General features: G+C 35.3%; 5 protein-coding genes across 9 annotated transcripts; 2 read left to right on the plus strand and 3 right to left on the minus strand.

Moving 5' to 3' along the window:
• Positions 1-3,529: 3,529 nt before the first annotated feature.
• On the minus strand, positions 3,530-114,524 carry LOC127844115 (uncharacterized). Of its 3 annotated transcripts, none has more exons than XM_052374122.1 (15): positions 113,900-114,524; positions 24,987-25,115; positions 24,557-24,674; positions 23,831-24,032; positions 20,712-20,823; positions 19,923-20,005; positions 19,293-19,374; positions 17,687-17,769; positions 16,052-17,047; positions 13,870-14,652; positions 13,205-13,362; positions 12,548-12,603; positions 11,768-11,902; positions 11,420-11,524; positions 3,530-8,280 (listed from the first exon to the last, which is right to left on the minus strand). In XM_052374122.1, the coding sequence occupies exons 2-15, from the start codon at positions 25,106-25,108 to the stop codon at positions 8,157-8,159; spliced, it is 3,159 nt and encodes a 1,052-aa protein (XP_052230082.1). In that variant the 5' UTR covers positions 25,109-25,115; positions 113,900-114,524; the 3' UTR covers positions 3,530-8,156. The 3 variants fall into 3 exon arrangements, with proteins under 3 accessions (XP_052230082.1, XP_052230084.1, XP_052230085.1); XM_052374124.1 differs by lacking the exon at positions 113,900-114,524 and adding an exon at positions 46,043-46,125; XM_052374125.1 differs by lacking the exon at positions 113,900-114,524 and adding an exon at positions 42,853-43,149.
• LOC127844125 (alpha-protein kinase vwkA-like) lies at positions 47,598-70,817 on the plus strand. 2 transcript variants are annotated; one of them, XM_052374139.1, is made up of 5 exons: positions 47,598-47,723; positions 50,895-50,978; positions 68,545-68,700; positions 69,111-69,287; positions 69,621-70,817. In XM_052374139.1, exons 2-5 carry the CDS (start codon positions 50,895-50,897, stop codon positions 70,197-70,199), a joined length of 996 nt encoding a protein of 331 aa, XP_052230099.1. In that variant the 5' UTR covers positions 47,598-47,723; the 3' UTR covers positions 70,200-70,817. The 2 variants fall into 2 exon arrangements, with proteins under 2 accessions (XP_052230099.1, XP_052230100.1); XM_052374140.1 differs by lacking the exons at positions 47,598-47,723; positions 50,895-50,978 and adding an exon at positions 60,592-60,919.
• Positions 109,550-110,349, minus strand: LOC127844133 (uncharacterized). The gene is made up of 2 exons (XM_052374150.1): positions 110,274-110,349; positions 109,550-110,046 (listed from the first exon to the last, which is right to left on the minus strand). Exons 1-2 carry the CDS (start codon positions 110,315-110,317, stop codon positions 109,647-109,649), a joined length of 444 nt encoding a protein of 147 aa, XP_052230110.1. The 5' UTR covers positions 110,318-110,349; the 3' UTR covers positions 109,550-109,646.
• A 162-nt stretch (positions 114,525-114,686) lies between the features above and the next one.
• LOC127845888 (jerky protein homolog-like) lies at positions 114,687-115,592 on the minus strand. The gene is made up of 3 exons (XM_052377064.1): positions 115,477-115,592; positions 115,151-115,327; positions 114,687-114,926 (listed from the first exon to the last, which is right to left on the minus strand). The coding sequence occupies exons 1-3, from the start codon at positions 115,582-115,584 to the stop codon at positions 114,687-114,689; spliced, it is 525 nt and encodes a 174-aa protein (XP_052233024.1). The 5' UTR covers positions 115,585-115,592.
• Positions 115,593-120,558: 4,966 nt separating this feature from the next.
• Positions 120,559-124,261, plus strand: LOC127844131 (alpha-protein kinase vwkA-like). 2 transcript variants are annotated; one of them, XM_052374146.1, is made up of 4 exons: positions 120,559-120,696; positions 120,958-121,077; positions 122,761-122,940; positions 123,119-124,261. In XM_052374146.1, the coding sequence occupies exons 2-4, from the start codon at positions 120,958-120,960 to the stop codon at positions 123,611-123,613; spliced, it is 795 nt and encodes a 264-aa protein (XP_052230106.1). In that variant the 5' UTR covers positions 120,559-120,696; the 3' UTR covers positions 123,614-124,261. The 2 variants fall into 2 exon arrangements, with proteins under 2 accessions (XP_052230106.1, XP_052230105.1); XM_052374145.1 differs by lacking the exon at positions 120,559-120,696 and having other exon boundaries at positions 120,729-121,077.
• The last annotated feature ends 19,918 nt before the right edge of the window (positions 124,262-144,179 follow it).

Here is a 144,179-nt window from a genome sequence, read left to right on the forward strand (position 1 = left end):
TCCCCTTGCGGGTATTATTGACAGGAATATCTTTCGGGTATATTTAGAGCAATCGTTGGATACATTTTATTATATGATGTGGTTTAAGAATTTACTGCAGTTGGGGTTTAATACGAATTAATATGTCGTTCTTTAAGGAATACTGTTGTTTGTTGGAATAACGACATCCCTTGCTAGGCTTTCAACGCTGGTCTTACCGTAGTGAGTACTGAGTAGTCACCCTCAAGACACTGAGCGTATTTATAAACATAGCAGCTTAAACTAACAATTAAAATCAAAACGCTGAAGGCATTGAAGTTGTTCGCTATTGCACAATCTTAGACGCAACTATTTTTTTTCAAAATTAGGTTATAGCTTGTTATCTCAATTTTGAAATAAACACAACCCATTCAAACTTTTAAAGAGTGTGTCTTAGCGCACTGGTCGAGATGTGTGTGCACTGTTTATCATCCTAATTATGTAATAGAGATAACATAGACGAAAAAACAACAAATGTCTTTTTAGACGTTCTAAAAGCATAGAAAATATGATGAAAATGGTATAATGAGAACCAGTTAATATAAACTAAAATTTGCATTCACCATCATATTAAATGAACATTGTTGGAAAATGGTATACCTATCACACTAAGAATATAATTTCATGATATAATTTCCCTTTTAAAAACTTTTTTGACACCGTATACAAATTAAATATGTACAATACGACCTTAAATTACCTTTACATAACGCCTGCAGACACGAACGAATACATTCGAATATTTCATAGACTGATTCGAGAAAAATGCTCTGAACTTTTGCTACATCGCTGTGTCTGTGCAAAGCGTAAAGGATGTAACTCTGTTCAGTGTAAGCGATTCCGGGCTACTCTCTGCATGTTCAAAAGACACATAGACACAAATTTGGGCCCAGTTATAATTACGCGTTAAAATTCATCTCGCAGAATTTCATGGTTTGTAATCGGTAACTCAATCGTGAGGGGAAGAAATAATTGACAATCGATAAACACAGCCTTGCTAACAAGATGAGAAAACAAACACTACCGAAATAGTAAAGGGTCACGATAAGAGGGAAATCGTGTCATTTTCTAACCACAAATGTTTGTTTTACTCGAAATCGTTCCTGAACGCATGAAAAGGCAACACTAATTTGTCAGTTTGCTATATTTGCTATTTTGAATTCAATTTTATATCGAAAAGCATTATGCTAAAATGTGCCATTTACAATACGCAATCAGAGTTTTAAAGATCTGTGTCATGCTAAAATGGGTCTTATGCCATATTCGCCCATCATAGCCCAGCAAGCCTGCGCATCTTGCAGTCTGGTCAGGAGATACATATTGAGACCATACAGTTTTTAGTGATTTTATGGCGGACAGCATCGCCTCTGAGCAGACTGCGCAAATGCGCATGCTGAGCTTGAGCCACGCTGGCAGGAACGCCATAGGACCCATTTTCGCATGACGCGGCTATAAAAGTGTGATTTGAATGTGTCGAAAGAATACTGCGTGTTAATACAATTTTAATATACGGTATGTTTCGACGGTAAACAGAGAAAACTGCGTGTTAATCAAATATTAACAAACGATATATTTCGACGGTAAAGAAATAAACTCATTAGGTGAATATGCAAAATTGTGAAATAAAAACACAATATTTAAACTTTTGTTTTCAATTAAATTATTGAGAAACGTAAATTTCCCCATAAAATTTTATTTCAAGGTCAGCATTTAAGCCGAAAATCTGTTTAAAAGATATTTCTTGTTGTATTAAGCAGCCTTTTATGTTCGGTTTAAGCGATTATAACGCATTTTTGTCGTTGTCTATAGTATATCTGTAGTTATTGGTGAACTCATGTTCAACGCTTTATACATTGAGAACTGGAGGTATAAACAAACTTTACCTTATCATATTGTGTTGTTATCACCGATGCAATTGAGAATACAGAAGAAATCGCCGCTACTCGTTGAGAACAAGACGTATCAGATTTAACCTCTCTGTACTGGCAAACACTATCAACGAAGTTGCGCAACAGACCCGTGATAGTGTATTGGAGTCCCCATATCCCTTGTTGATCAGCAATAGTTTGATCTATTAAAGGGGCCTTTACACATTTTTTGGTATGTATTGAAGTTTGTCATCAAATGCTTTATATTGATAAATGTAAACATTGGATCTTAAAAGCTCCAGTAAAAAATCAATAATACAATTAAAAAAGAAAAACAAGAGATGTACGTGTTTGTCAGAAACACAATGCCCCCTACTGCGCCGCTTTGATTTATTTATTTTTTTATCATTTGGCAGGTACAGATAATCATCTCCCTTTGAAGCTTATTACTTCCCTTGAATTTGTTTTTTTTACCTTTGACCTTGAAGGATGACCTTGACCTTAACCTTTCACCACTCAAAATGTGCAGCTCCATGAGATACACATCCAAATATCAAGTTGCTATCTGAAGCGACATAGAAGTTATGAGCATTTTTCGAAACCGAAACGCGAGACCTAAACGCAAAGAGTGGCGGAAAGACGGACGGTCTTATGCTCGGAGAGCATATCACTATATGCTCTCCTACGGGGGCATAAAAAGTAACCCTCAACAGAGCTCGAACCACTGACCCCTGAAGCAAAAGTCTACCACTATGACCACTCGGCCATCCGTGTTCATACAAGGATTTATGTATTTTTTACTTTATATAAGCAATCCTCGTAGTTTCACAAAATATAACGACAACAACAGAACTCACCAAATTATTCAATCGTTTCGTGTTGCAACGATTTATAATTTTTAGGTTTTTAAATTGTCAAAAAGATGCATGTAATGGCTATTTTAGAGCATTGTAAATGTTCAGTATTCCTCACAAATATCATATTTGTATCATAACTAAAACGACAATTTGCGAATCTGAAACAACTTTTTTTTAATTTTGTCAATTTACCAAAACGTGAAAAGGCCCCTTTAATAGCCTCAGATTTCGAATGACCTGTGCTGCGAAAAATATCACGTGATTAAGACGCAGCAAATAGTGACTATTTTAATCATTCAAAAACATTCTCTTTCTCGACACGTATAATTCAAAAATTAAATGGTGTTTTCTATATACATATATGCCCAGTTAAAAAATATTCCATTTAACACAATATTTATAGTATGTGTCAATTTGTGAATGAATATAGTGGAAGAACTGACATACATGGCGAACTCTTTTTCGACGCGGAGGCAGCAGTTATTAGGTTTTGGGTCATTAGCAAAATGTGGTATTAACCTTAGTTGTTCGCAATCGAACAACTACAAACAGCATATAGGTAACAAATTGTCTATTACATTGGATTAATGCTGTTATTACTTATCGAAGTATATTTTCATAAGTTCGGGTAGTAAATGTAAGGATTTCCGGAACAATAGACAACTTAAACAAGGTGTGAGTGTGCGCGCATGTGTGTATGCGTGTCTGTGTGTTTGCTTGCATGCGAGTGAGAACAGTGTGACGACATTGAGATGGGCAGGGATGTTTTAAATGAGAACGATATAACAATTTTAATAACTTTTTATTCAGGAGACATTTGCTAAACAGTATTCAAGATGCAATTATAACCAAATATACTGACATTGGCATTTACATCGGTATACAGTAGTTGTACATCAGAAAATGTACTTATCAGTAGTCTACATTGTTGTTAATTACTTTAGAAAGTGATTATATCTGTGGCAAAACAATCTAATTCCATCAGTCTTTTGACTATTTAATAGGTAATCAAACATAATGTTTCTTCTAGAAGGCCATCTAAGCCAACTTTTGACCCTTGTGTTTTTACATATATTTTATGAGACTTTGTTTGCTTTACATATTTTATGTGGCAGGAGAATTAACAAGAGGGCCAAGATGACCCTAGTTCGCTCACCTGAGAGGAGTCGGTTTATTCAATCTTTACCAAATGTCAAACTGAACTAGATATTGTCCAGACAAACATCCTGGTCAAGTTTCATCATTATTGAACCAAAACTCTGGCGTATGGAGTGTTTACGAGGTTTTTGTGAGATTTGACCTGGTGACCTATAGTTTGAGTTGACCCCTTCATGACCAAACATCAAACTTTGCTAACAAAAATAAATATTATGATCAAAGATTCATAAAATCTGAAACAAAATTGTGACCTATAGAGTATTTACAAGGATTTTGTATAATATAATGAAAATTTTGACAATCTAAGGGCAAAAATGATGGCATTTATTATGCGATTTTGCGATCAAACTTGACTGAGATCTTGTGGCCATATAGCTTCTCAGCAACTTTGATAAAGAATGCTTGAGAAATGTGAATGCTAGTGTTTACAAACCAAATGTGGACGGACAAAGACCAATCCTAAAACCTCACCTGAGCAATCAGGTGAGCTAAAAATTGTTTTTTTCACCGATCTGAGCCATGTTCCAACTTGTCTGAGAAATCAATAAAACCAATGTATTGACTAAGTTTCACGATGATTAGGCAAAAAACATGACTTCTAGTGTTCACAAGGTTTCTTTCTAGTCATATAAGGAAAACTGCCCCTCCCCCTTGGTGGCCATGTTTTTTTACCGATCGGGACCATTTTCAAACTCATCTGAGATATAAATAAAACCAATCTTTTCAAGTTTCATGATGATTATGCAAAAAATGTGACTTCTAGTGTTCACAAGCGTTTTTACTATATAAATATAAGAAAAAATGCCCCCTTCCCCGGTGGCCATGTTTTTCAACGGACCAGATTCATTTTCAAACTAAACTCTCGTATCTAGGAAACAAATGTTTTGAGCAAATTTCATTAAAATTGGGCCGAAAATGTGACTTCTAGAGTGTTAACATGTTTTCACTATATACATATAGAGAAAACTGCCCCGCCAACTAGCGGCCATGTTTTTTCACCGATCTGGACTTTTCAAAAACGTCTGAGATATCAATAAAACCAATGTTTTGACCAAGTTTCATGATGATAGGGCAAAAATGTGACTTCTTGACTGGTCACAAGCCTTTTTTACTATATAAATATAAGGAAAACTGCCCCGTCCCCCTGGCAGCCATGTTTTTCAACGGACCGGAACCATTTCCAAACTTAACTCACGTATCTAGGAAACAAATGTTTTCATGAAGATTGGACGAAAAATGTGACTTCTAGAGTGTTCACATGTTTTCACTACATGTTTTCACTAAATACATAGAGCGAAAACTGCCCCGCCAACTGGCGGCCATGTTTTTTCCCCGATCTTGACCATTATCCAACTTGTCCGAGATATCAATAAAACCAATGTTTTGACCAAGTTTCATGATGATTAGGCAAAACTTGTGACTTCTAGAGTGTTTACAAGGTTTCTATGAAGCCAAATACGGAAAACTGCCCAGCCCACTGGCGGCCATGTTTTTCAATGGACTGGAACCACTTTTAAACTCAACCAACATATCATAAAGACAAACATTTTGACAAAGTTACATGAAGATTGGGCATGAAATGTGACTTCTGCAGTGTTTACAAGGTTTTTCTTTTTTTTGACCTTGTGACTTAGTTTTTGACCCGGCATGACCCAGTTTCAAACTCGAGCGAGATATCATTGGGACAAAGCTTCTGACAAAGTTTCATGGAGATCCGACAAGAAATGTGGCCTCTAGAGTGTTTACAAACAAATGTGGACGGACGGAGGACGGACAAAGACCGATCACAAAAGCTCACCTGAGTAATCAGGTGAACAAAAAAACGCTTAAACGGTGAACAAGTTTCTAAATTGAGGGAATGCAAACTGCAATAGAGTAACAGAGACAATTAAATATTCTGTAATTTTGAATGAATAAATCTAGATCAAGAATTATAACAACCTTAAGATTAAACAGTTATAAACACCTTTACAATAAACAGCTGTAAATGAACACACGTTAAGCAAAAGAAGAGTAATGAGTAATATTTACAACTATGAGATTATAAACAACGAAATACAAAACAGAAAAATAACAAGAAAGCCATGATGGCCATAAAATGCTCACCTGATTTTACTATGCACAAATTGTCATAGATTTCCCTGTGACCTGGTTGTTGACCCCACTTGACCAACATTCAAATATGGCCTTGATATTGTAAAGATGAAAATTGTTACCAAGTTTTATTCAGATTAAGTCATAAATGTAGCGTAAGGAGCGAAAATATGGGTTATCTAATAAGTGACCTAATCTTTGGACACACATGACCAATTAACAAACTCAGCAAAGATATTTTAAGATAAATATTCTGACCAAGTTTTATCAACAAGAGTGCCTGAAAGGTCCAAAGTCGCTCACCTGAGATACAAAGAAATTGACCTGTTCTGTGCAGCCCAAGATATCATAAAAATAAATGTTCTGACCAATTTTCATGATGATCGGACAATAAATGTGGCCTCTAGAGTATAAACATGGCAAATATTGAAGCAGCACAACGGAGAAAAGGCGATCACAAGGCTCACCATAAGCATTGTGCTCAGAATTAGTCATAAATGTTACGCATAGAGCGGCGAGTCATCAAAGTGGCTTTTAAAGGGGAAACAATATTTTCACATTAATTGACTGGTGACCTTGTTTTTGAAAAGCATGTTACCCAGATACAAACTCGACATATATTGTCAAGATCAACATTCAGGCCAAGTTCCATCAAGATTATAAATAAATATGGCTTGTAGAGTGGTATTAAGGATTTCTTATATTTGACCTGTTAAAATTAGAAAGTTCCTAAAAGTATAAGGAAAATGAAAATTTGGTGTATGAAACCAGGTTTTCAACACTTTTCTAATTTAGTTACTTTAATTTAAAACAACTGTGCAATTTCAAGATAGGTCTGTATATGTTACCTACACATACAATTTCTGGAAAAAAAAACAAGAGATGTGTTTGTCAGAAACACAATGCCTCCTTCTGAGCCGCTTTGAAGCCATATATTTGACCTTTGACCTTGAAGGATGACCTCGACCTTTCACCACTCAAAATGTGCAGCTCCATGAGATACACATGCATGCCAAATATCAAGTTGCTATCTAAAGCGACATAGAAGTTATGAGCATTTTTTGAAACCTAAATGCGAAACATAAACGCAAAGTGTGACAGAAAGACGGACAGATGGACGGACGGTCCGATCACTATATGCCCTCCTTCTGGGGCATAAAAAAATCATGCAGTCTTTACGTGTAGATAATCAGCAGTAACTGTTTCCTATTTTCAGTAACAGCAACTTTGACCCTGGCCTCAAATGGAATCAAAGCTAGGTTTGTATGTAAGCTGCATGCATGCGACCAATCCAAACAAAATCAGCAAAATTCCTCCATCAAAACACAAGTAATTGACTAGAACCTGTTTTTCCAATTTTCAGAAACAGTAATCTTGACCAAACTGGCCTAAAATGCAATTCAACTGTACGTGTGCATGGCTTGGGTTTAATCGATGGTATTTACAATAATTTTTTTTAAAAAGGAAACACAGTCTTTTGAGTCTGTTGTACAAATTGTATCTTTGTTCAGGAAAAAAGTACCTTTAAACCTATAAATTGTACACCAAGGTATACAAACTTTTCAACAACATCATCTATCGTCAAACCATCATCATGGAAACCATGTTATTCAAATACTTAGTAGATATTTTTGTATTTACAGAAAACAATAATATATCAGAAAAATCACGAAGATCCCATACATTGCAATATTATAACAAATCATCTTACAACATTTAATGGTTTCCAGACCATCAAATTTGCAAGTCAAACATCGAGTTAATTTATTTAATAAAAGAGAATACCGGTACAGGTTCGTTGAACATTGACACATTGACAAGCCCCAGTTTGTCAACTTAAGTAATCCAATAGAAAATTATCAGATATAAAACTTGTTAAGCCAATAAATACATATAATATTACATTCTTATACACATCTACTATCAATAATATTGTTCGGACATTGTTGACATGAGGCTGACTTATGTACATAATCAACATCTTATTTTTAATCTATAAATGCAAAAAATAAGTTCCGCCCTTGTAGCATATATAAACCTAAGAACAATTTTTATGAAAAAACATAATCAGTTTGTTCACTAGCACTTCAAAAGTGGTGCTGCCTATAACCAACTGGAGTCACATTTTCAGTGGCCGTTGGCCTTCAAACAACTTGAACATTTACAGGGGTGGTTCGATGTGGTTGTTGGCACGTTGGACTGGTATCAACTTCTCCACTTCCTCCCAAGGCAGATAGCGCCGGATCAGGGAGTTCAGGCTGATCTTATCTGTCACATAGCCTTGTCTGTCAATGGAAAACAAAGGTTTATTGAAACAGAAACCAAGATATTTTGAATATGTGACTGTCTTAGGCATAACTAGAACAGTTACTATCATGCCTGAAACACCACTGCATTTCAATTTTTAGAACTGGTTTCTCAACAATGCAAGCTTCCTACTGATGAGATTTCCTCTTGATACTTCATGTTATAGTCAAGATATCTCCAGGACAACATTTCCTCGTGAACATTCACTGGGGAAGTAACTGCGAAATTATGAAAGCAGGAGTTAAAGTTCATATGAACAGCTTTTTCCCTCACTGAGATCTACCGACATATTAAATGTTCAAGATGAACTACAGAAACAAATTAAGCATAAAAACTAATAAAGGCCAATCACTCATAAAATATGGAAGTGAGAGTTATGCCTTTTGTGCATTTCAAATCCCTTTAATGAGATATACCTACCTATAAAGTTTCAAGTTAAAACCTCTTTGAGTTTGCTTTAGAGAAAATTTCAATACAGAAATGTACAAAGGGCAATTATTCTAAAACAAGGGCTGTTTGTAAAACATGCATGCCCCCCATATGGGCTGTCAGTTGTAGTGGCAGCAATTGTGTGAATACGTTTTTTTGTCACTGTGACCTTGACCTTTGACCTAGTGACCTGAAAATCACTAGGGGTCATCTGCCAGTCATGATCAATGTACCTTTGAAGTTTCATGATCCTAGGCCTAATTATTCTTGAGTTATCATCAGGACACCATTTTACTGTTTCAAGTCACTGTGACCTTGACTTTTGACCTAGTGACCTGAAAATCAATAGGGGTCATCTGCCAGTCATGATCAATGTACCTATGAAGTTTCATGATCCTAGGTGAAAGCATTCTTGAGTTATCATCCAGAAACCATTTTACTATTTCGAGTCACTGTAACCTTGACCTTTTACCTAGTGACCTGAAAATTAATAGGGGTCATCTGAAAGTCATGATCAATGTACCTATGAAGTTTCATGATCCTAGGCCTAAGCATTCTTGAGTTATCATCGGAAACCATTTTACTATTTCGAGTCACTGTGACCTTGACCTTTGACCTAGTGACCTGAAAATCAATAGGGGTCATCTGCCAGTCATGATCAATGAACCTATGGAGTTTCATGATCCTAGGCCTAAGCGTTCTTGAGTTATCATCCGGAAACCATCTGGTGGACGGACCGACTGACCGACAGACCGACCGACATGTGCAAAACAATATACTCCCTCTTCTTCGAAGGGGGGCATAAAAATATGAAAGCAATAGTTTTGAATTTGTGTTCACTGCACAACCGATCAAAAATATTAACTTACTATACAGTTTCAATTAGATACCTCTTGCTGTTTTCAAAAGATATACACAGAACAAAATTTTAGTACAATAATTTACAGAAAGGCATGATGTCATAGAATTTTTAAGATAAAAAAGGGGCATAACTTTTTTTTTTTTAAAGCAGGATGATAAAAATTGTAAAAACACAACTTCAAGCTATTGAGAAGATACAGTTCCTCTTTTTTTAACCAGTGACCTTGATCTTGATGCAACTGGATGAAAATGCAATCCGAAGCAAGGCATACATTATGCTACATGTACCTATAAACTAAATTTCAGCAAAATATATCCATTCAAAATATTGAGCACAACCATTATATTCTATTTTTAGTGACACTACCCAGTGACCTTAGCCGTAACCTGGCTGGTCACCAATGAACTCATATTGTAGGTGTGTAACCTGCGCACACATTTTCAGTGTGCAATACCTGCATCCAAACTTATTTAATGGAAACCACCTGTTATTAAAAGTAACAGCAACCTTGGCCTGATAAGCGTCAAATGCAATCCCAATTTTTGTCTGCATTTACACTACCTACTCTCAAAATCTTAGTGAAAAACCATAATCAGAATTTGAGTAATAAACATAAATTATTGTATTTTATTTAAGCTTTTGACGTTGACTTTTACCCCAGATGCCTAAATACGATCTTAAGCTAGGTTTTCATACAAGCTTGCTTTATTCAGAGTTTCATTAAGATTTGTCAATGCCAACTAAAGTATTTGACTAGAAACCACATTTTTGCAGTTGTTCTATTTTTAGTAACAGTGACATTGCCCTGACTGGCTCAATAATGCAATCCTAAGCTAAGTCATTATCTATACAAACGACATACGGACACAATTTCTGTGAAATATCAGAATCCAAACTCGAGTTATTGAGTGGAAACTGTTTTTCTATTTTTAGTTACAGTGACCTCCATCAGACACACCCTAAATACAATATTGAGCTAGGTCTCTATGCAAGCTTGCTTGATCAAGATTCGTCTTTGTAAACGTAAGTAATTTACTGGAAACCACCTGTTTGACGCTGCCCGCCTGCCATGACCCAATCTAATAAACAGGAATTTCAACTTGGTTGAAAGCCTGGTTAAAAAAAAAATTCTTAAATTTTGCCTTATGATATACATTCTTTAAATTAAGGTAAATTCTGTAGCAAAAACATATCCACAACACGCGTACAGATTTGTGGATTGATTCAGTTTTAGTAAAATATATGTAAATTTTAAGACTCAAAACTTGTTCATAATATTGGCTTTACTTATTTGTATATGGATTAATAAATATACTACTGAAGTTTTCTTCAAGGATGCTACTTTTCATTCAACAGCTATCAAGTTTTTAGCCAAATGCAATGAGCCTCATGGCTGGCTGTCTGGTCGGGCAGTCTTTGGATGCGCTTGTCCACCAATGACAGAGGTTCAATTCCCCTTCCCAAAAGCATGTGAGTTAGTTTGGTGGTCAGCATACCGACTGGGGTTTCCTCCTGGTACTCCCGCCCCCCCCCCACATTTATAAAAGACAACACCAAAAAAATATATCAGAAACAATTAAATAGCAGGAAATTGCAGCTATAATTCAAAAATTAATTAAGTAGGAGTGCAGGGGCACATTCTGGGTAAAATGTAAAATGCAGCCTTAGGCAAGGAGGGATCTCATGAACTTCGAAATACAAAGAGATTCATGGCCAGCCACATATTCAACATTTATGGGGTGCTGAGATTGAAAATGAGCTACCAACTACCAAGTACATTTTATAATATATTTTGTAGAAGTTAAACAAAAATTTTAGAGACTTGCCTTCTGAAGAGCAGCTCAAAATCAGCCATCGTTATCTTCTTACGACCTGCATGCTTTGCGTAGGCTTCCAAATCAGCACACAGATTGTCCCAGTACGTCTCTGAGCTAGAAACGATCCAAACACTAATCATTGTACAACATGCATGTAAACAAAAGACTGAGTGTAAATTTTGATTAACACTTAAATAATGTACTATGCACTGGGTTGTAACATTATTAACACAAAGAATCAATTAAATATAATTTGTTTAAAATTTGACTTACTTGAAATTTAAGTTCATTAAAACTATTTAATACTTGTAAATGAACATCAGATTTTAAAGGAATCATAGAATTGAAAAAAATTACATCTTCATAACTTCCTCAATGGCCTCCTTAGAAACACGCATGCCAGCATAGTGGGTGAACTGTTTCTTCACCGTTGATACAGGTATCAGATAGCGCGACTTCTCCCGTGGCTTGCGTACTGCCTTTTTCTTCGCACTGCAGAAATGAAAGGAAGCAAAGTCATTAATTATAACATAATTTGCAGATTTGAAGAGACACAAACTACAAAACTTAGGATAAAAGAAGGACTGTTCTTGGCCTTGTTTAACCCATTACCACTTAGATACGTATTTTTACGCAGTCCCTTAAAAAGTTAAATTTAATTGAGGACTTTTCTTACTGGATTCAAGATTTACAGAAAAACCTTAGATACTGATGAGCAGCAAACAGCATATAATCTGAACAGACTGCGAGTTACTCACAGGCTGTTCTGGTTTTATGCTGTTTGCACTTAACCATTTTCACTTTGCTTCTGAATGGGAAAGGTTTAATACAAACTTAAAATGTCATCAGAAGGTAAACAAACAAAATGTGGATTTTGATGTTAAAATTTGTCTCCTCATATCTGTCACAGCTGATAAGTTGCATGAAAATCTATCCTTCCTCAACAAAGTTAGGTTTTGGACAAAGTCTTATCAACCCTTATAACCACCAGCCCTGGCATGCCCTACAAATGGCCGTTTTTAAATGGACATACAGTACAAGGACTGCTGCAAGATTAAGGTTAATATTATTTAACAGTTTAATCATAATGAAATGAGCAATTAAAATAGAATGCTACAGTTTCTAGTAGTTACTTACCTAGGATGGCTCTTGTCAACAGAAGCAGCAGCATTGACTGGACGACTAGGGGAACTCTTGAAAAATTAATCAAGCAATTTAAAATCTAATTAAATATCTACTTTGTTACAAATATTTGTATTTACTTTTTTTAATCATTTAAAATCTCATTTAACAGCAGGAATTCCAAAGCTGACATGTAGACAAGTCCCCATATGTATTGCAAGTGCCAGGAAAACCTTTATTTCATTTTCAGCAGAGGTTAACACTTGTCCCATTTTCTTATTCTTGAGAGTGGATTTAATAGGCCTTTTAACTGCAGAAGCATAGTTAAATGGCACACGGCAATTAATTAAGGCATAGTCTATGAACAATTTCAAGAAGTCTAATTGCTCCTGACTGCCAATATCAATGTTTAACTTTGGTAGCAGCATGACCTGTAAATCATAAAATGGGGCAACTTATGGCAGAGACTTCTATATCGACCAGCAATTCTCCACATATAAATGAATTTAATCGCCACTTGTCTTCTCAAATTGAAAGATTTTAGCGCCACTTTTCTACAATTTTCGGTTTTGGCAACTATTGGGAATGGCAGCAGGAGCACTTGTAATGTACATTTCCTCTACATTGTCAGAAAACTTAAGAGAATCTGAAAACTCTGAAAACTTAAGATACCTGTTCTGGTGTGGCAACTTCCTCATCAGATAAGTTGTCTTGTTCCACATGAGGCTGGGACTTGGAGGGTGAAGAACTGGTCCTGGCTAAGGTAGCAATGTTCTGGGTGGACACAATTTGTGGAGAAAACATCATGGTATGTTGTGGCAGCTGGTCAACTGAAGTCATTAGGACATCAACAGCTATGTAAACAGTTCTTGATTTTTTGTCAGCTAGGTCATGGCTTTTGTTTATTCTGTAGCTGTAGCCAAATAATATAGGCTTCATCCCCTCAGAACATAACAAGAACAAGAACATAAATGGAGTTTTTCCCTAGTAATAAATGCACACCTAGAAATTGTATTCCCCTATAATACCAGTATATATCACGAAAAAAATATCACATATTACAGTTTTACCCACATTTTACTACATATTTTAAGCTGGGGTACCTTCTGATGCTAAAAAAAACAACTGAATAAACCATTTCAATGAATCCACTGCATATTGATTGTGGTCCAACCATTGAAATTTCAAAAACACTTATTTTCATAGATGAGAAAATTTGAAAATACCAAGTCAATAGACAAACACAGTCATCAACATGTTTCAATGCAATATTATGCTACTAAGTAACCATTATTATAAATGTCACTACAATTATAACAAGGAAGTAAAGCACTAACCTGTTCCATGTTTTCTTTTTGCAACAACAGGGGATGCTTGTGATGTCCTAGGTGAATCATTTCTGGAGATCAATCTGCTTGCAGCTGTCGATGTCGCAGATTTAGTAGTGTCTCTCTGAGCAGTTGTTTGTTGCACTGATCCAGGGGAGCCAAGGGTAGCATTTCTGGAACGCAGATTGCTTGCAGCTGCTGACATCGTAGATTTTGGAGTGCCTCTCTGAGCAGGTGTTTGTTGCACTGATCCAGGGGAGCCAGGGGTAGCATTTCTGTAACGCAGATTGCTTGCAGCTGCTGACATCGTTGATTTTGGAGTGCCTCTCTCACCTGGTGTCTGTGGCCCTGACCCCGCTGTACTTGGAGTTGACCTCTGACCTCTTAAAGATGAGCTTGAGCTCTTTAGTGATGAATTGTTTGCAAGTACTGAGCTTTGCTGTGAAATGTTGTTCACATCCCCAGTGTTTGCAGGATGCATTGACTGCAGTGGTGTTCTCTTCCCAGGAGTCCTGAACGATGTCTCTGATCTGGCTGACAAGGAGGCCACAGATCCTCCTGACCTTGTGTTTGACGACCTCTCGTAAGACCTTGCTGGTGACCTCTGTGAGGGCGATGAGGTCACATAAGCGGGACTGTTCCCTCTGGTGGATACTACTGGAGATGGGGTCACTGCAGAGAAGGGGCTGTTTTCATCCACCTCGTTTTCCTCTTCAGCTTCCTGGGCAGGTGTGTGGAGGGATCTCAGGCCAGACTGTGACACATGGGTGGATTCAGGCATTTTTTCATGGCCTGTAAATTAAGCAAATGTTTGGTACCAAACCAGCACATACAATTAGGCTGAACAGAACAGAATAACCAAATAATCAATTAAATCAAATTTTAATAATACATGAAATAATATCAATAAAACAAATTGTAGTTGTATTATTTATTTTTCATATTTCCTAGGAGATGTATGTATAACATGAATGCATCTCCTTCCCTCCAACACCCGCAAGCCCCTGCTGAAAAGAGACGCCTTTTACTCTGGACTTCCTCTTAAAGCCCTTTATTAATAGAGAAATCCATTCAATACTGTTCCAATATTCCAATATATGTAGCTATGCTATGTGCACCAAAAATAACCAATGAGCAACATCTCCAAATATTATATAGAAAGAGTTACAATGCTTGTGTTATTCACTTTGTCTAAATATAACATATTAAGTTTCATTTTTATACCTTCAATATTTATGAATTAGTGCTTGGCACATGAACAATGAAGGAAGCTCAATAACCTGGAAAATACTGACAGAGTTACAGTCCCTGTACTTGGGATTGTCTATTAAAGCCATCGATCATCATTTGAAGGTACAATTAACTTTTGCAGTAAATGCAACTAGCCATTCTTAAGATTAAAGCCATGTAGACGTTGCCAAATATTTTGAGAGCCAATTTACAATCCTGTCAATAACATGTATCTCTTTACCAAACTTAAACGCCCCTCATGGCGAGGGTCGTCATATTGGAAAATCAATAGTGGCCATTAGAGTAGACACTTTGAATTAACAACAGCACTAGTAGACAGGAGATACCTGCAGTAAAATCATGCCGACGACGTGTGACGTTACTGCGTGGTTTTGCTGCAGTTTGTTTGCTTTGTTAACCTATCACACACGTCAGTCCCTACAGTGTACACCTCCAAATCTTGGCAAGTCACTTTGAAAACTGATGATGATGCAACTGGGTGTGCATTAAGCACAATACTGTCAGACATTTATTTGACTCGTAAAGCGTTTAAACATATTATCATTGAATTTATTACACACACTGTTTTGTTTAATTCTCAAATAAGCCTAAGTTAATTTGTTATCTGAAGCACACTTACGAGAGATTCAAAGCGCATAAAATGATGTCATTTGATACTACACATGTAAGAAAATAGGTGTATGGATTAGGCGGCTCTACCTAAACCACTCCTTACAGCCCCGGGGTGTCTGAAAAAATTGCTGTGAAAAGCAAGGGACACATTGTGTTATAATGGTTTACATTTGTGCTTTTTTTTCAAATCCCTCAAAAAAATAGCCAAAAAGTTACTACTGACACAAGAATTGTTAGATGGATACAGACAGGACACTTGCACACATAGTGCGACTGCTATATCCCTCATTCTATGAAAGGGGCATAAAAGCAAAAAATCTTTTCTTACCAAGCAAGGTCCTCTCTGACTGGCCACGTAGAGGGGTACATGTGACCTCAACTCCCAGGTACAGTCTTTCCCTGTCTGCCGCATTGCTTGAACGACCAATCATGGACGGGTCCTTCCTTTCAGACAGCATCAAACTCTCCGAGCTCCGGTTTGCCGTCTGTAAACTTGGTTCACTTCTGCCATCGCTTGAAGACATAGACACATTTCCCGCTCCCATGTGTCTATCCATAATTTCAGAACTAGACATATTTCTTTCTCCTGTGTGTCTATCCATATTTACAGACCTAGACATATTTCTCTCTCCTGTTTGTCTGTCCATACTTACATTTCCTTTTTGAAAGGAGAACATTGACAGATCTTCTCTGACATTTCCTTCACTTCGTCTAGTGCCAGCGTCTCCTCTGCCCATAGCCACAAGTCGATTTTGATGGCCATCGCTGAACCTGCCATATCTGAATGGATCCTCAGCCTGCAAATATTGTCCACTTTCAGGACTGTAACCCAAATTACCGCTGGCAATACCAATCTGTGAACTTCCGTCTTCATGCGGATGCAGTACTGTACCAGACTGCTGCTCAACATATTGTCTATCGCCAGTGTAAACAACAGACAGACTCCTTGCTGAACTGCCAGAGACATGGCTGATATTTTCTAATACCTCTGTCCCTTCTTGCCCCCCTTTAAGAGGCAGTGTGTACTCCCTGTAGAGCCCCTCCCTGGGGAGAATGCTGAACCGTCTACCATCCTCCTCACTACTAACGCTGTGTATATCACCCAACTCAGCTTCAACCTCCATATTGTTGTCTTCCATCTCATGGGATTGCAGAGGCTCTGCCTGATAACTATTACGACTGAATTGTTCATCGCTTATGTCACTATCGTCATAGTGCATATCACCTGGGGAGGACTCCACCTCAAACGCTTGCTGATATGTCCTCTCTTTGCCTTGCTTTAACTGGTCCAAGACATGCTCAGGCACAGCCAGGTTAAAGCTACCTGTGTAACACAAAACAGACCAGTGTTTTTTTTCACCATTTTGGGAATGGGGCCGGGTCCCTTTGGATTGGGAAAATTCTCGGCATTTTGACTAAAATTGGGAAATAAGTGTTGTTGTTGTTGTTTTACAAATGCATCAAAATTTGGGATACAATTGTGTCCAGTATTATATTTACTAAGGTTGATCTTATATGGATGGGAGATGAACAAAATATTGAGATCTAAAAAAAAACAAAAAGCAAACAAGAGCTGTCACCATAGAATGACATATGCCCCCTATAAACGCTTTAAGGGACAAAATGGTAATATTAATACGACCTGGAGGTCATTGGTTTGATCCGCACTGTGGATGCGTTATTAAGATCTCCCCCAAAGACACCAAGTACTGGTTCTAAGCCCAGGAAATGGACTCAAGAGTGTTTCAAATAAGCTGTAAGGCTTTCTCTGCAATCAAGCTATAATAAATAGGTTTCAACTTAACATTTAAATTTCTGTCTTACAGATGTTTTCACAAAACAAATCTTTCAAACACTTAAATCCAATCTTCCTTAATTCCTTAAAACATTGGTTCATCATCACAACTTATGTAGCCCCACTATCAGGTGACATTCAAGCCATGTCACTCTTCTACATGCTTACGTCTATAGTGAGCACGACGACTTGGCTGGGTGCCAGCGATCACTTCCTCCTCACTGTCCTCAGAGGAGGAGGAACGGAAAGGGCTGAAATATAGGCAAACTATAAACTGCTATGACAATGCAGTCATGTTCTGGGAAAACTGGCCTTAACCCTTTGCATGCTGGGAAATTTGTCGTCTGCTAAAATGTCGTCTGCTGAATTTCTAAAATTAGCATTTTCTTCGATTTTTTTTTCAAAGAATACTATCAGAATAGCAAACAGTTTGGATCCAGATGAGACGCCACAGAACATCTCATCTGGATCCAAACTGTTTACAAAGGCCTTCAAAATTCGGTTCCCGCACTGAAAGAGTTAATGTAAGTGCATAAAGAGTGGTCCACTTATCTGGAATGACACTTTCCTCTTATAAGTTATTAAGAATTTTTTGTTTAAAGAAAGTCTTTATTTTAACTGAAAATTAAGCTTACCTGGTAAGCGTAAAGTGTCGTCACTGATGAGCCTGTTTAGACTGCACAGGCTTATCTGGCATGACATTTAACGCACATGCATTAAGCCCAGTTATTTTAGAAAGAGGCTCAATTTTAATTAAAGGCATACTTAGAAAACCTTGTTTGTTCACAATTCAAACTCTTAACAGCTGTCACACTCTTGGCCACTTAAAAAAATAGCAAGTATTAAAATTAAGTGAATTTAATGTGAACATCTGCAAATCAGCTTTATAAATTTATTCTTGTTGTTGTTTCAAGGTTTGCTTTTAGTAACAATTTAAATCTAATTCCCTAAAAATCTTAATAATACTGGAATTTGCATTTGATATTTAAATTCAAAGCTATCACTATAAAACTAAGAGCTCAGTACATTCATACATGACTATTTAAACGCTAGCTAACATAATCATTATGTTAGCTAGTGTTTATATAGTCACATATGAATGAACATTATGATAAACAGGTAATGTAACAGTTATGATGATTTTACCTGGCAACAACATGGTTATACTAGACATGATAATTTTACCTGGGAATAAAACAGTCACAATCAACAAAAATTATTTTACCTGAGAACAAGAGCTGTCACCATAGGATGACTAATGCCCCCTATAAACGCTTGATAGAAATTATGAGCTTTTTTCAAAATCTAAACACAGATTTCGAAACCTAAACGCAGACCCTAAGTTAAAGGTCACAGGGGTAAACATTTGTGTGGGTATGAAAAGGCCTTGTCCATATACGCATGCACACCAAATATAAAGGTTATATCTCAAGGGACATAGAAGTTATGAGCATTTTTTGAAACCTAAACACAGATTTCGAAACCTAAACGTGGACCCTAAGTTCAAGGTAAAGGTCACAGGGGTAAAAATTTGTGTGTGTATTGAAAGGCCTTGTCCATATACACATGCATACCAAATATGAAGGTTATATCTCAAGGGACATAGAAGTTATGAGCATTTTTCGAAACCTAAACCCAAAGTGTGACAGAAAGATGGACAGACAGACAGATGGAAAGACAGACAGACGGACAGACAGACAGTCCGATCACTATATGCCCCCTTTTCTTCGAAAGGGGGCATAAAAACATAGTCAAATAGACATGATTATTATACCTGGGAACAACATAGTCATTTGGATTAGTGGCAGGAATAACAAGAGAAGAGCCCAGATCGTGTGTAGACAGATTAAAACGACCTGCAATAGAAGAATATAAATTCCAATATATTTGTAACATCAACACAATCTATCCTGTCATCTTCAATTTTACAGCATTTTCAATGATTGTATGTACAAGTTTTTATATATGTTATATGTAAATAAAACAAAATATTGAAAACATTAAGAAATAAGTGAATGAATATCTTTCAACTCTTCAGCCATGGCCTGAAAATGATTTACCACCCCGTAAGATTATACCTCAACTGTAAATGTACTTGATTTGTATATCAGCAGACACCAAAACTTTTAAAGAATCTATGTTTGTATTAATTAAATAATGAATATGATCATCAGTCTGGTCAAACACAGCTTAATGCATGTGGGTAAAGTGTTTTTCCAGATTAGCCTGCATTGTAGGCAGTGATATTTTTCTTTTATGAACCCTTTTATTGACATTTATAGCTTTTGACAATTTTTGAAAATGGCTGCTAGAGGTCATAAATATTTTATACGAGTTAAGAAACTATAACGTTGTTGCTAAATGTACATTAAAGAAAGGACAAGCTGGTTCAAAATTCCGATACCTTTACGACTCCTTGGTGTTTTGCTTCTGCGACTTGTTCCCTGCATGACATCAGCAGACCCTCCTGAACTATCGCGAAAAGGACTGAAAATGTCGTAGCTGTGAAGACTTTGCTAATAAGTAATCCTGATTCAAACCTGGTTTAGATATTATCAAGATAAACATCCTGACCAAGTGCCATACAAATTGGGCCTTTAATGTGGCCTCTAGAGTGGTAACAAGGTTTATTTAATATTTCACCTTGTGATCTTGTTTTTGGCGCACCAAGCAAAGATATTGTGAAAATAATTATTCTGACCAAAGAACAATCATAACAATCGAGTCATGAATGATGCCCCAAAAATGGTACAGGGTTTTTCTAAGACTTGATCTGGTGACTTAATTTTGGGTTGCACAAAAGTCAGAAATTTTATCATGACAGTCATAAATAAGGTATCTAGATTGGTAACAAGGTTTTTCTAACATTTGACCAGGTGACCTAGTTTTTGTGAGCACATGACCCAGATTGGAACTCAGCCTAGATATTGGCTACATAAACATTACGGCCATGTTTTGTCAGAATTGATTCATAAATATGGCTTCTAGATAGGTAACAAGGTTGTTCTATCATTTGACCTGATAACCAAGATTGGATGAAAAATGTGGCCTCCATAGAGTGGTAACGAGCTTAAACTTGACACCAGACATCCAGACAAAGCACAAGGCACAATGCTGAACATAGGGTGACCACAACAGCAATCCTTGAGCTTGTTGTGCTCAGGTGAGCTTAGAAACCTGTTGTTGCTCTCACCTTGGCGTGTTGTATGTGTCATTGACCAGTGGCACTACTGGTGTGCTCCTGAGGCTGTCTGCAGTGTCTTTCCTTACTACAACCACTACTGGGGTCTCCACAGAGGGCGAGGCTGAAATTGGGTATAGAGGGCATTGTTTTCAGTGTGTAAATGTGTTTATTCAATTAAACAAAAAGGGAAACATTTTATATTAAATGAACTTTGCTGAATTAAAATTTGTAAACGGTTGATCCTTTCCATTAGTGTTATTAGAATGATTACACCGAAAACATCTAATTTCCTGCTACTGAGCTTGTCTAATTTTGCTGATAGGTTTCTACATATCTACATAACATAAAATGAAACATGAAATCTGAATTTTAGAAGTTTCTATTGGGTATTTACCTGTAAGCATAAGCTTTGTTTGGATACCAAAACAAACACGTGGACCATAATGGCCCTGAAGTGCTCACCTGAGTTTGAGGTACACCTATTGTCAAAGGCTTGTGTTCCTGACCTTATTTTTTATCTGAATTCTCCCAGATTCAAATGCAGCCTTGATATTGTCAAAAAAACATTCTGATCAAGTTTCATTAAGATATAGTCATAAACAAATCTAGCTATTAGAATGGTTACACAGGTTTTAGAAGATTTGACCTAGTGACCTAATTTTCTGACACACATGACCCAGATTCAAACCTTGCCAAGGCATTGTCAAGATAAACATTCTTAAGGTCGACTTCTTCAAGTTGTTACAAGGTTTTCATAAGCTTTGACATTGCTTTTTGTGACCCCGTTTTTGGACTTAAACAAGAGCTGTCACCATAGGATGACTTTTGCCCCCTAAACACTTGATAGAAGTTATGAGCTTTTTTCGAAACCAAAACGCAGATTTCGAAACCTTAACACAGACCCTAAGTTCAAGGTCAAGGTCACAGGGGTCAAATTTTGTGTGCGTATGGAAAGGCCTTGTCCATTTACACATGCATACCAAATATGAAGGTTATATCTCAAGGGACATAGAAGTAATAAGCATTTTTCGAAACCTAAACGCAGATTTCGAAACCTTAATGCGGACCCTAAGTTCAAGGTCAAGGTCACAGGGGTCAAAATTGTTGTGCATATGGAAAGGCCTTGTCCATAAACACATGCATACCAAATATGAAGGTTATATCTCAAAGGACATAAAAGTTATGAGCATTTTTCGAAACCTAAACACAGATTTCGAAACCTAAACGCGGACCCTAAGTTCAAGGCTAAGGTCACAGGGGTCAAAAATTTTGTGCATATGGAAAGGCCTTGTCCATATACACATCGATACCAAATATGAAGGTTATATCTCAAGGGACATAGAAGTTATGAGCATTTTTCGAAACCTAAACGCAAAGTGTGACGGAGAGACGGACAGTCCGATCACTTTATGCTCTCCTATCGGGGGCATAAAAACACCATCTTTACTCAGCCTATCTATTGTCAAGATAAGCATTCTGATTAAAGTGATATTATGGGCATTTTTCACTGTTGAATTGAGCTGAAAAGAATTAACAGGTCAAAAGAGTTAGTTAAAATGTGGTTACTGACCAATTATCTGCAGCTCATCTTGCTACCAGTTGTTTATAAAAATATATTTTATATTATATATTTTACGTGACCCACCCAGTCCTGTAAGCCGAAATGATCCGTAAAACAAAATGGTGTCTTTGTGTCGTAAAAACGAATCTGCACTAAAACTAAATTTAGGTTCACATTGTACATGCGTGATCAGTTGTCAAACGAAAGTACGGTTGATATTCAAATGCATTATTTTTCTCTTTCCGGGATATTGTTTTAGTATGTTGATGCTGCATTAACAAATATAAGTGTATATGAAGTGAAAACACCAAAAATAAACAACGATTGCGATAGACACCTATAAACTGTTAGATGCCCATAATATCCCTTTAAGTTTTTTATCGTGATTGAATGATACATGTTGCCTCTACAATGGTACCAGTTTATCTTACATTTGAACTAGTGACCAAATTTAAACATAAGTAACCCTCATTCAGTCTCTACCTTATATTGTCAAGATTAAGCTTCTGACTAGATTTCATCAAGATCAAGTCATAAATGAGGTATTGAAAATGGCAATATAAAATTTTACTGTGTGACATAGTTTTCAGACTTACTTCACCAGATTCTAACGCAGCTACATATTGCCAAGATAAACATTGGGACAGAGTTTCCTCAAGACTGAGTCATAAATGTGGCTTTTAGACTGGTTACCGGTACAAGTTGTTCTCAATGACACAGTTTTAAGACCCACATGACCCAGATTCTAATGTAGCCTTGATATTGCAAAATATCTGACATAGTTTCACAAAATTATATCACAAATTAGGTCTCTAGAGGGTCAACAATGTCTTCCTAAACCAAAAGATGTGTTTGTCAGAAACACAATGCCCCCTAATGCGCCGCTTTTTTTGTTGACCTTTGACCTTGAAGGATGACCTTGACCTTTCACCACTCAAAATGTGCAGCTCCATGAGCCAAATTTATAGCCAAATATGAAGTTGCTATGTCCAATATTTCAAAAGTTATTGCAAAACTTTACTGTAAGATTAAAGTTTTGGGACAGAATGACAGACAAAAAGACAGGTCAAAAACAACATACCCCCGATCTATCGATCCGGGGGCATAAAAATGACCTAAAGAGCTACTCTTTGGACATGTGTGACCCAGATTCCCATTCCGCCTATATATTGTAACGATTTACATTCTGACCAAAATGCGGCCTCTAGAGTGGTAAAAAGCTAAATGTTGATGACTCATGACACCCAATGCTGGACTCAATTATGATCACAATAGTTCAGCGTGAGCAATTTACGCTAAGGTGAGCTTAAAAGTAAAATGGTAGGGATTTCAACAAAAAACTTATTTAGAAATAATTATAGGTCATACAGTTAGTTTTTTATCCTCTGTGAAAATATGCTTATAATACTTAGTTGTGATAAATGTCCCTTTAGAGATATGTTGGATCATGTAAATACCTTGGAGTTATACTATTTCCATAAAAATCAATGCCCATGTATGCATTAATCTACATATCAAACCCAAAAGAAAAGCCTTTGATACAGAGAGTCTATTTCTCTGCACTCACTATTCATCAGGTATTTCTGCATCAGCGTTCTGGGTGTGTCCCTCTCCAGCTCTGCAGTTAGATTGGCCGGCGAGGCCACATGGCTCCACCCCTTAGTCACAGGGAGGACTGGCTGACTGGAGGACATGCCCGACTGGGAGGTTCTCTTCTGAACACGAACAAGAGGAGCTGTGCTGTGCTCATCAGCAAGAAATCCCTCCAGCTTAAAAACAACACAAGCAGTACTGTGCTTCATAATATATTGCGCACATGTTTTTTCATTTAGCATACTATATCATATTCAATTCAACCCTTGACATTTTAAATACAGATAAAGACTCATAGAAGGCAATTATTGATTCATATTAGAACCAATACAGATACCATGAAACCTGCATAAAATGCAATTACAAGAACAGCAGAGCTATTCAAAATTTAGCTCATATAATATTATGTTCATTTTTTTGTGCTAAGCAAACAATAAAAAATGTCCTCGAAGCATGTCATTCATCCATAAAGTATTTGATAATACTTGGCATTTGAATAATTTTGTTGACATGAAATTTCTTATAGCTTAGAGAAAGTATAATTGGTTTGAACTCTAATTTGTGGATTTTTCTGAAGTATAAGACTTTTGGCATAAAATGGTTGTTGGCCATTTGATTTCCTGGTCGAGGGGACCTACAGAAATAAACCAAAATGTGTGTCAAACGTACAATATTAGTTGCACCGAAATATTATATTTACAATTTGTCTAGGTGTTTCTTCTGAGCCAAAAGAGAATGAAGACGACATTTTCTTTCCCCGTAGACTGGCAACTCTGTCATGCTGGAGTGCTTTACGAGCAGATGGAATTTCAGGAGTCCTAAAATAGTAGTTTAGAAGATTAACAATGGTATTAAACATCATCTTAACCCACAAATGTCTGAGGTGTCAATGACAATATAATGTGGGAACCAATATCCAGAATCATGTCAAAATAATAAAAGAACCAATGTCGAACTTGTCAAAAGAATACAGGATAAATTGTCCAGGTTGTCAAAACAAGGATGTTATGATTGTCTGCAAGGCCAAAAGTAGCATAGGAACGATTGTCCATGGGAAAGAATGTCTGGACACCATTTCTTATTGTAAACCTAACCAAACTAAGAAAGTGTGAAACAAGCAACGCAGATACCTGACAAGACCCTGAACACGATCCCTCACAACTTTCTGGGTATGAGTTCTACTGCTGTCCATGAACTCTCCTATAAGTGTTCTTGGAGTCTTTGATGGAGTGCGCACTTTCCTTTCTGCCATTTTCTGGCTACAGGAAGAGATATTGATAATATATTATAAACAAGAGCCCCACATACGGGTGCCAACACTCGGCTGCGAAAGCTTGTCAGAATTTTTATTTTTTTAGAGGTCACAGTGACCTTGACCTTTCACCTAGTGACCCAAAATTGGTTGTGGCGTGTAGAACTCATCAAGGTACATCTTCATATGAAGTTTCAAAGTTGTAGGTGGAGCCACTTTGAATTTAGAGCCAATGTAAAGGTTTTAGCATGACGCCTACGGCGGACGGCAAGCTGGCTATGACAATACCTTGGGTTTTCTCCGAAAAAAGCCGAGCTAATAAAAATTACCTGAATAATTGCAATTCATGTAAAGTATAGGACAAATTATGATCAATAAAATACCAGACTTACAAAGAGCAACTCATATAAATGTATTTGCTGGGCAGTTACCTGGATTGGACAAGTCACTTAGTCAGACATAGGATTACTTAAGGTACCTGAACCACATGACTTTTTCGGCTATGCGTGGGACAATCGGATGTAAACAAAACGTCGCTTCAGGTAAAGTTTTTGATAATTTCTTCATTATTTCAAATCATTTTCAAAAAAACAAAGACGAGTGCCCGGTCATTGTCAAAAGACAGAACTTTGGTAAGTTTGCGCTAAATTAATTAATTTTTCCAAAAAGTGCAACCGCGTGCTTGAAAACACACGAAGTGAAAAGATATGTGTGGTATATTTTTTATTTAATCAACAAAAACGTTGATTACAATATTGTCGAGGGTTTAAAAAATAGGGCGGACATTGTAATTCTTCATAGAGAAGCTACATACATTGTATGTTTGCGCAAATACATCTGATTCGGAGTGTGTGTATGAAAATGTAATGATGCTATGTGTTGGACAAATTTTTTAAATGCTATGTGTGGTATACAAATTAAAATAGAGAATCGAAAGATTGACATTAACGTCAATAATATTTAAAGTCTGTCTGAATAACAAAAGTTGGTCAATAAACATTGTTGGTAGTGTTTTGCGCGCCTTAAATATGATAATCCTACGTTCATGTTACTCAAAATTATCATGATTGTCGATAACTTATATTCATATTTTGTTTACTTTTAGAATGCCATAATTATGTTTGCGAACAGTGTGGCAGAGAGGTCAAAACACGGTCGGGATCGACAAAGCCACCAACGCACGGACAGGAAAATAGTTCCGTTGGGCAAACTTTTTCTTGTTTGTTTCTATAAAATTGATTGTTACAAAATGTTGAATTTTCAGTGAATTGTTACTGCCAACTAATGCACTTATTTAATACACAAAATCGTAAGGATTGTTTGTGCAAGATGTCATGTGAATATTATTGCAACAAAACAACAAAAATTGTTAGTTGTGTGTTTTTTAGCAGGAATGTGTAGGCATTTTTGACTGTAACGATAGTTATTAAATAAGCATAAAGAGATCATACAGCATTTTGAAACAAATAGACCAGGGTTTTTTTTGGCCCGATTTTATAGCCGAAATTAGGCTATGTTCCCAATCCCAAAAAGTATACTTTTTTCCCAAAATGTGGCAAAAAAATCCCAATTTCCAAAAAAAATAATAATTTTTTTCAAAAGAAGTCTTATTTGTATTTTATCTCAATTTTAATTCAATTGCATCTTACAAAGTATTATATGATTTTTTTTCTTTTAATTTGAATGATTATAAAGAGTTATATCAAATTTAGTATTTCCCTAATCCGTGGACTTTTCGTGTGGAAAAAAAGGCTAATGAATTTATTTTCCCAATTTCATGAAAATGCCGATAAAATTCCCAATTCCAAAGCCATGGGCTATCTTCCCAAAAAGTGGGAAAAAAAACCTGTAGACACTAGGATCAATAACATTTTTTTTCTGGAAAATCATGTATTTGTATCTAAATCCTATTGAGCTATCTGATATTTACGAATGTTTTTTTTTTTAAGTTTAACAGTTTATTTCATTTGTATTTTGTTTTTTTCAGGGAGATTAAAGTATTTTTGGAAGCACCTTCAAGAGACGTACTGATATCTTGATCAATGAAAAGTTGTCATATACAAATGAAACATGTATACTAAATGTTCCAAAGTTTAAATGACTGTTTGTTCTATTACCAGATGGTGCAAGTATTGCAGGGAAATTAAACATTACATAAAAATTTGACATTTTAACAAATTGAACAACATTTTATGATTTAATGTTAATTACTTGGTGCAGTGGTAACACGATCTTGCAGCGCCCTTTCATGACCGGGGCGAATGAGTTTTTTCATTAAACATCTCCAACTATTTTCAGTTATTCAGATTTCATTTCAATTTGAGAAAATGAAGTTATGATGCAATTCAATATGTTTGTTGGTATAATAACTCCCACAAGTCAAGACGTTTTGGCGATGATCATTTGCTATGACTTAAATGGAGCATTTATATGTTTAAATAGCAAGATTTGCAAATTCATAAATTGACTGATTACAATTTCTTTGTGAATACTAATTTACTTCTTTATGTATTTGGTGCTTTAATTTCTTTTTTTACATGTTCATGCTAGTTATAAAGTAATGTTATTATTAATGACGTGTTTATTTTGGTATACTGAAGATATTCATATGGAGATAATATTGGAATAGTCCACAAACAAGCATCATTGGAATTAAATTGTTATTTGTTATTTCACACCTGTTTTATTAACACACATAATCAGATTTTATATTCATCTAATCAATTTTAGTAAAAACATAGATACAAAACCCATAAATATACACACATATCAATACACACACTTTGTTTTGCTTATGCAAAAATACATGTTAAATGGTATGTTTGCATAGTTAGTTAAAATAGGTTTCCAAAAACATCACAGAATGAAGCAGGGTCCCTGTCTCTGTCACTGTGGTTTTGATAATTAATTTGCCACATATCACCTTCCGTGTGGTTTGATGGTGTTCATGTAGTTCTTACACAGCTTCGAACCTTAAAAGCGTTACAGATCTTTCGACTAATCCTTTTCAATATAAAGAAGTGAAACCCCAGCTGCTGGAGCAGTATTGAATTCTCATTAAAAACAATTAGTTGGTCCTTTATTTAAGGCAAGTGAACGATTGCCCAAACAATACACAACAGCACAATACAGCACAATACAAACCAACATAAACACAAAATATGAATAAAGCTGGGGTCACCGCCTTGGAACGGTCAATGCAAAGCATTGGGGGTTTAAACCGGTTATAGAGCGCTCAACCTCACACTTAGCCCAACAATATTCATAATACATTTAAGTGTAAATAACATTTAACGACATAGCATTGAAACTGAAAAGTTACAAGTTTGAAAAACAATAGAAGTAAAACCCATTTTAAAGCATGTGCTCTTATTTTCTTTGTCATTCATTAGAAAATGGACCACATTTAATAATCAGGCAGAAATATCAATCATTATATTTATTTAAAGACAATAAGTAAAACAAAGAAATATTATATTTCAACATTACATGTATGCTTTTATAAGAATTATGTTCAGTTAAACATAAATTGTTTAATCATTACACGATTACTTTAGTATTCAATAATGTAACATTTGGTTAATTTGATATATTTTCAAGACAGACTAAAGTTTATGTTCTAGATTCTTACAAAACTGTGTTCAGATTAAATGCAGAACTGACGGGCAAATTCTTGTATACCACACATAGCATTTAAAAAATGTGTCCCACACATAGCAGTATAACATTTATATACACACACTCTGAATTAGATGTATTTGCGCAAACATACAATGTAAGTAGCTTATCTATGAAGAATAACAATGTCCGCCCTATTTTTTAAACCCTCGACAATATTATAATCAATGTTTTTGTTGATTGAACAAAAAATATACCACACATAGCATTTTACTTCATGTGTTTTCAAACACGCGGTTGCACTTTTTGGAAAAAATACTTTATTAATTTTGCACAAACTTTACAAAGTTGTGTCATTTTACAATGACCGGGCACTCGTCTTTGTTTTTTGAAAATGGTTTTGAAATAATGAAGAAATTATCAAAAATGTTACCTGAAGCGACGTTTTGTTTACATCCAATTGTCCCACACATAGCCGAAAAAGTCACGTGGTTCAGGCACCTAGTTACTGATCCCTGATAATCAAAGTACTGACAGTACTGGTGTGACGATGCTTTTGAGAGGATGGATATAAAAGCATAAAGTTAAGTTCATCTACATCACCACAATCAACACAATTGTGTACATGTATGTTGGTACGAAAAAAAATTTGGGAACAAAAAAATTGGGACAGAAAAAAATTTGGGTACGAACAAAAATTGGGGATGAAAAAAAAAATTGGGTACAAAAAAAAATTGAGTACGAAAAAAAATTGGGTATGAAAAATTTTAGGTACGGAAAAAAAATTGGGGGAACGGGAAAGTAGTACCTGTGGGGAACTTGACCCACACTCGCACATTTTCGGCCCTTTCCGTCAATCATCAGATAAGTTCCTCGAAGGCAATAGTATGAATACACATTTCGGAAGCGGTAATGCGGTCCTACCTACGCGCGTCAAAATGTAAGCGAAATATGTACACAAGTCTGTCAGGAATGATTGAATTAACGAAGAAAATCGTGTATTGATGTAAGTTTTTTGAAGAAATGTGCAGAAAATATATTAAACAAGAGCTGTGTTTGTGAAACACAATGCCCCCTGCTGCGCAGCTTTGAAGCCATATATTGTACCTTTGACCTTGAAGGATGACCTTGACTTTTCACCACTCAAAATGTGCAGCTCCATGACATACACATGCATGCCGAATATGGAGATGCTATCTTCAATATTGCAAAATTTGACCTTTGACCTTGACCTTGAAGGATGACCTTGACCTTTCACCAATCAATATGTGCAGCTCTATGAGAAACGCATGCACGCCAATATTGAAAAAGTTATGGCCAATGTTAAAGTTTTCGGACAGACAGACAGACGCTTTATATTTAACATTTGACCTTGAAGGATGACCTTCACCTTCACCTTTCACAACTGAAAATGTGCAGCTCCAAGAGATGCACATGTATGCCAAATATCAAGTTGCTATGTTCAATATTAAAAAAGTTATGGCCATTAAAGTTTTCGGACGGACGGACAGACTGACACACTGACTGACTGACTGACTTACAGTTCAACTGATATAGGCCACCCTACCGGGGGCATAAAAAGCAATGGCGATATTTTTCTCAGCCACATAATTGTTAATAGTTTGATATCACAAAATGAAAGTGAAAGTAGAACTGTCAAAAATGACAACCTGTCAACGTGTTGTTTTTGCTGGCACGAGAGGGCGATTACACTCAATTTGTTCACATTTTGACCATAGGCTTTGTCAATGACCTTTATAGTATGGGTAGCTTTGATATTATTTATTGCTATCATGTAACTGCATGATTGTGTATATGTTTACAATACACAAAGCATAAATAATGATATAAATATACTGATTGAGCTTATAATAATCTGATAACTATAGCCAGGTCAATTAAGAACTTAAAATACAATTTTGTGTCATGAAGAAATGACCATGCATGTCCTAGATTTCAAATTCAAGGCCCTGGTGTGACACATTGGTAGCATAACTTGTAAACTGTTACCAGGCTTATGAAATTAGTTTTTATTGAACTATCTAAGGAAATCTAAATCAGGCACTGATTTTTCTTGTTTTAATACAGTCATAGATCAGTTGTGGCCTCTGGGTAATGACCAATTTTTGCTTACTTGTCACACCCTTAAAACTTTCAACAGGTCTATAATAGCAAATCTGGATTTAGGTGATCTTCAGTGGTACATTTAAACTTTAGCTCTGTTACAAGAGTGCTGGTAAAGTCCAGTCACATATTTAAATCTAGGCCATGTCAAAATCAAAGTGTCAAAGTCAAATGAAAGATGCGTTCATTAATTATTGTCCAGTTGTTTACTTATATTAACTGCTGTAAGTTTTTATATAATATGACTGATGAACATCATGTGAGAGAAAATTCACATTATTATTGTATATCAGGTTTAGCAGCCTTTAAGATAACAAAGTATGCTAGTTTTCAATGTCGCTTCTGGGGATCAAACCCGTAGGGCTTTTAGGAAGATTCTGAAATTTTCGATCCCTCGAGAGCAACCAAACCAAAAATTAAGTCAAATATTGCCGACTCGTTTTTTTGAGTCGGTTCATGAGGGAAAATGGAGCTTGATTGGTCATTGTCGACTCTGGTACTACTTACATGTACCCCGGGTACTCTTAAGTATACTTACATGTACCCTGGGTACTCTAAGTATACTTACATGTACCCCAGGTACGGTAAATAAACATAATTGTACTCGGTCCATATTAGACTGTACCCAATTTGTATTCGCGCCCCAAATCCGATGTCGTAAAACGCGCAACCGAATATCTTAAACAAACTTCTCTTCAAAAAACACTGCATCAACATGCTTTTTGAGTATGTGTTCCGATAATATAGAGGCCATTCTACAGAAAATTGACATAAATGTGTATATATAATTATTACAAAAAAATAGTTGACAACGACTGATTTAGGGTTCAATTTCCCGGGTACATTTAGTATATTTACCGTACCCGGGATACATGTAAGTATACTTAAGTATACCCGGGGTACATGTACGTAGTACGAATGAACAAATGAGTGATACTGGAAGGTGCAACATCTCTCACGCCCCCTAGCATCGCCTTTAGCAGTATTCAATTCTCAACAGGAAAGTGCTGGAGTCATTGATCCCGAGGGACAAAAAAAACAATTGATAAATGTTAGAAATAAATAATTTGATTAATGACAATTCTATTATTTGAGCCAGGTCACAGGAAAAGCGCAGTCAAATCAGTATCCAATTAAATTATTTGTTATTGTCAGAAAAACGCTTTTAAGCAAACAGCTTTCAAGCGAATGCAGGCTGATCTAGATCCAAACTGGCCACAATCGCCTTAATGTCTCTTTTACTGTGACACAGTTCATTTAACTTTAAAATGATAAAAAGTACTAACACTAAGAAATAGTACAAACCAGTAAAGAATTTGAAATCAATGTTGAATTTCAGGACAGCTTGGTGATCTGCAAATCCCCGATGAAATGTTGATATTGGGTATCATAGTCATTCAATAAGTCGCAAAATGCTCGAAAACAATTTATAAAGCTCAATGTGACTTATATTGATAACTAAAAATACCAGTATGCAAGTTTTGCCGTGTCAAGCTGTTACGTTCCAGAAAGTCCTTCATTCACATCGAGTATATATCCTTCGAATTCCAACTATTGTTGTCATAAGCAGAGATTTAGTGAATAAATAATTCATATATCCTAAATGACAGCTTCTAAATAGCGAAACAAGCCAATTTATGCAGTAAGAAAGTTTTGAATCGAGACTCTCACGGGGGCGGCCATTGTTGAATGTTGAAACACTAACGACAACTCTGCTAGGAGAATGTTATCAATGACGAGCAATCTCCTACGCAATGGCGAATGCAAAAGGGAAGTAACCTAAAAAATCGAGTTATCTCAATCTGACTGGCTCGGTCTTTTACATAGGTCGCCATTGTGAAATTTTTTTAGGTGATTATCAAACCTTGGACGATGCTGTTCCAGCATCGTCAAAAAGTTAACCTGAGGAGGTGAACTGGGCCACATGCATACAGCATAGAGGGTTTGACATCATAAATAAATTAACATTCAGTTAATGGGTAATGTTTGTGAAACCACAAGTTTGAGAGGTAGTTCACTTACAAAACCAAAATGGCTGGCAGGTATATTATTAAAGAATGAAAGTGTTGTTATACAAAAAAGTCATGTTTTTAATTTTTATCTGCAAAAAAAATCAATATTGTAATACTCACTTCAATATTTGCTTCATAATCCAAAAATAAGGTAATTTCACATTTTATCAATTATAATCAATTGTATTCCTAAATCAGTGATTGTTTTCCTTCTTTATAAAGTACCTGTAAAAGGTATTTGCTTTATGAAAAATTCCTGAAAGGAAGGAAGTGTTCATCAATTTTGTTCCATAAGTGAATTATCTGCAAGTTAATACCTATAATAAGCACTGAAATATTTCAAGCCAAAATACTAGAATATTTGAATTTATTTGTGCAAATTTTACCATAGAGCAATTAAAAAGACCCATCATTTCCAATCTTAAAATTTCACAATGTGCTTTTCCCAATTTAAGGGTTTTTCACAATAATTTTCCCCAAAAATTGGTAAGGTACAGGTACTTTTTCCAATTTGGAAAAAAAAATTTGCTGCTGCATGGACCATGATCTTTGAACGTTACCAGCCATCTTATCAAACGATAGAGCTTCATACCATAGTCTGATGATAGAACATGTTATTGACCTAAGTTTGCTGTAACTGTACACACCAACAGGGTGCAGGATCACATGACTTTATGGGGTTCACAAATGGATGTTAATGGATATCACACATTAGTAAGTGGTGCTTTTTATGCCCCCGGTAGGGTGGCATATAGCAGTTGAACTGTCCGTCAGTCAGTGTGTCCGTCCATCAGTCCGTCCGAAAAAAAACTTTAACATTGGCCATAACTTTTTAAATATTGAAGATAGCACCTTGATATTTGGCATGCAAGTGTATCTCATGGAGCTGCACACTTTGAGTGGTAAAGTTTCAAGGTGAACATCATCCTTCAAGGTCTAGGGTCAAAAAAACAAAGTCAAAGGAAGTAATAAGTTATAAATGGACATAGTTATCTGACCTGCCCACGTATATATTTTTGTTAAATAAATCAAAGTGGTGCAGAAGGCGGCATTGTGTTTCTGACAAACACATTGTTGTAAAAGATCAAGGTCGTCCTTTACGGTCTACGGTAAAATACAGATTTATTATTTTGATTATTTATAACCCAAATGATTGATTTGTCAAAGTTTTTTTTTTAATGATATAATTATAATTTCTTTGATGTTTATTACATACCTGTGGACTTATGTCCATAGAAACATGATCAACTCTGGTTATATATATGAAAAAGAATAAAACAACTCTGGCTATGATCTCTTTTAAACCACAGGCCTTGGTTGTCAGTGATGTCTGACATGTTCATAATTGACTGTGAGACCCTCCCCCCCCCCCCCCCCCCCCCCCCGGTTGGATTGGACAAAATTCAAGGGAAGTAATAACCTTCAATGGGAGATGATTTCTATACCTGACAAATGATAAATAGAAATTTTTTTTCAATGCGGCGCAATAGGGGGCATTGTGTTTCTGACAAACACATCTCTTGTTTATATAACTTTTAAAAACAATTTTTCTTAAGAATTTCAACAAGTGCATAAAGGACAGTTTTTATGCAGCTAATGGCAATGTTAAAAACATCAGAATTACTTTATTAAACAAGAGATGTGTTCGTCAGAAACACAATGCCCCCTCTTGCATCTCTTTGAAATAAATTTATTTTTGACCTTTGACCTTGAAGGATGACCTTGACCTTTAACTTCCACCACTCAAAATGTGCAGCTTCATGAGAACGCTGCTTTGAAAAAAAAAAAACCTTTGACCTTGAAGGATGACCTTAACCTTCCACCACTAAAAATGTGCAGCTTAATGAGATACACATGCATGCCAAATATCAAGTTGGTGTCTTCAATATTGCAAAAGTTATGGCCAACATCAAAGTTTTTTTCGGATGGACGGACAGTCAGACTCACTGACATACTGACAGACAGTTCAACTGCTATATGCCACCCTACCGGGGGCATAAAAAGCCTGTGTTCTTGGCAAAAAATTCTATGTTCAATATTCAATAAACGGTTATGCTAAACTGTCTTTTATGCACTGAAGATTTTTTAATACATTATAATTTATATTTCAATAACTTGAGATCTTTGCAAAAATCACGTTCTTAACGGTGTGTTTTTATTCTGTACAGCAGGTGTGTAAACCCTGTTGATCCTGCAACCTGCTAATGGTTTAACAATTTAATATAAAAACAAGAGCTGTCACCATAGGATGACATATGCCCCCTATAAACGCTTTGATAGAAGTTATGAGCATTTTTCGAAACCTAAACGCAGATTTTGAAACCTAAACGCTGACCCTAAGTTCAAGGCCAAAGTCACAGGGGTCAATTTTTTTGTGCGTATAGGAAGGCCTTGTCCATTTACACATGCAAACCAAATATGAAGGTTATATTTCAAGGGACATAGAAGTTATGAGCATTTTCCCAAACCTAAACGCAGAGTTTGAAACCTTAATGCAGACTCTAAGTTCAAGGTAAAGGTCACAGGGGTCAAAATTTTTGTGCAAATGGAAAGGCCTTGTCCATATACACAATGCATACCAAATATGAAGGTTATATCTCAAGGGACATAGAAGTTATGAGCATTTTTCAAAACCTAAACGCAGATTTAGAAACCTAAACGCCGACTCTAAGTTCAAGGTCAAGGTCACAGGGGTCAAAAGTTTTGTGCGCATGGAAAGGCCTTGTCCATATACACATGCATACCAAATATGAAGGTTTTATCTCAAGGGAGACAGAATTTATGAGCATTTTTCGAAACCTAAATGCAGATTTCGAAACCTAAACACAGACCCTTAGTTCATCGTCAAGGTCACAGGGGTCAAATTTTGTGTGTGTATGGAAAGGCCTTGTCCATTTACACATGCATACCAAATATGAAGGTTATATCTCAAGGGACATAATAGTTATAAGCATTTTTCGAAACCTAAACGCAGAGTTTGAAACATAAACGCGGATCCTTAGTTCAAGGTCAAGGTCACAGGGGTCAAAATTGTTGTGCATATGGAAAGGCCTTGTCCATATACAAATGCATACAAAATATGAAGGTTATAGCTCAAGGGACATGGAAGTTATGAGCTTTTTTCGAAACCTAAACGCAGATTTCGATACCTAAACGCAGACCCTAAGTTCAAGGTCAAAGTCACAGGGTTCAAAATGTGTGTGCGTATGGAAAGGCCTTGTCCATATACACATGCATGCCAAATATGAAATTGCTATCTGAAGCGACATAGAAGTTATAAGCATTTTTCGAAAACAAAATGCAAAGTGTGACGGACAGACGGACGGTCCGATCACTATATTCCCTCCTTCAGGGGCATAAAAAACATCCTCCTTGTTCTTTATTATAATGTACAAGATCTGTCTCTGGGGCATTGCCGTACAGGAAACTAATTAACTATGTACAAAAATATATATAAAGGAAATAATGGAAATAAATAAATATCAAAATTAACAAAAATAAGTAGTTTAGACTGTACTAGACTGTCTTGTGTCTACATGCAGTATGATGCCAGCCCTTCATTAAAAGCTTCAAGGCTGGGAGCAGTTACAAGTTGGTAGACCTAGCTCAATTATAAATCCTTCTACAAACACAACATTCATAAATAAACAAGAGCTTTTTCCATAGGAAGACATACAGTGTTTTTCCCAGGAGGGCAAAGGGGCATGGCGCATTACTTTCAAAAAGGGCATTTTAGCGCGCAGTTTAGGCAAAAAAGGGCAAAAACGTTCCCTGAATACCTAAATTACGGGGCAACATGTAATCGCATCTGAAGCAGTTGTGGAAAAAATAACATATAAACAAGCACATTTAATGGTAATTGATGTATTTAACTTACTATCAGGGTTTTATTTTGGCCCGATTTTATAGCCGAAATTCGGCTATGTTCCCAATCCCAAAAAGTATAATTTTTTCCCAAAATGTGGCAAAAAAATCCCAATTAAAAAAAAAAACAAATTTTTTTTTTTTTTTAGAAAAAAGTGTCTAATGCGTATTTTATCTCAATTTTAATTCAATTACAACTAACAAAGTATTATTTGATTTTGTTCTTTTAATTTGAATGATTGTAAAGAGTTATGTAAAATTTAGTATTTCCCTAATCAGTGGACTTTTCATGTGGAAAAAAAAGGCTAATGAATTTATTTTCCCAATTTCATGAAAATGCCGATAAAATTCCCAATTCCAAAGCCATGGGCTATCTTCCCAAAAAGTGGAAAAAAAAACCTGACTATGATTTATATTAATATATTTACCTTGCAATGTACATTTAAGTTCCATGCTGTTTCAATAAACTGTACAGCACGACAAACATAATAAAGCAATATATGCATATGAATCTGATTATACACAGATCCACTAACATATAAATGAAACCATGTTTGTTGTATCCCATTTTCTAACAATAATCTTGCCAGATGTTTAAAAGAACATTGGGAGTAAATTAATTGCTAACAATATGCAAACACTCGTTTCCGTGACATACATCCACCAAGTAGATTACAAATAAATAAATAATGTTGTTGCTATCTAAAACATTTTTATGCATCGTTGATTATCACAGACATTTCATTAATTCCTTCTTAATGTATAATCTCCATCGTTAATTCGATCGTTTACGACGTTATTTGCCATTTTTGCAGAGTCGCAATTTAATTCTGTTTAGTCCGCATTGTTGTTCAAATGTCAAATGATGTAAGCAACAGGTGCGCATAGCAACATTAAATCGTATACGCGATTCGCATTTTGTTAAATTAGTATTCGTCTCAGTAATTACTTCAATAATTAGATCTAATTATCTTAAAGACGAAAGCGATAAAGAATAAATTTGTTTTTCATCAAAAGTCTCCGAAGTAACGATTTTATCGTGGAGGAGTACACGTTGCCGACCAAAAAGTGCGCTTGGTATAACATAGCCTCTGACATTATCGTTTGATACTGACATGAGGTTATTCACACATGACTAATTCACAGCTTTGGAGCAGTCTACCTATAAATCGAGCACTGTAATAGATTAAATCTGCTCAAATAATATAGTCAATTAGACGTTGACGTCTCTCGAGGAAATCAAGCACAGTCGGAGCATCACAGATAATCAAGGACGCTGATTTTGCGGACCAAGTTAGATCGTAAGGCAATAAAGATGTTATCGATAAGGGCGCGTGGCAAAATTTGCCTTTGAAAAGAAGGGCGCGTGGCTAAATTTGCCTTTGAAAAGGGCAGCGTGGCGATCCGGGAGGGCGGCGTGGCTTTTCGCCACGCTAAATTGGCCTGGGAAAAAAACTAACATATGCCCCCAAAAAACGCTTTTTCGAAACCTAAACGCAGATTTCGAAACCTAAACGAGGAGTGACCCTAACTAAGTTCAAGGTCAAAGGGGTCAAAGTTTGTGTGCGTATGGAAAGGCATTGTCCATATACACATGCATACCATATATGAAAAATACATCTCAGGAAACATTAACCTTTTCGACATTATTTTAAGGGAGACAACTCTGAGTGGATTGAGTGAGGTCAGGGGGGTACTCAATCATCTACTTCAGTGCGTCTGCATACATTTCTGTGTTGATGCAATTGTAATTTCCCAATATTTTGCATAATAACTTATATGGTATGATTTTTTTTTGTAATTTGTTATTAGCTTAGTATCTTTGATTTAATTGTCGTTCATGTTTATGCTTTATTTCGATTTTATTGTGTTAAAAGTAGGTAAAAACTAAACATGCCAAAAGCGGGTTGGGTATGGAAAAAAATCTTATTTGTTAAGTTTGGTCTAGTAAGAAGTTTGATGACATTTGGTAATATACTTTTCTTTAAAAAGAACAATTATTTTAAAACAGATTATTTTGCTGTCTTTAAATGTTATTGAATGGTTACTTGTTATAAGTTATAGAAACCTTTTTTTCAGGAACATCACAGTGTCAACAGAAACTGGGATACTGTATATCATTCTGCATGAAGCTCAAGACAGGGCTCGAAATGAACACTCGCACACTCGCAAAATGCGAGTGAAAAATATCTATTGCGAGTTAAGTTTTAAGCCACTAGTATTTTTTGCGAGTAAAGAAACAGTTAAACAAGAAATATCTTTAAAAAAGATATACAGCGTTGATAGTGCAATGAATGAGATCAAGGATAGCAAATGTCTTTCTGTGCAGTTCTTAGCTGCATCACACGCAGTACGGGATGTTACGCAGAGTTTTCGCGGCTTATTTCACATTATTACATGTTGCTGGTCATAAACCTATAGAAAACAGAAAACCAAAAGAAGAATGGAAGTGAAATTAAAACATATGAGTCAACCGGCCACACGCGAAGTATCCGTATTTATAGGCGTGTTCTTCGAACAAACCTGTTTTAGTGGTTTGTCGGGCATTGCCATTTGATTCGATTATTAACAATATTGAGAGTCATCGCGCTCATGCTTAATACGTTAGTCAATATGGTGGAATAATTATTGTTAAATTAATCAAAAATAATATTTATCATTGTATTGTTGAAAACACATTAAGAATCTGTTATTGACATACCATAATATTTCTGGTCTAAATGTAAAACTGTTCTATCTATTAAGCCTTTTCATTAGAGATAAAATTGTTTCATGCAGTAGAACAGTGTTACAAAGACGCGGATATGTTTCCAATGTTCTGGTGGTATACTCAAATAAGCCAATGAAATAAAGGAAATGTATTCATTCTTACCTAGCCGCAGGAAATTTTATTTGAATTTTATTGGACACTTACAAAGGTCAGGTAAGGTGAAAAGCTGGCTTAATACAGCTACGCCAAAAAAAGAGTAATATTGCTTAATCAAGTTAATGCGCTCGACGTCGTGAATGCTAAACCGTAGGTCAATTTATAGAATGTCCAAATACCCGTATGCTTAAGCGCGCACCTTTTATGTAGACTGGTATACTGTATACAGATACGCGGATTATATTGGTACAGAGAACGTGAAACAGTTGATTATTCACACGTGTTCATTGAACTTGAACATGGCGTCAAAGCGAAAATTAACTAGTTTCGTTTTGCCCACAAATGGAAATAACAATACGGAAGATAAAGCAAAGTTAACCGTTGAGTTAAAAAAACAACGGAAATTAAAAGTAGAAAAAAGAAATTAATATAAAACTGAAATTTGCGAGAATGTTTTTGATTTTGTGAGTTAGTATTAAAGCTGCTCGCAATGTTTTGCAAGTAGAAAAAAAAGTTACATTCGAGCCCTGCAAGACTTCTACACCTGGAATTTTATTAACTCTTGCAATTAATATTATACATCACCACAGTTATATAACTATAGTCTTTGAAAAAAAATTAATAAAGATACTTCAGATGTGTGTCTACTTCATACCCTTACATTAAAAACTATCCTACACATTCAGAAATATAATAAAATGGATGGTGGTTTAAGTTGCTACACATCCAATGTTGTCATGTAATCATTTAACATAACATGTGATGTGTTGACATGACCATTTACATTGCTAAGAAAACATTTACTTCAAATTAAAATAAGTGTCCCTGGTCAAATGTCCATTGGTTAATATCCACATGGGTGAATTTTTCACCTGCATCCCAGTCATCCTTAACTGGTTGTGTGTTGGGCTATCCCCATTAACTACCCGTCATGGCAGTTTTGTTCAAAACAAGACAAGTATCAATACTTGAAGAATTGTTATTGCTTTTACAGACTTTACACTAACCCCTAGCCCTACAGCTCGGGGCAAGTGATTTGTATTAAATTTGGGCTATTAAAATTTTCAGATTCATATAGTCGGGCAAGTGGGTATTTTAATCTGTTCTATTAATGCATAAAGATTCGGACTAGTTGTTAAAAAAAGGCTAAAGTGAAGACTGCTTGTATATGCTGGTTAGTCTGAGACATTCCAACAAGAAATAACTGTGACAGTCCAAATACTTGCTCATTAAAGTGTGTGTATGTGCAGGAGCTTGTGTGTGTGTGTTTGGTACAAGCTCATCTCAAAAACTGATTCACTATTTAGTTTTTAACCTAATAGATGTAAAACCTGACTGTAAAATGAATTCTATCATTGTAAAGATTTTGTTGTTGGGATAAAGTATTATAAATTGTAATCCATATGATTAACACAGAAAACATTAACCGAGCGCTAATTCCTGATGTAGCAGAGCCAAAAGACCTGGAAGTATAGATGGTTAATGGATGATGTTCCTTATGATAGTACTAGTAGGTACTAGTTGGTTTGTCTTTTTGATACATCTAATAGTATATTTAATTTTTCATTAATAAAATGGGGTTAACTTGGTTATCCTCCTCAGTGGTTGAATCTTCAGGAAATGTTAACATAAGCACATACATTGTATTTGATACATGTACATGTATGCCGGTGACCCTCAACTGCAATTTGGGTTACAGACAGGATAGCCTAAGGTGTAATTATTTCTTAGAGATGAACCCGAGTTGAGGCTCAAACTTACCAACCCATGAATATGTCAGAGATCAACACTCTACCGGTTTAGCTGGCCGGGGTAAGCTTGGAATTAAGAACTATTTTGCTTAAAAATGATCTTAAAAAATATTATAGTTGTCAGCAATATGCTAAAACAGTGATTTTCCTCCTTCTTTATAAAGTACCGGTAAACGGCACTTTCCCAATTACGAAAAAAATACAAATTTCCCAATTGCTGTCCTTAAATTCCCAATTAAAGGTAAAAAAAAAAAAAAAAAATTTTATTTTTTTTTTTAGCAACATTTAGTTAGTTTCCCTTTGCAGCTCTATAGCTTGAACCAAGGTTTATATAATATTGACAGCTTGAAAACACTTGGTTATCAATTTTGAAGTATTTGGGAGCAAAAAATCAAATACACCAATTTCCCAATTTGAGGTTTTCACGACTCGATTTTTCCCAATTTTGAGGTTTTCACGACTCGATTTTTCCCAATTGGACCGGTATGGGTACTTTTCCCAATTGGACAAGGATAATCGCTGGATAAAAGTTTAGGTTTTTTAAAAGCACAACAAGTTAGGCTTGCAAAAGAACTGATAAAAATATATAGATTATTATACAATTTACAAATCAAACATATTTAACAATAAAGTAGTCTTATGTTTACTGAAATGTGCAAATACCAATTGGTTTGAATGAGTGCTAATATAATAAACAATGTTAATTTTTAATAAGTGGGTGGGTTTAAATTAACTTGCACTCAAAAATCATAATAGTTTGGGATTGTTTCAATTTCTGACAGGTTTCAGCACACAGTACAGTAAGGCATGATCTTGTTATTGTTGTCAGTCTACATCTACATCGGTACGTTGACCAGTCAAACTTGACAATTACTCAACTCAGTAGTTAATTACGGCGCCGTTGAGATCAATAGTGCTGAACTATTATCCAGCAGATGGTCATTGTACATTATTATAAAAATTAAAATTGTTTTTATTAGTTATATATCGGCAATTTATTGCTTTATTTGCTTTATAAAGTCAATATAGCGGATAGGTAAGGTTTGTACTGTAGGGCGAATACTTGCCGACCTTAATATCGCGTTATCTCGGCAGTCTCGTTATGCGTGATTAAACAATGTTGAAATCATGAATAGAAGTTATGAGCATGTTTCAAAACCTAAATGCAAAAGTGTGACGGACAGACGGACGGACAGTGCGATTACTATTAGTCAATATAAATTGCCGCCTAAGAGTCTTTTGATGATTTTTGCTTTTGCAGACTCTTGGCGTCAATAGTTCACTCTATCTTTTTAATAGCGAGAGTTTTCCTTCTTTGTCTATATTGATGCGCAAGGAATTTGGTGCGCAACATTCAAGCCCCGATATCAGACAGTTAATATCAACGGATTGCAATAATATTTACATACCTGTGTAGATAATTCATTTCTCAATAATGTTCCGTAAGAATTATGTAATGACTCTTTCAATTTTGCATGCCTGACCAATTTAAATCAACACACTACTCACATTTTCCATTCCAATCGCTGTGCCCGATGTATACCGCAGGTAGATTTTAATCGATAACGCAGCCTATTACACTGTAATGCCTTCTTCTGATTGGTTGATATTTAAATATTTCATAACATGGCGAGAGGTCAGTGATTGTATTGCGATTTAAGCAAAAGTTTAACTTAGCTGAAATAATTCGCGTTCAGAATAAATCTGAACGCTGAAACTCCGGTCTGCAAAAACCATAACGAAAAATAAATACAATACTATTATATCAATATGCTTAAAATTGCAAAATAACATTACCAACTCATAAAGTTTTAGTTAATTAGTCCATTTTTACCTCAAATAGCGTCGAAATTGAAGTAAAAAGGCATAATTTTTCAGTTAAACTTCTGCTTAAATCGCAATACAATCACTGACCTCTCGCCATGTTATGAAATATTTAAATATCAACCAATCAGAAGAAGGCATTACGGTGTAATAGGCTGCGTTATCGATTAAAATCTACCTGCCGTATTCAGCGGGCACAGCGATTGGAATTGAAAATGTGAGTAGTGTGTTGATTTAAATTGGTCAGGCGTGCAAAATTGAAAGAGTCATTACATAATTCTTACGGAACATTATTGAGAAATGAATTATCTACACAGGTATGTAAATATTATTACAATCCGTTGATATTAACTGTCTGATATCGGGGCTTGAATGTTGCGCACCAAATTCCTTGCGCATCAATATAGACAAATAAGGAAAACTCTCGCTATTAAAAAGATAGAGTGGACTATTGACGCCAAGAGTCTGCCAAAGCAAAAATCATCAAAAGACTCTTAGGCGGCAATTTATATTGACTAAAGTTTAACTGAAACAAATTATGCCTTTTAACTTCAATTCGACACTATTTGAGGTAAAAATGGACTTCTTAACTAAAACTTTATGAGTTGCTTATGTTATTTTGCAATTTTAAGCATATTGATATAATAGTATTGTATTTATTTTTGGTTATGGTTTTTACAGACCGGAGTTTCAGCGTTCAGATTTATTCTGAACGCGAATTATTTCAGCTAGATTACTATTGACCTTATCGCGCTGACGTCACAAAAGGGGCAGTCCCTTAGCGACGGTGAAAACAATGCCCTAGATACGGTCGATTTACTACGCTGATTGAGCACCTCTGCTGATATTTCGTCAATTGCATTCCTATTGGGAAGTCGATAGGTAATTAAATGTCCTGTAATTGGTGTTTAAAATGTCTTTTGACTATTATGAAGGGTTAGATTGCACTTCGAAAGCCCGATATGATCAGAAAATAAAACTAATTGGACTTAATGAATGTCCAGTACAAATTGCAAGCTGGATGTTGGAAAAATGACCCGACCAAGTGGGCGACGATCGAGTACGGCGACATTCATGATTAACTTTCTCACTGAGACACCGGGTAAATTCGTTTATTCTGTAATAATGGGAGTATCCTTGTAGATGTTGATGTAATGAGTATTGTCGTTCTTTTCAGGGTTCATTCATCTTCGAACATTATAATTATATTTCTACTATGTCAATTTATCATGCTAATGTGAAGCTGTAAAATACGTAGGGACATCTGGTACATGACTTACTGAAAGCCGTAGTTGTGTTCATTGTAATGAGTACGAGTGACAAATATTAAAATTAACACACATATATCTGTATAAATATTTGTTTTTCAAACATTATTTACCCCCGTTGCTGTCAAACGTAATTTCTTTTTTATGATGTTGATCGTTTATTGTCGTAACATTAAATCTTAATACGGAATGACGTCTTTTTAATTAACTGATACACGCTAAATACATTACTTTTTTTTACGTAAATTTTATAATTATTAAATACTTTAATAAATTAATCGGGCTTGTATCTTTAGGGTGTAAATTTCAAATTGGACATGATTTTATATTTTACCATATGTCACATATCTAATTTAAGCAACTGTTAAGTACATCGGCATTAATTATTCATCCAAATGACTGCTTAATACTACCAGAAAGAGGAGACATGGTGGCATCTATCGTGTTAAATGGCTGGACCACCCAGTGTGGTTTATGACACCTTCTTGTCAGTTAAGTTTGGACAATATTTGATCAAAACGAGATAATCGGATTATGCAAAACAAAGGGGCAATTAAACACCAGAATACAAAAGCTTACACGATTTTAAGACTGATGCAAAGAATCAAATGAAAAATATTGCATTTAATTTAATAAAATGTTTATTTAAGGTGTCAACGTGTTTTATAAAGCAACTGTATATTCAATTATTTCGGCATTAAAAATTTGGCTTAAATGACTGCTCAGTATAATAAGAGATGACTTAGAGGTAGGTAACATAAATTATGTTTAATGATCACATGTGGTTTATGCAGAGCCCCAAATATAGGTCCCCAGCTGGCTTTATGACACACCGTGTTTTCTTTGTCTGGACAGTATCCGATCATAACGAGATAATCGGTTTGTGATGAAGAAAGGGGCATTCAAATGCCTAACATGCGGAAACAAAGTGTTGAAATTGGTGTGAAATTAAATAAAAACAATAACATTTATCATGAGAATTTATTTAATACGTAACAAGGTAATAAGGTAACAAATATAGAGGTTCAAATCAGCTATACTATATGTTGCATATATTTAAAATTTATTGGTTGTTTGTTTTCATCCTTATTTGTGTTCGTTCATTAAATTAAATTTATTATGAAAGAATTTCTATTTCTGGGTATTTTATTCTAAAAAATGGTCGCGAAGATGTGCTTTAACATAAGAAAATTGCGAGCAGTGTTAACTATTTCAATGCAAATAAAATGGCGACAGCGCTTTTGTTCTCACCGTCGTCAAGGGGCATGTAACTCTAACTGACGCAAGTGCCCGGATGTTGCGATAAGGTCAATATGCAATCCTTCGGGGCAAAAAAATACACAATCAACCTGAACAAAGGTGACAAAACTTCCTGAAATAAATGGACATCCAGATAACTTTACATGCTAAACATTAGCAGAGACGTAGATCTCTGAAATTAAAAAAAAATAAAAACGTCAATAATCTGAAAACTGTCCGAAATTTTCGGCGAAAACACTTTTCCGGAATAAAAAAATAAAACCAAACATTGTAAGATGTCAAGATTAGTCTAAACTGACGTTAGACGCATAGTTACTGACATAAATCAGCTTTTCAACTTTATTTACCTTATATGAACAATTGGAAAACCGTTAAAACGATAGCTAGGTTTCGAATGTTTATTTATTTGTAAACGCCCGCCATTTGTCACAAGGGAAATCACTGTTGAGGAATACAGGTTACACACTACTTTGTCACACAACGATATAAATATTCTGATTCCTGATAAGCTGTCACCACGGACTCTAGATTACAATATTCAATATACACTCCGTGCTGTCACATAGCTTCAATATAAATTTCCAATTTAATATCTTCTGGTCGGACTTACCATAGTAAAGGTCAACGAAGCACTACTGCTTTAAAATTTGAAATTGCTGCATGGGTCCGTTTTCCTTCCGTAGCCTTGTGGTGCTGCCACTTCCGCGGCCATAAACCCGCTTTCCGCTGATGATGATTCCGCAGAATATTATGGTCTTTCTAAGTAGTGGATTTTATTGTTAACCGTAATAGGAACTAGTCTGATTCACACCCACAAATGATTTTGGTTATAGAAAAAAAAAATTGATTAGAAAATACATGCAACTTAGAAGAAAAAAAAATAGGCGTAACGCGTTACTAATTAACCACTTTGGCCAGGATTTCTTTTCTAACTTTATTTGTACGAAAGCTTAATCATCCACCATACCGTCTGATTGGTTCAATGCTTCTAAATCGGCCTTTTGTATCTTGAATCATCCCCTTCCGCATGGCCGATTACTTGCATACCGAAATAAAACATATTTCAAATAAAAGCAAATGATATTGATTCCCGATACTAGGTCACAGACACAGCACCTTGTTGTGTGAATTAACTGTCATAAAATTATATTGAAAAGATAAAAATAATGGGAAAACACAAGTATTTAAAGTTCATTATACTCGTCTAAATTAACAATGTATTTTCAGTACAAACAGTAGGAGCGGGTTTGCCGATCTTAGTTACAGCAGAGAATAATCCGCACGATATTTAACATCGTGTTAAATGTTCCAAATATCACATATTTAAGAAACACGAAACTGAACTTGGGGTTTTGTTTTACATTTATTTCGAGAATAAACGAAACGAGAGTGCGACTTTGTCACAAAATACGCTTGTTTTGTTAAGGGTTATCTTGATCCGGTTCGTTTATTACAAGATTAACACATTTTTAATTGACAACATTAATGTGGGATTATTTCAGTATATGTTCAGGGGATATGGATGGTTATTGACATGGTCGAGTTTGTATGCCCATACAACAGTGTCGCTAAAATCTGACAATGATACGATTGCAACTCGTTCATCATGTTAGACTAGTTGGACGCGGCAGACAACGGTTAATTTGGCCATCTTTTATAATGAAAGGGCCAAAGTAAACACAGTCCCTAACATGATCTGCCTGATTATCAAGCTTGGTCGAGATATTAAGCCCATAAAAATTACATGCAACATTCATGATGATCCATTAAAAACGATTTGAAATAACGAGTATCCGGTAGTCATAGTTTTCCTGGACGCCGTCCGCAAAACACATTTGCCCGCCACTCCCCAGCCGCCTTATGTATATAAATCGACGAAAAAATGTCATTTAATTGGCGTCATGACGTTTTAACGTGGCAGCTAACGGCGACGCCTTAGCAACATGACGTAACACGCATTTTAAGTGAAGTCCAGGAAGGGAGCGGTTAACAGCTTCGAAAACAAACATAGCTTCAGAAAATATTCTGGTAAATAACAATATTTGATCATAAATATTTTTCTTAATATTGAAACTCATCTTTTTAAATCTATATATATCTTAGTGAATACTGGCACAACAAATCCTGTATATTTCCGTAATTATGTACCGTCAAGTTCATGGGCTACATCCACTAAAACTTATTGGGAAGTCGTGTTAAGGTTGTTAACACGACTTTTGTAAACGAACACAACAGCATGCAGTTATTTCTAAAACTTGCTTTTTTATAAGCATAAAATACACTATATCAGGTTGTATATTCTGTATGAAGTAGTTTTGGTGCATATAATGTAGTGAATGGCTATATTATCGTGGAAACGAAAACTTCTGCATAACATGTCCGCATACGCATGGTACATGTACGTGATGCTGGTATTCATTTGCATAACCATCGCGCATTTATATCCTAAGTGTAATTTCTGGTATGGATTCAGTGACTTATTGGGGAATTAAGTGCAATCCCATATACATAATTGGACGGTAAACAAGCCAATAATTCGATTCCAGGAGGATTGCTTCATAACTAATATCGATTAAGCCCCCAGTAAATACACCGTGTATTGATCAGAAAGATATACCCATTAACCCCACGTGGCAAGCGCGTGGGAATACTTTCCAATTACAAGATTTCTTGTTACTGCAGGAACCTATACACACTTGTTTTGTTTGTATCGGTCCCTGGTTACTGCAAGCTGACCGCAATGCGGTTATTGTATGTATTGGTTACTTGCCGTCGTTTTAAAGTAGCATGCATTCAATAGCAATACGTTATAGAGCACATGATCTAGTCCTAATTCACCCGATCGTTAACTAAAATTAAGATTCTAAACTGAATTACATATCCCAACAAAATATACGTTCATGAGCAACACTATGCCGAGAAAACAATTTTTCTTTATGACACCTAGACGAATTACGGAATAAAATGAAGATTACTTTTGGTTGCCATTCGGTGAGAATTCTCACACGCTTTTTCGCACTTTCGTCACACATTGGTCGATGAATTTATTTGTCAACATCCACATACCATTAACAATCTCTGACACCGTTTATTGACCAAACGATTCAATTGTTGCTCGTGCATTTAACGATTCGGCGAAGACTGATATTCTATATCTCACTAAATAATGTGAGTTCTTTATCTCACTAAATAAATGTGAGTACATACCGACAACTTTCAGCTGACGATCTTACACACATGTTATAATATGTGTGCAGTCATTCAAATTGGGTTCATATGAAGCACGTGATTCATAATGGTTCGTTGATTTGTGCACTATTATTTTCATTGGACAATTATTATTATTACGACTAACTTAAACGTGTTTAATATATTTTTAATCAATTTATGATTTATTGATATTAAAAAAATGATACTTTAAAAGTCTATCATGTTGTTTTTTAAATTTGACGTATTTAATATACCAAAAGATTTGTCTCAGTTGTTTTTTCTTAAATCTGAGCTTATTATTATTGATATCAGTCTGATAACTGGCCAATTGTATACTAAACGACAACAACAATTTATGCGCCGTTCACACAGTGTTTGGTTTCGTACTGGTGTCAACACCCATATATCTCAACTCTCGCATTTCAAGAGTGCCAATCGGGATTGGTGCCCAGAGGCGCTAGACTCATTTGTATTTGATTCATATCGGTCGATTTACAATATACCTATATGAATCCCATTAAAAGCAAGTAACAGCCTAAGCATTTTATTGAAATAATGCGAACAAAATCACAACATAATTTGTCAAAATTAAATATGTCAGCTTGGTTTAACAATATATATCCTCAAATTGTTCGATTATTCAATAATAAACAAGAGCTTTGATAAAAGTTATGAGCAGTTTTCGAAACCTAAACGCAGATTTCGAAACCTAAACGCAGACCCTAAGTTCAAGGCCTTGTCCATATACACGTGCATACCAAATATGAAGGTTACATCTGAAGCGACATAGAAGTTATGAGCGTTTTTCGAAAAATAAACGCAAAAATGTGACGGACAGACAGACGGAAGGACAGACGGACGGACAGACTGACGGACAGACAGACGGGCAGTGCGATTGCTATATGCCATCCTACCTGGGGCATAACAAAAAGTACAAAGTCGGAAAAAGGCTAGTAAAAACTAAACATGAATCTGTATAAAAAAAATAATAATGCTCCCATAGCCCGCTGGTTGTCATAAAACTCCGCTGCAACACACATGTCACGTTTTGGCTAAATGGCTACATACATAGTACTGACAAAGTACATATTTATCAACAAGCCCCGGGTACACACATTTATACTGAAGAGGAATAACAAAGCGTTTCTTTCTATAAAGAATACATTTCTAACCTAAAGGAATACAATTCTAACCTTAAACGGCCCTCAACGGCTGTCATAACTTTCTCATAATATTTTACCTTTTTAAACCCAAGGACAGCCACACTGTCAATAACTTAGACCATACTTATTTTGCACTTGAAATCCCTGTCTCTGTATTGTGTTATCTCTAATTATTAATACTAGCATAATCTAATTATAAAAACTAACAGAATCCAATTATCAGGTATATATTACTTCTGTTGAAATCATGGATGGTCATCGGACTGGCTGATACATAATTTATAACAATTTGGAGACGGAAACCAGTACTCGCCACCGGTGCTATCTCACTCCTGGAGATCGTAAATACACAATGACCATAATCGATTTGTTCCGGAGAATTTATTGGCATCGATAATTACAAGCAACTCGCAATTACTTACTCTCAATTAATAATCAGCAACCATGGGACGACGGTATAGTGGGATTTAATACTCACATTTGCGCATAGTACTTCTCATACGTTAGTGGTGAAAAAAGTGAATGACAAAGTACAAATACTGAAGACTTGGATTATACGATTTTGTACAACTTTGAGTATGTCAGTGGTGACTTTGTTTCGTTTTATAAGAACATTTTCAATTTCAAATAGATATTTTAATTAAAAAGTGAATTAAGGAGTCCATAAACACGTGCACCAACATGCCGGATATAAGTGATAGATACTGTTAAACGGCCAATGCGTCATGATACTAACCAAACACGTATGGCTTTCCTTAACTATCATAAACGATAATTATGATTACTATAACGTATTGCTATAGATTCCCTGCATTTTGTCTTGCAGATGGATGTTTGCTGTGAAGCTGGTAACAGACCGTTGCTAAGAAACAAAGCGTTCACCCTACCAACGAGCCAGGACAAACACAAGGTAAGTTATAATGTACAGCTTAAATATTCAAAGGCGGTGACCTGGACACATGAATGATTAGGCTAACTTTAAATGAACCTAAACATAGTTTCACTATAAAAAGTATTTCCCAGCACAGACAAAAAACTGCTGAAACATATAGTTTTATTTACATAGTTTATATCGTTGAATCTTTGAAATTTGGCGTTGTCATTGATGTACCCATTTTATACTTAAACTTAACAAGGCTATAGTTTTGTTCTATAAATTTGGTATAAAAACAAGGATATTTCATTGACATATGTGCTGATATTTAAAAAACAAACAAATCAGCGGCAGTAAACAATACCTGTTAACTCATTATAAGTGATTCTACTTGCAAGTTTTGTGTTTGTGTGTGTGCATTTCGAACTTTATGAGGTCCTTCCGCACATGAGACTGCATTATGTAACGACTCAGGGTATGAACCAGCACTCCTACCTTTAATACTAGTCTACTGCTACGACTTTTGAATTATAGTTCCAAATTTTAGCCATTTGTTTATTTACTGAAAGATATTAGGTTTTGTGGTGGTCATGTGCTGTGGGGAGAATCCGGAGTACCCGGGGAAAACCCCACCCGTCCGGTATGGTGACCACTTATCAAGCCCACGTGCACCGTAAGCGGGAAGATACCGAGACAAGAAACCTCGTCATAAGCATTACCCTTAACGGAATACCTGTAACCACGTGCTTGCACGCTGCTGGGTATTTGAACTGGGCAGTTGATAACCTGCTCATATACATGTTTAAGCTATATTTAATCGTGTTCGTGTTTTATGTCATTTTAGAAATATTTGTCGATTAAGATTTACACTGGAGTTCGAATACGCACGAATTTGCCACAAAAAGGGCACTGGCAAACAGCGCAGACCCAGATGAAACGCCGCATGATGCGGCGTCTCACCAGGGTCTGCGCTGTTTGCTTAAAGGAATTTCTGTAAGAAATATTCTAAATATAGAAATAAATATACTAGACAACCCTAAATCTAGAAATAAATTGATCCAATTAAGAAGGATGTGAGATTCCACTAGGCATAAATGGGTTAATACCACATCACCACCGCAAATCTCCCTGTTTTAAAGTCGTTAAATAACGCTAACGCGAACATGATTTCGATTTAAACATAAACTGGCTCAATTTTCTGGAATCGAAATGCGACCATGATTAGATTATTAACTTGTACTTGTGCTTTTTTGTCATTTGAAAACTGTGCGCTTTATTTAACCTAACTGATATCAATTACCGCTGTCGGTTAAATGTCTCAAAATATCACGAAACTTAATTCCCTATGCATGTAAAACAATTATCACTGCTGCTACGCGCACGTGCTGCTCAAGTACTTGATGCAAGTATTCAAGCACGAGTACAACTTCACTTTAACTAATAGTACTTTGTGAAGCGTTTGCAATATATAATGTTTATTTTATAAGTTTACAGTGATCTTCATGTATTTTGAATGCACACTTGTCAGTTTGTTTAAGGTAGAACTATATAAAGTAAAATTCACAACTTATTTCTAAAAATAAGCGAGTTGGACTGAACATTGAATGCATTAATATCCGATAGATCATTTAACTCTTACATTTTCAGTAACATATATATTCTTTGAGTTCAAAGTAATAGGTTTGTTTTGAAGTCATATTTTGGATGAACGGATATACTCGTCAGTTAACATACATAATTTGACAGGCCTAGATCGTAATGCTATTTACGTTATAATTACAATGTGATACTGGTTACTTTTGTAAAATTAACAGTGCTTACTTACTAAAATACGAAATGTGTTTTCCCCACAACTATAACCTCAGCTGAGATATGTAGCAACGTTGACAGCAAATCGTCAACGTAAACATAAACATTTAGACTCAATAATACGTTCAGCCTTTGAATAAATTCATGATATACATTTTGCTTATGTCATAAATCAATTGTTTTAGATTAAGAATTGTGTATTTAGAGGTATTCAATTTCGTTTCATATTAAACAGTATTATACTTTCACCATCCCCTGTACATCGATAATCCAAAATGAGTTGGATAAACCGATAATTCAAACTGAAGTAAAAACTGTTGGCCGAAACTGAAACTGATACTTAAAAGTAGGTGATTAATTTATCATTTCTGCTACTTTAGTAACTATATGGACGTAATTGTTCTACACATGTGATAATGAATGTCTGACACACACATGCGTTTTGAGTTTTGCAATGATTTAATAGTTTTCTAGTAAAAAACGATAAATTTGTCTTCGGAAATCGCTAATTTTCATGAAAAGCGACCTATGTGTTGAATTATTTTCACGTTAATTGACAAAAGAGCGAACGAACAGCTAGAGATATGCCAAATTATATCAAAAATGTCCTTTAAAATTGTACTTTTAACACCTGGTGTGTTTCGGTGTAAAAATCATGTGTATGCAGGACGGGTCTAACAGTTTATGGATTAATCCAAACTGATATGAAAATTTCTGGGGGATAATTACAAAACTCAAAATTGATAATGCACAAACTGCGATGTAGTGAACACGTTTTCCAAAGACAGGTTGAATACTATTCTTTGAAACCAACTATTTTTTTATCAAAAACTCACACGTTGTGTATAATGGAATATACAAAATACTTTCAACAAACATTAACATTCATTAATTTGTTAATAGCGAAATCAATTTCAACGGAACTTGCATATATATACAATTGAGATTAGAAAAAAATAAGCATGCGAAAGTTGCATTCCACGTACACAGAGATGTCAAAACACGTGGTCCTTGTCGTTTTGGATAGCATGAAAAGCATAGAAATGTGAAAATTTCCCTACTTATTATTTAATCACTTGATTTAAAGGGATTCGAGTCGAAGCTGCAGGTTTTAGTGGCACTTGCCCCGCTGATTCATGTATTTATCACCATATTAGAGGTTTCGAATATTATTTGAGGCATTACTGATCTGATTCATTATACATTATATCAGAAAGATGGCATCAAATGGTACAAAAATATTTAAGAGGCATATCGACGGCTAGTATAGCATTTTACTTTCCGAAATACTAGTATATTAACACATTGATCATATTAAATGATTTCTCAATACTTAGACATAGATATTAAAAAATCTTCTGTAAAGATGTATTTTAATAGTAATAAAAAGTTTTACCCGTGACCCTTTTCGCCGGCGCGAACATGTATATCTTTCTCTGGTAGCTTTATTTCTGATGGGATAATACAGTGTTTTTTTGGGGCCATTTTGGGGCCGAAATTTGGCCCCATTCCCCTCCTTAAAACATACTAGTATATAAATTTCCCCTTTTTCGGAAGAAAATTCCCCTCCGAATAAAATACGTAGAAAAAAAGATTAGTTTTATTTCATAAATTCAGTCCAAATTATGAGAAACATCTAAAGAAACATGTTTCAAAACAATTTAAAATCAGTTCAAACAATTATTTGACCTCTAGTATGAGAAAACTGAAGCCGAAATTCGGCGATTGTCTACTTGTCATCGGTTTTCACGACCCTGATTTTGTTGATATTTCGAAGAAATAATGATAAAGAAGGGTGGAAACAGGCATCTTTTCTATTAATGTAGCTAGCTTTATCTAAAACACAACATCTTAGACAAAATAATTGGCTTTCTCATGTTTTTTTAACAAGTGGTGGCTAGTCAGGTACAATGTACAATGTGAAAGGGAGGTAATTCAAAACAGTCATTGCCTTATTGCTAAGTAATAGGTTGTTAAATTTGCCAGAGTCAGTGATTTTATAAGTGATAATCAATAGATTTACCTGAAAATCTGACCTGGTTTAAGAACTGAAATTAAGCAGATTTACCGGAACTTAAGTTTTTCAAGTCGGTATGCCTTCACCTGTGGTTTGCCTACTCAAATTTATCATCTTTGCCCAAGGCATTGCATGACTTCTTCCATCTACATTGAAGTCTTTGGCTATGAAGAATATCTTGTTTTACATGACGGTTTTGTCTTATCTTAAAATGTATCCCCTAAGAGAATAGCTAATGAGCTGGAAAGATGCTTCTATGACTTAATAAATCACTGCATAAGCTATTGAATGTGATTTAACCTTTTAAAACACACAGTTATACAACAAGCTAACAATTCCCCTTTTCAAGCAAAACGACGCGAAATTCCCCTACTGAAGGGCCCGCCACCATGGTCCTCTATGCAGTGTTTTATTACCGCACTCAAAGTTTGTTTATCGTTACTACAATACACGCAACTGTATTTTGGCCTGTTCTTATGCGATTCCTATTCTTCATACGGGCACTCCTCTGGCGATGTTCAGACACTTTGATCAATTTTTTCTATCACTTTGATATAGCCATTTTCAATAGTGAATTGCTGATATTGTTCATCTTTGTTTTGTGGAGTAATATTGGCATATATGTTTGTCCGATAACCTAATTTGCCGGTTGTTTCATCTATAGTAAGTTCTCTAATCTTTATTTTTTCTACGTAATGGTTAGTTGTGTTATAGATTAGTATTTATTTCAGGCATTTAAAGGATTCTGTACAATAGTAACATCTCTATTTTTCCATTATCTTCTGTTTTACCTTATAAGAAAACAAAATCATTTTTTATGATGATTGTTTAACAATGTGCTAACATGCTTTTGTTGTCAGCAATTAAATAAATCTCGAAATATTTTACAAGAATGTTCATTTTACATAAACCTTTACATAAAAACATCTTGCAGTTTGGTCATTATCCATCGACTTCCAAATGTTAGTTTGGAATTATCCATACACTAGTTAGATCATTATCCAATTTGTATATTTTTGTCCCTAACAAATACGAATATATTGCGTTTTCGAGCATTTTACGCCGATCACATTTTTTACATACATATATGAAAGGTTAATACATAAGTCCAAGAATTAAAACATTAAAACATTCGATTATAATTGTTTTTGGCCTAAAACTTTCGACAATTTCATTTACTTTTTCCAGATTCTCAAACATATTCATTTTATTTTGACGTAATTGTTTTTAATTGTTAGAGTATATTAGCGCATTGTTTCCGGCAAATATCATTTTATGTAAAAGAAACGTTTATTATGTCACAACTTACCTTTAAAAACGTGTTCTTAGAAATAAATGACTGGAGTCTTTATTTCTGTCGCCGTTTTTTCTACAGTTTAAATAATCCTACTCAGTTTGGATTATCGACGTACAGGGGGTGAGTATTATATTATTAAAACAAAACAGTTTCACGACCATTTTGTATTCTCATACTTGAGTCTAAGAATTGTTTGGTTAATACGAGCCCTTCCGTCGACGTTGGATTTGTCTATCGATACAGTTTATTATATTATACAATAGTAACAATATACATTATACAATACGAGTGCCCTGTGTGACAGAAGTAAATCTCGAGTGACTACTCGCCTAAACAATGCGAAAAACGAGTTTGCTAAGTTTAATTTCTAGTGCTTTCATGTGCTAATAAATGAACGGCAATTACAATATGAGTGTTTGTTTTCGACAACCTTGCGTACAAAAGCGCTTGATTTATAGTCATAAACTTACGATGGTGGTGGATGATTTACATCCTTGATTGTTTTTTAGGATTGATATTTTATTGATAAACACTTTATAACCGTGCAAGTATAGCTCGCTTGGTCATTGTTGGCTCGGATACTACTCACATGTACCCCGGGTTCTCTTTAGTATACGTACATGTAACCCGGGTACGGTAAATATACTAAAACGTACCAGGGAATTTTAACGCTAAATCGGTCGTTGTCGGATATTTCTTTAAATTAATTATGTTCACATTTATGTCAATTTTCTGTTAAATGGCCTCTATATTATCGAAACTCATACTCAAACAGCATGTTGATTTTGGCGGGAATACAACTCGGGTACAGTCTAATATCGACCGGGTGCGTTTAAGTATATTTACCGTACCCGGGGTACGTGTACGTATACTTAAGAGTACCCGGGGTACATGTTAGTAGTACCCGAGCCGACAATGACCAATCGAGCGCAAATTAATGCTAAGTGACCGTTATATTTAATTCGTCAAATATAAAATTATTCTCAGGCAAATGCATCCAGTTAAATACAGTGATGTTTGATCTTACTTTTCAGACCGTTGGTGCTTGAACATGATATGAGCCTTGTTCTAAAAAAACTGGGCTTAATGCTTGTGCGTAAAGTGTCGGTCCAGATTAGCCTGTGCAGTCCGCACATGCTAATCAGGGACGAAACTTCCCGCTTTTATGGTATTTTCGTTTAAAGGAAATCCCTTCTTACCGAAAATCTTGTTTTGGCAGAGAGTGTCGTCCCTGATTAGCCTGTGCGGACTGCACAGTCTAATTTAATCTGGGACTACACTTTACGCACAAGCATTAAGCCCAGTTTTCTCAGAACGCGACCCATATCATGATTGGTATAGTAAAACAAAACTATATTTACAATCTAAATATACAAGGATATTGTTCAAACCATCTCTATGTAAATAACTCGATCTTTTACAATGCATATCACAAAACGATTTGAGTGATAAAATGATATGCGTTAAAGAACATCAGTGTTGGATGTATGGATATTAAGTTGTAAGTCTGTTGTTGTTTTTAATTTCAGTGATGATGCCCATATATGTTTGACTATATATTACTACACAGGCATGCAGTTTTTAATAATTTTTATGTTGTTTTATTGGATTAAAAGTTTGCATATAAAATAAAAAACAATTCTAAGAACAGGCGATTTTAACCGTATAACGTCTAATGGCCTAAAAGCCACACGTCCTATTTCGCATAGTTTTAAGTAAATATAAAAACATATTTTATATATGCCCATTAGAATATATTTGGTTGTTAGAATATATCTGGTGGTTACAAGGTATAAATCCGTCTTTTTGCGCATCAAAACTTAAAAATAATCGCGTTTGTCGAAATGAATGGACGTATACGTCTAGAAATCCTTCTTTCGGTTTTAAAAGCAGTACCGTTTGAAAAAAAATTAATAACTTGCTAACTAGGCTACAGATTTCATGACAATTTTGCACACTTTCAAATTGCATCTATATGTATTGATCAACATGTATTTCATTTTAAAGTAAGAGGCAAGTCGTGTGTCTTTAATTATCTGATAGTGTTTATCTTGATTTGATATCTCAGAGACGATTGAAAACGCCTTAAACAATTTAATACAACGACGAATCAAATAATCGTAATGTCCACTTTTCACAAAGATAATAATGTTTGGGGATTTTCTTTCTTGAAAATAAAATGATCGAATGTGGCGGATCATGTATTATTTAATCCGTGTGACTTCTTTATTGTACAAATCTTTGAAATATTAGGAGTATATGCATTATCTTAAAATTCAACAATAAATTTCAGTATTGAACCGCCAGTTGTTTTAATTAATGCAGAAAGCGCAGCAACCGAAAGGAATTTAAAATGGGACGACACGCGCAAAAAGACCAAAACTGACGGAATTGTAGAACTAGAGTAAGTTCTAATAACCATGATAACATGTATAACTGAAATGTGAAAACTATGCTTAAGAAATTCAATCCATCTTATTCCACCACGGTGCAGAATATTTATGGGTGAACCAATTAAATATGCTTATTGACTAAAATTCGCAACTTTATAGCGACGAGAAAACAGAATATACTGATATACTCATTTTTCAGATCAATACATAATTTATACAATACTATATATCGATCTTTATTATTTTGTCCCCTTATGTGTTGCATCTTTAAATTAAAAAAGAAAATATCGAGCAATATATCTATAATCCCTTTTTTGAATCCACGTTTTTATTATAGTATTAGTTTTGCAAAGGGAATACAACATCGTGCAGTAAAAACTGTTAAGAACTCGAAGTGTTTCTTTGCACAATCTATAGGTACAGTGTACGCTCTATGACTACATTTCAGAATGGAATTAGAATAGAAATTTTGGTTTTTAAAACTATGTCCATGGGAGCAAGCAAATTAAGAGGTATTTAGAATTACAGACTGACAAGCTGTTGTTGGATACGCACTGACTATAAAGTGAGTTTGCAGTCATATTTTACGAAAATCTGTTTCGTTTACAGAGTGTTTCGGATACAAATACACTCTTATTAAGAATAATGTAATCATATGTATCATTTTAAAGTTACATTATGGCGATTTCAATGTTAAATGTTAAGTTAGTTCGCCTTCGGATTGACTTGATGTGGCACTTTTATGTTTTATCGGCGATACAGCATATATATGGCGGGAAGCTGCACCTCGAAGATAATAAACTTTTCAATTACTATACAATCAATGAAATAACATGCACATAAATATTGAATATATTAAAACGATGCAATGGAAAATGGCATGTAACGCATGTTCACTATAGGCATGAGCGTTGTTGTTATATAAAGCGGTTTGCTTCACCTGTTGCCAAGTTGATCAATTATTAGAGAGAAGAGGCTCTTATCAAATGTTTTTATCAAACACAAATCAAGCAGCACAATCCGACGCGTGTACAGCTTCTCCCAGGGAATGTTAACACTCTTTCGTGGTCTGGAATTGTTCTGCAGGAAGGATGCCAAAGATCATTACCGTTGAATTACCGGTACGGAATACATCTGTTCATTCGTTGGTTACCTGTGTATTCACCTTGTGAGATTCAGCACGCGTATATACCCGTGTGGACTCAAATCGAATGCTTAAAGTGTACGCTTGTAAATTCATAGAAACGTGCGAGGAAATCTACATAATTATACAATTAATCTCAATCTCCGTAAGAACGAAAAATTAATCAGCCAACCAGAAAGCAACAAATGTTCCTACAAAAAAATATTAAAACTTGTGCGAATTTCTAATTTCCATCTTATTTACCTTAGGTCAAATCTACGTAGTATATCGGTAACCGCGAAAAACCTTTCGTAGTAGGTTACTGGGCATTTATTATACATGCTAATTGTATCTGTTCACACTTGTAACAGTGTGTGTATTTTCAGTGTCACTTTTCTACGAACACACATTTAAAATACTTAAATAAACACAATTTAAATAAATAAGTAAACAACGACCTTAAATATAGAGATCAATATACGCAAAATGCAAAAGAGATGCCTCTTGTATGGCTATCGGTAAACTCTTGTTATCCCATGGGGCATATACAAGTATTCATCATGCTTACAAATCGCAAAAAAAGACATAGAGAAATCTAGTTTCATTAAAAAATGCTCTTAATCTAAATTGATCTCAATTCTGTATATGTAATTTGTACTAACGGCGATTTATATAATTAAAATAGACAATATGTTTTTGAGGTGCAAAGTCATTTCATGTAATTGGAGGCCTTCTTGGTTAACATAACAATTGTGTATTCTATACAGTAGCATTTTTACCTAGATAAGAACTCATTTACGTCACAAGTTAAACTTTTGCAGAATCAAATTGTACACAATACTCACACCAGCTTAAAACTATTAAGAGCATATCACTATTTATAACACTAGCTTGCGAAAGAATTGAACAAATAACATTATATTAATTTGCTGCGCCTATTTAGTTTAATTTCCGTATCGATTATTATTTTCCCTCTGCCACGTTCCTTATAATAGAGATCTACGTACCTAAGCGTGTATTGTGTATCGGCTTTCTCTCGGTTTGTATACGGGAGGCTGGAAAATAACGGGATCGGAAAAACTAATAATCATATTCAAGATGGTGGGAAAAGTATTGTGGGAAACTGCTATTGATCAATGAAAATAACTTGTGTCTCGTTGATATTTGAAGATAGAAAACTATATACACGTCTGTTTATTTGACCGGATTGGAGTTAATATTTTATATTCCGTGATATATAGTGGAATATTGTTTAATTTATATTGATACTATCCATGTAATACATTCGTGCTAAATTTGAAGAAAGAGAGGTGGAGGTAACTTATTTGACATTGACAGGTAATTTTCATTAGTATTTGTTTATTTTCTTTTTTCACGGGTTGTCTTTTTGACGGAATTATTTCGAGACATTGTTTTACCATATATATAGGTGATTGGCTTCACACTACTAAAATTGCTTATCGGCGAAAATATCATATCGTTCATTTGGTGAAATTCGATTGCTATGGTGTCTGTATGGTTCATGACTTGTTTGGCAAATATCCAAAATACATATATAGATACTTATTTTCCGTTTGGTAATATAACAAATTAAAAAATAACACGATATCACACCGGACTAAGACAAATATTAATAGTACATGTTCATGTGTATCTATCAGTTTATCTATGGTTTTGTTTAATTGTCATTTTGCCAAACTGTGAAAAGTCGCTTCAACTCTTCGTTGGTGACCAAATCAGTATGCTTGTTCAGCATCATTAAGACTTAATAGTTAATACATATATGTCTCAGGAATAATATGGTTTTATTCTGGCCGTGTCCTCACTCATTTAGTAAACAAACCCAGTCATCAAATAATCACTGTTTAAGAAATCTAAACGTTTTTCGTTTATTTCCTGACGACCTCAATTTTAATATGGACTTGTTAGATAACCAAAACTGCACCCGAGCGTCAGGATTTCGGGCTTTCGCGGCGGTAAAGTGACATAAATTATCGTAGTTACTTGTGTTATATATTATGCGCGATACAATAGGGATTGGTGGTGTACCACGGAAACGGACTAATAAACTGTAAGCGGAGTTATTGTCACTCAATGTGCGTTTATAACAGGAAGTAATTCACTGGTTTTCCTACGGTGGCATAGCGGGACATTCACTCCTCTTTTTTTAATTGCACTCCTCTTTTTTTCTATCGCGTGGCCACGACTTACTAACTCGTGGCGACGAGTTAGCTATGTCGTGGCCACGAGATAGAAAAAAGAGGAGTGCACAACTAAATAAAAGAGGAGTGCAATAAAAAAAGAGCGGTGCAGTAAATAAAGGAAGGGAGAGAATTTTAGCTGAGCCATACACTTGGCAGTCTTATTATAATCTAGAAACTCATCAAGTAACAGACCCAGGTAGGTGTAGTGTTCAACCATTTTCATACTATGCTCACCCCATGTAAAATTAAATGAAGTTTTACATACCGATTGACGCCTAAAATGAAAAATGTTGCTTTTGTTAGGGTTGACTATCATAGAGTTTGATGTACACTAGTTTGCTAACCCATTTAAAAGAAGTTGAAGATCATTTTCAGATTCAGCAATGAGTACAATACCATCTGCATATAGTAATATGGGGATCGTATCATTATCTATGTCAATTCGTTTTCCAACATCTTTAATTCCATCTACTAGATCATTTATGCACAGATTAAACAGTAAAGGTGACAACGAACAGCCCTGTCTGAGTTCACTGTTTACATCGAACAATTCCGTTGAAAGATCATTTATTCTTACACAGGACGAGACTGAATTATACAATGACTGTATTGCGTGTAACATATTACCCTGAACACTTTTACTATTTAATTTGTTCCACAAAAGTGATCTGTCAATAAAATCATACGCCTTACGAAAATCTAAAATGTACAAAATGTTGCTAACTTATGTTTGTTTTTGGTTTCTATGATATTAGTTAATGACGACACATGATGAATGGTACTGCGATTTTTACTAAAGCCATTTTGCTCGTCGCAGAGTATATCATTTGATTATGTCCATTTTGACAAACGGTCATTTAATATTGTACAATATATCTTATACATGGTGCAAGACAACGATAAATCCCTATATGCCATCGGATCTCTCGGATCAACAGTACTTGATTTTGGAATGGGGCTTATCATTATCTTACTCCACTCTGACGGAATAATTCCCTTCAAAAAACATGTATTATACAAAATATGAAGAAAAGATACACAACAGTCATTTTTCAATATTTCCATAGGTATATTATCACAACCCCAGGCTTTTCCATTTTTAGACTGATTTACAGCTTTAAAAACTTCTTCAACATAAATATTATTGTTTAAAATCTCTGTATCCTCATTCAAATGATTACCATTATATAAAACATTGTAAATGTTTATGCTTAACACATTATTAGGTCTATTAAGAAGATGGCTGAAATCATTCTTCCATTTTTCAAGAACAATATTGACATCATTTGATACACCATTTTCTGTTATAACTTCCATCGGTATGCGCTTACTCCTTGAGCGTGAAACCCCAACCCTGCCAATGGTTTTCCAGAATTCAGTCTGGTTATTTTTGCAGTCTGACAGTAACTCATTAAAGCCTACCCAGTATTGGCGCTTGCTTTATCGTACGGCTTTATCAAAACTCTTACGTGCAGAAATGAACCGAGACTTCAGTACTTATTTTCAGCACGACTATTACATTTTAGCCAATTACGTTCAGCTTCACAAACGGTATTCCAAAGGCAAGATAAGTTATTATTCCACCAATGCTTCCCTATTTTTCTTTTCTTATTAGATGTTCTACCATCAGCAGTAATAGACTTAAATGGAACTTTACAATACATTTCTTGCCAAATATTATGACAAACATCTTCATATGCAGAATCTACATCGTTTATTTCTTGTAAACTCTGTTCTAGCTAAAAAATACACTGGTGAATAATATTTATTATACTAGCTGAACACATAACATTTTTAGGAATACACTTTAAATAAAATTTATCATAAGTAACATTGTTCTCCTCATTTCTGGACGGATGATATGGTAATGGTAAATCGCGAATTCTCGATTGACAGATATACCATAGGTTAATGTTGTGTTGAGTCATTCGAGGAGCTTGGTGGTTTGTAAAAAACATTCGTTCACTTTAGATGTTGACCTGAGAAGGCGTGGTTATAGATCAAAGAAGGATTTGGGCAATTATGTATCATGTGACTCTAACTCTCTCTCATATCTTCAATTTGCTACCAACCTTCATAATTATTAATAAAACCAATAAATCACCTGACCGACTATAAACACTTACCATTTTATAATCGTACATTTTTTTAATTATTATTTTGGCATAACAAATGCAATTATTGGCGCGAGCTTTGACATCATATTGTGTTATAATATTTAATCTGTCGAATTCTAAAATGAAAACATTATAGACCAGTGTACCGGTATTTAAGCGGAAAGGCTAGTCTAGTTGGGGTGATAGAAAGGTCTTTGGATATTCGATTGTCTTAGCAGTTTTGCAGTCGTGAGTATTGTTTTGCATTAGTTTTAAACACTTTTTTGTAAAAGTGAGTATTGTTGTGCATTCTGTTTTAAACAGTTTTGCAGTCGTGAGTATTGTTGCGCCTTTTCTTTTATGAACAGTTTCGTAGTCGTGAGTATTGGTGCGTGTAGCGCCGTTAAATGTCGCATCGCCATTATATGTCGCAGGCTACGAGATTTGTCGCAACGTTGACGATACATGTCGCAAGGAACGATAAATGTCGCAAATCCTACTGGCGATATATGTCGCAACTTTAACGATAAATGTCGCAAAAATTTCAACTGCCGATATATGTCGCAATATTAACGATAAATGTCGCACACCTTTTTAAGTCATGTTAAAAACGAAAACTTGAAGTAAAATGACTAAAACTTTCAATTTATATTTTGATTACCCGACGAGGTTCTTTGAGCCGACTTCCACCAGAGTGGTCAGCTTTTAGTTAGTATTGTCCGATATGGTCAATTGTGGTCAGAATTTTCCATAATTGTCAATTGCGTTCAGTATTGTCCGAAATGGTCAGTTGTGGTGAATAGATTTATATTTATTTATACACGCGTATACCGATGTGACATTTGACTCATGTATTTATATACAGATGTGACATAGACCCATGTATTTATATACAGATGTGACATAGACCCATGTATTTATATACAGATGTGACAAAAACCCATGTATTTATATACAGATGTGACATAGACCCATGCATTTATTTACAGATGTGACATAGACCCATGTATTTATTTACAGATGTGACATAAACCCATGTATTTATATACAGATGTGGCATAGACCCATGTATTTATATACAGATGTGACATTGACCCATGTATTTATATACAGATGTGACATAAACCCATGCATTTATATACAGATGTGACATAGACCCATGTATTTATATACAGATGTGACATAGACCCATGTATATATATATATATATATATATATATATATATATATATATATATATATATATATATATATTTATATATATATATATATATATATATATATATACAGATGTAGCATAGACCCATGTATTTATATACAGATGTGACATAGACCCATGTATTTATATACAGATGTGACATAGACCCATGTATTTATATACAGATGTGACATAGACCCATGTATTTATATACAGATGTGACTTAGACCCATGTATTTATATACCGATCAGAGATGTGACATTTACTAGATTATTTTTAAAGACCCAATGTTCGTATGATCTTAGCGGACCTCCGTTTCTAAAAACAATGATTTCCGTCTTTTTTTGGTTAATTGTCATACCAGTGTTTTCAGTAAGAGCGCATCTCGCAACGTCATCGGCAAAAAAGAATGCAAATTATATCGGAAATGTCTTCGGTGATAAAAATACCCCTATGACCTTTAGATTTCAGAAAGGTAGACAACTCGTTCATGTATAAATTAAAAATTATTGTACTGGCTACGTCCCCTTGCCTAGTACCGATGTTACAATTGAAGTTTTGCGTGACATTTTTATCATTTTCCGTACACATCCGCGTAGATTTGAATACACGGATTTTAATACTTGAAAAAGCTTCCCTCTAACACAATTTTTTACACGTAGTTGTAAATAGTTTATGAATAATCAAACTATCAAATGCTTTTTTGAAAATCGACGTAATTTTATTTTTATATTTATTATCTTTATCTTTATTATTACGGTAGCGATCAAAAGGATCCGTGTTATAATCAACCTCTGTGTTCAATGTTATCCACATTATCATCAGGTATATAATCTAATAACTTTTTTGTGCGTGCGTCTAAATCTCCTGCTAGGTATATACATGCATCAGCATAAAGTACTCTTACCTAATGTTTCTAGTCCCTGTTTCCGTAATCGATTGTTTTTTACAAGAAGAGGAGATTAACCTCTCGCTCAACCTCCAACCTGTTGGACCGGGGATTTTTGATCAAGGTTGCCTTCCTCTAAGATGAAATAAAGCCATCTTTTATCAGCTCGTTTTTTGTACAAACACGGCTTTTTCACCACTATTACGATATGCATTAGTTACGTTAATTCTCACAGAGTCAAAAAATGTAACTTACGGTACCCTCGCTTGTCCGATTTCCGACCAATTTAAAACAAGGATTTTGTCATTTTTGACTACAGCTTAACGTTTTTGGTCGAAAATGAATAATTATGACCGCTTCGGTCGATCTTCACCGCAGCTGACAATTATGGACAATACTGACTACAACTGATCATTTCGGACAATACTAACTAAAACTGACCATTCTGGTGGAAGTCGGCCCGAATAAACCTCGTCGGTTAATCTAGATGTAACCTGAAATTTTTAGTCATTTTTACTTCAACTTTTCATTTAAACATTACTTACAAAGGTGTGCGACATTTATCGGTAATGTTGCGACATATATCGGCAGTTGAAATTTTCGCGACATTTATCGTTAAAGTTGCGACATATATCGTTAGTAGGATTTGCGACATTAATCGTTCCTTGCGACATTTATCGTCAACGTTGCGACAAATCTCGTAGCCTGCGACATATAACGGCGATGCGACATTTAACGGCGCTACAGTGCGCCATTGCAGTTTTGAACAGTTTTGTACACATGTAGTCTTGAGTATTGTTGCTCACTCTTTTTTAAGTGTTTTGTAGTCGTGTGTATTTTGCGCATACCTTTTCGACGATCAATACATCTACTATATATATAAGTAATCGAAAGAACACTCAATCCCGACCTGCGTCAAATCAACGAATATGTGAATCAATTGCTTATAAACTATAAATTTTTAATTTATGAGGTATTTGATACCTTTTCCAAAAGTTTACATGCTCCGAAATATTTGATTATAATATTTTAACATTTGTGTTATCGCTCAAACGTCTTGTGCTTATTTTTGTCATAGCATCAACATATAAAAATATCACATCAACCTGAGCTAAAATGTTAGTCACTATAAAGATGTTAACATACAAATAGAAACTCTCAACCAAATTATTTCTCATATACCCTAGACCCATTATTAAGTTTTCCATCCATTTTTGGGCGGGTGAAACATGAACTTAGTGTGCAGGATCTCGTGACTTTGAGGGGTTCCCAATTAAACTTCAATTGATGTAAACACATCGGTAAGCGGTTCTTTATTTCAAGTAACGTGTTAAACAAATTTTCTTAAGAATTTCAACTAGTGCATACAAGACAGTTTTATTATGCTGCTCATGGGCATGTGAAATCAGAATTTCTTTATTAAATAAGCCTGTGTTCTTGAACAAAATTCGATCTATACTGCATTCATGTATTCAGTTATGTAGCATGCATCGTGAAATTTTGGCACCGATTTCAGACGTATTCAAGGATTCATTCTTTAATCTTAAGATATTGCCACAAACTGCAAAAAACTGTATTTATGCACTAAAGTTTTTTGCAATGATATTTCAATAACTTGTCATGTTTGCAACAAAAAGATTTTTTAACGGTGTGTTTACATTCTTTCCGACCCTGAAATCCCCTAAAACCCCCGTTTATCCTCCACCCTTGTACTATTATGAAACAGAAATCCTTAAGATACAATGAGACGCAGCTAGAAACGTAACAGGTCTGCCGCGTTCGGCTAGCGCATTCATTGTTATTTGGTTTATCCAAATCTTCTAACATACTTCCAGTACCATACAATTCAATGAAGTGCACCGTTATAAAAACACTGAGTAAAGCGTTCATCTTGAACAGAACTTGTTTCATTCAGCTTGTTGTTTAGCTTGTTGTAGCGGGGAGAACTGTAACATTTTGTGCTTGTTATAAATTCTTCATGAGCGGTATCCCTTTCATCTTATTATTTTGTATTATTTTTACACGTTTAAACTTGTTTTGTATTATCCTAGTTGTTGGATGAACAATGTATGATTCTTTTTTTTCTAAGTCAACTGATAACGTGATTGTTTTTATTACTAAAACTAAATTACAGCAACGCGGTATCAGGGCAGGTTTTATCTTTAATGTTAAACCTTGTGATACAAACCAATTGTTTTGCAAACATTGAAATACATTATAATTGCTTTTGAAATATGATTGTTTGTATTGGCGTGTTAATATTCAAATATTTAAAGCAATAAAACATGATAAAATATGTTTGTTTTAAATTGGCATTTTTTAAAAATCTGTTCGAACAAGGAAAGTCCCGTTAAAGCAGTACTAAATTTACAACAAGAGCACTTGAATGCATGGTTTCGAATTGCGTTTTATAGATGAATGAGTTTTTCGGAGAAACAAACTAGTTGGATCTATATATAGATACATATCACATTTAGATACATTAAGGCAGAATAATCGAAACTAACCCAGCCGACACTGTCTCCACAAGATGGTCTTTGAGATGTTAAACGGTATCCACAACATTTTATTACAGGATAAGGACCTTTCCACCACGAGCATCATGCCCCGTTTTCACGTGCGGATTGACAACTCAACCCTGTCCACGGCCCCTTGGAAGAGGGGCCAGGATTACTGGGCCTCGTTCGAGCTCTACCCAGAGTGGACAGGGGCCACACACTACGGCTTTAGGGTAGGTAGACATATTTTATTTAAGGTCCAATATTTCGAATCACGTTTTGTTAATATTAATGATAGTAAATAATAAAAATAATAAGCGGTAAACGCTTAAATTAATACATTCTTCACAAATTGTATGTGATTTATGTTTAACTATTTCAGCACCGTGATTGATACAACTAATTATCTCACTGATATCTTTATAGTAATTAATACATACATAAATAAATAAAAATAAATAAGCAAATAAATAAATACATAAATGAATAAAAAATAAAATAAAAATAAAATCAATAAATAAATAAAAATAAATAAACATATAAGTTAATAAACAAATAAATATATCAATAAATAAAAAATAAATTAATTAATAAAAAAAAATACATCAATAAATATAACCAATATTCCTACTGTCGCCGTCAGGGGGTTGCGTTCCACCGGATGGACTACTGGTCAGAGACACCTGTGGTGGTAAAGACCTTCCGGAACAAGGACGGACGGGCGGACGACTGGGCGCCCTATATGAAGAGGTGTGACATGGGGCAGAAGCTGGCCACCGAGTACAACAAGCATCTACAGGCGCAGCATTGTTCTTCCAAGGTAAAGTAATGTATTTTGATGTATTCGTTAGTGTTGCATGCTTTTGTTTTCTTCGTTTCTTTCTAGATAAATTTTTGGACAACTGAACGTAAAACTTAACCCTAGGCTTTGCTCTATGTTGGTCGCCTACGTGTATTCATACTTATTCGTAATACATAATGATTGCAAAATGGTCGATACAATGTACCAGTAACTCTTTGTAATGCTTGCAATTTTGTTTTACACCGCAATTTGAAGACACAGAAGTTATGTATAGCATTAAAATATATCTATATTATGACGTTTAATACCGGTGTATCCGATGAGTCTTAACTATATCTGCTCGCATTTCAGGTGTGTTTTGTGCAACCGATCGACGCCGTGATGGACAGCCGGTCGGACATCATGGTGATCACGCGGCTGTTGATGCGCTTCAACAAGAAGTTCTCCGAGGACGAGGTTGTGCTGTTCGAGGACCTTCTGGAGGGAGACTTCAAAACATTCATCACCAGTCGAGGCGTGGCCACCTGCGAGCAATCTCAGATTCTCGACGCATTCGCGCATTTCACGTTTTCCATCTCCGACGAACAATTTGTGGTGTGTAACCTGCAAGGAGTGGAGGAAAACGGGAAGTACACTCTCAGCAATCCCGTCATTCACTCGCGCGACGGCGAATATGGAGAGAGCGATAAACGCGATGTCGGAATAATTGACTTCTTTAAAAATCACATATGCACCTCACTGTGCAAACATTTTCCGCGACCCGACATTGAATGTCACGTTATGCCCACTGCCCCAGTATATCGGTTCGACACTGCGGTAAACAAGGAAATCGACGCAGACGAAACTACGCCTATGTTGGCAGACGACATTAACCAAGCACCTCAATACATACCATATGATCCGTGTGCCCCACCGCCATATTCTGGATGACTAAATGTTAAATCTTGATCAAATGGTACGGTCACTGATCGCAACTTTTTGGATCTCAAACACGGATTCAGATTAATGTTAACAATGTTAGGAGCGCTTGCCTGCAATTCTCGAATAGGGCCATGGCATAACCACGCAGGCGTGTCCTTGCATAACTTCCAATCCAAAACAGGTACAGACAAGCACGTGGAATACATAATTTACAGCTTTTTGTGTTTCGATGTCTCTTGAAGATCTGGATATTGTATCTGAAGCTTAAAGTAACACGAATTCGCCTTTTAGCATTGGGTACATATTAACCATGCTGTATATAGCGCCACGACAGTCGTTTGATGCAAATCAAGTTTAAAGTTTAAAGTTTAAATTTAAAAGTTTCTACTGTTTGTTGACCTCATTTATCATTGAAAAGCTTGGAATAATCGTTATTTTAATAGAAAATCGTGTTTCATTTGCAATTTATGTCTTTATTATTACAATTGTTAACAATACTGTTACAAAATGTTGTTTATATCACATATATTTATTCTTTGATTAACCATATTAGATGTTAAAATATAGCTATTGTTTATTAATTTAAAGTGTTCTATATAAGTCACTCATAAACTTATGCAGATTGTTCTTAATTTATTATTGTTTGTTTGAGTGTCGTTTTGTTGATTTAAAAAAAGTTTAAAGTGATATACATTTTCTTTGCAAGATATCGATATGGTCTGTATCCTGTTTAGAAGGTATCGTGGTGGATCAAATGGATTTTGTTAATTCATTTTTATTGTTTGTTTACTTGTTCTTTGTATTGTGATATAGTCGTTTAAGTTAACGCATTTATGTAGATCACATTGTCATTTTTGGTTGGCATGGTATGTTAAGCATTCAAAAGCGACATTTGTTACTGCCCTCTGTCTCCAAACATTATCACCAAGTGAATAATTTATCAAATTATGACCAGAACTTATGTGGAGTCTTATTTGAATGCGAAATAAAAAAAGATATATAATGTTTTGTAACAATTAATGTTTCATAAATGTGGTACCAGTTAAGTCACTGGCATTATTTTGATGAAATATTGATGTGTTGTTTTTTTAAATTCATATTTAGATTAAAGATCTGTATTTTTTTATTTGCATGCTTATTGCAACATTTTATCCTTAAAGCCTCTATAACGTTCAAAATCAACGAAAATTTCGTAAAGTATTTCGAAATATAAAGTTAACACCTAAACAATCAGTGTTCATTATAGCAATCGCCACAATTTCAACGCTATATGGGGTATGATTACATAGATTTTTGTAGGTACAAAATGCTCGTTTTTATTTATTTGTGACACAATAAATTTCATTTTAATTTCCCGCGTTCGTTTTAATTGGTTAAGTTTATTTAACGAAAACTTGTACGAAATTTTCGTTGGTTTTTCGTAGTAATGTTACTTTAAGAATTTTAATAAATGACAAGCAATCTTTATTGGGTGTCATGTTTCAATTTATTATCATTATGGCTGCATACATTAAAATGCGTTTCAGTATAACAAATGTCGTAAAGCGGTCCGTATCCAAGTCAGTCGTATTCCCAGGCATATCTAAAACTAAAGCTCTGCGACACAAACAAAGTTTGTTTTTGATGTTTTGAAAGAACCTAAAACAACGAACAATTAAGAGATTACCCATTTTCACCAGATTATTTATTTATAGTACAGCCTGCTTGGACATTGACGTCATCATTCATCATGCAATTTGAAAGTAACGCGCGCAAGTGTTCACCATACGGAAACACATGACGCGTGTGAGACCCCGTCTTTCTCAATAGAAGTCAAGGTAACATGAAGAGGTCAAACGTGCAATTTGGACGTACACGGCGTTCTCAAACTGAAACTTCTTCTTTAATCGTGAAGTTTTAAAATACCTAAACAAAATGTCAACCATATGGAGACGGTAAGTTATGGGATACCAAAGGGGTCGAAACTTTAACTTCTGCTCGAGCAGAAAAAAATGCTGCTTGAGCAGCATTTAAATGCTGCTCGGCCAGCAAAATGCTGCTCGAGCAGCAAATTTACTGCTCGACCAGCATTTTTTCTGCTCGTGCAGAAACATCCTGCTCGACCAGCATTTATTTTTAGATTATGGCATTAGCCAATCAGAACTCTTGTTATATTTGCCTTTTGGTGCGAAACTGGTTTGTTTGGAAAAAATGGCTGCTGCCATGATGGTGCCTTTTTCACATCTTCTGCAAGTTTATGTGACGACCTGTTTAAAGTTTAACATTGACACGCGGTAATAGCTTTATATTTTGGCTGCAAACTAGTCGATCAAAAAATTGTTGCCATTCGCTTAATAAGAAAATCGATCATAAATGTCTAACGGCTGTTAAAACTTTTGCGAAAATCACGACGATGACTGATAAGAATTGCTCAATGGGTGCGCAAGTGTAGGTTCTCTGTTTCTATCGATTTATTTTCTTAATGATTCTTAATAATTGCTTCCGTCACAGGTGCCGATTGCCTGTGATTGTGCCTTTCTGGTTAAGGTTCATGTAAAGTGTAAAAAGGCGTATTCTTCACATAGAAATACTTCAATAAATATTATGGCAATAAATTCAATTTATAAGTCAATAGCCGTGTTAACACTTGTAGAACATATAAGAAAATGCTAATAAAAAAAATATGATGCAAAATGTTGCTTTTGAAGAAATATACAGCGCATGCATGAAATTATCAAAATAACAAATGGAGTTAAATTGAACAAATTCCTTTGGTCAAAATATTGTATACACTTAATGTTAGGTACTACAAATGAAAAGTCCACACAACACACACCAACAATCCTAAAATAAGGAAAAGAAAAACATAAAAAAAAATGTCAAAAGTTAACACAATAATTGGGAACTACTTTAAGTATGGTGGACTTACCAGTGAACCTTCATTTTCAAAATTACTTATCTACTCGCAATACAGTACTCATTATAGTCACAAAATGACACAATTACAAAAAATAAACTATATTACCAAAAGGGAAAACACTTTGATTGTTCATTTGAAATATATAGGACTCGGAAAGACGACTAATTGGCTACCTTAAAACAAATTACAACATGTTTATGTCACATCTCGAACTCCATACACGTTAGTTAACATGTGGGGCATAAAACATCCGGTTTCAAGGAAGTCGACATAACAATATTTCAATTAACGATCTAGGCATAATATTTGTGGGATCGGAAAAATGAATTATACAAATGTTGGGCACACGCACATATTAAACCAACTGAACACTTACATTTCTATAAAAACCTTGTCATCGATGAAAAAGTGCTTTTGTTATTGTCTTGTCATGTTTACTTGTTCAGGAAGCCATTATTTGCCGGAAGTATATTCGAAAAATATTTCGTTTCAAAATCGATCATTGATAAATTACTCACGATCCGTTTGTTCTAAAATTTGTATAATTTGTTTATGAGGTAATTTCAAGTTATGTTATAAAGTAAATATTTAATATAAGCAATATTTAACAAATTCGCAAATACGAATCAATACACATTTCTGACCAAGATGGACGACCGATGAAATTGACCAGTCGCCAACTCCGCCCACATTTTGTCGATCAGCCAATCAGATATCAATTTTTCACACACCCCTCAGCAACGCTTATCTGGCCGCCATTTTGTCCGACAAACAAAGCGTGTTGTACATATGGAATGGACGTAATTTTTAAGAGTTTACACAGATTTTATATCAAATGCATGATCATTACTGTTCGATCATTATTCAAAATTGTAGGTGCTATACATACTTTATAAAAAGTCATTATTTTATCTTCATTTCTTGAACATATGAACGAGTAAGGAGAAAACAAACACAATAAATAGTTTAACCACACCAGGTGTGTGTTCTATAAAACGTGTTATACCGTTTGATGCACAATATTATTAAGCAGTTTGGGCAACACAATAATTGCCACACGTGCTTATTAATCTCAGCGTAATTGTCGATGATTACTAAATACCAGTATGTTGCGTGGATCTCAGAATGAATGAACATTAAGGCATTGTTAGGTACTGTACACAAGAAAAGAAAACTATTTTATTACTTAAATGATTTCCAATTATATATTTATTTTCTGTGTATCATAAACAAGGGAAATCATTATAAATTGTTAACTTAAATATTGTTTTAACTAAAGTAAAAACAATACAAAGGTGATTTCAACGCGGCTTAGCCAGCTTAAAGCGACTTCAAGTGTAAAATGTACGGCTTATAATACAACAACAACATTTCTAATACAACATATATTAATACGGGGAGAAATGTGAAAATTGCAATTAACATATAAGGCCCATCTTGTTATAAATAAGCAAATGGATAATATGCTAAATGTATTCAATTCGAATGTTCGTGAACAGCACCGTAATACCAACATTTCATTTTTTGATAGTTAAATGTAACAGGTTCGCATTAAACATAAATGAAATAAAATGCATATTAGACTATCTGTTAATGAAACCACGAAATTAGGCCTGTATTAAATTATGGTTACAATCAAAATTTAATTTATATCCTAATAAAACAATTCGGTGTCTTTTTTTAAAAAAACACAATGAAACAAAGATCTAAACATTTTTAATAAACAAAAACCCATCATGATATGGATATGTCATTTGCATTTAATAAAAATATTTTCAAAATTATATATGAATAGCCACCGGGTTCACTGTCAGACGGTTGAATACAAGTTCAAAAATCAATATGAAATAAATGCTCATTTTTACAACGGATTTTTCATCCCCTCCCTATATAATATGTATAAGAAACGTTTCTGATAGTCAATCTGCCGTTAACTCATTTTTTTTTATTACGCCATTTCTCTCTAAAGTTTTTATGATTGTATTAACGTTTTACAAAGCAGTTTAGGTTAGTGTGCGGCTTTAATAATTTATTTTATAGAAAAGAGCATAATACATCATAACAAATATAGAATTTCCCTCACGTAATCCGCTATAATTGCGATCTGCTTGTCGGAGTTTTTTTAATCACTAGACCACGTGACTATGTGGGCGGAGCGATCGATAATTTGGCGACTGGTCAATTAAATCGGGAGGACAGTCAATTATATCAAGATTCTTTTCAAATAGTGCGTTTCAAGTAAGTGTCATTGTTATGGAGATATTATGAAAATGATATATTTTCTTTAATTTTATTTTATAAGATCATAACTCTTATTGATCGCATGCTATGCGCGCAGAAAGTTAGTATTTTTCCAAAATCTATAAATAGCGACTCATGGCATTGACATGTTCATTTTGAAATACGCATAGTGTCTTTGTGGGGCTGTATTGACGCAATTCAATGCTCGGAGTACCTTACATATAACTTGCATATACTGTTGGTGTTTTTATTTGGTGCATTTGTGTTTTTTTAATGAAATTGAGAATTTGCCATACCTTGCAATATTTTTGATAATAATTACATTATTACTACCATTTGTGAGTGTTTTTTTTAATTGTGTACATATATGGAATAAATATGTGATTATTGCAACCATATGTAAATTTCATTAACTTATTTTGGGTATAACTGATCATTTTTATATTTTAAAATTTCATCTATATGGGGTCATTTTGGGACTTTACATGAACCTTAACATTGTTTACGTTTCTCGTTCTCCCCATACATGTCCTAACTTTTACAATTATCCAAAATATCATGTCTGTTAACCAGTTCTCAGTGCCCCAGATAAGCTGCGTATCTGCGTCTTTCACCCTATTAAAATGTTTAAAAATGCAAAGAAATACAATATCATGAGTATTGAAAACGCAACCAATTTGACTTTTACGCAAATGCGTCAAATTAACGATACAAAACTTCGATTAAAAATGATTTGCTCATTTTAGGTATTTTCTCTTTGGAATTATTATCGTAACGCGGTGACGCTTACATTCAGCAAGCTCAGCAAACGGTCATAGTTATTCAAACGCTATGCGTTTTCAATCTGACCTAATTCGTCGCTTATTGTGCATGTATTTGTAAAGCGTCTGTACTTTCAGTTTCTATTACAATGCGAAATAAAAATAGCTAAGAGAGGTCGAAAGACGTCCGAGAATGTTGCGCCAAAATATCAGCCAATCGCAAACTTTTTTGAATCAAGAAAGCAAGAGCCAATAAGTGCCGAATCATTCGTGTTATCGATTTTGTTAGAAACTGTGTATACAGCAGTTGAGTTGACATCCAAAAAACATGATGGAAAGTCTGTGACTTAACAAACCTGTCAAAAGTATAAAAAGGCATGTCATTGGTTAGAAATTGTCGACATTTTTTAAAGTTTATATCATGGACAGTTTAAAGGATTAAAGATATTAGGAAACATCAGTTTATTAAAATTTATGATGATAGTTTACAGTTCTATTGAATCAATACAAGTGTGTGTAGCGTCAACGGAAGTAAATCAGCAATTATTTTAAGGTATGCATTTTTATTACTCATTTCACTCTATATGAAGAATGAAATCACCCTATTTTTCAAAATCAATGGTTGAAAACCCTATTTCCCAAATAATTATCTGGGGCACTGAGTTCTCGAGGACTTTTCTCAATTTCAATGTAAATTATTTTTCACCGAGGCCAATTAGCTTGTTCAAAGCTAACAACAGGTAAAATGTGAGTTGTGTCTGAATTACAAGTTGTTTAATTTTTCATAATTGAAATGTTTACAATTTACTATTTATTGAATAACTTGGCAGTGGATAATTAAGTTCTGGGATGTTATTTTCAGCTCTGAACTGTGAAAAAATTGCATAATAATAACATTGGTGGCACTATAATGAGTTACCTTTCATCTGTCCTTCCATTTAAATGTCCCTAAAGCAGACTTCCCAAACTTTGCAGAAAGAGTTTAGGCATTGTTTTACACACTCATTTTAACCATGGCATGCTATTGTACAACATGTCTTGACGGAAATAATTTCGATAAAAAATATTTGCAGGAAATAATTTTTCCATTGCGAATAGTTTGTATCTTTTTATCTTTATTCTGAAATGCCCCTCTTAAGAATAATGTCATGTATAGCTGGTTTAGAATTAAGGATGATGATATGTCCTAACAACATTTTGTCATGTCATTTACTGTACTTCTTAACCTACATGTATTTGAATATTCAGTCCCCATATAACTACGCCCATATGTTGTGGACATTTTCATACAAGAATACAAACAGGAATATGTATTGGAGTTTGCTGTATAAATTGACAGTCAATCGGAGGGTAACAGGTTTATTTTTAACCAGATGTGAGGAACTAAAGGCAATTTGCAGGGAAAAAAGTATATCCCTTAATACCACTTAAGTATATTTGCATCAAAGGAGCTCTGGTGTCGTGAGGTTGAAGAAACTAGTGTTGAATCTAAAACATTAAGCATCATGAACTCAAAAGTGAGAAGCCAAGTCAGACACCGCTAAATGTAAAAAAATCTGTCAGATGTTTGGTCTGACAGGCTAGGAAATTCTGTCAGACTGAAGGATAATTTTTGGATTCTACTTATTAGCATACCTGATAATAGCATATTTATGTTATTAGCATATAGAATGTCAAAGCACAGATTAATTCTTATATTTTAATGTATTTTTCTTCTATTAATAGCATAATTTTTAACCCCAATATTCAGAATTCACTTAAAGTCTTTATAGCATATAGAACATTCTCAGAATGCCAAGAAAATATGCTTTAAATCTGCTAAAAAATGCTCATATGCAAATGCAAATACCTTAGAATACAATTCCATTTGATAAATAGTTATCTTAAACATCAATCATATACAATGTTGCATTTACATTTCACTTTGACGATCAATTATTAACAGATTTGACTTATTGTATGCCCCCAGTTGCTATATTTATGCTAAAATGTGTGTTCCTGTGAATAGCATATTCCTGTTATTAGCATAATTTTTGCTGACATGGTATGCTAAGAACAGGAATCCACTGTAGCAACATATTAATCAGGTATTATGGTTTGAATCCGTGAACTATTATTTTTAATGGTGAAAGAAAATCTTCATTGCGCGTTTTCAAAAATTCCTAATCAAGCTTGGTAAAAGAACACACAGAATAGCAAATTTATTACAGCGCCAAGTTCCGGGTAAAAATGATTGATATTTTTTATATTCCGTAAAGACAAATGCCGCATCATATCCTATGGGTGATTTAAAAAATAATGAAGCCTAAATAAAACATGCATTTATTTTCATACCATTAAGCATGTTTGAGTTCTTTTTCTATCTTACAGAAGTGTTTCCATGTGATTAACTTAAATGTGAAAATTCTTCACAATAACTTGCTTCATTAACAAAATATATTGAACAATATCCTTAAAATTGCCCCAAGTGTACTGGTTTTGCATGACATTTTTTGTAAAAGGCAATTTTCAATTTTATACTTCAATAAAACTTTCAGAAATATAAGGTATTGCCAGATTTGTTTGTTTTGGATTAAGCTTCAACACCTTGTTTCGGAGGCATTTTTTCTGTATTATATATGACTAAGTTACACAAAGTTAAAGCAGGTTTTCATCTGGGGATTCGAGAAAATATCATAACACATTCTATTTAAAAGGTAGATTCTAATTAGTTTGTATTATACAACAGCGGCTCGACTAGAGCCAATCAAAAGACTTGCTGGAGTCTTCAAGCCTCATTCGGTTAATTTAACTCAGCGTTCATTGCTACACTTTTGACTCATACACAAGATGGTTTGTGCTTATCGTGATTCGCGTATGCGGTAATGGATACAGTTCAGCAATGCGTCCGAGTGGACGCACATATTTCAAAACGATGCGTCTATTTCGATATTAATTTGTGCGTCATAGACGCGAGACGCACATGTAGATTATACCCTGGAATAACTAAATCAACAAAAGGTTACCAGACAACAACTTTTGAATAACCCACGTACATTTGTTCAAAACACATTAAATTAAAAATTAATATTTATTATAATGTGATACATTGTAATGGTTTAATTATACTCTTAGCATTGAAGTGCAATTTTATGCCTGGGACATCCAAAATTTAATGCTTACAAATGGCTAACATGAGAAGGCTGAACTCCAAGGTCAAAGTCGCACTTACAGGTCAATAGTCAAATATGGCTATTAACAGGTTGTGTTTGACATAAGCGTAGTTTTGCGACAAAAGTGGAATGTGGGGGCAACTGTGCCTTATGAACACGTCTTTTTTTTTTAGGTCTATCATATTTTTCTTTTACTAAGTTCATGCCTTCTATCAGGTAAATTTGTGTCAGTGAACTCATATGAGCTCTTAAGGGCCATCATGGCCCGCTTGTTATGTTAAATAGCTACTTTATTTCAAAAATCTGTAAAATTGATAATTTTTAAATGTGTGAAAACAACACAGACTTCAATTGGTATTAGTCTAATTAAGTCTACAACAAACATTTGACATTTTGCAATACATGTATAGCAAAACCATAATTTATATTTAATGAAATTTTATATAATACAGTTTAGAAAATGTCAATATGTGTGTCACACAAATAATAGAACATACATTATGCCACAGTGGATGATTGGTGTTTGAGACGCAGTTCGTAGTTCGGAAGACGCGCAAAAGCAACTCACAAAGTGTTGATTATTTTAGTGTTTATTTTCATAAAGTACTCAATTAACAGAAATAATAACTAGAAATGGCGCGGCAGAGGCCGACGCGTATCCCCACGCCGAATGTTTGACCTAGGTGTGCCCCAGGGTTGGTAATGGGGCCATGCATAGCTGAGATTGACCGTATTGTCATAAGAGAAGTTCATCATCAATTAGAAGTGAATTGGTGTAGAAATGAAGAAGTTATAGTAAAAGGCAATTTTGGGTGGGTGTGACATATGTGGGCAGGGCGCCCCAGGGTTGGTAATTGTGCCATGCATAGTTGAGATTGACCGTATTGTCATAAGAGAAGTTCAGTATCAATTTGAAGTGAATCGGTGTAGAAATGAAGAAATTATAGTAAAAGGCAATTTTGGGCGGGTGTGGTCTATGTGGGCGGGGCCCCAGGGTTGGTAATGGGGCCATGCATAGTTGAGATATACCGTATTGTCATAAGAGAGGTTCAGTATCAATTTGAAGTGAATCGGTGTAGAAATGAAGAAATTATAGTAAAAGGCAATTTTGGGTGGGTGTGGTCTATGTGGGCGGGGCGCCCCAGGGTTGGTAATGGGGCCATGCATAGTTGAGATTGACTGTATTGTCATAAGAGAAGTTCAATATCAGTTTGAAGTGAATCGGTGTAGAAATGAAGAAATTATAGTAAAGGCAATTTTGGGTGGGTGTGGTCTATGTGGGCGGGGCCCCAGGGTTGGTTATGGGGCCATGCATAGTTGAGATTGACCCTAATGTCATAAGAGAAGTTCAGTATCAATTTGAAGTGAATCCGTGTAGAAATGAAAAAATTATAGTAAATGGAATTTTTTGGTGGGTGTGGCCTATGTGGGCGGGCGCCCCAGGGTTGGGATTGGGGCCATGCATAGTTGAGATTGACCCTAATGTCATAACAAAACTTCAGTATCAATTTGAAGTGAATCCGTGTATAAATGAAAAAATGATAGTAAATGGAAATTTTTGGTGGGTGTGGCCTATGTGGGCGGGGCGCCCCAGGGTTGGGAATGGGGCCATGCATGGTTGAGATTGACCGTATTGTCATAAGAGAGGTCCAGTATCAATTTGAAGTGAATCGGTGTAGAAATAAAGAAGTAAATGTAAAATAACCTAAAAAAATGAGTGATAATTTCTGACGCGGCCCCACCCCAACCGCTATAACTTTTGACCCAGGGGTCAGATCAAAATTCCAAATAGTGCAGGGTCGCACATATGCTCATAGCTACCATGTGTGTAAGTTTCAAGGTTCTAGTGCTTTTAGTGTAGGAGGAGATAGTGGCCAGGACGGACAGACAGACAGACAGACAGACGGACGGACGGACGGCGGAGATAACCACAATATCCCCACCTTTTTTTCAAAAAGCGTGGGGATAACAATTATCTTTAGATAACACAGTTCTGACACACAGTATTAATTGTTTAGTTAAATTAATGTTTGTTTAGAAGCAATGTTTTCTTGTTACGTTTAATGCAATTTATATATGTATCACAGAATAACACAAAGTCAAGTAAACAAGGACTTGACACATTTTTATCCCCCGCCAAAGGCGGAGGGATATAGTTTTGGTGTTGTCCGTCAGTCTGTCATCTGTTAGTCCGTCCATCACAAACTTTTCAGGTCTATATCTCAGAAACTATAATTATAAGAATTTGCATCATGAAACTTAATGAATTTATAGATATCAATGAGGAGAAGTGCCGTGTAGAAGAACCATAACCCTACACTTTCTTAAATAAGGGTTATTGCTCTTTGTTGTTTTTGTATGATGTAACTTTTCAGGGCTATATCTCAGACACGATACAAGATTTCAACATGAAACTTCATGGGCGTATAGATATCAATAAGGAGAAGCTCCATGCACAAGAACCATAACCCTTTACTTTCTTAAATGAGAGTTATTGCCATTTGTTGTTTTTGTATGATGTAACTTTTCAGGGCTATATCTCAGATATGATACAAGTTTTCAACATGAAACTTCATGGGCGTATAGATATTAATAAGGAGAAGCTCCATGCTAAAGAACCATACCCCTACACTTTTTTAAATAAGAGATATTGCCCTTTGTTTTTTTGTATGATGTAACTACAAAAAAGTAAGAAAAGGCACAACCCTACAAATAAGCTTTAATTAAGTTATTCACCCATCAATAAACAAAATTTATTTGGTGGGGGATATCAATTAAACGAATTTTCTTGTTGTTTATATTATAAAAGTGAGGACTTCATATAACATTTATTTATCAAAATGAAGACTTGCCCTAAATTAGTTGTTTGCAAATAAGAATTTTCCCCAAAAATCTTTATATAATTTAAAGTGAGGACTTAAGACACAAAATTCATTTGATGAAAATAAAGACTTGTCCTACAATTTTTTTTTTGGAAAATAATAATTTTCTCAAATAAATGTGAGAACTTGATACACAATTCATTTGATCAAAATAATACTTTTCCTTCAATTACAATGTAGTTTTTTTTTTTGTTAAATAAGATTTTTCTCAAAACATTCTAATCAATCAAAATGAGGACTTTACACAGAACTTATTTTATTATAAAAGTGATTATGCACTTCTTAAATAACTTGCCAAATGTGTTTAACAGTTACATGTAGAAACCTCTTTCATGTTCCCTTAAAGGTTAAGGTAACACTTAGATGTCAGTTGTCATATTTGAGCATTATACAGCTTGGCGAAACTTAAAAATGGTCACGCATAAGGCATGTCTCCCTAATAATAATTACAGCGTATTATTTTCAGGTTTGCAAAAATGATATATTTTGATGTCAGATAGATCATGTGTTATTGCTAATTTAAACAAATTCATTTCAACATGCAATTTCAGCTAAGTAACCAGTTTATGTGATTTGCATAATAATAGCGTGTTCATGTCAACTTGTCAGTATTATAGTTTATTGTACGTGTATTTCATATTCCTTTTTATTCACTTGTTTGAGAAATGGCTGAAATAAGGAAACATCAGACTTAATCCAAAGCATAAAGTTGTCCACCAAAAATGGACTGAATACAATTTCACATTTATGCTAACTTAATTAATGGCAGTAATAAAAAGCTTGATGGGACAGTCAAGGTCACAAAGATGGCTTGGGACAGCTCTGGTTTGTTTACACCCCTTTTCAGTGTTTACATCCTGTATGCCAAGTAATAATTACTTTACCTTATTAGTGCACATAGCTTTTTAAAGGGGTTTATGGAAAGGGGTTTTATCCTCTGTATAACACTTGCTTTTTTCTTAATATTTTGTTATGTATTTCATTTTCATTTTATGTGATTCAATTGAAAGATGGAATTAACAAATTCCAAAGCAGGGTATTTATCATACAAAGAAACATGATATTCCCGTGGTAACTAAATTTACATTTATAATGATATAAAAATTTAACATTTCGTAACCATATCAGCTATAATCTCTTTTCAGTCGAATAAAACTTTACTGCCATGTCATGTGGTGAATTAAAAAATAACATTTTTTTGGTGTTAATATGATACCATTAACAACTCTGTCATATAATTTTGATATCACATACCACATCAATTATGTTAATTCGTTTAGGATAGGTGGATTTATTTCAGTTGGATAGCATATATTCAGGTGTTCAGTAGCCTGGTAGGCGCCTTGTATATCATTAAAAGCGGGATAGCATCTTAAAATGTCACATTCAAATGAAATATCACTTTTCACATAGTTTATAGTCACAATGAAACATGTTTGTCTATATTTGTGTATTTGGTATTGCAGGGTATGTTTGTATCACCTGTAGTGATAGCTCTATTCTGTTTACCCTCTGTATACAAAAAACGATCTTGATGAGAAAAGACAGAAACAAACATGTACCGGTACTATTTCTGTAATGCCTTTCTATAATGGACAAAGAAATCTTGATATAATACTCTTAATTTTCTTTTTTGTTTGTATTCAGTGTACTTATTGCAAATGCTAAACCAGGAAATATGAATACAAGTATGTTTTCATATAACCTTGAAACCTGTGTTGAAAAAGAGAATGTTTTTTTTTAATTTAGGACAATTTTTTGGTCTGTGTAGCCCTTATTTCACTAAAATGGACATGTTTTATTTTCAATAATCAGATTTTTCTTGTGATCAGATGGCATCGAAGAGTCGAAAAATTGTTAATAGGTCAAACTAAGGATATCTGAGCTGAGATTCAATTTGTTAACTTATAATATGATTTGAAAAAATCTCAACAAGATGCTATGCAAACTATGTGTAATTTACTGATATTTTAGTCATAAAGCACAGTGTATTAGAATTTATCATACCACCACATTGATATCTGCCTGATAAAACGTTGCATGATATATTTTTAGCTCACTTGAGACTAGAAGCACATGAGGACGCTCCAACCCAACCCTCAAACCATAATCTGGGACAAGACTATACGCACATGAGGACGCTCCAACCCAACCCTCAAACCATAATCTGGGACAAGACTAGACGCACATGAGGACGCTCCAACCCAACCCTCAAACCATAATCTGGGACAAGACTATACTCACATGAGGACGCTCCAACCTGACCCTCAAACCATAATCTGGGACAAGACTAGACACACATGAGGACGCTCCAACCCGACCCTCAAACCATAATCTGGGACAAGACTATACTCACATGAGGACGCTCCAACCCAACCCTCAAACCATAATCTGGGACAAGACTATACGCACATGAGGACGCTCCAACCCAACCCTCAAACCATAATCTGGGACAAGACTATACGCACATGAGGACGCTCCAACCCAACACTCAAACCATAATCTGGGACAAGACTATACGCACATGAGGACGCTCCAACCCAACCCTCAAACCATAATCTGGGACAAGACTATACGCACATGAGGACGCTCCAACCCAACCCTCAAACCATAATCTGGGACAAGACTATACGCACATGCTCTGGGACAAGACTATATGCACATGCTCAAAGCCCAGTTTTCCCAAAACGCGACTCAAATTTTAATGCTTCTCTTACTACATAGAAACCATACAGTGTGAACTTCATTTCAATTTGTAACCCTGATATAGTGATCAGTTATCTCAGCAGTCTCAAACATCTCACTTTTCATTATTCCCCTCAAAATCAGCATTCATATTGGCCGTAAAGAATTTCATAGTGGTATAAAATTGCATAAGCTAAAATTCACCAATCCATACAACTCCATCATCAGACATTCAGTTGCAACCATCCGTTATATATATGAACTTTATGCAACTTTTAATTTATTCAACGTTTTCAAATAAATGAAATTCTTAACATATCATATCTTATTATCCATTCATTTGTAGCCGACCGTCAAATATATATCATACATCAAAACATGATACAAAATATATCAAATTTAAAACGCATTACTACCGAACAAATGTTAAAACATATTCTAGGTCAATCACATTAAATTAAATATATACCCTACAAACACATAACTTTTGTTTATTATAATTTCTCAAATATCAAACATATTTTTTATAGGTCAATGACACAAAATTTTAACCCATTTATGCCTAGCGTCCTGAAAAAAAGGACTTTGCAAACAGCGTAGACCCAGATGAGACGCCGCATGATGCGGCATCTCATCTGGGTCTGCGCTGTTTGCTTTAAGGAATTTCTGTAAGAAATATTCTAAATATAGAAATAAATATACTAGACATCCCTAATTTTGGAAATAAATTGATCCAATCTAGAAGGATGGGAGAGTCCACTTGGCATAAATGGGTTAATGACTATTTGATTGAGAACATTACATCAACAAATAGCCTGGATCATCAGCTAACCAAACTGATGCGCTACCCTGTCTAATTGGGGATTAGCATGTGAGAGCATCATATGTCAGCGCTAATTAGATAATTAATCTATTTCCAACCGTAATTAATTTATGTATGAAAGGTCTTGTATTAGCAAGGTGTCCCATCAAGCAAATGACACACTTAAGATCAACCCTTTGCATGCTGGGAAATTTGTCGTCTGCTAAAATGTTGTCTGCTTAATTTCCTAAATTAGCATTTTCTTCGATAATACTTTTTGATAGTATTTCAAAAAATACTATCAAAATAGCAAACAGTTTGGATCCTGGTGAGACGCCATGTTCTGTGGCGTCTCATCTGGATCTAAACTGTTTGCAAAGGCCTTCAAAATTTGGTTCCAGCACTGAAAGAGTCAAACAAACCATCAACCACTTTTTCAAAGGTGTATCATGACCCAGCAGAGGTTTGTATAACCCAGCTATGCAGGTTTATGACAATAATACAATGACCCTGTCACAATTTCCAGTATTGCATTATTGACTCTATCATTACTTTGTATAATGATTGGGTTATGATAGTATAGGTATTGATGTTTGTGTTAATTTGTATGGTATGCCAGTAGTGTAAATGTTGTAGTTTACATTAATCCTTTGCCAGTTTGTTTTCTGTTTTCTTTGGTTGGATTCTTATTGAATGACACTTAATTGTGTGTATTCTTTTACTTGATTTCTCATTATTTGGCAAGATTGTATTTCTTATTCTGTGACTGGATTCTTTATTCTTTGACTTGATTTCTCATACAATTTTGCAATTTTGACTGTATTCTGTATTTCATATTCTGTGACTCCTAGCTGGTTTTATTAATCTTTGACTTGATTTCTTATTAAGTGGATTCATGGATTGGATTCCCTATTCTTTCAATGGAATCTAAAATCCGTCCTTTTTGTCTGAATTCCCATATTATTTGACTGGATTATGTATTATTATATGTTTTTTTACTGTCTTACTGAATTTCTTGTTTATGCTATATACTTTATTAATGTACATAGCCGGATTCCTCATTTGTTTTCTTAAATCTGTAAGCTAAGTAGTCTTTGGCTTCATTTCTTATCCTTTGGGTTAATTCTTAGATCATTTTGCTAATTTTATTCTTTGGATTTATTACAATTTGTTTGTCTGGATTCTGTGTTGGCTTCATTTATCTATCACCTTCCATTCTTTGACTTGATAGGTTTCTATGTCTATACTGCACTCTTGGGATGTATTGATATGGCTTGGTTATGTCATCAGCAAACTTAAGATTTGTTTGAACTGGGGTAACATAAACATTTAGTGCCTGTTGATGTTAAAGAAGGATGTCTAATGCTTTATCCTGGCAACTATCAACCAACCACATGCTGTTGTTTCAATCGCTTACTTTCATTTTATGAAAGTCCAATGTTTACTTCATGCATTTACTTCATGTGTGTTGTAAAGTACATTTTTAAAGTACATTTCTTTTAGGATGGAGATAAATTATTTTACCCTTTCCCACTCAGAAGCAAAGTGAAAATGGCTGTGTGCAAACAGCATAAACCAGAACAGCTTGCGAGTAACTCGAGTCACTTGCAGACTGTTCAGGTTTTATGCTGTTTGCTGCTCATCAGTATCTAAGGGATGGAAATGAAGCCTTTAAAACATGAATTCAAAGGTAAAAAATGGCCATAAATGAGCTTGTCCGGGCCATAACTATGTTGTTCATTGTGAGATTTTAAAATCATTTGGCACATTTGTTCACCATTATTGGACGGTGTGTCGCGCGAAAGAATTACGTCAATATCTGCAACGTCAAGTTCACACTGTGAGTTCAAAGGTCAAAAATGGCCATAAATGATCTTGTCCGGGCCATTACTATGTCATTTATTGTGAGATTTAAAAAAAACCTGGTACATTTGTTCACAGTCATTGGACGATGTGTCATGCGAAAGAATTATGTCGATAACTCCAAGGTCTAGGTCACACTTGGAGTTCACAAGTAAAAAAATGGCCATAAATTTGGACGGCATGTCATGCGAAAGAATTCAAGATTTCAAAAGTCGAAATTGCCATAAATGATAATGGCATTATAATTCTAAAAAATCGCCATAAATTTAATTCTCTTGTTTTGTAAAGACAGCATGCAAAATAGTCTGTGTCAATGCGGCACGTGGGGGTATACATCACGTCTGTGACAAAGCTCTAGTTTGCTTAGTAAAGATCTTCATTAACTTTTATTCAACAAAATAATGGGAGAATGTAGAATATAATCATCGTACCTTTCTGTTGGTGCATTGGTTTTTAGAGCCTTGCATTTTCCTTTAATTTATAAAGGTCATGATATTTCAAACTGTGTTATAGAGTCCCACTTTTGTCAAATAACCCTGAAAATTAGGTTAAACAAGAAGATTACTCATATTTTAATTTATTAATGTGTCATATAATGAAATACAGCATTCTCTTTGCTCCATTATATTATTTTGTATAAAAAGTAGTTTTTTTGTGTCTTAATGTGATTGTATATTTATGATGCATAAAACATGAATACTTTTCACTGTCAAACTATCGTTCTTGCAATTTTATTTTCAGAAATAGTATTTTTTGTGAACACTTAATCTAGTGAATATAATGCTTTTCTTATTGCAAACAAATGTTGTTGTTTTTTACGTTATGTATGAATGACTTTTACTTTATTTCCAGACTGCCGAATGTTTGGTCAGGAAAAAGCATCCCACAATGTTGCGACAGGCCCATGTTACAGTTTATCGAGACTAGTCGTGAAACACAGACTTCTGATTCATGGAGTGCGGCAAACATATCTGTGCGACTCGTTCACTCCACTGTAAAGACCCGCACGGCATTAAAATGGATATCATCCGATGTTTGCAAACGATGGCTGCATGAGGTCTGCGTCTCACAACCTACATCCCAAGATAGCTTTGTGTGTGATGTTTGTATTGCACAATATAGTTGATGTATTGAAACCAGGCTTTAAAAATAAATCAAGGTCAACTACAATTTAAAATTAAAACTAGAAATGGCGCGGCAGAGGCCGACGAGTATCCCCACGCCGCATGTTTGACCCAGGGGCGCCCTAGGTTTGGTAATGGGGCCATGCATAGTCGAGGCTTTGTTGATTCTGGTGGCGGTGAAAATGTTAAAATCGAAGTCCTTAATACAAGAGTAAAATTCACTTGGATTTAGGTCCTCATCCTGCTCTCCTAAAAAATCTAATACTGAATCAACTTCACTGACGTCCATTATGTACATATCATCCTCATTGGAATGAGATGGCTGAACTTGCTCTGTTATAGCCAATCTTCATGCTTCTGCTTTGGAAAAGTTATGTTTTGAGGTTAAATGGTTGACTAAATAGTAGCGTCTCAGAAATTTTATATCGCAATCTTGTACACAACAATGAAAATGTTAAATTTCATGTCTGTCATTGATGTGCCTGTTCAAGAGTCCTTTTTGCTTTAAATTGTTTGTCACATTTTTCACACTTGAACATTTTGAAAGATTTTCATAATGAGTCTAAAAGTGTGATTGAACAAATTGAAAGTTTCAGCCCTTTTATAGATTCTTGAGGCGCTATTCCATGAGTTTCTCATGCGTTTTATGCTTGACTGCATTCTATCTCTTCTCTAAAATACAGGTGTCCCTTTGCACCAATATTTTATAATCCCTTGTATAAACATTAGATGGATGAGCTAAACCATTTCACAGATGAATAAACACAAATAATTGACTACTAAATACATCTCTGCGCCACTACTGTGTAACTCTATATATGTTTTCAATACACAAGCTTCATTGTTGAATAATTCCTTTGTCCGATGAAAATGCTTGCACTAATTGGGTAGATAACCACTTAATAGATTTCGAAATTTAAACGCGGACCTTAAGTTCAAGGTCAAGGTCACAGGGGTCAAAACTTTTTAATGCGCATGGAAAGGTCTTGTCCAGATACACATGAATACCAAATATGAAAGCAATATCTGAAGGTACACAGTAGGTATGAGCCTTTTTCGAATCGTGTTTGCAGATTTCGAAACCTAAACGCTGGCCTAAAGTTCAAGGTCAAGGTCACAGGGGTCAAAAATTGTATGCGCATGGTAAGGTGTTGTTCAGATACACATGCATAGAAAATATTATACCAATATCTGAAGGGACACAGTAGTTATGAGCCTTTTTCGAATCGCGGTCGCAGATTCAGAAACCTGAACGCTGACCTCAAGTTCAAGGTCAAGGTAGCATGTACAAAATTGTATGCGCATGAAAAGATGTTGTCTAGATACACATACATACCAAATATGACAGCAATATCTGAAGGGACACAGTAGTTATGAGCCTTTTTCGAATCGCGGTCACAGATTTCAAAACCTTAAAACTGGCCCAAAGTTCAAAGTCAAGGTCACAGGGATAAAAATTTTCATGCGCATGGAAAGGTGTTGTCCAGATACACATGCATACCAAATATAAAAGCAATATCTGAAGGGACACAGTAGTTATGAGCCTTTTTCTAAATCGCGGTCGCAGATTTCGAAACCTGAAAACTGACCCCAAGTTCAAGGTCATAGGGGTAAAAAAATTGTGTGCGCATGGATAGGTGTTGTCTAGATATACATACATACCAAATATGAAAGCAATATCTGAAGGGACACAGTAGTTATGAGCCTTTTTCGAATCGCGGTCACAGATTTCGAAACCTTAAAACTGACCCAAAGTTGAAGGTCAAGGGTAAAAAATTGTATGCGAATGGATAGGTGGTGTCTAGATACACATGCATACCAAATATGAAAGCAATATCTGAAGGGACACAGTAGTTATGAGCCTTTTTCGAATCGGGGTCGCAGGAAAATCACTGACCCGGCCCCACCCTGACCCCAATAACTTTTGGCCAAGGGGTCAGATCAAAATTCCGTCGCTGTCACCGTCATATATATGCTCATAGCTACCATGTGTGTTAGTTTCAAGGTTCTAGTGCTAATAGTGTAGGAGATAATAGTGTCCAGGACGGACAGATAGACAGACGGCGGAGCTAAACACAATATCCCCACGCTTTTAAAAAAACATGGGGATAAAAAAAAAGGGTAAAGATGAGTACTAAAATTTTGTGTGTACATGGTTTACCTGCATAAATAGTTTGAAATTGCATATATATTTAAATTTTAGAACAACAAAGTAAATGTTGAAAATGGTTCATGATAGTTCTTTGTATATTGTTAAATCACTCATTTTAGGGCAATTATAAATTTTTGTTTAAAAAGGCAATCTTACTCAACATCTGCGGATTTAAGGTGATACATGTATTGATACTGATTTTAAGTTGATGCCATGTTTTATACAGATAACTTGAATGTACCGATAGTTTTCAATTCATTGCTTTGTAACTGAAATAATGAATTTTTTACCACCTTCCTGTTACTTTTAATTTAGTGTTTTGTGGAAAATGAGATTTTCATGTTAAAAAGTATGCATTATTCAAGATAGATTAAATCAAAGACAACTGTTGATACCTGCACATGGATATTTCATTCCTTATGTGTGTAATTTCCTATCCTTGACATGCATAAGTAATCATGTAAGAAACAATTTGTTTGCAGCTGGTTGTTACTGCATGTGTAATTTCTATTCAAAATGATGGTTTTCTTAACATGTGATTCAATGAGAAATGCATTTCTCAACTGAAACATTTCTTAATTTATATATAAATCATATTTACTATATCATGTGCTCATGCATACATGTTGCTTATTGTTGATGTCTTAATAAATCAAGAGTATATTATCAATATGTGTTGTTGCTCGAAAATATGTTTTTGTAGCAGGAAGTGCTTTGGGCTCGATTAATCTGAGAACTCAACAAAATATTAATAAAATCCTTCTGTGCCTTTTAGTTCTGAAAACAGAAGTAGCCAGTTGGTATTACACATCTCCTAAACAAGTACAGCACAATGAAACTTAAGGTCCTAAAATCATAAATTTTATAAAATCTTTATATCCACACAAAAAAATTGACGATTGTGGTGCTCAGATTGCAAAACCACCTGTTTGGCAAAAATAATGCAGATGGTTAGATTATGATAAGTGCAAGAAAAAAAGAATAACTCTGGAGATAATAATTGATATGATAATCATTGCTTGACAGAATCACAATTGACCTAGATATTTATTTATGTAGTGATGTATTTTTCAATGAGTGCCTTAAGATTCCAAAAACATATTGACTTAAAATAAATAATCGCGATGGCGGAAATGACTTATCATTTCATGTTCATGAACCGGTTTTATAATACTTTGTAGACTTATCTGCTAGGCGGTGAGGACTTTTAGACCACCTGATAAACTTCAACTATATTTGCCCTAGTTCAGTAATCGACTAAAGATATGCTAACATAATACTGATGACTGATGAGTCTGTTGTGTCTTATATTCTCAATGCTACTTAAAATATTAAGTCCATTTCAAAGTTTAGACTAATAATAAGCAAATTCGTTAAATTAATATCCCCCGCCAAATAAATTTTGATTATTGATGGGTGCAGAACTAACAGAAGAGTTAATTTGAAGGGTTGTACCCTTATCCCACTTATTTAAAAGTTACAGCATAAAAAAAACAAAACAATTGGCAATAACTCTTATTTAAGACAGTGTAGGGTTATAGATTTTGTGCATGACACCTCTCCTTATGATATCTTAACATCAAGTTAATTTCATCTTAAAATTGTGTATAGTATCTGTGATATAGTCCTGAAAAGTAACGTCAGACTGTTCATGTCACTTATTCTCATTAACAATTATACACCCATGAAATTTCATGTTGAAATCTTGTATTAATAGTTTCTGGGATATAGCCCTGAAAAGTTACATCATACAAAAACAACAAAGGGCAATAACTCTTATTTAAGAAAGTGAAGGGTTATGGTTCTTATGCATGGTTCTATAAATGAGATATAGCCCTGAAAAGTTACATCATAAAAAAAACAATAACAAGAAAGGGTAATAACCGTTATGTAAGAAAGTATACGGTTATGGTTCTTGTGCATTGATAATTATACACCCATGAAGTTTCATGTTAAAATCTTGTATAGTATCTGAGATATAGCACTAGTTACATCATACAAAAACAACAAAGTGCAATAACAATTATTTCAGAAAGCGACGGGTTATGGTTCTTGTGCATGGCACCTCTCTTCAGCTATATTTATACACCCAAAAAGTTTCATGTTGAAAACTTATATTGAGTTTCTGAGATAAAGCCCTGAAAAGTTTGTGAGTGACTGCACTGACAGACACACCGACGGTACGTTTAAGTATATTTAGCGTACCGGGGGTATACATTCAAGTATACTTAAGAGTACATGGGGTACTTTAAAGCATTACCCGAGCCAAACCGACAATTACCAATCAAGCTTATTGACAAATAAATAAATGATAATAGTGGTAATTATGATTGTGTGAAATATAATACAATAGTTTTCCTGAATTGAGTGTACATGTGAATTAGCTAAAATAATGATAAAAACACTGATTGGGATTATACATTTCTGGAATATATATATATAATCTGAAAATATTTTCTTAAATCAATGTTATATCTTTGTATTAAAACACTGAAACACTCATGACTGTAAATTAGGCATTACCATATTTCTTTACAACGTAATGCATGTACATCATCGATATATATAACATTTAAAACGAAAATCGTTTTAAAATTCAAATGTTTGCATGGTGTTAGAACTACTGTTTTGATATCTTTGTTGTGAACAACGTGATTAGGTTCAACGTCCGAAAAAAAGATGTCCGAAAATAACTGCAAGCTGTTAAAACGCGAAATTAAGTTGAATTGAAACAACATTGCGTTAAATATTATTTTTCATCAATCTGACATTTTTCACGGCGACTGATCGGAGAAATCTCACGGGGTACTATGAAAATCGTCAGATTTCCGATTTATGTGACAGATCTCACGATCAAACAATATTCACGCTACACCGGTCTATTTCGTATCCGTATAGATAGCTTATGTCGTCCGTTTGAAAGCTTAAATTTGATTGGCTGACGGGTTCAATGGCTTATTCTAAAAATAAATGCTTCTCGAGCAGCATATTGCTGCTCGAGCAGGGATTTTGCTGCTCGAGCAGCATTTAAATGCTGCTCGAGCAGCATTTAAATGCTGCTCGACCAGTAAATTGCTGCTCGAGCAGCAATATGCTGCTCGAGCAGCATTTTTTTCTGCTCGAGCAGAAGTTAAAGTTTCGACCCCTTTGGTGCGCCATAGTAAGTTGTATGCGAGAGCCTTTCCCATTACCCAAAGATTAACATCACGGTATGGAGACAAACGGCTAATTTGGCATTAAAACAGCTTCTCTGAACTCTATAAACTTCATAATTATTCAGGAAAGCTAAAAATTATTTGCCACAAATGTTCACCATAAGGAGATGGCTATAGCTCGAAGGTCCAGGACACAATTAGGGACCAAAGTTAAAGAAGGGAAAAACTACAGCTTTTCAAGCCATTAACTTCATAACCCAATATGTTACTAGTATTTCAATGTATCTAGGTAAAAGCGTTAACCATGCCAAGAAGGCGTGTCAAATATAGGATGTTTCTCTCTCTATGATAGGTTATAGGTATAATTTATTTTAGGCATGATACAACTTCTCTTGTGCGTAACTACATCCCGCATGAGGTCATTTTATAACAACTTACCGCAAACGCTCAATCAGTCGTGACGGTGAGTCGCGGGTAAGACCATTGGCCCTAGCTGAGAGGTCAAGGTCACACCTAGATTTCAAGGTCAAAATTGGAAACAACGCAGGTTTTCCTGACTAGATTTTAATATCATATCAGGCAATTGGTCAATAAATTGCATAAAGGTCCATTTTTTATTACGTGTTGCGTGCATAGTCTGCGTTCATAGCTTGAAGGGTCTGTTATATTTAAAGGTTTATGTTCAAAATATGTACATGTACCTTATGTGACTATGTGGCTGTTTTATTTAAATGTCAATTTAAACATCACATTATTCTCCCTGTTTCAAGATATTTGAACAGGTAAACGGTCAATCGCACTTAATTATAAAAGGCAAATAAATTTTCTTTCTGTTACGTCGCTGACACGCTGAAGACAGGAATCTAGTTTTATTTTGGTCATTTAGATGAATCAATGAATTTATAATTCAATCATCTACATTTAAGAACAGCATATAATTATTCACAGAAAAAGAGCTATTTTTCTTACGCCTAAAAAACTTATACTACAGCAGCTATTTGTTTACATGTAAACTTGCGTCTGCCGAATTAGAGTGTTATATTTATAGTAGTTGTACAATTTACTTGGACTTTATGTTTACAAATTTTAATTGTTTAATAATAATATAAATAAGTAGAAGATATAACATCTCCTGGATTATCTGCAGCACGGCGCGACCATTTACGTGATAACTCGGGGTCAGTATCGTCTGCTCTGAGTCGCGAAGACTTTCCGTGGTAGACAGCCTGTGACATTTTTATGGTTGTACCTTGCTGTAAACGGTTTCATTTAACAAGTAATTGCTAATGTACGATGAGTCATGTACGTTTGTTTGTTGAGCAAAACGATAGAATGCATGTGCTTTTATTTAAATATAAAACTTTGTTTTACGGTATTCAATTTTTCTGAAGAAAATCATATATTATTATCACCACACCATTTGACTTAACCAAACAATAACACTTTTTCAAGAACATTATCATTAAAAATCAATGATTACGGATATAACATACATGAAATATATCCGAAGTGAATTCGAAAAAAAAAGCTACATGACGTTGCTTTCAAATTACGTCTTTTATTGTTGATACGAACACAGAAATTAAATTAGGCTATAGTTCGAAAAGTATGCAGTGTTATACACACATCAAACTAGAAAGAAAACTAACATGCCCAAAATGAAAAAAAAAAGTAAAAATCGAAAATATTGTCATGAATGCATGTTTTCTCTTGGCGGGATTCATATATATGGGCCGTGCTCCGTGAAAATGGGTTTTAATACCTGTGCGTAAAGTGTCGTCCTAGATTAGCCTGTGCAGTTCGCACAAGCTTATCGGGAGCGACACTTTCCGCTTTTATGGTATTTTTCGTTACAAAAAAGAATCTTCTTAGCAAAAATCCAGTTTAGACATAAAGTGTTGTCCCTGATTAGCGCAGTCCGCACAGGCTTATCAGGGACGACACTTTACACGCATGCATTTAACCCATTTTCACAGAGCACGGCCTATATTATTTCCGTTATTAGTTATTTAGCATGTTCAATATATTTATATAGGGGTATTTTCCATTTCCATAGAAAACGGACAAAGTAAATGGCGTGTTTAATCTAGAAATATTATTATTTGTTATTTATATTATTCAATGCAAACATAATGCATTTAAAATGACTATATGAACAGACTCTCTTTAAAAATATTCCCGCAGTAGCCGCTGGTCGCTTAAAACGTCCCTTTTTTGATCAACAAACATGATGAAACGCCATTTGTATTACAAGCTTATTTTTATTCAAATGTTAATTGACACTAAAAACTCAACTGGATAATTGGTTAAACCGGTTACGCACTTTAATTGATTTAAAATACTAACCGAGATTTGTATTGCGTTTTGTTACGTAATGGGCCGATTTTTAATGCGTTTTTTTTCCATGCGTAAATACGCAGATACGCTTCTTATCTGGAGCTCCGGCTAGGCTTAAACTGATTACATAATTTATCACGAAACGATAAAACCTAAATACAATTAGTCTTCTTTACATTGAGGTGCTTTCTATGTTCTATAATTATCATTTTATCCTGTCACATGCCTTTAAATCAGCCCGAAAACCAGGTAACCTAATATCCCAAAAGATATTAGGCTAGATGACCACGTGATCTCGAATATCCGTTAGTTGCTCTCCGCGCATGCGCATGCCTGTTCTATTTCCTTTTAATAAGATATACTTTATTTCAATAAAAAAAAATAAAAAAAATGCAAAGTACTGTTTATTTAAACATTATTGTTTTAACAGCATAATTTAGTCTTTGTGTATTGAATTAATAACGATTGACTCGATTTGAATGTTGTTTAGCAAGATGGAAGCTAGCCTTAGCGTTTTGCATGACGTGACGTCACAATTTTTTTGTTCGAGTGTTTTTTTCCCATATTAAATATTTAAACACAAAATATCGAAAACAAGATATTTTAGAAACATTTCAACGAATGTTGTAAATGTGACAGGATAAGTAGAATAATAGGTTGGTGATGTGGATGGAGAATGGTTATCTGGCTCGTCGGAGGATCTTATCGGGTGAGCCGAACTTCCTCCGACTTGCCAGATAACCATTCTCCATCCACGTCACCAACCTATTATTCTCTATGTAGCCACATGTTTCTTTAAACTGAGTCAGCGGTTGCTGTGTATCATGTACATGTAAGATGCGTATAAAAGATTGCACCTTAATGCAGTGTGTTATTATTATTAGTATTACCGACCCAAACAAGGTTGGATTATAATTAACTATCAACGAAAGCTATACTTGTATATAGTTCATTGCGCTTTTCAAAGTCACTAAAACTGAAATATGCTTAATTCTGCGAATTTGGTTAACTTACAAGTAATTTTCCTTCCGGCATGTATCATCTTGTTTACATAATGCTGCGAAGTCATAAAAATATACATGAGCAATCCATTTGACAGACTTGATAAATACTAGCACGCTATCTTTGTGAATTAATGCACACATGCCGGAGTTGTCAACATATAGATTTCCATTTTAGCCTCGCTTCAGTTATAACGGAGAACCCAATTTTCCAAAATTTAAATTTTACCGGTATTTTGGTAAATTTCGCGTATAATTAAGTGTCTTTCCGTGTAATGTGATTTGTGCTATAAACCCAGATTGTGAATGTATGAGTATGAGTCTTCTGCGCAATTTGTCTGATCTCACATGGATGATCATGTACAAGGATCCAGGAATGTGAAACTTACAGGGTTCGCTATAATGCATACGTTGCCCTATATAGCTGGTAATATGTGTTTTTTTGACACATTCATTATGTGAAACTCAGATATTGTGTTTCAACATGCTTCTACGTTTTTATTTAAGATTGGATTGAAATCAGGATCAATATCTTCTAAACATACAGTGTTTCGTGGAAATCTTGTTTGGTGAAATTTTCGATTAATTATGAGTTATGAATCACATCTTGGATTAAATCCCTATATGAAACTGCCTCGTAGGCGGTCACTAAGTTTACACCCGAGACCCTCCTGTCTGCTGGTGTTGTGTAGATTCTTATGTGTCTCGACTTTCTACCCTTATCGTTGATGACATGTATTGTATTTTTATCTTTGCTCCAAATTGATTGATTGATTCACACTCTGAGCTGTCTTTATCCGGCGTTTGGGGGAAATGTTAATATTTATCTTTGAATGACACATTCTAGAATTTAAAAAAAAGTAGTATTTTTTTTATACAGTCGGCCTTGAAATTTATGTTGATACCATCCACTCAATCACTATTAAAGGGACTTGTTCACAGATTATCGTACTGAATATTTTACAGACAGATCAACAATATTTTAATCGGCTTAACTGATCATATTAGCAAGACAAAAAATACATGTATTATGAAAAAAATACGTCATGGGGTTTCGAACACGGGACCTTTGGCCACAGATGCCAAAGATATGTTGCTACCACTGTGCCACGGAGGCTTATATAATGTAATTATATAAAATTAATTAAATTATAAAAGTAAGTTCTACACGTTTTATCGAGGAAAACGTTAACACCGCTTTATTATTTTACTAATTTCGAATTAGCTCATTTTATCGAGGAAAGCGTTACAAACGCTTAATTATTTTACTAATTTCGAACGAGGATTATTTAATTAATGAACCATTATATTACACATGTTTCTTAGCCAGGCGTGTTATTTTGCTGGTTTCATATAATGTTTACATTATCTTTAAATCCAGCACAATCATTTGAAAAAAATGTACCAAACTGTGAATAAGTCCCTTTTCTTAACACAGTTGTGTATTTTGACAATGACCGGGCTCTCGTCTATGTTTTTTTAATGGTTATGAATTAATGAAGAAATTATCAGAAACGTACCTGAAGCGATGGGTTGTTGACAGCCGATTGTCCCACACATAGCCGAAAAAGTCACGTGGTACAGGCACCGTGGGTCCATGCAAGGTATCTACATGCCAAATATATAAGAGATCGGTAAAATATTGAAGGTACTATGAGAAACTGTAACAAAAGTGTGACGAAAAATCTATTTTTAGCCTCGGTGACCTTGACCTTGACCCAAGTGAAATCAACCTCATAAAAATGAAGAGGTCCATACAAGGTACCTACTTGCCAAATATGAAAGAGATCGGTAAAGTATTGAAGGTGCTATGAGAAACTGTCACAAAAGTGTGACGGAAGTAAGGACAAACTGGCAACTATATGCTCCCCGAAAATTTTCGGGGAGCATAAGAAGAGTTCAAAATAGAAATGGCCCAACAATGCTTAGTCACGACTACAAAACTGTTCAAAAAAGGCGCAACAATACTCCCGACTACAAAACTTTCCAAAACAGAATGCACAACAATACTCTCTTCTGCAGAACTGTTCAAAAAGAATGCGCAATAATACTCACGACTACAAAACTGTTCAAAGCAGAATCCCCAAGAACAATTACTACTACACAACTGTTAAAAAAGAATTCGCCATAATACTCACGACTAAAAAACTGTTAAGACAATCGTTGTGTAAACGTTGTTAGTGATTTATCCAAAGACCTTTCTATCACCCCAACTATAGACTAGCCTTTCCGCGTAAATACCGGTACACTGGTCTATAATATTTATGATTCGACAGATTAACTATTTTAAAACACAAAATGGTGTCAAAGTTCATGCAAATATTTCCATTCGTTATTCCTAAATAACATTTTATAAAAATGTTCGATTAAAAAATGGCAAGTGTTTATAGTAGGGCCTGGACGTCTGACGACATGCAATATGATTGGTTGATAAATAATTATTAAGTTTGGCGGAAAATTGAAGATATGAGAGAGAGAGTTTAAGTCACATGATACATGATGACCCTAACCCTTATTTGATCTATAACCACGCCTTCTCAGGTCAACATCTTCAGTGAACGAATGCTTTTAAAAAGACACAAAGCTCTCCGAATGGCTCAATACAACATAAACTTATACCTGTCGATCGCGAATACGCGATTTACAATTATCATACTATACAGCAATTATTATAATTCCCATTTTGCTATTATCAACTAAACAAATAAATAATAACATAGGAAAAGGTGTTTTCATTCAAAATAATGCTCTTTATACATTGATTGTGTAAGATGTTATTTTAAGAGCGGTGTAAACACTTTTAACTAGAAATAGATCATCTTTGTTGCGTCATTAACCTTCGCCTCTTATGACTGCGATTCACATTTATATCAAGGACACTTTATACGATATCTGTGGAAGACCAGTGATTTAGTTCCTGTTATAAACGCACAATAACGCCGATAACAGTTTATGAGCCTATAAGCCCGTTTTCGTGGTACATTACCAATCCCCAATGTATCGCGCATGTTAATATATAACACCAATAACTACGGCAATTTATATCACTTTACCGCCGCAAAAGGCGGATATTCTGACGCCCGGGTGCAATTTTATCTAACAAGTCCACACTAAAATTTAGGTCATCAGGAAATTAAGCAATAACGTTTAGATTTCTTAATTCAATCAATATTTGTTGACTGGGTTTGTTTACTAAATAAGCGAGGAAACGGCCAGAATAAAACCATATAATTCCTCTGACATATATGTATTAACTATTAAGTCTTAATGATGCTGAAAGAACATACTGATTAATTTAGTCACCAACGAAGAGTTGAAACGACAGTTTGGCAAAATGACAATTAAAACAAGAGCACCGCATAACGGGTGCCAACGCTCGGCTGCGGATGCAGTTTTGAATAAATGAAAGATTGTCAGAATCACAGTGACCTTGACCTTTGACCTAGTGACCCAAAAATGGGTGTGGCGTGTAGAACTCATCAAGGTGCATCTACATATGAAGTTTCAAAGTTGTATGTGGAAGCACTTTGATTTTAGAGATAAATGTCAAGGTTTTAGCACGACGTGGACGGCAGACGGCAGACGGCGGACGGCAGATGCCGGACGGTGGACGACGATCTGGCTATTACAATACCTCGGGTTTTCTCCGAAAACAGCCGAGCTAAAAATCATAGATTCTTACATAACTGTGTTCAGATTAAATGCAGAACTGACGGGAACATTCTTGCATACCACACATAGTATTTCAAAAATGTGCCCCACACATAGCATTATTGCATTTTATACACAGACTCCGAATCAGATGTATATGCGCAAACATACAATATATGTAGCTTCTCTATGAAGAATTAAAATGTCCGCCCTATTTTTAAACCTTCAACAATATTATAATGAACGTTTTTGTTGATTGAATAACAAATATACCACACATATCATTTCACTTTGTGTGTTTTCATACACGCGGTTGCACTTTTTGGAAAAAATACTTAATTAATTTTGCGTGAATGGTATCAGCATACATTTCAAGGCCGACTGTATTAAAAAAACACTTATTGTTTGTTGTATTGGAGAATGTGTCATATTTATTACGTAAGCCTTTTAAAGATAAATATCAAAATTTCCCCTAAACGCCAGATAAAGACAGCTCAGATTGTGAATCCCACCGTTGGAGCATAAATAAAAATACAAAACCTGTCATCACCGATAAGATTAGAAAGTCGAGACACATAAGAATCTACACAATACCAGAAGACAGGAGGGTCCCGGGTGCAAACTTAGTGACCGCCTACCAAACGAGGCAGTTTCATAAAGAGATTTAGTTTAAACCTATTTATTTTAGCTCGATTGCATCGAAAGCTTATATAAACGCTCTCGAATCAATTTCCTGGGTCTGGAACCAGTACTTGGTGTCTTTAGGGGGGATCTAAAGAACGCTACAACGGTGGGGATCGAACCCGTGACCTCCCGGTCGCTAGGTAGAAACCATATCCATTTCACGACGGCGACCTTAAAGAGATTTAATCTGAGATGAGATTGATAACTCATAATTAATCGAAAATTTAACAGAACAAGATTTCCACGAAACACTGTATGATAAGCAGATATTTATCCTGATTTCAAACCAATCTAAAATAAAACGTAAAAACATGTTTAAACACATTATCTGAGTTGCACATATGATGGTGTCATTTTTGACGATGCTGCGAAGAAGCTCGTCTAAGTTATCATACCATGAAAAAATTCTTCACAATGGAGACCTATGTAAAAGACCGAGCCAGTCCAATTGAGATAGCTCGATTTTTCTAATCGGCATACCTCGCTGATTATCATTGATAAAGGTAAAATTAGCTCAGCTATAAATGGCACAGCACATTCTGGGAAAAAGATTTAATAATAGTTTGAAAACGTTAATTTTAAATCAGTTATATTCAATCCATTATATGTTTATAGATCAATGAAACAACTATGAATTTTCTGTATTGTATTTGACATTTGTAGTGATTCTGTAAATAAATTGCGAATGAAAACGTGTATAATTAACGTTTAACGCGATCATGAGTGAAAAGAAAACGAATTATTTCAAACCTGCCATTTGTAAACGTTGTAGCGAGTATGGTATATAAACAGCATAATAGCCTTATAATATGTATGAAACTCGCTCTAATGCTTGCGTTCTCATTTTGCATATTAAATAAACTTTTCAAACAGAAATTACAAAAAACAAAAGCCACATCAGTGCACATACTATGTTTGATAATTCATTCGTTTGTTGGATATTATTTGCTGTTTTAAACACATATAGGTTCATAGGAGATTTAGTCAGCCTTACCATGTGTTCATGGGCGAACTCACGTATTCATATGTGCTCATACCTACTTTCGGGAATCATCGTGAAATTAAGGCCGTACATAACGAACAAACATGCCCAAGCTTACTGGTCGTGTACGTAATTCCTGCCACTTTTGGTGTTTTTATTTAAAATTCTCACGCTGAAGAATTGGGATCGGAATAAAATTTCACATCAATAATCCTGGGTTCACAACTCATCTTATGTGTATGTTTTATTCGGATGGGGCGACTGGAATAGACCCAAGTTCTCCAAATTAAACACCATATAAATCGTCCATTTTTCTGTGTCAATTGTCCAATTCATTCTTCATACTTAAACTATTCATGTTTATTACATTCCATGGGTTAAGGCAAACGTATATGGTCAACAATGATGCATGTTTCAACAACTTAATCATAAAGTTATTGTTTTTATCTCCATTTGAAACTGACCCTTTAAATATGAAAAATGGCGGAAATCAATCTTTTCAACGTTCCTCTGCAGTTGGTTTGATTTCTTTGTGTGGTTTTAGTTGTTCGCGCAGCCGACAGCTAATGTTACTGCAATAAAATTCAAGTCGGTCTACTCTTAACTACGCTAGGAGCGTCTGCTCTACAACGCTAGGAACGATAACCACCGTATCTTCCTGTTTATACTTCACCACTGGTACACTGCAGATAGCGAGTGTGTGTATGTAATCAATAGTGTTTAACAGCTTATGCGACGACATTGGCCAGACTAGTGTTTAACAGCTTGTGCGGCGACATTGGTCACTTTATCATTAAAATATGTACATATTGGCTGCTTTCAGAGAAAACGGGGCTTAATGCATGTCAAATAAGATTAGCTTGTGCACACTGATTAGCATGTGCAATACGCACAAGCTAATCAAGGACGACACTTTCTGATTTTATGGTGATTTTCGTGTAAAGAAAGTCTCTGTTACTGGGATGACAATTAATGCATATGCATTAAGCCCTGTTTTCCCACAATGAAGCTTTAATTATTTTTTATTAATGGTTTGAGAAAAACAACACATCTCGACCTGTGCTTTAAGACACACTCTTTATAAATTTGAATGGGCAGTATTTATTTCAAACTTGCGATATAAAAAGCTATAACATAATTTTGAAAACTGAGTTAAGTCTAAGATTATGCAATAGCTAACAACGTCGGTTTCAGCGCTTTGATCCTTTTCCTGCATTTTCATTATTCTGAGCATCATAAATATTATTAGTATTATTGCCTTTTGACTAATCCGGTTAAAGCCTTCAAGTACTTCGAGCATAGTATGTGTTGTATTTTAAGCTAGTATTAATTGGCATATTTGGTAATAAATATTTTATTTTAATGATGTTATAGGTAATGAATGAAAAACTATGTATTAAAACCTTAGATACGTAGATGAAAAACATTGTGTGGTGGTGTTAATACATTTTACTTACGTATACGACAGTAACCATTTGGTAAACCATAAAACATGTATGATAATTGAAGGAGAAGCGAGTTGAATTTATTTATATTTTCAAGACGTATTATTCAATCGCATGAATTAGCGGGGCAACAATTTTGATCGCCGATGACTTTGCGCGGAATTTAATTCAGTAGTTTTATGTGAAAATAAACTACTGAACATTAATCAAAAGATAAGTAGAATGCGTACTGTTATGTGTGTTAATTGTTTTGTGGTTGTATTTTCTGGTTTAGGTGCCAACTTGGAAACGATCTTTTTTCTAATTTCAGTCGTTAAATTGCACGAAGAACATTGCTAACTTATTTTTGTGAAGTATTGATGAGGCCGTGTTCTACATTATGTAGCGACTTTAATCCCCATGCACTCTAATCGAAGAACAAAGTATAAACGTGAAATACGTGAAATCGACGGTCGTGTTTACGTCTTATGAACAGACACAAATGTACATATATCTATTTTGTTTTAGCGATGATGTATACTGACATTTGATTCACAATATGACCTTGATCTTAATTGAACAATGTGGAAAAATCCAGCGTGCATTTAATAACTTCTAGAACGAACATATCAGATCAAAAAATGAGCATAGTGCGTTATTTTTGCATTTAACATGACAACTACACATTTACCATGAAACACATTCACTCATGTGTAAGTTTATTTGTGTTATGTGATCACGAGGAACACACCATGACCGTTAAGATTAGTAAAGTCCTAGAAGTGTATCACAAGCACAACAAATACATGTGATGCAATGTCCTGCAAATGTCATAATAATAGACAACCATCTCAAATTGAACATCTTGAAGGTAAACTATTTGTTATAATAAATTATAACATCGCAAGATTATGTTTTATGCGACATTTGGTACGACTGACATTGAACTTATTGAACTTGTACTGAAATACTCTGAAATAAACATTAATATATTATTTTCTTGCTCATCTTGATCATTTTCTATTAAAGGGTCCGTCCAACAGATTTTGGCATGTATTGAAGCTTGTCATTAAATGCTTTATATTGATAAATTTAAACATTTGAACTAAAAATCTCCAGTAAAAGAAAACAAGACTACAATTTAAACAAGAAATATCTTTATAAAAGAAATACGGCGTTGATTGTGGTTGGAGTTGGTGTAAGGTAAAGAGTTCAATGAATAAGATCAAAGATAGCGAATGTCTTTTTCTGTGCAGTTCTTAGCTGCATCACACGCAGTACGGGATGTTACGCGGAGTTTTCGCGGCTTATTTTACATTATTACATATTGCAGGTCATAAACCTATAGATACAAACCAGAAAACCAAAAGATTATTGGAAGTGAAATTAGAACATATGAGTCAACCGGCCACACGCGAAGTATCCGTATTTTAAATATTTATACGCGCGTTCTTCGAACAAACTAGTTTTAGTGGTTTGTCGGGCATTGCTATTTGATTCGATTATTAACAGTAGCGAGAATCATCGCGCTCATGCTTAATACATTAGTCAATATGGCGGAATAATTCTTGTTAAATAAATCAAAAATAATATTTATCATGATATTGTTGAAAACACATTAAGAATCTATTATTGACATACCATAATTATATCTCTGAATATCTTCATTTAACATATTTCTGGTCTAAAGAAAATTCCAGTTCACCTAGTTCACGCGATAGCGTCTATATTATATAACGATTATTTTACTGGCCGCGAACTAACCCTGATACCTTGCGCGTTGGAATGCAATGCATTAAAGTGAGGCCACGCTTTCACTGCTGCAACGACGGCATGTTTAAAACTTTATACTTTTACATGTTAAATGTTCAATTTCAAAAACAATTTTAAATGGTTTGGCAAAAACGAATATCAGGATAGGGAAAAACGATACTTTTATGAACTTAAATATACTAGTACACAGACAGGAATATGAAAGTAATTACTAAATATGAGAACACAGCCTTTAAGTACAAACGCTCTGGTGCTGGCAATCCTCTGAAAATAAAAGGTATACGCACAAATGGTATTGATGTCAAGAGTTGAGTGTAAAACTGCTCTATCTATCAAGCCTTAAGATTAGAGATAAAATTGTTTCATGCTGAACACGCAGTAAAACAGTGTTACAAAGACGCGGTCATGTTTCCCATGTTCTGGTTGTAAGCTAAAATCAGCCAATGGAATAAATGAAGTGTATTAATTCGTGTCTAGCCGCGGGAAATTTTATTTGAATTTTATTGGACACTTACAAAGGCCAGGTAAGGTCAAAAGTGACGTTAAACAGCTACGCCGAAAAAAAGGAAATAAAAAAGTAACCCTCAACAGGGCTCGAACCACTGACTCCAGGAAGTAAAAAGCCTCCCGCCTACACCACTCGACCATCCACGCTCACATTCAGTGCGGACGTACTGTTTGGCTATATAAGCATTTTTTATATTTTTTTAAATCAGAGTTTATTTACAGGTCCTACCGGCCTCTTCACGAGGTCTTTGAGGTCCGACCTGCCCCTGTGATCTTTCAGGAGATAAAAGTTATTTTAAGTCAGAGTAGGTCAGATTTACCCCGGGTGTCCGGGTGTTTTGCCAAAGGTTTTTACTTTTAGGAGAGTTCAGTGCACGCTGGCCAATGAGACCTTAATGTGCCCTCTACTGTATTGTTGGTGATGATTTTATGATTAGGTGTAATGCTGTGTGCATGAGTAATATGAATTTGTTTGTTATATAGGTGTGTTCGGTGTATTGGTTTGCTTAGGGTGTTTTGTAGGTTAGTGTTGTGTGTATGTGGGTGTTATATAGGTGTGTTCGGTGTACTGGTTTGTTTGGGGGTGATGTGTAAATGAGTGTTATGTGGTTGTGTTCTAGGTCTTATGGTGATTATGTATAAACGGTTGTGTGTAGATTAGTCAAGGAGGCCGACCAAGGAGCAGCACTTATTCCACTCGGAGCCACCATCGTCCTTTCTCGCCCGCCTGCCAACCATCCAGACCATGCATCAGATTTGGCTGAATTATATTTACTTTTACGTAGTGTTTGTTTTTATAATTAGCAATAATAGCTATATAAGCAATCTTCGTAGTTGCCCAAAATATCGAATCGCGTCGATACGACGCTTTATCTGTTGGACGGCCCCTTTAACATTGACACATTAATCAATGATATAATGCTCATTCGGTACCATTGAAATGCCTTTCCTTTTTTGTAAACACCCAAATAGATCTTATCAGTTAAACATGTTTAAATAATTTTGATATTTGCGTTAGTTTAATAAATCCTTCCCACCGTTATCTTTGTTCAGAATTCTTTTCATGGAACGGCATGGATGCGAATATTCAGTTACTAATTGAATTCAATTCACGGACAAGTGTATTTTTCTTTTGTTAAAGATTTCTATAGAAAAGCGTATACTTTGACTGCCATCTCGGTTAACAAACGTGCTATTCAGAAGTAATGACGCATGTAGATATTATGGACAGTTTCATCTGCACTAGTGTAATATTGCGTACGTTCCGGATACATAACGTAATATTGTTATATGGAACAGCCGATCTCTTATAATTAATGATAATGTCGTAAACGCTTTTACTCAAACCATTGTAAAGTATTTAGTATCAGTCGTTTCAACATGTGTGCTACACAACAGAAGCTCACCGGAAATATCATTTTCATCAACACAGAATCATCTTCCCCATCACCGGCATCAACATTACAATCACGGATATCACGAGCCTCACAACTAACGACAGCATAAACACCAGCGGCTTCCGCACCAGCATCACCGTCATCAGTATTACACCGTCATTATAACCAACACGACTGTCATCAGCATCCGCCCACCAAATTTAATGCCACCAATTCCAGCACCACTCAAACGCCGACATTTACAGCAGCACAGCGGATATCAGCAATACTACCGCTAAAATCCTCAACACAACCATAGAGATCAGCAAGATTACCATAACTTCAGAATAACCTCGAACAAAAACTCTCCTCAGCATCATTAAAAACGAGCATTACCATTCCCTTTTCACGCAGCAACTATTCAACGAATTAAAAAGGACCGCGCACGAAACATACCAATTATAGCAATAGATTTCAGAAACGAATATAATTTGAAAAAATTGCAGACGACGTTTAATGGGCAGCCAATGCCGAATATGATGAATTTTTTTTTTTTTTTTTAATTAGCTTTTATTTTTCCAACTGAACATGTGTTCGTTTGCACGTATGAATAAACGAATATACTTAAGAAACTACATGCGCCTATGCGAGTTTTCAAAAATAACAATCTGAAAAAATATTGGTTTACATCCTTATACCTGTAATTTTACATCAATCTTTTAGATATAATGTTTCTGCAACCTGTTTAATGGAAATCCTTTTAACGGAAAAAAATGATAGCCTTTAATAAAACTCGACTCCCCAGTTAAATTATGTAGAGTTTATGCAGCCTCTTAGCTGAAATATATTCATTCGGTTGTAAATCTTCCAATATAAAAATAGACCATCTTTTGAGAAATGAATCATTATAACAAGAAACTTGGGATGAACTTTACTTGTATTTGGCATAAATACTGTTTACAATTTTGCGTATAACGAGCATCCTTTATCAGACCCACGGTCGACCGAGAATAGATTAAATAATGAATGCAAGTCTCTTAAATGACTTATTCAATTTGTAATTTAATAACACCCACGGTGACTATGTATTGTATTGACGAACAATACATAATCCTCCTCCTCCTCATCATCATCACCATCATCATCATCGCCATCATCATCATCATCATCATCATCATCATCATCATCATCATCATCGTCGTCATCATCGTTGTTATCGTCTTCTTCGACATTGTCGTCTTAGTCGTCATTTTCGTCGTCGTCATCATTTCGTTTTCATGTTGTCATGATCTTCACTACCTTTATTAACGATAGCAATAGCAACAAAAAAGTGCTATCATCACAAACAGCTTCAGTAGCAGCAGTAACAAAATCATCATCGTGCAACTGTAGATTATTTACCCTTAACAAAATCGACAAATTAACTAATCGTATCCATTCACGCTATATATCGGTGAGGTTGTAAAATGACATTAACCTTCACACTTTTATTTGCGAAGCATCATTCCAATCAATTTACTTATTACTTAAAAGTCATTAGAAAATATTAGAATTTATTGGTTTAAATTTGACTGGCAATGTAGTCATCTGTTAGTGCGAGTATATTGGTTGTATCGATGTTTTCAAATTCAAATACTAACTTCACATCCACAAAACCTAAAACATATAACATAGTTTTATATGTATGTGATATAAAAGTGCAATCTTGTACATTTCAACATGTTTGTTTTTATTTATAATCAAATTCCTTTTTCGCGGCTGAATAGGGAACTGGCATTTTCTTAATTACTTTCCAACAATAAAATATATTGATTATTTATTCATGACAATTATCCAAAGATTGTTTTAATATGATGTTTTCTTTTAATTCAATTTTATACAATAAAACATACATTATCGCACTGCACAGACACACAACTTCACGCACACGTTCGCACACACGCACTCTCGCCTTCACGCGCGCACGCAATCTCAAGTACATACTTACAGTACCGCATTCTTCATACTACCAAGGATTACACCTCTTACACGTCCATTCATCCCCATAACACAAACTTGTCACCGCCATTATCAGCCCATACTGCGTCAGACACCCACCATGATACCAGCATTCACACCCGTCACACTCATACCACTCAACACTCCTCTCTTCATCGTCCACAAGTCCTCTCTCCCCACAGTTGGCGCAAAAATGTGCCGCCGCAGCTTCTTCTGCCATGGCCTTCACTCGTGCCCGTTTGCGTTCTGCAGCCTCCTCTTCTCTCTGTCGTTTCTTCTCCAGTCTTTCCGTTTTTTTTTGCCTCTTTTGAACACGCTCTTGTTCTAACTTTTGCTTTCTCTCCTCAGCTTCTTTTCTTCTCATCTCAATACTGTCTCTCTTCTCTTGTTTCTGTAATTTCTTTTTCCTGAAATAATGCCAATACAAGCATTGTACATAAAAATGCAATCGTATACTGTGAAACCATTATTAATCGTCAGATCGTATACTGTGAAACCATTATTAATCGTCAGGCATTAATTTCCATAAATTTCGTCAGTCGACCGATCGGCGAATTTAAGATCCTAACGAACAATCATGCTCTATGTTTGAACAAAAACAAACACTAAGTTGAAAAATATTTTAAAACTTTACCGTAGACACGAGGCATTAAATTCCAACATAATCCATGCACACATTCACTGCTGTTTCGTAATCAAGATTAATCCGGTTTTGACACAAAGGGATGTAGATTACACAAGGTACTTAACTGACACGTTACACTTCTTTAAAACGCGAGTGCAGTACAGCTGTATCGAATGCGTTGACTTCGTTTATGTAGAATGGTAATGAATTAGCGCTAGTCGTTTATAACTTTATTACCCATTAGGTGCATTGTGTTTTTCAGGGATGTTGCATATTAGCCATCACGCAGCGAATGCCGATGAAAGACAATAAACCAAATGAAAAGATGCGATGTGTGATCAACATGCGTATTTATCACAAATTAATAAAGAATATTATAATTGCTGTTTGTTGTTTGATTGTTTGCGTTTAACGGGGTACGGACATTAGCCCTCTAGGACATTAGCCCCTAGGACAAAAGCCCCTAGGACAAAAGCCCCTAGGACAAAAGCCCCTTCAAAAAGTGCACGCTAGGACATTAGCCCCCAGGTGTTTTACATGTAAAACGTTCAAAACTTTTGTGTTTAAAGTAAGCATTTTTATTCTATTTCTTTAATTTCATATGTAAATACAAACAATATATAGCTTGTACCACACGCGTACATTTCAGTGTTGTTTTTTTTACAATTTGTTTACAATTTTTTTCTTTGAACTCTATTTATTTTGCAAACACTATGCTATCTGACACCATCCAGAAGTCTAAAATTACCTTACAATTAGATACATAAGTAACATATTGTGTTGTTGTTGCTGTTTTAGAAAACAATAACCCATTAATTCCATTAAATAAAAAAAGATGAAATTAAATACCTAAAAATGAATGTAAAAGTAGGTAGGGGCTAATGTCCTAAGAGGCAAATGTCCTATGGGGCTAATGTCCAAAGGGGCTAATGTCCTAGGGGCTTTTGTCCTAGGGGCTAATGTCCCAGAGGGCTAATGTCCTACACACTTATTACTATTTTATATGTATCAATTTATTTATTTTTAAATTACTGACATTATTGATTTATATACCGGTAGTTTACTTTTGGCAATTATATTAATAGAATAAGACTAATTGGCAATTGGCTTCGTTGTTACAAACACTCGTTAACGGTTATTCGATCCCACTTGTTCGCTAATCATAACAATAAACGTGTGAATAGCATACATTAAGAGGGTCCATACTGTCCCTTGGTAACAAAAGACTAGTTAATTGGCATGTGACAAACAGGCCCCACCTTCTGCAGTGATTCTCAAGTGTGTTCCCGCATTCGTACCACGATTTTTTGCAACTGCGATTGATCGCGAATATGTATTACACACAAATCGGATATTGACTGACGCATTTTTAAAAAATTCAAAATCAGAAATCGGCGAATTTAAGTCCTGACGAAATCGTCATTTTTATAAAAATGACGAAATTTTGTGCTGTCAAAACTAAATGGTTTCACAGGTATACGGTATGTTCATGCAAACATTACAAGAATCGTGGGTGGATGTTAAACAAATAAACAAGTATTCATTGGTATATCCACAAATAACTAATTGCTTTATCGATATTTTTTACGTCACGTACTGTCAGTTCGCCAACAATCTGGCTTGAAGTCAAAACTCGGCCTTTCTGCAGACGCTTTGTTGATGCCTTTTTCTTCTCCATTGGTGGCTCTGGAGGCCAGGGTCTTGCCCAAACTTGCGGGAACAATGCCCATCTCAACCAGTGGGTTTTTTGTATTCTTCCCGCATGTTGGACACGTCTCAGCAACGAATGTTGGCGCTTCTAAAAAAAACAACATTTATTCACCTTATACGGGTACAAAAACAACAAAGCGATTCCATCTCCGTCTTACCAGTTAAAGCAATTCATAATAATATACTACAATACATTGTTCTTCAAGTTCTAAAATGCACCAGCAACGCATGCAATGTCTTACGTATGTACAATGCTTTATACGTAACCCTGTGCGCATTGACTTACGATTTACGTTTGTCGGGGCGAATGACGGAGCCACCAGTTGTGAGTGTTGATAGCTCTGCGGTTGACTGGACACAGATCCGACACAGCAAACGAATTCGGGATCCAGACATAAGCCCCCCCCCCCAGGACAACCCCCCCCCCCAATAAAAAATGAACATTTGGACAATACCCCCCCCCCCCAGTAGAAATGACAGGTAGGATATAAGCCCCCCAGTGCTTATTTTGCATCTGGAAATTTGCCCCCCAGTGCTTATTTTAGAAGTGTACGGAGGCCGGGGATGCCTGGTCCATTGCGTGCCTCAACACCGCAGGAAACTTCGCCTTGGTGACCAGTAACCCCTTTCTGGCATATGGAAGGATGGAACAGATGGTGTCCACTCTTGATTTGAGAGGTCCAAGTATCTGAAAATCAGTAAAACAGAAACGATATTAAAATAAATACATGTAATAAAAACTGGTATGAACTAAACCAACCAAACGCTTGTTTGACTGATTTTTATAATTACAGTACAGAAAGAAAACCACACCACGTTACAAAAATCATTGTTTTACTTTTTATTTTACAGCTTTGTAAATTTACCTTAACATCTAACGGCTGGAGCATGTGTGTGGTGTTGCCGGGCAATCCAACCAAAACAATATCATTTTTTAGGAATACGGACAAAACCCCTCCCGGATAAAAACCCTCCCGTCATTTTCATAGGGGGCGGACGAAAACCCTCCCATAAATAAACATGGGCGGACAAAAAAACTCCCATGAAAAAAACGGGGGAGGACTAAAATCCGCCCATGAAAAAACGGAGGCGGACAAAAACCCTCCCGTAAAAGAAATTTAACACTTAGTGTTGCATTCATTAATCCGACAAAATTACCCATTGTGTGTAATGTGTATTGTGTTTTCAGGGGCGTGAAATTGAAAGAAAATGTGTATCCATTAACTGTAAACATACCGCTTTCTAATGTGCATATATATCCGATAATCCGATATAATATCAACATCAATTAAAACATAAAATGAGTCCATTTATAGACAAGTGAATTTAAATTTAGATTGAACCCAATACGGTACAGTGCAACGTTTAATCGCGTTATACGCTCATTCAATCAAAAAACGTGCTTTCCGGGAAGTTTATGAAAACTTTGCGAAAATGAAAGTAAAATTCTGTTAACAACTAACAATTCGTTAGCATGTAACTAATTTGTCTTAATTACTTATTTAATTTATCTTTGACTGTAACGTTTTGAATTGCATTTTTGCAGACAATATATAAAGCATACTGTATTGTCAAATATGTCAATGATTCGGTTATTTAGGCCCACTAATCAGCTAATCATAACAATTAACTAGTTAATGGCATAAAATAATATATATCAAAATAGCAAACTGTGAATCTGCAACTGCGGACAAAAACCCTCCCGTGAAAGCAATTAAACACCGACAAATGCAATTGATTCACACATTGTTGCATTCATTAATCCGCAAAATTTTCTCAAAATAGCAAACTGTGAATCTGCAACTTCATTAATCCGAAAAAATCACTCAATGCTGACAACATTTGCTCAAAATATCATACTTTGAATTTGCAACATATAAATTTTTGTTTGTGTAAAGGCACACATCCAAAATGGAAATTATCACCACTTATCACTCGTCCGGTTGAGGTCCGAGCAGCTATCGGCAAGACGGAGAGTCTGAAGCGGGCCATCCGTAGGAAGAAACGTGGCGTGGTACCAGTAGAGCCAGCTGGTTCTGTCGGCATCCCTCAACCATTGCCGCCGCAGTACACCACAACGCAGCCAGATGGGGACAAGTCATTCCTTATCTATGACAATGCATCTACCGATGCACAGGTGCTGGTCATTGTGGAACGTCATCACACGTCTGCAGTAGGACAACGCCTTGGCCGAAGCAGAGGTGTACCGGTACGAACTCGGGGAGCCGTTAGCAAAGCGAGTCCGGAAGGGGACCCTTCTTCACCAGAAGAAGATGCAACGCCTATGTGAGGAGGTAGCGTCGGGAAACAAGACGGCACTGGACTTCTTGGCTGCAGTTGGGCACTGCATTCGTATTCACGTTTAGGAGTGTATGTGAACTGTGTAAGATTAATGCAATTGTGTTTGTTTGTATTCTCAAGTGTCTACAATGTTGGTTTTTGTTAAAAATAAATATCTCGGATAACCGACAACAAAATACAAATGTCGGAAATGACATTCGGAAATGACCGATTTCGGATTAAAAATTCATAAATAATCGTTGGTACTTGAATTCGTGGCTCAGATTTCACTGGAGGGTTTTTGTCCGGTCCCGTTTTTTCATGGGAGGGTTTTTGTCCTTCCCCGTTTTTTTCATGGGAGGGTTTTTGTCCGTCCCCGTTCATTCATGGGAGGGTTTTCGTCCGGTCCCTATAGAACTGACGGGAGGGTTTTTATCCGGGAGGGTTTATGTCCGGCATTCCATTTTTTATGACCTCTTCAATCGTAGATAACGTCACGTGGCTTTCGTGGTTGTCCATGACCAATAAGACTGGTCGTGCATTGCCACAGTGCGGGACGAATATGTGGGTAAACCACTTGTGGAATAAGTCGCCGTTCACGTAACCAGGCTCATTGGCCGCGAACAACCACGAGTCTGGCAAATCCTCGATCTCTGTATTGGGGAGACATCCCTGTCAAAAATATTCATAACAATCACTTTACCGGTATATTTACATGCCAGAGCGGTAGCATTATAATGGTTGTAAAAAGTCATACGATGAATCAATCATAATAGTATTTTAACTCTTGATAAATGTTTATCTTTGAGATTTGTATACTTACGTGTGTGTTCATATTTAAAAGCTTAGTATAATTAATAGATTAATTACTAGCGGGAATGACTATTCTGACTTACTTTGTACACTACCATTGTTGGAAGAAATCTACCACTGCCGCTGACGCACACTTGAACATTGATGTGACCATTCACAGACGTTTTCCTCTTAATCACATGGCTGGAATCTGTAAGAGCGATAAAACGCTGTGTAGACTTTATTTTACCAGTCCAGCCCGTTTCGTCGACGTTGAATATCTGCAAAAACATGTTCGACTTTAAATTTTATTTAAATAAAAATAACCGATTTCCATGCAATAAGTATGCACACGTAATACTAACTTCTAAAAATTTGAATATTTCTACTTTAACATGAACACATTTTAAAAAGTTTAAGTTTTTTTTACCTGTCCAGGTTTGTCTTTCAGTTCATGATTGTCCAAAACTGCTTCAAACAAGTCAAAAAATTCGTCTATGACAGCCTGAGTGGACATCGCTGCCCTCGCGGCACTCATGGTCCACGTTAACCGATCCGACAGCTGGCGGCGAGTTAAAAATTCACAAATCCATTTCGGAGAAGGGCCGGATGTGCGGTTGATACGACAGGATTTGTCTAAAATTACAACATATCTGACAGATACAAAAAAGGCAGGATAATTACATGGAGGAATGAAATGAAAAGATATTTCAATTAATGATTAATCAAAGAACTGCAACGAAGAACAATAATTGTTAAAAACATAAAGCACTTTTACAATAGTCTAGTAATATGAATTGATAAATTGTTAAATTATATAAATGATAACTTAATTATTCAATTGGTTTGCATTGACCGTTCCACGGAATTGATAAATTAAGGACTGGTGGTGGATAATAAGGGTAGAGCCATCGTGGTTACACATTAAAATCCAGAGGACGACAATGCGATAGCACGATGGCGACAATGCGATAGTACGATGGCGACAATGCGACAACGCGATAGTACGATGGCGACAATTCGATAGTACGATGGCGACAATAAGACAACGCGATAGTATGATGGCGACAATGCGATAGTCGCATTGTCGCCATCGTACTATCGCATTGTCGTCATCGTACTATCGCGTTCTGGTACTGTCGCTATCGTTTTATCGCGGCCATCGTACTATCGCACTGTCGCCATCGTATTGTCGCACTGTCGTTATCGTATTATCGCACTATCGCATTGTCGCCATCGTACTATCGCGTTGTCGCCATCGTACTATCGCGTTGTCGCATTGTCGCCATCGAACTCTCGCATTGTCGCCATCGTACTATCGCGTTGTCGCCCACGTACTATCACATTCTCGCCATCGTACTATCGCATTGTCGCCATCGTACTATCGCATTGTCGCCATCGTACTATCGCGTTTTGGTACTGTCGCTTTCGTATTATCGCGGCCATCGTACTATCGCACTGTCGCCATCGTATTGTCGCACTGTCGTCATCGTATTATCGCACTATCGCATTGTCGCCATCGTACTATCGCGTTGTCGCCATTGTACTTTCGTGTTGTCGCATCGTCGCCATCGAACTATCGCACTATCGCATTGTCGCCATCGTACTATCGAATTGTCGCCCTCTGGATTTTAATGTGTAACCACGATGTCAATAACGGTATTCCGTAGATTTCACATATATATAGTTAAATTACATCGCAGCATTATGTCACCAAGATGATAAATACCGGAAGGAAAATAACTCGTAAGTTAACCAAATTCGCAGAATTAATAATATTTCAGTGTGTTTAGGGTTTTAATGCGTTTAAGTGACATTGGAAAGCGCAATATACTATCTATAGCTTTCGTTGATAGTTAATTATAATCCAACCTTGTCTGTGTATATGCTCTGTTATTGCTATTTGATTTGTAGTTTAATTCAAGGACTTTTTTGTTTTATTGTCGCTTTTAAACATTTAATATATTCATAATAAAGACAGTCCTTAAAATCAAAATATAGTTGTAAACATATTTGATACCGTTTTGCGTGATTTTTATTCAGAAAAAGATTATTTAAACAAAAATTGTATTCCATGTACTGCAATAAAAAACACGACGTGGTTAAAGTGTCATGATCAAAAGATAACTCGTCATGCTAAAAATAAAAGAAAACATACAAGATCAAGCATTTGATAATTAATTGCGTGAAATCAGCATATTCTCTCAAAACTTGAATAGTTTTGTGAACAATGTATGTATGCCAATCTTAATTTGTATAATTTCAATCCACCCACATTAAGGCATGTTATGTAACATATTATGTAAACACCATGTCCATCAGGATAACATGATTTGACTCATCTTCTTCCGATATCATAACCTATCCAATTATTAGTAAATTAAGCGTGAAATATTGAAATGGTGTTTCACAACTGAAAGTCTTTTTCAGGAATTTGTTTTTGTATTTACGGTATTTATACTTACTTACTTACTAAGTATTGAATGCTACACCCCCCTGCTATCTGAACTAAGACTATTTGACACCACTGAAATCAATGTTTTCTTCATTTTAAGTTGTTCGCGTAGCGAACTGCTAGTTTTGTTACTGAACATTTCAAGTCAGTTCGGCTTATCTTCAGAAAGCCTACTACCCGCCACACCTGCCGTATCCGCACGAGAAAGAATTGTATAATTTATGCAAGAGGTTTGAGTCATCCAACTATAGTCATTCACAAATGGAAAAAAATATGTAAATATCGTGTTAAATGGAATATTTTTGAACGGAGCTTATATAGAAAAAAATCTATAAATAATGTTTGTATTATACGTGTCGCGAAAGAAATTATTTATGAATGATTAAAATTGTCCACTATCTGCTGCGTCTTAATGACGTAGTACAGGTCATTCATAATAGTAGGCTATTAATAGATTCGGGAAAACAAAGCAATAGTATCAGGTTACGCTTGTTTATATTCTCAATGTATAAAACGTTGAACATGAGTACAACAATAACATCAGGGATACGAAAGACAACAACAAAAATGCTTTATAATCGCTTAAACCGAAATATAAAAAAAACATTTAAATATAACAAGAATTATCTGTTTCGTAATCTCGTTCATGCTTCTACAGCGGGGTTAAATTTGATATTTCTGGGATGCGTTATTTGGTTCTCAACAGATAGCGGCGATCTTTTGTATTTACGGGTGCTAACAACGCAATAGTAGAAGGTTAAGCTTGTTTATATTCACAGTTCTCAATTTATAAAACGTTGAACATGAGTTCACCAATTACTATAGACTACCTCAAAAATGCTATAATCGCTAAAACCGAATATTAAAAAAAAACACTAAATATAGCAAGAAGTATCTTTTAAAAAGGTAGTCGGCGTAAATGCTGACTTTGAAATTAAGTTTGCAATTTACGTTTCCAAATAAAAAAATTGAAAAGTTTAATTTTTTTTCACTTGCAAGTCACATATTCACCGCATGAAATGTGTGTTATTATTGTCAAACCACAAATTAGTGTAAGTAGATAACAATTATACTACGGAAGTGCACGTCATATGTGCCCTCACATGCCTTTTTATGAGTATATTTCTTCACTATCGAAATATATCGTTTGTTGATATATTATTTAAACGCAGTTTTCTTTAGACAGATTTAACTTACACTTTCATAGCCGCGTCATGCGAAAATGGGTCTTATGCGTTTCGGCCAGCGTATCTTAAACCCAACATGTGCATTTGTGCAGTCTGGTCAGAGGCGATGCTGTTCGTTATAAAATCACTCAATGTGTTATGGTCTCATTTTGTATCTAATCTCCTGACCAGACTGAGAGGTGCGCAGACAGAATGGGCTATATATATGATGAGCGCATATGGAATAAGACCCATTTTCGCATGATGCATGACGAGGGTCATTAAAAATCGCATTGCGAATTGAAAATGGCACATTTTAGAACAATGCTTTTCGATACAAAATTGAATTCAAAATAGCAAACTTGTAAATAAGGGCAGCCTATCCAGGCGTTCAGGGACGATTTACAGACGTGCTGACCGAGTACGGCAAACATTGTGGTTGTATAATTAAACGATTTTCCTCTAATCGTGACACTATACTATTTCGATAATGTTTGTTGTCTCATCTTGAAAGCAAAACTGTGTTTATCGGTAGTCAATTATATATTCCCCGGACGATTTAGTGAACGAGTACTGACCCTGAAATTCTGCGAGATGGGTTTTAACGCGTAATTGTAACTGGGCCACAATTTGTGTCATACAGAGAATGATCCGAAATTCCTTACACTGAACAGTGCTACATCCTTTGCGCTGAGCACAGACACGGAGATGCCTATGAAATATTCGAAAATATTCACGCGTGTCTGCTGGCGTTATATATAAAAGTCATTTAAGGTGAAAAGTTGGGTAAAACAGCTGCGCCAAAAAAGCGCATTAGTGCTCTAAACATATGTTTAGGTCAGAGTTGTTGACACCGTTTGAACTCCTAAGGTAACACGTAATGCATAAACAACGAAGTACGGGTCAACAGGGCTGTCTTTATGACTACCTAATTCGTGAGTAAAAAGTATTGCTCGCAGATTTTTTTATTTTTATTTATTTCCACCAATTATCTTATTGTATATTTTAAATTTGTATATGTTGTCAAAAATCTAAAGTTTTGTACAGGGAATTTTCATCATTAAATTATATTCTTAGCGAGAAAGGTATTCGATATTCCAACAATATTCATTTAATATGATGGTGATTGCAAATTGTCTGGATATTCAATTCTCATTGCCATTCTCATCATACTTTCTATGCTTTCAGAACGGCCAAAAAGGGCCATGTTGTTGTTATTTTGTCTAAGTTATCTCTATAAAATAAATAGGATGATAAAAAGTGCACACATCTCGACCCGTGCGTCATGACACACTCTGTATACATTTGAATGGCGTGTGTTCATTTCAACCTTGCGATTAATTTAAAAAAATGAGTTGCGTCTTACATCATGAAATAGCGAACAACTTCAGTACCTTCAGCGCTTTGATCTTCTAAGTAACAAGTCTATAAATTTTGACGACGGTAGCTTTAAAGCGTTCTCAGAAACGAAATGGTCTAAAGACCGACCATTCGACCGACCCACCGACTTATCGACGGACAGGTGCAAAGCATTATTCATCCGTTACCCGCCCATTTATGTCATATATTAATTGTGTTTTTAACTGTATATTGCAGATTATTTTGTGAATGTTATGTTGATATTTTGTGGTATAATTAAAATAAATATAAATGCCTTATTTCAAACATAACTCATGTGTTGCTTTCTTTCGATGCCAAACACATGCAACGTATCAATAGACTTTTTCGGTTTACGATAAATAAATAACAATTAACGGCGCATAAATGTTTCATGTTTTTATTCACATGCACTTCTACTTAGGCATTACTCTTTACGTGTACCCATTCAAACACAAGTTTAATATCACGGGTTGTTTATCAGCCGATCTGATATCAGGATTCGTTGTGTTTATATATAAGTAGAAAAGTCGGATGCCTCACCGAAAGCGAAAATCAACAAATTGTGTCATTTCATAAAAATAAAAACAGCTTGTGCCAATCACAAGGACGCAAACAGACTGCATGTCTCGCCGTCATCTGGAATTTCCCAGTAAGGTTGTTATAAAAACGAAGCAGAATAAAGCTTAAAGCATACTATTGTTAATCTTTGTTGGCAAATAATACAGCAAAGTTATATATTTTTTCTCCACGTTGGAATTAAGCTTCAAGGTTAAAATCGTATTATATTTACGGTGATAAGAAAAATTCAGCAGAATAAAAAATACCCGCGTAAAGATGACAATATTACAGATTATATGAAATGTTAACATTATATTAACTAAATAAACAAAAAGAAAATTTCAATCTAAAGATGGGAACCGTAAACTCTACACTGGCAGCTGGTCCCTGGGACGGATTCAAAACGGTGTGGGCTTCGTTTGAGTTTAACCCACAATGCAATAGCTCACGAGGATGCACGCATGTTTTCAAGGTGAGCAATATATTGAACATAGACTATATATAAATGTATGTTGGATACAAATTTGTGTTATAAATAGGCGGCGGAATGGATTATATATTTGATGAGGCATATATTCTTCATTATAAAAATATAACAAACTACCAGAGACGTATCTACGTCTGTGACACTACCAATGGGCCATTCAGACTTACGTGCGTATTCTTAAAGCTGTGACTACAACAGGTTTTATTCAAAATAATCAGCAAAAAACGTCATCGATTATTTTCAATATTCGCCATAGTTTCGAGTGTCCTTTGATTAAAATATTTCCTTTTTCGGAATCTATGACAATAGTTTAGAAATATATCATTTCGCCTTTTTATGAACAAGACTCTTAAATAAATAGAGTTGTTAAAAATATCGTTAGTATGCCGTTGAAAATTGCGAAATATCCAAATGAAAATAAAACATGAGGATTCGAGATATTATCATTTCGGATCAAATTCTAATATTCTAATTTAAATTAAACTTCACTCTATAGTGTGGCCGTGGAACGCTTGTCAATGTCTGTGTTCTTGGCCAAATATTCGATCTATACTGCAGTCATATATTCAGTTATGTAGCATGCATCGTGAAATTTTGGCACCGATTTCAGACGTATTCAATGATTCATTCTTTAATCTCAAGATATAGACACAAGCTGCAAGAAAAACTGTATTTACGCACTAAAGACTTTTTCAAAGATAATTCAATAACTTGATATGTTTGCAACAAAAGTTTTTAAAGGTGTGTTTACATTCTTTCCGACCCTGAAAATCCCTGAAAACCCCGTTTATCCTCCACCCTTGTACTATTATGAAACAGAAATACTTCAGATACAATTAGACGCAGCTAGAAAAGTAACAGGTCTGCCTCATATTCAAAATTAAATTAAACTTCACTCTATAATGTGACCGGGGAGCGCCTGCCAACGTCAAAAGTAAAACAATTTTATGTGTAGAAGTCATAATTACATTAACGTTATAAAGATTATATATCTTATTTGAAATGCCATATTAAGATCCTATCATTTGATAATCACCGGATTAAACTGATCATTCTGTGTATTTCCTAATAGCGGACTTAGTTATGTAATCTTTAACTCAATATATAACTCTTTCGTAAAGACATTCGTCTTAAGGTATTAATAAAACAACTCCAGCTTGTCGAAAGTGATTATGGGTTTCCCATATTCTATATTTGCGTAACAAATAAAACTTCTTCCTAGACAAAATGCAAAGTACTGGCTTTAATAATAGCTTTTATTTGTTATCACAAACGATGCGCATCATTTGTGTCTAACGAGATAATCTGACTACTACACTACTTTAACCCTTTGCATGCTGGGAAATGTGTCGTCTGCTAAAATGCTGTCTGCTAAATTTCAAAAATTAGCATTTTCTTCGATTTTTTCAAAGAATACTATCAGAATAGCAAACAATTTGGATCCTGATGAGACGCCACGTTTTGTGGCGTCTCATCTGGATCCAAACTGTTTGCACAGGCCTTCAAAAATCGGTTCCCGCACTGAAAGGGTTAAATCAGAGGTTGTTTAACACGTACGCACTTCGAACGTCTATTGATATTTGAAACTATATTTAAAAAATCATAATAACGGCGATATAATTATAAACATAACATTATGGAGCATTAAACCTAAATATCCTTACACAGGGTGTAGTATACCACGAACGGAACTACTTTACAAAGTCAGACGTGGTGATCAAGAAACAACACAGGATTGCAAAACTTGGTGACTGGAAGCTTTATATATACAGATGCACGACAGGACAACGTTTGGCATCCAAGTTCATACGGCATTTACAAAACAACCACAACATTAGCCAATACAAGGTTCGTTATTTGTGAGCCTTCTTTATTTTTAAAAATTAATACAATGATAGAAATGTAAAACAAGAATACATATTTCATTCCATGTAAAAAAAAACTTTATAAATAAAAAATTGTTATAGTATAACTACATTTACATTATGTTCTGACTTGCTATGCACCTTTGTTTTTGATTTTATAGGTACGTTTTGTCAAGCCTATCGAAGCAATTATCGACGAATGGTCATCTTTTACAGCCATTGTAGCTCGTTTTCTAAAATTCAAACTGGGTAAAGACGAAGCGTTACTTATCGAGGAACGTCTGCGTGGGAAGTTTGTCACTTTCGTTACAGACTGTGGCTCAGGAATCAATCGAGAGATCGCAGTTCTAGCAGCGTTCGCACATTTTACCTACCATGAATCAGGTGGGGAATTAGTGGTGTGTAACTTGCAAGGAGTCGAGGATCAATGTGTGTTCACACTTACCAATCCGGTCATTCATTCAAAAGACGGTAACTATGGCGACACTGACCGAGGAGCAGACGGGATTGATGAGTTCTTTCAACATCACGTGTGTACCGTCTTGTGCAGTAACTTATCGAGACCATCAGGTGACTATACAGAACTCATTTCAAATCAAGAACTGCCGCCTCCGTACGAAGAGCTTTTTCCTGATGGTCCTCCGCCAGTTCCTTGAAGCAAACTGTCCATTACTTCTGAAGAATGCAAGATACCTGCGCATTGTATGAAGAGAGTTGCTCGTAAACAGAGTCATAAAGGTGAAGGCTAAGGCATGGGTTTATAGTCTGATTATGATATTAGACACAACTCCAACCGACCCTTAACTTACCCCCCCCCCCCCGATCGCTGGGATTTAAGACGTCCGTCTACATTCGGCGCAGTATGCAGCCATGGCGCATTAGCTTATTTCCGTCACAAGTACCCATTAAGGCTCCTGGGTGGAGAGGAGCAGGCGTGGGATCATTTTTCGTGGTGGGTTAGCCGTCTTATAATATGCGCTGTGCATGCATGCCTGACAGACCATGATGTATCCATCTCAGTTGTGAATTGTATCAAAGTGTGCTAAATAGTTACTACTGTGTGACTTATTAACAGTGTGCCGTGATTTGCTAATAAGAAATGAAAAAGTACCCGTTAATAACGCATCAATTGTATACTCAAGAAAATAACCTTGTTATTTTAAGGATTTACACTTCATAATGCAATATACAAAAGTGACTTTATAATGATATAATTATACTGTCTGATATGGTGTGAAAATGTATGTTTAGATGTTGAAGTATATTTTATTTACCATTTTATTAATAAAAAAGCTTTAAAATGACATGCTTCATACTCATATATGAACAATGAAACTCATGAAACAGTATCAGGATACGAACTTTCGTACCATGCGCTGGTCTTCCAAATCAGGAACGTGTTCTATGACTTTTTGACTATGCTGCTTCAGCGGCACGTCTAGGTCATCATACCATGAACAAGTTCTTCACAATGGCGACCTATGTAAAGATCGAGCCAGTCCGAATGAGTTAGCTAAATTTTCTCAATCGACATATCTCGCTATTTATAATTGATAAAGATAAATGCTGCTTGGTTCCCGTCCTCTTTCAAATTTATCGAGTGGTTCGGAACAGGAACTAGGCACGAAACTGCCAGGTGGCACTTCAAACGTTGTGACGCATGGAAAACCCCAACTAGTTATTTTTAGATTTGATCGAGAATGTAACCCGCCTCCAAGTTTCGCTGAATGGGTCAAGTTCCTCATGAGTACTACTTCCCCGTACCCCCAAATACTTTTTTCGTACTCAATTTTTCGTACCCATTTTTTTTTCGTACCCATTTTTTTTCGTTCCGATTTTTTTTCGTTCCAATTTTTTTTAATACCCACATTTTTTTCGGACCCATATCATTTTTTGGCATAATTGTTTCGTACACACAATTTTCGTACCCCAATTTTTGTTCGTACCCAAATTTCGTACCCACATACACAATTGTGGTGATGAAGATAAACTTAAATCCATGCTTTTATATCCATCCTCTTCAAAAGCATCGTCACACCAGTACTGTCCGTATTTTAATATACTACATACACCAGAAAACTAAGTATTTAGAAATAAGATTTAAAAGAGGTCACCGCATTTAAATGGTCTATGCAAAATATCTATTGTGTTTAACAGGTTTAAAGGCATTACCAACCTCGCACTTAACACATATTTAATCATAAAACAAACACGTGTTAAAACATAAACATTTTAACAAGGTAAGAAAATCAATATAACCCCGACGTAATTTCTCAATGGTATAGTATCCAAAAGAGCAACATAACTATCGTTTTATGATATTTAAGAAAACGGACAATATATCTCAACAAGTAAAACGATAAATACTGTCCTAATCATTATATTTAAGCATATGTTTGGTTATATTATGGGCGAAGGCTATAAAAGGGTACAAGTATATTTGTTCAGAAAAGGTTGCCCTAAACAGTAGTCCATTAAATTTCAATACATAACTATGTTGTTAGAACTGAATGTGCCCGTTTGAGAAAATTTCACTTTAAATGACAGTGGAAAATATAATTCACCATAAAAAGGTTATAAGAAAAGTTATGTGCGTAACTTGATCATGCTAATATGAAATCCTACCCACAAGCAATTAACAACTTTGTCCGCCACTTTACTTCACGCCGATAATATGTTAATCGACAAATCACTTGTAAAAATAACATTCCTTAAGAATTACGCGGAATGACCTCGGAGTAAAATTAGATGGTTAAAGATAAGTGTCGTTAAATTGAGCTTGCAATATTAATAGATTTATTTCAGTGCGAAAAAGTAAATATGACATCTACACAAAAGCACACTTAGAATTTCATCTGAATACTTTAGATAATGGTGTTTTTAAAATAACTTCGCATACAATTATGTACACCTCACTTTCTATAAACCTTACGTATTCCCTATATAAGTTGTCAAACAGACGAGAATTCTGTACTGGCGCAATTAACGATATGAGATCAGTATTATATTGACATGAGCTTATTTAAATAGTTCCGATTAATTACGCGTAGGAAAATGCTAAAACCTTTTTTGGAAAAGATATTATGTATCTGTAATGTATAAGTGCACATCATTTACAGAAGAAACTCAAGCATGCCACGTACGAATAAAAGAACGTTTTCAGAGTTCAGTTTAAGCATTCATTAGGCATTTTGAGAAGGCATTTAATGGCAGTTGTTTCTTTAACCCTTTGCATGCTGGGAAATTTGTCGTCTGCTAAAATGTCTTCTGCATAATTTCTAAAATTAGCATTTTCTCCGATTTGTTTCAAAGAATACTATCAGAATAGCAAACAGTTTGGGTCCAGATGAGACACCACGTTCTGTGGCGTCTCATCTGGATCCAAACTGTTTGCAAAGACCTTCAAAATCCGGTTCCCGCACTGAAAGGGTTAAGAAAATAACATTTTAAGTGTGTAATTTTTAAAGGGATACGCATAATCACGACTCGTGTTTTAATTCATATTTAGTTAAAGAGCACAATGCAACCGAATTTTATTTTGTACTAATCAAATAGTTCACAAAATGAACAACGAAAGACTGCCACTTGCCATATATATATTTTTAGGTCACTTTAATAATTAAGTACATAAAAAACAGGTTCTTTGTGAATAATTTTTCAAATTATATATTTTATTGGTGACAAGTTTTATTTTTCCTTGCCTTATTTAAAAGCTATGGCATTTTTTTCGGATCTCAAACTTTGTATCAGATCTATGTAAACAATGTTGAGAGCCCCTGGCTGTATTTCTCTTAAAGGAACATGCCATCACCATGCATCCGCGTCCTTGCATAGCTTCAAACCCAGGCATGTAAAGAAAAGCATGAAGAGTATATAATTTACAGTTGTTTTTTTGTTTTGATGTCTCTTACTGATCTGATTGTTTATCTGGAGCTGAATATAGCAAGAATTATTTGAATTGGCTACATAATAAACACGTTGTACAGCGCAATGACAAACGTTTTATGCAAATGCAGTAATTGAAATGTTTCTACCGTGTATAGATCTCATTTTGATTTGAAAAACTCGGATTAATCGTTATTTATGAAGAAATCAGGAGTCATTTGCTATTTATTGCTTTTCTATAACATCTCTTAACAAGACGGTTACATCATAATGTTTTATTAAGTGCATGTTGATAAGATATTTAATGTAAAGATTACATATATTTATTTTTAGATTAATTATTTAAGATATCAAAATATACATATTGTTGATTAATTGTAAGTGCTCTATATAAGTCACTGTTTGAAATAAAGTGTAGATATAGTTGTTTATAAATTATTATAGTTTTTAGTGTCATTATTTGTTGATTTTTAAAATAGTTTATAGTGATCTACATTTCTGTGCAATATATCGATAGTGGTATATATCCTCTTTAGAAAATCATCATGGTGGATCAGTTGGGATTGGTTTAATCATTTAATTGTGTTAGGGTATGGTATGTGTTTATTGTCAGATTCTTCAGCTTGTTTATATTTTGTAATGTATTGGTTTAATTTTACACCTTTATGTCATCATCTTTTTATCACTCATTTTTAAACATTTGTGATTGCCATTGTATGTTTTACGTGTATGAGGGACATTTGTTACTGCGCTCCGTCTGCAAAGCTGATCACCCAGTATACAGCGTAACAAATTGTAAGAAGAAGAACTCATGCTGTGTTTTGTAAACGTAATGAAAACATTATTTGAATCAAAGTTCTGACAGTACTGGTGTGACGATGCAAGTAGATCTACATCATCACAGTTATGTATGTGGGTACGAAAAAAAAATTTGGAACGAAAATTGTGGGTACGAAAAAGTTATGCCAAAAAAATTCGGTTACCAAAAAAAATTAAAGTACGAAAAAAATTGGGTACGAAAACAAAAATTGGGTATGAAAAAAATTGGGTACGAAAAAATTTTGGTACGAAAAAAAATTGGGGGTACGGGGACGTAGTACCCCTGGGGAACTTGACCCACAATCGCACATTCTTGGCTCTTTCCGTCAAACATCGGATAAGTACCTTGAAGGCTATTGTATGAATACACATTTATGGCGTACCATTTGGGTCGAAAGTCAACAAGACCAAGTAGCTAAAAAGATAACTGTACTTTTACGTCCGATATGTATGACGAAGTACTTTTTTGTATTTCGACGTACAAAATTGTAATTCGACGTTCAGTTTTTACTGACTCTTGAGTGTAAGCCAATCAGAGGACGCCTTACATCTGTTGTTTTTAGAGATATTTGACAATGAACATTATTATTATTATTATTATTATTATTATTATTATTATTATTATTATTATTATTATTATTATTATTATTATTTTTATTATTATTATTATTATGCCCCCCCCCCTTCGAAAGAGAGGGGTTAGATTGTTTTGCACATGTCGATCGGTCCATCAGTTTGTCGGTTGGTCGGTCGGTCAGTCCACCAGAGGGTTTTCGGATGATAACTCAAGAACGCTTACGCTTATGATCATGTAACTTCATAGGAACATTGATCATCACTTGCAGATGACCCCTATTGATTTCAGGTCACTAGGTCTAAGGTCAAGGTCACAGTGACTCGAAATAGTAAAATGTTTTCCGGATAATAACTCAATACTGCTGAGGCCAAGAATCATGAAACTTCATAGGTACATTAATCGTGACTGGCAGATGACCCCTATTGATTTTCAGGTCACTAGGTCAAAGGTCAAGGTGACAGTGACTCGATATAATAAAGTGGTTTCCGGATGATAACTCAAGAATGCTTACACCTAGGATCATGAGACTTCATAAGTACATTGATCATGACTGGCATATGACCCCTATTGATTTTCAGGTCACTAGGTCAAAAGTCAAGGTCACAATGACCCAAAACAGTAAAATGGTTTCCGGATGATAACTCAAGAATGCTTACGCCTAGTAATGGTTTCCGGATGATAACTCAAGAATGCTTACACAGGATCATGAAACGTCATAGGTACATTGATAATGGCTGGCAGATGACCCCTTTTGATTTTCATGACACTAGGTTAAAGGTCAAGGTCACATTGACTCGAAATAGTAAAATGGTTTCTTGATGATAACTCAAGAATTTTTAGGCCAAGATCATGAAACTTCATAGGTACATTGATCATGACTGGCAGATGACCCCTATTAATTTTCAGGTCACTAGGTCTAAGGTCTAGGTCACATTGACCAAACCAAGGTGTTTGTCAGAAACACTATGTTCCCTTCTGCGCCGCTTTAATTTAAGTTTTTTTGAAAGTTGACCTTGAAAGGATGACCTTGACCTTTAACCACTCCAAATGTGCAGCTCCATGACATACACATGCATGCCAAATATGAAGTTGCTATCTTCAATATGGCAAAAGTTATTGCAAAATTTTTAAGTTGGCACAAACAGACCAACGGACAGACAAACAGGGCAAAAGCAATATGTCCCCACTATAGTGGTGGGGACATAGAAACGTATTAAGACAATGGCTGCAACTACAACTGACAGCCCATATGGGGAGGGGGGTGCATGTTTTGCAAACTGCGCTTGTTATTTATACCAAATTATGCGACTATCGACCGTTAACTCATATATAGTGTGTGTATTTATTGACCTGGCGTAGCGGAATTAACCTCTGATTTATGCAAATAATGGTTAGCACAAAATACAACCAAACCAGGGAGTTTATTATACATTTTTAATGCCGTGATCGTTTGGTTACCGTTGGGAATTTCCTACACAGTAATGCGCTGGATCGTGACATTCCGCCCCGCATGGTCAATAAATACTCACAATATGATTTATAATTTTTATTTTAAAAAAGGTTAATTTGAATATTCTTCAAATGGGTATAATACTTGAAACTTCTTTGTAAAATGTTTTTTTTTCAATTTTGCTATTTATATTTATTTTGTCCTTAATTAAAAAAAGAGATTGTAAACATTTATTATGAAATCTGAAGAAAAAGCGGCTCTTGAGACAAGTGTTTTGATCGGCTGTTAAGAAAATGTGTACGTTGAAGTACAAACTGTACTTTGACGTACAAATATATACTTTGAAGTGTATATCATTTGGCAGTGGCTAGTCGTACGGCCCCGTACGGCTAGACAAGAGGCTAGCTGTACGTTCTCGTACGGGTAGACAAGAGGCTAGCCGTACGGCTCTGTTCGTATAGTCTTTCCACATTTGTATGTGTTTGAAAAATCTTTAATGACATCATCTGACCATGCATGTCCTAGATTTCAAAATAAAGGCCCTGGTCTGACACATCGGTAACATTACCCTTACAGAAATGAAAAGGTTGCCGCTATGTAGCGGCAATTTTTCGGCTACAAAGCCGCTACCATTTTTTGAAGCCACAACTACAAGCCAGAAAGTAGCCAATAGTAGCCGCTAGCGGCTTCCTTGTGGCAATCTAATGGCTAGTAGTGTCCGTTAGTAGCCAGATGCTAGCCAGAACATATTCTTAAATAAAAAAGTGCAATTATGAGCAAGATGGTAGGCACAACCAATACTTTAATATTAATCTTGAAAACACAAAAGTCTTATAGAAGCCACTAGTTGCTCTTCGTAGCCAGAAGGTAGGCACAATTGTAGAATGACATCATATTTTGTATGATGTCATGCCATCACTTATGATGTCATCCGACAAAAATCAAAATAGCTGAAAAATCTGACAAACGTAAAGAAGTTACTGGGAAAGAGTCAAAATCATTGTTAGAAAGCTGTGGTGGTTAATACAGTTTCAATTGGTGTATATTAATGAAAAAGCATGGATTTGGAAATAAAACCCTGAATTATTGAAATATTAAATATGATTATTCATACCCAAAAAAGGATGTCAAGTTTTAACACTGAAATTTTTCTTTAACATTTGATTAGGCTAAAAACAAAGGTTTTGAATAAAAATCATTTTTTAATTCATGTGTTGAAGGTTTGTTTCTATACTTATTTATTATAGGATAATTTATTTTTACATTTTTACATTTCAATTGTTGTTGCTTTTAAACAAAAGCAGTAAAATTACATTTATCAGAGCAAGATTAATTTAATCTCTGGATTATTTCAAAAGGTTGTCATTATGTTTTATTCTAGCTGTTGGGCTGGCCATTTGTCAAGTCAACATAAAAGACAAAAGCAATCCATATATATTATTTCTAAGAGAGTTTCTGATAAAAAAAAAATGTTGCAGTTTTTCAGATTGGCCCCACTTTCCTAAGGACAGGTGTCCTAAATGGTCATTTTTTTTCTGAACATTTGTCATGAAAAAACTTTCAGACAGCACGCTATTGTAAAGTTAATAAACTAGTCAAAACTAAATCCAATTACATTTTACTTCAAATAATTAACACTTTATAACTATAGCCTTTTAGGAAGTTTTTTACTAGAAAATGCATTGGTTTGCAATGTATAATATGGTATTGTAGTTTCATATATGTTCATGGCTGTCAAGGATTGCAATCATTACATTCTCGAACAGCAGACGATTTATTTCATAAATCTTGCGGCTAAAGCAGAGCCAAAACTAGCAACGGCAACATTGCGGCAACTGAGCCGCAAATAGTTGCCGCAGGGTCTAAAGTATCGTAAGGGTAAACATTAAACTGTTACCAGTCTTCTGAAATTAATTTTTATTGAACAATGTAATGAAATCTAAATCGGGCACTGATTTATCTTGTTTTAAAACAGTCATAGATCAGTTACTAGTGTGGTCTCTCGGTAATGATCAATGTTTGCTTACTTGTCACAACCTTAAAACTTTCCACACTTCTATAATAGGCTTAGCAAATCTGGATTTAGGGGATCTTCAATGGTACTTTTACACTTTAGCTCTGTCACAAGATTGCTGGTAAAGTCAAGTCACATATTTCAATCTAGGCCATGTCAAACTCAAAGTGTCAAAGACAAATGAAAGATGCGTTCATTAATTATTGTCCCATTGTTTACTACTGCTGTGAGTTTTTATATAATATAACTGATGACCATCATGTCACTGTGAGAGAAAATTCACATTATCTTAGTATATCAGGTTGAGCAGTTTTTGCAGAAGCCCGGCCCTGGCATAAAAAAGTAGCTGCAGAGTTTGGGTTGGTGTCCACTTCCACATATCCATCAGGATCGAGCCTTCTCTGGGTGCTCCTATCAGGATTACCATCTGGTGTATGTACCGAATATTCTGTCCTCAAGGCGGTGTTTTTGCGCAGAGACTGGGTTACCATCTACAGGGTAATTTGCCGTTGTTGGTACAGGATCCGTTGAGTAATACTGATTCGGTGTGTGAGACGCATTGTTTTGGATTGAAAGTATTTTGTTCTTCAGTTCTAATTCCTCTATTTTCTTTTCTAATTTTGAGAGAGTAGCAATAGAGAATTCCAACTGCTGATGTATATCAGAATCTTGGCGGTTTTCATTCTCCTTCTTGTTTGGCTTGCCAGGTTCTGAGTCCTTAGCAGGATTGGATATCTTAAGGATACTAGTTGTTTTTCCTCTAATCTGCTTTTTACTGTGCATACCAGGGTCATTGTTTTCGCAGTCTATTCCCTGATCTGTTCTGTCATGATCTGGGAATTGTAGCGTCGGCTCTGCGCTCATGCATGTGGTGTTACCCCGATCTCGGGGTTGCAGGTTGCCTGGCAGCCTATAGGCTTGGTCAACATGGTTCAGAGGTCCTGGCTGTGCATTGACGTCTTGGTTGTGTGTTACCTGGGAGCCAGTATGTGGGGCATAAGGGGCTGTGGAGCGCGGACTGGGGGGGGGGGGCTATCTGCTGGTGTGATGGTGGTTCGGTCTTCTTGGTAGACGTAGTCTCGGCTGTGTACTGTAGTTTGGGGGTCACATTTTCACACTCATCACCCCTAGGGAATAGTTCATTCTCCATCGGAGCTATATCGTCTATGATAGCCGGGACGGAGGGGGGATAGTGTGGGGACAGTATGGACAGGTGTCTGCACGATAGGCAACTGTAGGGAATAGAGGCCCCATCTTCGTAGAACTTTTTAAAATTACGACCTAGCTGTTCACATTCATAATGAAACCAACCTCCGCATCCGTCACAGGCGATCCCGTCAGTGACGTCAATCTGGCAGTGGGCACACACGTCTGATACATTGGAGCCTTCTTCTGCTGGATGCCCTAACGATGGGCGGTCCTGAACAACTTGTTCTGTAATACTCTTTTCCAGGCACCTATCTATAACTGCTGCATATGTTCTATCTAGTGAAGAAAAATTTGGGTTTTGTTCCAGGTTTTTGATGATCTCTGGCAGGATCTCGTCCTGAAAGTCCTGTGTGCAAGCACCATTATTAAGGAGTGAGCACTGAGTGTTGTAAATATTTATGGTAAATTTTGGGCGTGCTGTTCGGGTGCCATTTTTGCGTAGACTATGTACCTTAATTGTAATTTGTGGCAAGTTACCAGCCACGTCAACCGATTTTTCCACAATACAAGCAATCCTGAATGTTTTTGATAATTCTTGATCAAGGGCCAATTTCTCAAGCTCAGCTTTTAAGAGCTCAAAGCAGCCAGCACTGCACTCAATTTTCAGCTGTCTACCTCCATCTTTTGGAATAATGTTCATGAAAGGGCGGTCACAGTGCTTCCTCTTTTTTATCAGTTTTTGGTGGTGGTTAAGTTCGTAGTCTTTTGATTTTATGATAACACCTCCGCTTGATTTGCTGACAGAGTTGTGAGCGGGAGACTGAAGTGGTTGCTGGATGTAGCTGAGGATAACGTAACTATTGTTGGAGGCCATTTTTACCTTGTTAAGCAGATGGGGCTGTGACTTGTGAGTGCTACACTGAGATGCTCAATGTCCCTCTCGGGGTTGCAGGTTGCCTGACAGCCTTTAAGCTTAGTCGATCAGCGATGGAGGGAGAGTTAGCATGGGCTTCAAGTAGTATGTGGTGCTCAATGTCCCTCTCGGGGTTGCGGTTGCTTGGCGGCCTGTAGGCTTAATCAATCAGTGTGGGGGGGGGGTTCGTATGGGCTTCAAGTAGTCTGTGTTGCTCAATGTCCCTCTCGGGGTTGCAGGTTGCCTGGCAGCCTGTAGGCTTGAACAATCAGTGGGGAGATTCGTAAGGGCTTCAGGAAGTCTATGAAGGGATAACAGGGTAGGATTTTCAGAAGTTATAATGATGATAGCGATTCTGTTGAGCCTGCATCAGCAATGTACCTTGCTTGACAGCTTTCTGGATTGCTGTTCGGGAAGGACTCTGTTTGATGTAGCGGCCGGAGGTAGCTAGGGGCCAATTGTCACAGGTAAAGGGTATTGCATAAAAAGCGTAACTCAAGGGGGAGCTAACTCAATGCTGGGCATGAATTTGTGGAAGTGTCAATAAAAGATTTAACAAAATAAAAGAGTCCACACAAACATTCAAAATACACAGATAAAAGCAAATGGTTAATAAACTGGGAGCTACATGTGACTCATTGCTGGGCATGAAATTGTGGGAATATCAATAAAAATTCAACTACATAAAAGAGTCCACACAAACGTTCATAATACGCAAATAAAGGCAAATGGTTAATAAAATGGGAGGTAACACATTGCTGGGCATGAAAATGTGGAAATGTCAATAAAACTTCAACTACATAAAAGAGACCACACAAACGTTCATAATACGCAAGTAAAGGCAAATGGTTAAAGAAATGTCATATATCTCGCTTTTCTTCTAAAAGGTTCGTATGCGTGTTCAGTTCATGCGAGTTACACATATGATAAAAAGAAAAAAAATTACAATGGTAAAAGAAAACGTGAAATGAGGGCATATGGCGGACGCGCGGGAGAAGCACAGAGAGAAGCCAGCTCTTTTCTGAATTTCAACACTATCTAGGTAGCGCAGTTCATGGGAATGAAATAAACTGTTATTTGAGAAGTCCTAGATGGCCCTTGTGGGCAGCCCGAAGGCTTAAGCGCTAGAATGTCGAATTAAAAAATCATAAAACAAGATGGCGGACGCGAGGCGTGCAACAAAAAACTACCAGTCCTTCAGAATAACACAGTTCTTTTTCATCCTCCGTCACTACTGGTACTTGCAGAATCACATACGCGTGTCCAGAATTGATTATAAGTATGAATTAAAGCTATAAAAGCAGTTAAATTGACTGCGAGATCTTATTATTTTTCAATTTTCCTCTCTCCGTCTGAAACACGTCCGCCCTGTTCGCTGCCTCGATCTCATCCCGTTCGTGTCATTGTTGTCGACACGAACGACAACTCTGCTGGAGAATGTGGGTCGCACTAAAACGCGGACCAATCTGAGGATGATATAGATTATAAATGATAATCTAAATCGTCCGCAGACTGGTCCGCGTTTTAGTTTCTGTCGGAGAATGTTTCAATGCTAATGAGCAAGGTATGCCGATTAGAAAAACTTCGCTATCTCAATCGGACTGGCTCGGTCTTTTACATAGCTTGCCATTGTGAAGAATTTTTTCATGGTATGTTAACCTTGACTCGCTGCTGAAAGCAGCATCGTCAAAAATTGTAACAAATAATGGTTCATAAATGTGGTAAAGGCTCTCTCATTTGCATTATATTGCCGAAATTGTGTTTTGTTAAAATTAATATGATTATAGATGCTACCTAATTTACGGGCAAAAGCTTTTAAAGTTTTTTTGATAACCATGTATTTTTAATAAATATATGGACATGATTGTGTTCAAAAAATTATAATTGTTGCAATAATTAAGTAATGCATCTTAAAAAATCAATCTTAAAACGAGTTACATGTTCCTAGCTTAAAGATCTAGCATCTTATCATTTTTTTGTTTACTAGCAACAGGAATTGAAAGCTGGTTCGGTGGCTGTGGTATAATGGATGGGGTGTCTGCTAACTGGCTTAGTCACTGGGAGGTCTCTGTATTGATCCCTTAAGTGGGAGCATTCTTTATATAACCCTAAAGACATACTATGGCGTACCATTTGGGCTGAAAGTCAAGAAGCCCTACTAGGTAAAAAGAGAAATGTATGTCGAAGTACAACAATTGTACGTCGACATACAAATATAAAATACACTTCAAAGTATATGTTTGTACATCAAAGTACAATTTGTACTTCGACATACATGTTTGTACTTTGACGTACACATTTTCTGATCAGCCAATCAAAACACTTGTCTATTGAGCCGCTTTTCCTTCTGATTTATTCATAATAAATGTTTAAAATCTTTTTTTAATTAAGGACAAAATGAATAAAAATATCAGAATGGAAAAAAAAACCCACAGAAGTTTCTAGTATTTAAGCCATTGAAAAAGATTATATACAAATTTGAAGAAGATTCAATTGTTACCTTTTTAAAATTAAAATTATTCAGCATATTGTGAGTATTTATTCATGCGGGGCGGAGTATCACGACCGTCCAGCGCATTACTGTGTATGAAATTCCCAACGGTAACCAAGCAGTTACCAAACATTAACGGGATAAATAATGTATAATAACCTCCCCGTTGGTCGTATTTTGTAATAACCATAACTTGCATAAGTCAGAGGTCACTTCCGCCACGCCAGGTCAATAAATACGCACAATATCGATGAGAAAGCGGTCGATAGTCGCATAATTTGGTATAAATAATAATAATAATAATGTTCAATGTCAAATATCTCTAAAAGCAACAGAGGTAAGGTATCTTCTGATTGGCTAACACTCAAGGGTCGGTGAAAATTGTACGTCAAAGTACATTTCTCGTTCTACCTAGTAGGTCTTGTAGACTTTCGACGTCATGATACGTCATACATGTATAGACACTAAGTACTGGTCCTACCCCGGAAACAGTTTGTTTCATCAAATGTCTCAATCAACTTGACAGCTTGATAAAGCAGTTGAATTTAGCATACAGTACACTGATTTAACATAATCAAAATCATGTGATGTGTCATATCAATTTTGATTGACAGATTTGACAGGATTTTTTTAATCCAATAAGTTTTAGACTGTCAAATAACACACAATACGTATTGAAAGCCATACCTGGAGCTTTCGTCTGTATTCCACTGACTTCATCAGAAGAATGATTTCTACTGTTGGGAAACGTTAACACCGCTAATTGTCTTCTTATTTATTAGTAATGTATAATTATGTGTAACAGCATAACAACATACTTGTTTCGCAATTAAAATATTTAATAAATACAGGTATCTGGCAGGATTCTAATTTTCTTTCGCAAACTATTGTTGAATAGTTTAAATTTTGTCGCCATGAAAAAACTAGCCATTTTGTAGCAATTCTTAAATCACAGTCTAAATTGCATACACTTAGCTGTATAGTTACAATTTGAATGCAAATATTAGAATGCATCATGTTATATCATCCATATTCTTTTATTTAAACATTCAAATAACACATAACACAGTACATATATACAAAGGTATGTGGTATTGTGTGGAGATACAAACCACTTCACATCATTTATTTGCACATAAAAGAATAGTTACAAAATAGTATTACTAAAACACTGTCATCAACCTACAGTACACGAATTTTACGTATATGAAATTACAAAGTGGTGTTATTTTATTACCTTTTACAAAATTAACAATGCTGTTTTTTTTACTAGCCATAAAACATTTATCATGGATTAACAAGTAACAACCAATTTATTAATTACACAATATAAAGGAAATCATATTAATTGCATTATGCATTAACTAAACAAGCTATTTGCTACTGTTAAGAATTACACTATCTTACTAAAAATGATCACAACAGGTACTTAGTGCTTTTATATACTTGTGGTAAGTTTTGTATTACTAGTTTGACATTTATTGGAAGACACTTGTGGATATACAGACTAAATTTGCATGGGAACTTTCATATTTTCTCAGCATAATTGCCTTCAAATTGTTAATATAACAACCCTTTGACATTGTTTGCACATCTGATCTTATTATACCATAGCTGATGTTTGTTTATAGATAGACAGATATAGACTTTTCAAAGTTCTTTAAAAGTTCACACATATTCCATCCAAGTAAACCAACAGAACCAATAAAGATCACCACAGATAATAACTGTGTGTATAGCTTGGAAACTTTGATAGTTCAGGAATCCCTCCTTTGTTGATTTCTGTAAACCAACACTGTCAGTTTTGCTGGATAGAATGGCTTGTGTGATGCTAAGCTCTTGCCTTGGCAGAACAGCTTCTAAAGACGGAAAACCAACAAATATCTTAAAATCTGATCAATAATGCAGACAATTTATAAATGTCTTGTTTTTTGTTGACTTCGAATCTGGAAGATTTTTTAAGTAAAATTGTGATAAGAAAATCCAAAGGTATCGAATTTTGTGGTTTTAGACCTAAACTTATTATAGTGATATGTAACCTTTCGGGATATCGGTAAAGTGCGAGCAGACGAGGTGTAAGTACGTTAAAAATTAAAGCTAAAAGACTCAAAAGTTAGATCGGAATATCTTTAAATTTTGTGAATAAATGTGTTTCTAATGGATAACAACGACAACTTACCAGAATATTGCTCTTTATCACACGTACAACTTCTTTCTGAGAGCGAATGGAAAATGCGTCACGAATTCTGACAAATAAACAGTAGGGTGTCGTTATTGAAATACCGCGATAATACTGGAAGAATAGAGATGCCAACTATAATGTTTAATACATTTTTTTTTCAAGCGTTTGTGATTTGTCAGGATAATAATAACAATAAGATATCGAAAAGATCAAAGCATATAAATTCGACCGAAATCTGATATTCGGCATATATTTAAGAATGGTTATGTTCACGTAAATTGTGTTTGGTAAAGACTGTCACTATATGTAGTGAACCAGTCTTCGTCTAATACCCACTGAAGAAGAATATTCAGGGGAGATAATTGAGAAATGTCTTAATTCTGGAACGGTTGCGAAGAAAAACAAATAATGCGAGAATATTTAGTGCGATTCGCTACACAATTATGATGTCATTGATATAATTGTTCCTGAGTTATGTATTTACATGTGATTTAGCATATGTCAAAGTGTTTTTTATTTGTTCAAGGTCATAAATAGCATCGCGAAAATATATGTCGCGTGGCAAATTTTTTGAGACGCATTCATATGTGGTATTCTTATGTAATTTTATGTCTAAATTTCCATATGTATGAACGGTCAACGCCCGCTTCGCGGGCTTTTGCCCGTATTAGAAAAAAGTTGACCACAAAGATATTTGAAATAAATCCGGATTTCTCTAAGTATAGTGATACTAACAAATTCTGTTACATATTATCTAATGACGAAATCGTTAAATGCAGTGCCAAAGCTTGTCATGATATACTAGTCACCAGACAAAATACCTTGTATAGATAGATAATATTTTGTAGATATGTGATGCTTATTGTACTAGTGTGTTTTTGTTTTGAGTCACATTTTAAACAAATGATTTTTATCATATCATGTTCTACAGTGTTTTTATCATCATTTATGTCATAACAGTTGTATTTATATGTATATTTATAGGTGTGTCTCTCATAACTCATACTGAGTGGTTTTATACATGTCCTTTATTTTTACCATATTTTAATATGTGTATTTATAATAACATGTACGAAAGTGAGACGTAAATAAACCATCTGTCTGTCTGTCTGTCTGTCTGTCTGTCTGTCTACATTAAAACGCATTTCAGTACAACAACTGCAACTAAGCTGACTTAATGCAAGTGAGTCGTGTTTTGAAGTATATCTATAATAAAGCCCTGAGAGTCCAATATATTATATTTGTGATGTTTGGCAAGACGGTTATACAACATGCAATTTAGAGATTTAACCAGATTCATCATAATTATAGTACAACCATTGTGTACTGTAACGTAATCATTCAGTCAGCATGCACCTTGAAAATTACGTTCACAAATGTTCACCATATGGAAACAATTGTCGCCTGTGAGATCCCGTCTACCTAAGTTAATGTCAAGGTCACACATTTAGGTAAAGCGTGAAATGTGGGCGTATACAGCGTGCCCTGACTGAAACTTCATCTTTTAATTGTGCAATTTTCAAATACCTTAAACATAATTTCAACCGTATGGAGACTGTGAGTTGCATGTGAGATTATTGGCCCTAGCTCAAAGTCGAACGTAAGGTTTAGGAGTTAAAACTCTAATTTTGCCGTAACACAGCTTCTCCAGACTGTAACTTAATAGATACTTAGGAAAAATGACAATAATTTATCACACATGTTCACCATGTGGAAATGGTTATAGCTAAAAGGTAAAGGTCACAATTTGGTGTGAAAGTTTAAATTCGGAAAAACAACATATTTTTCAGACAATAACTTCATGATTCAATATGCAAGTTTGTGTAAAAGCGACAACCATGCGAAGAAGGCTTGTGGAGTAAAATACTTTTCTCTAATTTGCTGGTTTGAAGTAGAATTTCGGCTTTACAGCTTTAATGGTGCGTAACTACATCCCGCATGAGGTAATTTTAAAATAACTTACCACAAATGCTCAAACCGTCGGGACGGAGAGTCGCGAGTAAAACAAGTGATCAAAACTAAAAGGTCAAGATCGCAATAAGAGGTCGAGACAAAATTTAGGTATAACGCAGCTTGTCCGGACTGTAACTTCACCACTCAGTAAACAAGTAGGAAATAACTTGCATCAAGCAATACTAACAAAAAAAAGTAACAAAACTGTCGTCTCGTGGTTTCGAACCCGTGATCTCCGGACTTTCGAATGATGATTCTAAATTTTGAATGCATTTAATGTTTTCCTTGCACACAGGGTAAGTTTTACTTAAATGCCAAAATAAGTGCATGATTTTGTACACTGTAACTGTTTGATAATAACGGAAATTTAAATATAACACTATTCTGTTTGTTTACAGTACATGCCAACAGGTGACAATACATGACTGAAAAACTTGCAATATATTGCACCATATAATTTGTTTACGGATTAGTTTTTATGGTTAAGTTTTGACGTAGATTTGTTTGCGAAATATCAAGCATCGGCAAAATTTAGAATCATCATTCGAAATCGGTAAAATAATTAAGCGTTTGTAATGCATTTCCTCCAAAAGGTTTTTAAAACGTGTAGTGCTAATATAGCTTTTATAATTCCCGGACAATAGAATAAGCTTGCGAAATCGCTTTTGCGTCCGGAGATCACGGGTTCGAAACCACGAGACGACATTTTTGTTACTTTTTTCTTGCTAGTATAATCTGTTAAGCCTGTATTTGATATCATTTGTAAAAACACAAACTCAATGATGCTTTTCAAAAATACAAAATCTGTGGAAAATAGAGTGAGTAAATGACATAAGCATTTATTTCAACACCGGCTGTTATTTAAAAACATTTATTTTTGTTTGATTCTATAATGTGTTATCTTCAATACCCCATTAAAAGATAAATATCAACGTTTCTCCCAAACGCATAATAAAGATATCTCACATTGTGAATCCCAATTTGTTTGCAAAGATAAAAAACATGTCATCAACGATAAACGGTATGAAGTCAATTAACTACACAACAGACAGGATTCTCTTGAATGCAGACACAGTCGTCGACTAACAAACTGTTTCATAACGGCGATGAGATTTATAGCTTATAATTAATCGAATATTTTACCGAATGAACAAATGTATCAGTGGAATATTGTCATCCTGGTTTTTTTTAAAATAAAAACGTGGACGCATGTTTAAACACATTCGAGTGATTGCACAATGAAATACCCATATTATTATGTAAACAATTTAAATGTAATACAAAGACCAACACTGAAGTGCAATCTATGCACTATAGCGAACATTGTTAGTTTCACAAAACCCAGATCAAGATCCGAGATAAACCATTTAGGTGAGATCATACTTAATGAGCAGAACAGGAGCACTCACACGTTAAAATCTAGGTTTATAGTATTGATCACGTGACACAGAAAGTCATTCGAGTATACGATAATTTCAACAAATGACAATTCGCTTTTGCGTCCGGAGGTCACGGGTTCGAAACCACGAGACGACATTTTTGTGTTGCTTTTTTCTTGCTAATATAACTTGTTAAGCCTTTCAAAATATTCGATTTGTAAATGCTCATTCTCAATAATGCTTTTCAATAATACAAAATCTGTCGAAAACACCCTTTTAGAGCGATTGAGTTCATGACATAAGCATTAATTTCAACGCCGACTGTCGTTTTAAATCATTTATTTTTGTTTGATTCTATAATGTGTTATCTTCAATACCCCATTGAAAGATATTTATCAACGTTTCTCCCAAACGCAAAATAAAGACATCTCATATTGTGAATCCCAATTTGTTTTTTGCACAGATAAAAAACATGTCATCAATGATAAACGGTATAAAGTCGAGAAACTACACAACAGACAGGATTCTCTTGAATGCAGACACAGTCGTCGCCTAACAAACAATTTCATAACGGCGATGAGATTTATAGCTTATAATTAATCGAATATTAGACCGAACGAAAAAATGTATCAGTGAAATAATGTTACCCTGGTGTGTGTTTGTTTTTAATAAAAACGTAGCGGCATGTTTAAACACATTCGAGTGGTTGCACAATGAAATATCCATGTTATTATGTAAACAACTTAAGTTTATTACAAAGACCAACACTAAAGTGCAATCTATGGACTTTAGCGAACATTGTTAGTTTCACAAAACCCAGATCCAGATCCGAGATTAACCCTCCCGGTAAAATCCTACTTAAAGAGCAGAACAGGAGCAGTCACACGTTGAAATCTAGGTTTATAGCATTGATCACGTTACACGAAAAGTCATTCGAGTGTACGATAATTTCACCAAAAAACAATTCAGCGGGGCTAAAAATGGAATGGAAATATATATGTGGACATCTGAAGCAAGCGTACATTAATCCGCAAAGATATCTTGCTAGTATAAATTAATAGTGTGTTAAATAGATTATGCAAAATAAGATATAATGTCAACAAGATGATTCATACCGAAAGGGAAATTAATGATACGGTAATGGAATTCGAAGAATTAATAAAAGTTAAGGGCAAACACGAGGTTTGCAATCGTTCAAAAGCTCTCAAAAATACTAACACTTTCTTTCGAAGTTAACTATAATAAAACAATTTATGCGGTAGTTATAATATTCTTAGAAAAGTAATTACTTTAAAATAAGATACTGCATTTTACACGTATCTTAAATGCACATGGTACATAGCAACCACTGACTCAATTTGATAAAACGGGCAGATTAAATTATATTTTTAGAACACATTCATCTTAATGCAAAGCAAAAAAATTCTTTTACAGAACGTTAATGCTTGTATTCAGGTTGCATTGTGTTGTGTTAAAGTATGGACTAGGTTTGAGGCTTGACATAACATTAAACTGATTTCGACCCCCAACTGCTTTGCACATACCGTTTTAAATAGATGTTTGACACGAAATGCAAATTAGAATACTGAATACACAAGTATGGTCTGCGAAACAAGCCTGTGCATGTTAAAACAAAAAAATATTTTAAATTAGTAAAATCATTTCTTATTTCATTAATCAACAAGTCATATATTCATGGAAAACAGTTCTTAAAAAAGCAATTTTTAAAGACAGTCGATACCTTTTTTTTTCAGAAAAAAATTAAGTTGGTTTATCCGTAGTGACCTCAGCGAGGATAAGAATGGGAGTATGATGACAGCTCAACCAAGTGCATTAAACCACAAAGATAAAAAGCTGTAACTAATAAAGAGTGTCTCAAAAAGAGTGTTCATCATGTATTATGTCAACAACGTGATTCATACCGAAAGAAAAGAAGTTATACGTTTTAGGAATTCGAAGAATGTTTCAGTGTGAACATGAGGTTTCCAATCGTTTGTGTGACATTGAAAAGCGTTCAAAACTTACTATAGCTTTCTTTTAAAGTTACCTATAATCAAATTGTAACTGGGTCAGTAATATTATTCTTAATCAAAACACACCATTAGATGCGACATGTTATATCCATTTTAAATGTACCTTGTACATAGCACTTACTGACTCAATTTCATAAAACACGCAGATTAAATGATATTTATAAAATATAGACCGCATCTAAATGTAAAGCAAAATACTTGTGTTACACTACTTAAATGCATGTAATGTATTGTGATAAATAATGAACTAAGTGTAAGGCCTGGCTAGACAATTAACTGGTTTCGGTCCCAGGTACTTAGTCTTGTGGTCGCAATGGGTTCGGACAAACCAGTGGTTGGTAAGCAGCACCGCAATGGGGTCGGACAAACCAGTGGTC

The sequence above is a fragment of the Dreissena polymorpha genome, chromosome 9, assembly GCF_020536995.1.
Source record: "Dreissena polymorpha isolate Duluth1 chromosome 9, UMN_Dpol_1.0, whole genome shotgun sequence".
Classification (NCBI taxonomy): Eukaryota; Metazoa; Mollusca; class Bivalvia; order Myida; family Dreissenidae; genus Dreissena; species Dreissena polymorpha.

Excerpts from the sequence above, each read along its gene's own strand:
- LOC127844115 (XM_052374122.1), bottom strand. The coding sequence starts at position 25,108 with ATGGCAGAAAGGAAAGTGCGCACTCCATCAAAGACTCCAAGAACACTT. Across the intron at positions 20,824-23,830 it reads GCAGAAATACCTGATGAATA|CCTCGCCCTCTGTGGAGACC; the intron begins GTGAGTGCAGAG and ends ACCCAATTTCAG. Across the intron at positions 14,653-16,051 it reads GTCAGAGAGGACCTTGCTTG|GCCATGAAAAAATGCCTGAA; the intron begins GTAAGAAAAGAT and ends CTTAATTTACAG.
- LOC127844125 (XM_052374139.1), top strand. The coding sequence starts at position 50,895 with ATGGATGTTTGCTGTGAAGCTGGTAACAGACCGTTGCTAAGAAACAAA. Across the intron at positions 50,979-68,544 it reads CGAGCCAGGACAAACACAAG|GATAAGGACCTTTCCACCAC; the intron begins GTAAGTTATAAT and ends ATTTTATTACAG. Across the intron at positions 68,701-69,110 it reads CCACACACTACGGCTTTAGG|GGGGTTGCGTTCCACCGGAT; the intron begins GTAGGTAGACAT and ends TGTCGCCGTCAG.
- LOC127844133 (XM_052374150.1), bottom strand. The coding sequence starts at position 110,317 with ATGTGTGCATGGATTATGTTGGAATTTAATGCCTCGTGTCTACG. Across the intron at positions 110,047-110,273 it reads TTTAATGCCTCGTGTCTACG|GAAAAAGAAATTACAGAAAC; the intron begins GTAAAGTTTTAA and ends GCATTATTTCAG.
- LOC127845888 (XM_052377064.1), bottom strand. The coding sequence starts at position 115,584 with ATGAGTGCCGCGAGGGCAGCGATGTCCACTCAGGCTGTCATAGACGAA. Across the intron at positions 115,328-115,476 it reads TGAAAGACAAACCTGGACAG|ATATTCAACGTCGACGAAAC; the intron begins GTAAAAAAAACT and ends ATGTTTTTGCAG. Across the intron at positions 114,927-115,150 it reads CAACAATGGTAGTGTACAAA|GGATGTCTCCCCAATACAGA; the intron begins GTAAGTCAGAAT and ends TATTTTTGACAG.
- LOC127844131 (XM_052374146.1), top strand. The coding sequence starts at position 120,958 with ATGGGAACCGTAAACTCTACACTGGCAGCTGGTCCCTGGGACGGATTC. Across the intron at positions 121,078-122,760 it reads GATGCACGCATGTTTTCAAG|GGTGTAGTATACCACGAACG; the intron begins GTGAGCAATATA and ends ATCCTTACACAG. Across the intron at positions 122,941-123,118 it reads ACAACATTAGCCAATACAAG|GTACGTTTTGTCAAGCCTAT; the intron begins GTTCGTTATTTG and ends TTGATTTTATAG.